The sequence below is a fragment of the Ictidomys tridecemlineatus genome, chromosome 4, assembly GCF_052094955.1.
Source record: "Ictidomys tridecemlineatus isolate mIctTri1 chromosome 4, mIctTri1.hap1, whole genome shotgun sequence".
NCBI lineage: Eukaryota > Metazoa > Chordata > Mammalia > Rodentia > Sciuridae > Ictidomys > Ictidomys tridecemlineatus.
In genome coordinates, this window is record NC_135480.1 from 81,262,415 (window position 1) to 81,406,593 (window position 144,179).

The 144,179-nt window shown below is 36.4% G+C and overlaps 1 protein-coding gene and 1 long non-coding RNA gene across 2 annotated transcripts; one reads left to right on the plus strand and one right to left on the minus strand.

The window, feature by feature from the left end:
* Positions 1–20,309: 20,309 nt before the first annotated feature.
* Sesn3 (sestrin 3) lies at positions 20,310–86,814 on the minus strand. Its single transcript, XM_005338028.5, has 10 exons — positions 86,457–86,814; positions 50,310–50,375; positions 47,390–47,587; positions 45,628–45,810; positions 41,687–41,923; positions 40,167–40,341; positions 33,992–34,110; positions 33,024–33,214; positions 30,084–30,228; positions 20,310–28,326 (listed from the first exon to the last, which is right to left on the minus strand). Exons 1-10 carry the CDS (start codon positions 86,532–86,534, stop codon positions 28,240–28,242), a joined length of 1,479 nt encoding a protein of 492 aa, XP_005338085.1. The 5' UTR covers positions 86,535–86,814; the 3' UTR covers positions 20,310–28,239.
* A 448-nt stretch (positions 86,815–87,262) lies between these two features.
* LOC120889679 (uncharacterized) lies at positions 87,263–103,990 on the plus strand. Its single transcript, XR_013437847.1, has 2 exons — positions 87,263–87,848; positions 103,749–103,990. It is a non-coding gene; the product is annotated as an uncharacterized LOC120889679 (long non-coding RNA).
* Positions 103,991–144,179: the final 40,189 nt, after the last annotated feature.

Below are 144,179 nucleotides of genomic sequence, written 5' to 3' on the forward strand. Positions count from 1 at the left end.
CCCTGGGTAGGTGGGGAGAAAGCAGCTCTTTTTCCTGGTCTGGATGGAGTCAGCCGCACCTGTGGTGTGGTTTGTTGTGTGGAATTGGGAGGACTTCAGGAAGGCTGCCAGGTGGCAGCACCGCCCATTCCTCTTTAACTACACCTCCGAGCCTCTCTTAATTTGCTTCCTCTGTGCCAAATGCAGATTCTGATACTTAGGATGCAGAGGTCAGAAATGAAAGGAGGATGAAAGAAATACCATAATAGACCTGGCACAGAGCAGGCCTGCCTCAAATGCAAGCTCTCCTCCTCGTTTCTCCCTGAATCCCACGCCCAGTAAGGGGAGTGAGTGGATGCTCAGTTCCAAAAGTTAAGCTAGCAATCCTGTCATTGCAACAGCGTAGGGTGGGGATGAATATATATCCTGTCCATCTACAAAGAAACCTGGTAACTCCTTTGACAAACTACTCTGGGGTTCCAGGATGGGGGCAGTGCAAGACAGATTCTCAGCTTGGATACTAGCGACTGCCTCTTGAGTCCTCAGCAGGTGCCTGGGCCTCTCTTTCCAGGGCTCAGGCCCCAGAGCTCAGGGAAGGGGATGTTGAAACCTGGTGAGAGAATCAAGGTTTTCCACTAGGTTTCCTGGGGGTCGGGGCCTGCCCCCCAGCAGCTGGCCCTGGGCTAACAAGGGCTGCTTATCAAACAGAAGTGGCCCTCACCTCTGTTCTGACACATACACCACCCCCACGTCCCCTGCATCTCTGGTGACTCTTGCTGCAGTGAAGACAGACTAAAAAGTAGACAGAGGCCCCTTCTGCTGGGTGGGTCTTTGTTCATCCTCCAGATGGGAGGCTTAGAGAATAGAGGGAAACCTTGAATCTGTCCAGAAAAAGAGATCTTTATCTACCTCGTCTCTCGCATGCATTATCCTATGGGGCTCTGGACCTGCTGAAGACGCTAGTGGGTCAGATCCTACCTGGAGGCCTCTGGGTTGGTTCACTCTCTCCTGTCCCTACTGGGGCAAGCGTTTGGGTAGGTCCAGGGAGAGCCAGGTAGCAGCCGATCTCAGAGGCCTCGCCCTGTGATTCCGCCTGCAGAATGGTCCCCTCTCTAGAGGCGGTGGGAGGTGAGGGGACCCAGAGCAGAAGAAGTTGCGGGAAGACAGCCCACTCAGAGTAGAGCTAGTCAGATGTAGAACTAGTCAGCTGAATTCAAGGTGCTCCAACAGCCTGTTGGTAACCAGCTCTGAGCTCCACAGGGCCCTCCTTGCCTAGAAGCATGCCCCCTTTTTTGACACATTATAATCAGTGTTATAAATTTATCTTTGATGACAAATCATCATCTGTTAATAAATGTAATCAGGTTACAGTTTAGGCGACTGTCTTGGCACACAGGTCTGTCTCTGCACTCTTCCTCTGGGAGCTCATTTCCTAGTTTCACCTGCAGAGGGCAACCTTATTCCAAGTTCTTGAGCATCTCTTCTCTCCCTACCTAACTGGTGCAGTGGCACTCAAGGATCTTCCAGATGTCAGGCATTTCCTTCTCAGGGTTTCTTAGGTCTTAGGCATTGGATATACTTTAGTAAACCTAGTAGGTTGGGCTTCTCCTACACCCACATGAAGGTTTAGGGGAGAAAGTACTGCACTTTCTGTCTCTGCAGAGCCAGTGTGAATGGAACTGGTTCTGTGGAGGTGATGTTCTTTCTTTTATCCCTCCTCCTGAAAACTGTTGTTTTAAGAAACTGAAGAGTATGCATCATAAAGAAGTGAGCCATGAGGGCTGGGATTGTGGCTCAGTGGCAGAGTGCTTGCCTCATACATGTGAGGCACTGGGTTTGATCCTCAGCACCACATAAAAATAAACAAAGATATTGTGTCCATGTATAACTAAAATAATACAATTTTAAAAAGAAGTGAGTTATGAAAAAACAGTGTGTGTGTGTGTGTGTGTGTGTGTGTTGTGTGTGCATATGGAGCACCTCTGAGCCTGGCACACTTTTGTAGTTTTCTTAATGGAACTCTGGGTTTGCAGCTGTAAGAACTAGTTGGAATTCTAGCTCTTCCATATGAATTTTCCCTTTAGTTTCCTCTTATAGTAGTACATCCTTTTCATAGCAATTGAATGCTTATATAATCATTTTATCATTTAATATATATTTATGGAGTACCTACTATGTGCCATTAAGTTAACCTTTAATTGTCTAAGCAGACACATGTCTGGAGAGGGCTGGGCAGGAAATAGAAAAGTGAGGTTGACAGGGTATAAACAGACTAAAAACCATGGGACTGGAGCAACTATTTAGAGAATGAGCAGAGACAGAGGAGTCTAAGCCTGGAGCCCTGGGACCTCTTCTGCTGGACCACAATTCACATGATCCTCTCTCATTCACAGCTACATCTCAGTACCTGCTCAGAGAACATTAAATGAACAAATCCAACTTCTCTAACTTGTACTTTTGTTACATGAAAAATGAATATCAACATGATCCCTTATAAGGTTGCTGTCAGGAGAAGTTAAATGAGGTAATGAAACTGAAAATGCCTTATAAATAGTAGGCACTTGGTATGTTTCTAAAATATTGATTGCATTATCTCATTCTCTGCTCCCTTTTTTATACCTCAAACTTATTTGAACTCTATGGTTTATGTTACTTGATTATATCTCCATGGTTTCTGATGTGTGCATGGAAAACACTGTTATTCTCATATTATAGGTGAAAAAAATAGGCTCAGTGAGGTAAAATAACTTCTTGAAGGTGCATATCTACTGGTATACAAGTGACTAGCCTACATGAGCATATCTGTCAGGCATCATGTTAACGATTTTGCTTGTGTTATCTTATGACAACACTCTTTGGTGGTGGGCATTATTATCAGCACTTGCAAATGAAGCAATAAAAGCTTAGGGAGGCTGGTTTACTCAGTCAAGGTTCTACAGTGGGGTGGGTGTCAGAGCCTGGCTCATGAAGCATACATAGCTCCTCATCCTGACCTCATAGCTTCTCTTCCTCATTCTCCTGCTGGACTCCTGCCAGGACTGGGCCTCATCATTTTTTTGTCTTGAAGCTGGCATTTTTTTTTCTCTCCTCACACTTCCTTTCTATTAAGCCTACTGCAGGGTCTAAAAATTCAATCACCTCTTGAGAACTTTCTGGAGCAAACTAGGTCAAAACATTTTGGATTGATGTTCCTTCCCTCTGGTATGCTCTTTCCTTTCTTCTCTGCTTGGCTAGCTCCTGTGTATTTTACTACATCCTGGTAAACTTCTATGTGTCTTTCCAAATCCAATTCATATGTCAATTCATATGTGAAGCCTCCCCTGACAGTTTAGTTCACATGACACTTTGTACCTCTACAACAAGAAAAAGACCATTTTCTATGGATTTGACAGATGCTCCTATACAACTGTGATATCTCCTGGGAAAGGTTTTTTTACTGTTTTCATGTCTTTGTATCCACTATGGTATTAAGTGACTTGCTCAAAGTCACTCAACTGATTAAATACTGAAGTCTGAGCTTCACAGAGGTAAGGAGATTGTATCTTATGAAATTTCCTGATAATTGGTGAAGCCCAGAGACTTCAAGCTCCAATTTCCTCCTTTTTCCTCTGCCAACCAGGGTCCTGGAACCCTCTCTAAAATGATCCAGCAGGTGGCAATAGAGGCCAAGGAAGATGAAGAATTCTGTGGGGACCTCCAGGATGGGGTATGAGAGGATGAGCTCCATAAGGGCAAGGGCAAGGTGACTTAAAAAATTCAGGAAAGAGTGGAGTATTTTATGCATCTATCATTTGTAGCTAGAAAGAAACTGTTTAGATGTTTTAGTGTGAGCACTGGTCTTTAAGTCAACATGAGAGAAAGAAAAGGCAGTCAACAGAAAAGGAGAGCAAGTAGCAAAATGCCTCATCTGTGGATAGAAAAGCTACTGAATGTCCCAAATCACTGACTTAGAAAGTAGTAGGAGTCTATCTTAGGGTCCAGTGTATCTCTTGTCTGCAGAGCACAGAGGAATCAAGGTTAAGATATTAGTGCATTAGGTTGGACCTGGTGGGGTTTATTCTTGGGCTGATGGCTGCTTGGAGGGTTAGAACTTCTAGCTTACTGTGGGGCTTTATCCCCAACTCTGTCCTAATAGATAGTTTTTTAGTGAAGCTCACTAAACAAAAAAAAAAAAACAAAAAAAAAGTGGAAAGGTCAGTACATCTGCCAAGGACAGGAAGCTCTGAGTACTTGCAGTTGCCCATGCAGAAGTACATGGAATTGTACAAGGTCAAGCCCTGTGAGCCTGTGGGGAAATGGAAAAAAGGTAGCATATGTTCAAAATAATTGGATAAGGCTAGCAAATAAGAGGCATGACTTAGGAGTGTGAGAAAAAGAATGGGGTTGGGCTTTTATTACAACCACTAACCTCTGTAAGGCATTTTTATCAACTCTTTATTCCTCACAACATACCAGTGGTGGTCATGGGGAAACCGTTCCCTAATTTGTGAATTGCACCTCTGTAATTCCGGAGTTACTTCTCTGTTTTTGCTAATAACTTGCATGTTCTGCATATTCTTTTCCTTCAGAACATCTCTCCCATACAAAAGCTATCCCTGCATTAGAGGAGTGCACCCCTCTTGTTCTGTAGCTACTGCACATTCTCTTAGTTTGATCTTACCCTAACTTTCCTCCCATTCAGTTATTTTATGTCACATGAATTGAGTTGCCAGATTTAGCAAAAAACAAAAACAGCATGCTCAGTTAAATTCAAATTTAGGAAAACAACAAGTTTTATAGTATGAGACATATTTATGTTGAAAATTATGTGTTGCTTTTACAAAATTTAAATTTTACTGGGTATCCTGTATTTTACATGGTAGCCCTGTATATCAGTAACTGTTCTGAGATATTTCCATCATGCTAAAAATATCCAGTAGTTTCTTGTCACTTATAGGGCTAGGGCCACATAATCAAATTCTTACAAGTAGGTAACATAAGTGTGTGGATTGGGTGATCGATAGGAAAAGTGGGCCAAAAGGTAAATTGGAAATTGAAGAGCAGATGTTTCCCCAGCCAGAAATCCAAATTTAGATTTCAAAAATAAATAATTAATGTAATGAAAGCAAACACACATTTGCGCTTGCACACATGCTGTGGCTTCTAGTCTGAAGCCTGGGCTAAGCCAAACAACATAGTCTGGAATAAGAGGCCCCAGGTTGGACTTTCTGCTCTTGACACTTGCTGTGTCCCAACATGTGCCCTGTCCTCCCCTGCTCTCATTCTTCCTCCACTGTCTAATCATGGCCCAGTTCACTATGGACTTCTTCCCACCAGGCCAATCTCACTGCTCCTCATATCCACAGTGGTATTTCTCTTCCTGTAGTCTATCTCTAGATGCCACATTATTTTTCTTTCCTATGGTCCTAAGAGAAGACAAGAAATGACATTGAGAGGCTCCTACCATGTGTTAAATGGGATTGTATGTGAGTTATACTATACTGCGCCAAGTCCTCTGTGCAGATCTTTGCTTATTTTTGTCCCTTCTCTTCTTAGTGATTTGGCGAATTACTCATATACCTTCAAATGCCATAGTGAGTGTTGCTAGAAAACACATGCTCAGTGCGTACTTAACCAGCAGGTCCAAGAACGTACAGATGCATGAACTCAATAACTGCAGACTGAAAGCAAATCACAGGCCCGTGCTTCCCCCACCCCCACACTTCCTCACCACACCTCTGTCACCTCCCAGATAGATCTTCCTTCCAAGCATTTTTCAAGGCTGAGACTTTAGCCCAAGTTCAAGCTTTGCCTTAAATAATCTATTTTTTACAGAAGTGAGTGGAACCTGAATTTGGAAGATGGTTCTTTTTTTGACCTGTCTTGCTGGGTAGATTTGCTTTATTAGAAAATTAGAAATAGCACCTACAAAGCCCTCCTCTGATGCATGTAGAACTAAGCTAGATGTTGAGCTTTAAAAAGAATGTCTTTTAATCTTGGCAAATCCCACCTTTTATTTCTAAGGAAGAAAATGCCCAAGGAACACAGATGACTTGGGGATCATTTGTACCTAGGCCTGATTCACTGTTGATGGGGAGTCAGAATCCTATAAATACAGAGATTACACACTAGCTGGGACGGAAGAAACAAGTACTGACCAGGAAACCTTCAGTTTTGATAACTCCAAAGATTTTTAAAATATCATACCCCTCTTCTGATTCCTTGACCTGCCCAGCTATACTCTGGCTGAGATGTGGTGGGTGGGGCTGGGATGCTGGCTCTGGGTCTGGTTTGTAGCCAGCTGTGCCTTCAAAGAATCCTTCTTCAAGACTCCAACTTCAGATTCTACAGCTGCTTCTATGAGCTATGAGTCCAGGGACAGACCTTCTAAAAGTCCTGTTGCTTTTGAACTCTGTTATTCATAAGGTCTCTTTCTTGGGAAAAGGTGTCTTAACAAATGCATGTCTCTATTTTACCATTGGGCTCCAAACTTATCCAAGGGAAAAATGTGTGTGTGTGTGTGTGTGTGTGTGTGTGTGTGTGTGTGGTTTAATTGAATAAACTAGAAGTTCTTTATTATTCCTTAACTTCAAAGATACTACACTAGGCTCCTTGGACAGGACTACAGAGCAGTATTTCCCAATCGGAAATTATGACCAGAAACATGCAGAGACCATTTGAGGGACTTTTACTGAATTAGTGATTTTCCTTAATTATCTAGTTAGTGTTTGGGAGGAGAGGAGGTTGAGTGTGCTTGTGTGCCAGGTGCTGGCAGTGCTGCAAGCTGGAGATGTAGAAATGGGTAAAATATAATCCCTGGCTCTCCCCACCTGGTGGGGGAGATAGAGTCAGCATCCTGTGGACAGGAGTAAACAGTTTGGTGCAGTGATTAGGAGCTCTTGTCTGGAGTCAGAGGGCGTGGTTTGTGCACTGGCTGTGCCACTTATGGGCTGTGTGGCATTGAATGGATTACTTAACTTCTCTTTGCCTTCTGTTTTGCATCCTAAAATGGTGTTAATTTTAAAACCCACGTTACAAGGTTCTTGTGATGCTTTAGTGAGTTAACGTATTAAGCACAGAATTTGGCACTTGCAAGTGTTTATCACTATCATTAAGGAGGTGTGGAGGAAGTGTGTGGGGGCACAGAGTAGGTGCAACTGGATGCTTGGATGAGGCAAAGGAGGCTTCAAAGAGGAAGTGACCTTTGATTTGTACTCTGAAAGATGAGTAGGAGTAGACATGGGTGATATGAGGGAATCCAGGCATTGGGTGTGCGTTCAAAGGCAGAGGGGAGGGATGGCTACCAGGAGTGACAGAGAGGCCCATATGGCTGTAGCCAGGGACATGGACTTGGCTGCAGAAGGGAAGTGAAAGCTTAAACTTGGAATCTGGCAGGATGATTTCAGGTAGATTGGGAATGACTGCAGAAGGGAAGTGAAAGCTTAAACTTGGAATCTGGCAGGGTGATTTCAGGTAGATTGGGAATGACTTTGTGCCTTCTCACAATATTTAAGGCTGCTGCCTTAAAACAGTGCTTCCCATTTGCTAAGTAAATAAGAATTATACTATACTGTTTACTCTTTAAGAAATAAAATAAAGGAACCTAATAAAGCAGCCTGACATGGACTACATACCACAGAATAAATACCAAACCTTAGGCTGGGGTATATTTCAGGAAATCTGGGTAGAAAACTCTCTGGCTGTATCCCCAAGGTTCAGGCCCCAGAAGTGAAGCCATCTGACAGGCTGGTACCCCAGCACAAAAAAAAAAAAAAAAAGAAAAAACCACCATGGCAACCCCAGCTAGTATTTCTTTGGAGTCTACTTGGCTATGTGAGTGTTACCCAACAGTTTCTAGGTCACTTTGCTTTAACAAAGGCATCATTCCCTTAGGGGCCAGTCACAGACCAGGTTGAGCAGCTCTTCAGGCCTCAGAGAAGTGTCCAAACACCTTCCAACTGGACCAGGGTCTGTGATACCTCCTCTCCAACCCCCTCATGGGCTGAGCTTTTTTTTTGCCTGAGTGGATTCTGCAGCAACTCTCCCCTTGCTTCAGGAGACATTCACTGGTCAAAGCATTTAGTCCACATATCTCCTGCACCTCCTGGAAGGTTTTGGGAAGGGAAGATCAAGGCCCCAGTAGGAAAGCAAACACAGGCGGTTCCTCCTGGAATTCCCCTTTCATAAATACTTCCCAGTTATTGTGTATTGGTGTCTTCAAGCCAGAGTTTGGGGCAGCTGTCCCTAATTAGCATCCCAGTGCAGATTGGCTGATCTGCAGAGAGCTCTTTCCTGACGCAAATCACAATATATTCTTATTCCTTGACTTTCCCTTTGCTCCAGTTTATAGTTATTATAATTTTGTGGTTTTCTTACTTACTGTCTACCAATTTCACACCTTTCCCTGACCGTAAGCTCTATGCAGGCAGGGGCCACATGTATTTTATTTCCTGCTGTAGACAGCTCTGAAGGCAGGCTGGCATGTGTCTTTTCTCTGCATCGTTTAGCAATTTTCATTTTAGTCTTTTCACTAGTTCAGGGCATCCTCCTCCTCCTGACCTTTAAGTAGAGTCCCTCAAGACTGGCTCTTAGGTTACTTTCATCTCTCACTCTTTAGCCATTTCACCCATGTATAGAGCTTTAATTAGTCTACTTGACAAATCTGTATTTCTTAAATGCATCTCAAATTCCCAGCTACTAAGGCAACACACATTATCTTCTCACTAGAACTTGGAGTCTTTCCAGTGGGTTCTCTGAGTAAACAGTTTCACCAGACAGCAAAATGGGCAAGCCAAAAACTTAGGAGTCATCCTGATACCTCTGCAGTGTTTATCCTCCCCCAAGTCAATTACTCAGACACAGATTTTTTTTTTTTTACCTCTTATACATCTCTCAAATCCAACTACTTCTCCCTATCTCTGTTCTAACCACCCCTTTACCTGATTGGCTTACAACATAACTTCTTGCTTTATTCTGGTCCCCCCACCCCATGTCAGAGTCAGAGTGCCCTTGAAATGCAAATCTGATCATGTCTCTATCATTACAGGGCATCACCTCACCCCACCCCTGGGTGCACTCATGATTTAAAAGTCTTCTACAGCTTCCATTGCTCTTATGATAAAATCCAACATCTTTTCATGGACATTAAAGCCCTGAATAGTCTAAACCATACTGAATTGGAAGACATATGCTTTGGTAAATCTCCTGTGATTCCCCCAGCCTTTGGCCTTTGTGTGCCTATATGTTGGGGGCCAGTGTCCCTTCAACATGGCTCCACCTGATTACCTTCCAGGCCAAGGGTAGCCTCTCTTGGCCAACAGAAGGTTCAAACATCCTTGCTATGCCAAATGTTGGAGGGACAGTGGTTCTTGCTGCAGTGCTATTTTGAACAGGACCTGCCACTATGGGCAGCTTGTGCCACAGTTTGGCCTGTGTGTTTTCTTTTAGATTGAAGTTTTCCCCAATCCCTTGACCTTGACCCACTCTTTTTGACCTCTTACCCTCTCATTCATACCCTGTACATATCGGGGACATTAGCTCAGCTTCAGTCTACAGAGATTTCTTCTGTAAGGGAAGACTCTGAAAGGCACCCCCAACCCTGGATGGAAGCAGGGGAGACCTCAGTGCTGCCACACTCTGGCCAGGTGGGGCAGCCATGTTTCTCAATCTCTTTGCTTCCATTAAGTAGTGAGAGTACTTACTTTCTTGCTCAGAAGCCCCTTGGCTGTCTTGGCCTTGCCCTTCACTAAGTCTTGGTTTAGCAGGAGAGTATTCCTGCCTCATCTCATCAAAGCCAGCAATGAATGAATTAATGAAGAAGATGCAGTTTATCACAGTGTTGTGACTTCAGAGGGGCAGCCTATGCACCTTGAAAGGGGTATAAATTGATACAGTCTTTCTGGAAAGTGATACAGAAGTATGTATCAAGAGCATTAAATGTGTTTTTGCCTTTTTGTTGAGAAATTCCATTTTAGGTATCTTCATTACAGAAGCAGTGTCTAGTAGAGTCTTGTAATGGAGTTTATTTTCACCATGGGGAATGCATCTTTGATGTTGCTTCTTTTGGTTTCTATTTGATTTGCTGTTTTAATGACATTTAAAACTTCTTCACTTTCACAGTTATATATGGAGCATAGAGGGGAGGTGCAGGCAGTCAAGGTGAATTTAAAGCCATGTAACTCTGGATAATCTCATCTGAGAGATGATTCCCAAAAGACATAGGGTTCCCAAAAGGTGACTAGCATGGTGCTCAGTGTGTAATACTTGTGGGGGAGCTAGTAGAAAGGAAACTGTGTGAGTCCTGCACCTCCCATTCTGATTCAGTGAGTCACAGTGGTTTTCAGGAATTTCTGCTTTTAACAAGCTTTCCTCATTTTGATTCTCAGATAGAAGGTCTGATAGTCGCTATATACCATAGTCCATTTAGGTTTTAAGGAATTCCCCTAGATCCTGCTTCATTGAATATTGTGTGTCACCTGGGATCTATGCATTCACAAACTGTCTGCAATATCAGAGAAGGATTCTAGCATTCTTACCACAAAGTTAAGGGAGAAGTGTAATTATAAATAACAACAACAACAACAAAAATAATATAACCCATATACCACACTCATCAGTGCACACAATGCATATAGATATAGAGAAATCTAGAACAACAGCAGTATGCACAAGTATTCTGCTCACTAGCAAGCAGGGACACTTGATTTTTTTCTTCTAAGGGTCCTAGGAAATGGGTTTATTTCTCTTTCACCTTCCCAGCATTCCTGAGACTTCACCATAAGGAAATGGATGGTCTTAGAAAGAGCTGAAAATATTTTTGTATCTGTCTAAATCTAACTGTCTGTTCTCCATTTTGCCTGCAGATTAGTTTGGTAAACTAGAGCTGCAAGTCTTTCTACTGTTAGGAATAATTTTATTTGATGGGATTAATAACATAATTTTTCCCAGTGGTTTTAAAAAAAATTTAAAAATGTGCTGTTCGTTAGAATCACCAGGAAAGCTTCTAAAAACCACATGTCCTAGATATACCTCAGAGGAAGTACATCAGAATCTCAAGGTGGGTGTAAGTTCTCAGTGTCAGTATTTTTAAAGTCCTCAGCTAGTTCTAGATGCAGCAAGTTTGGCAGCTATTAATTTGGCCTGAAGTCCATTTGAAGTAGCAATAAAAGTACAGCAGATCCTTTGTTGAAAAGTCAGGATAAAAAGATCTCTTTTCTTTGTGTCCTATACCCATTATGATTTCGTGATGACTTGGGTGTCTTGATGTGCCTGCTTGTCTTCTGTGCTTTTTTCTGGTTCACTTTTTTTCCTCTTCACACCCTTCCATTATCACTGTGCGTACCTGTATTGAAGTTTTATTATATTTAGGACTGGAAAACTCTCTCTATGATCTACCATTTTCCCTCAAAGCCTGATGTATCTCCCAGTTACCTAGGATGCTTTTTAAAAGCAGAGGATCCTATACTCACCAAATCAGAATTTCTGCAGGTACTTCTGTATATCTGGATTCTTTGATAAGTTCCTTAGTGTTCCAGTCAGTGTTGTTCAGAGAGGAAGAACTGATAGTGTGTGTAGAGAGATATTGCCGCAGTCTGGCTGGGCACAATTCAGGAGCCACTTGTCAAAAGAAACTAACTTTATTTTTAGAACTACAAACACCAAGCAAAACAGCTCCTCAGGAAAAAACCCTCAGAGCCCAACTGCCACCACCGGCTTCCACAAGCCTCTCACCCACACAAGCCTCTCCACCTCCCCCAATCCTCCTGCTCTTGAGGCCGATTGGCTGGGTTTCATGGGCGAAGCCAAAGAAGTCCCCCAATGAGCAGCTCCGTGGAGGAGCCAATCAGCTAGATGTTGCTGGGGCCGCTGTGAGCCAATCATCAGCTGGCAGTCTGAAGGGCAGGGAAACAGCCCAATGAACATCACCGCAGAGGAGCCAATCAGCTAGATGTTGCTGGGGCCGCTGTGAGCCAATCATCAGCTGGAAGTTTGCTGGGGCCCCTTTGGCTGTGGCTCTCAACAAGATATGAAGGATCTGTTAGAATAATTATCTCACTTGAATATAGAAGTGAATATATTCAAGTCTCACTTGAATCAGAAGCTCTATGATTGGCCATCTGTGGAGGGGTCTGCTGGTGGTATTCCCAGTGTCCAAGTCCAGAGAACTTGGAGTTGTGATGTTCCAGGATAGAAGAAAAAGGGTAGCCCATCTCCAGAAGATAGAGCAAGAATTCTTCCTTGTTTTACCTTTTTGTCTTATGAGGACTCTCAGCTGATTGGATGGTACCCACCGTAATGAAAGTGGATCTTCTTCATTTAAATGCTAATCAACTTAAATGCTAATCAATCTCAAGAAACACCCTCAGAGACACACATGGGGTAGCCCAATCATTCTAATCAAATAACAAACCACCTGGATTTACCTTTCAGCAGAAGAGACTAGGGCTTAGTGCCCACTGAAGCATTGTGAATAATTCATGCTTTACCAGCTATCTGGGCAACACTTAATCCTACCAAATTGACACCCCAAAGCACCATCATACTATTGATACTTACATTCTAATGTTTCAGTATTTATACTCTAAACTCAACAGTATGGAAACACTGTTATGTAGAGACAAAAACATTGAGGATGAAGATCTATGAAGAAGCTTAACAGAGCTGTGATATATTTTAACCCTGCAAAGATGGACATTCTGAGGACAAGGGAAAACAAGGGCCTGATAATTAGGTTACTAACTATATTGTCACTGATTTAAGACTATTCAAGGCTGCTCCTCTTGCTAGACTGTGATATAAGGAAGAAATTTCCCAATCTAGATTCTTTAGATGAAGTGTCGGCCACCTCCATCATTTACATTAAATCAGTTATCTATTGCTACAGCAATACAATATGGTCTACAACCAGAAACCCCCAGTAGAGCATGAGTTTTGCTAATGTAGTGAGTTTGTGGGTCGGCTGGGTGTTTTAGCTGATTAGCACAGGGCACCTTCATGAGTCTTGCAGTCAGTTGTATGTAGGCTGGTTTACTTTACTGGTCTTGGATGGGCTTTCTCATATGTCTGAGATCTTGGACAGAACATCTAGGATAACTCAGTTACTCAAGATGGCAAATTCTCTAGTGGATTTAATTAGATATGTCAGAGGTGTGTGTGTGTGTGTGTGTGTGTGTGTGTGTGTGTGTGATAAGAGAGAGAGAGAGAGAGAGAGAGAGAGAGAGAGAGAGAGAGAGAACATGCAAACAAGTTATTTTAGAACCTAGATCTGAAACTTGTGAAAGAGAATACCTCTTGGCAAGAGAAGGTGTAAAGTCATATTCCATGGGTGTGGATGCAGGAAGGACAATGATTGGAGCTGTTTATGCAAACAATCATTGGGGTTATTTATTAGAACCATCAACTGCATCTATTAAAATTTATCTATTTTCTGAAGGCTGCTATATTGATCCTGAGCGTCAAAAGAGTTTATATGCACATGCACGAGAAGGTAAAGTTGTATGTCAACTTAGAGTAAGAATCTTAAACTTTCCCAATAATAGGCTTGTGTATATCACCAAGGGGGATGTTAAAAAGTAATCCGGAAAATTTTCAAGATATTCAGGAAATTCCCCTGTGCCTAAAGAAGGAATTGTGGCTACCTTGCAGATCTTGTTTGATTGCTGTCCTGAAATTCTTATCAGATTCTAATTATCAAGGAAATGCTATTCTTTCAAATTGGGACATATAATTGTATGAAAGACTCATTTAAATGATTTTCATGAATCTGTCTCAATCTGGATTTTACCTCATTTTTAAAAAGGAATTAAAAAAGTTTAACCCATAATCTTTTAGACCCTACAATCTGTCCAAATCACACTTTCTAAATTTATCTTCTGATGTAAAATCCCACACATATGCTCTCAATATCAAACGGTGGGTTTCTGTTCCTTCTGCCCCTTCTACCTACAATGTAATAGTCCAGAGTCTCTTTACATCTAAATCTTAGTAACCCTGTAAGTACTTGTCTAAATATTACTTGTTTTGAAAGCCTTCACTAACAACAACAAAGATGCACCATTTTCCTCTTTATGTGGAATAAAGGAAAAAGTATAGCAATGAAAGTCAGACACACCTGAGAACAGTTCTGCCATTCACTTATTGCTTGACCTTAAACAAAGTGCTTAATTTTGCTAAGCTTATTTTTCTTAACTTTCCAAAGTGGGAATAATACTCACTTCCATAGTGATTATAATAAAATACTCTATTTAAGCTTTCTAACGTTTAGCAGGTTCTTGATAAGTGAGGGCTGTTTTTTTTTTTAATCCTGTGTACAAACCATTACCTTATTATTTTCTGTGGTGTATGATACTTATCTCTCCTACCTGTACTTCCTCATTCTTAAGGACGAGGGTTATGTATGTCCTCTTTCTTATTACTGTCCTCCACATTTTATAGATGAGGCAACTGAGGAGCCACAAGATTAAGTAACTTGTTCAAGGCCAGATAGTTAGCAAATGTAGACTTGAGATTTGAATTTATTCTAGGCTCTGTTTTTTAACCCCCTACCCTTTACTGCTTTGTGTTAGTCTGAGGTCCCTGGCAAATGAAACCCAAGATCCAGGTTTATTTGGAGCCAAAGGGACAAGAGTGGAGGACAAGGGAGTGAGACTGGAATATGAAAGGAATGAAAATCTTAAGAATTGGACTGCTTTTCCATCCCACCAGGCCCTCTGAGTTCAAACTGTGGTTTAGGGGATGAAAGAAAGTAATACTGTCATGGGATAATAAGTGTTAACTGCCTGTACTTTCAGTTGTGCATGCTTGGTGGAAAGACAGTACCCTCTGACATCCTACCACATGCAGGAAAGCCCAAGGCAGGAACCAGAAGTAAGCAATTCAGGGACATAAGAACTGTACCTGTGACAATATGACCTAAGCTGATGGGAGCTGGTTGCCACAGTACTAGTGCAGGAGGTAGAAATGGGCCATGGTGACTGGTAAGTGGCACACAGAAGGTATGTGCTACATGCATCTTAGCTAGTAAAGAAGAGAGTCAATGTGTGTAGAAAAGTACTGTAGCTACTTTTCTTGAATTTCAACATTGATGTGAAAGTGACAGAATTGTTTAATTTTATGTTAGGAGTAGTCTAGTGAAAGAGGGAGCATTAAGAATTCTTGCCTCAAAAATTCAGAGTTTCATGGAAAATTTGATATTGATCTATAGTTTTCATCATTTGTTGTGCTCTTTTCAGGTTTTGGTAACAGTAACTCTGGCTCCATGCAATGAGTTTCGAAGGGTTCCCTTCCTTCTGATTCTATGGAACAGTGTGAAAAGCATTGGTACTAATTCCTCTAAAGAAGTTTGGTAAAATTTAGCAGTGAAGCCATGTGACTCTGGGCTTTTTTTTTTTTTTGTAGGTAGATTTTTTATTGCTGATTCAATATCATTACTTGTTATTGATGTACTCAGGTTTTTTTGCATCGTCTTGGTGGTTCAGTTTTGGTAGATCAAATATGTTTAGAAATTTTTCCACTTTTTCTACATTTTCTAACTGGTTATCAAATAGTTTTCCAAGGTAATCCTTTGTGATCCTTTGAATTTCTTTGTTATCAGTGGTTATATCTCACTTCTCACCTGTAATTTTATTTTATTGTTTTGTTTTGTTTTTGGTTGATCTAGTTAAAGGTTTATCCATTTTTGACCTTTTCAAAGAAACAATTCTGTTTCATTGATCTGTTATATTATTTTTTAGACAATTTCATTTCTTTGTGCTTTCATCTTTATTATTTCTTTTCTTCTATTTTAAGGTATAGTTCTTTTCTAAGACTTTGATATGCATCATTACATTGTTTATTTGAGGTCTATTTTTTTATGTAGGCATTAGTTGCTATAAACTTCCCCTTTATTATTGCTTTTTCTGTATCCCAAGGGTTTGTTGTCTTTCCATTTCCTTTCGTTTTGAGGAATTTTTAAATTTCTCTCTTCCTTAATAACCTACTGTTCACTCAAAAGTGTGTTGTTTAGTATCCATCTGTTTATATAATTTCTAAAGTTGTTTTTGCTTTTGGTTTCTAGTTTCATTCTATTGTGCTCAGAAAGTATACAAGATATGATTTTATCTCTTTAAAAATTTCGTTGAGACATTTTGTGGCCTAATAAATGATCTATAATAGAGAAAGTTCCATACACTGATTTATGTGTATTCTGTAGTTGATGGGTGGAATGTTCTGTAAATGTTAAGTCCATTTGATCTATTGTGTAGTTTAACTGTGAGTTTCTTTGTTGATTTTTGTCTGGATGATCTACCCATTGGTGGGAGTGGAATACCAAAATCTCCCTCTATTATTGTGTTGAAACTTATCTTTCCTTTTAGGTCTAGGAGTGCTTGTTTTATAAAACTGGATACTCTGACATTAGGTAAATACAAATTTATAATTATTGGAGCTTCTTGACAGGTTGATCCCCTGATTATTATATAGTGAGCTTCTTTTCTGTTCTGTTTTTGTCTTAAAGTCTGTTTTGTCAGATATAACTATAGCCATATCTTCTTGTTTTCAGATTCCATTCTCTTGGAATATCATTTTCCATCCTTTCCCTGTCAGCCTATATATGTTCTTACTGATTATGTGAATTTCTTGTAGGCAGAATATTTTTTAATAAATCCATTCAGCTGGCTTATGTCTTTAAATTTTATCATTAATGAAAAGTATGAAAATGCCTATTATGCTGATTATCTTCCAGTTGTTTTGAATATTTTTTATTCCTCTTTTATTCATTTTTTGTGGTTTGATGATTTATGGCATTGATAATATTTATTTTCTATTTGTCATTTGTGTATCTATTCTTTTAGGGTGATATATACTTTTATATGCTAGCATGATGATAGCTATCTTTCCTCAAATTCTGGATGCATAACTCCCTTAAGTATCTTTTGTGACACTGGCCAGGTGATTATGAATACACGTAGTTTTTGCTTATCTTTGAAGGTGTTTATTTCTTCTTCAATTCTGAATAGCTTTGTTGGATATAATAATATGAATGTTGGTTGATAGTATTTTCTTTTAGGACTTGAACTACATCATTCCATGCCCTCACAGTATATAGGATTTCTTCTGAGAAATCTTCTATTAGTGCAATGGAATTGCCCTTAGTGAATAGGCAATTTTGCAGATTTTAAAATTCTTTGTCCTGTACTTTGGAAAATTTGACTATAATATATCATGAGGAGGATCTTTTCTGAACATGTCTATTTGGGGTTCTATAAGCCTTGTGTACTTGAATGTTCATGTCTTTCCCAAGATTAGAGAAGTTTTCTGTTATTTCATTGAATATATTTTCTATACCCTCAATCTTTATTTCCTCTCCTTCAGGTATGCCAATAATGCAGACATTTGATCTTTTAATGGTGTCCCAAAGAGCTTATATTTTCTCTATTTTTATATTCTATCTGAATGTGATATTTTGAAAGACCTTGAGTTCCATTCTTTCTTCTGTGTCATCTATTATGTTCTTGAGGCTTTTAATTGAATTTTTATCTGACTTAAGTTTTCTATTATTAAGATTTCTGAAAAAAATTTAATAACATCTCTATTCTCTTTGATGAATTTCTCATCTATGTGCTGCATTGTCTTCCTAATTTCATTTAAGTGATCTGTATTAACTTGGATGTCATTGAGCTTTTTAAAAATCATTCTTTTAAATTCATTTTTTATACATTTTGATATCTTTGGAATATGTTACTACAGAGTTATGATCTTTATTATATGTTATATTGTCATATTTCTGTGTTTCTATGTTGAGATTTGTGCATCTAATGGAATGAATGGTTCTATCACTTATGAAATATACTTCCTAATGACTTTCTCCTAAAGATGTGTCTTGGGTATCAGTTTGTTGTGTAATGTTGAGTTTATTTACAGCTGTATTCAGTAGTGTATTCTCCCAGTACCTTCTTTGGCTGTGATTAATGAGTTTGACACAGTGTACACCATATTGGAGTCAGAGAGAGCCACCATCTCTATGGGTCAGCCAGTTGTTTGGACACTGTAGCTGTGAAGGCAGAGAGGCTGTAGACAACAGTGTGTGGAATGCACAATGGGAGTTGTCAATAGACAATTGAGTGACGAGAGTTTCCTCAGGCACTGTTGATGTTGGCTCTATTGCTTGGGAAGGTCTCTGGTACTGGGTGAAGCACTTATCCTGATTTGACACTAGTGTAGATCCAGGTGTTTCCTGGGAAGAGGTGGCTGATGGTATCACAATGTTCCCTCTATGGCATTTACACTCATTCTTCTCTATAGTGCATGATCAGACAAGGGGTGAATGATGCAGGGGATCCATCATACAACAGCAAAGTTGTATTATTATTCTCTGTTGCTACTGTGAACTTGCTTCCCCAGGATCAGGACTTCAGGACTCCTCCTTCCATTATGTGCATACTTGGGGATGGGGCTTTTCTTTCCCATATTATCCAAACCATAGTGTCCACCAAGGATCAAGTAGTTCTATCACTTATGATAGTGTGGGTCAGGGAAAATAGAACCCAATGAAATTCCTCTCAGCCGAGGCACTTACAGGAGTGGACAGGAGCAGAACACAGCTGGTGCCCATCAAATTTTCTTTCTGGACCTTCTTAAGGCTGCATGCCAAGGTACAGATTGATGGCCTGTGGCTTTTCTCCCCATGATTTTTTTCAGTTGTAGTACTCATTAGGGTTGGTGCAAGAATGGATCACATCTAAAACTGAGCAAAATTCCCCTTGGCAGAGGTGCCAGGGGAGTGAGTGGGAAAAGAACATGGCCAGCACCAGGCAAATTATCTCTAGACACTCTTAGGCTTTGTGCCCTGGGGGTGGGGCAATGGTTGCCACCTGCCACCTCCCACCCCCCTTTGATTTTCTTAGTAGTAGTACCTGGCATGGATCAAGTGGGAGTGGGTCATGTCTGGAGCCAGGCAAAATTCCTCTCAGTTGAGTGAGAGTGGAATGTGGCCAAACAGGGCCAGGTATCTCTCCAGTCTTCCTAGACTGTTCCCTGGGGCAGGCTATAGCTGGAGCTGCAGTGGTGTTGCTCCATCACACCTCTCTGTATGGGCAGAACAAACAGTAGAACCTTAGTTCTTTCTCTGCCTTTTTAGTGACAGGCACCCATGCATAACTCTGGGAGAGAAGTGGCAGGAACCGTGGGGCAACTGCCACTGTCCTGGCACTGGATGAAACCACAGGCAACTGGTCATACCCCTGGTTTTAGAGGCAGGTTTCTGATCCCCCAGTTCTTGAGGGCAGCACCTACTACTCCCATGTGTCACACCTCCCGAGTAGCACTCCACTGAGCCAGCTATCAGTTGAGTCACTGCTGTAGAAGGTCTGAGGGATCCCAGAGGTGGGAATATGAAGTAGCTGATGCCTGGAGCAGTCCAAATTCAGACAATAGATTCTTTCTTAAGATGCCTCCTGGTTCCAGCCCTCTGGAAGTTCTATGGGAGTTGAAAGTGAATTCCTATTTTAGTCAGATGACTGTGAAGATTTCAGGCATTCTGTGTATTTAGGCTGTAAGTCTGTAAAGACCATGAAACTTCCTAATAGCTAAGATTGCCACTATCTCTGCTATTAGAGGTTGCTAGGACTCTTTTTATCTTTGCCCCTCCTGAGGGGAGACTTCCCTTCCCTTCTGCTGTAGAAATAGGTAGTAGGTGATGGAATATTTTGTTTTTCTAGGCTCCTGTCCAGGTTTCTGGATTTTACAAGATTTCCATTCTTCTACTGTTGAATTCCAGTGTTCTCTCAAGGTCATGGACCTCCCCAGCTCATCCACCTGTTTGGTTTTTCTTTGTTAAGAAGCAGGGGTGCTGGGTGCATCTATTCAAACCACCTTCTGACTCTACATAATTAATATATAAAGGAAACAATAATTAGTTTTTGAACTATAATAGTTCACTAATGCAATATCTAGTGATTTTTAAAAATGTCATAAGAAACCGGGCGTAGTGGTGCACACCTGTAATTCCAGCCACTGGGGAGGCTGAGACAGGAGAATATTGAGTTCAAAGCCAGACTCAGCAACTGCAAGGTGCTAAGCAACTCAGTGAGACTCTATCTCTGAGTAAAACACAAAATAGGGCTGAGATATAGCTCAGTGGTTGAGTGCCCCTGAATTCAATCCCTTGTACCAAAAAAAAAAAAAAAAAAGAAAGAAAAGAAAAGAAAAAGAAAGAAAAAAAGAAAGAAATGTCATAAGAAAAGTGTGGGTCAGGGAAAATAATGAGTCCTACAATTCTGATGTCTTTCAGAAGGCATGTTTCAATGATCAAGGAGAAACAAACCTAGGTGAAAATGCTACTTTAATAATATAAATAAAGAAAGAAAATAATTGGGTTCAGTTTTGCCAATTTTATTGAACCAATAAAATTCCTACTAATAACAATGAAATAAATTTCTGCAAGTATAAATGTGATACAGTTTAACAAAACCCATTGTTCTGTACCTATAAATAGATTTTCAAAATGTCATAAAAAGTGCAGTTATGAATTGTTAACATGTTAATACACAATTCCTTTATTTCAAATGTGTTTGTCTTGACTCACTAACAGTTCCTTCCACATCTGTTCAAATAATATTACCCATCCCTCCAAAAACACAAAATAAAAAAACAAAAAGAGGCATTAAAGCACTAGAATATTATAAACTGACCCATTCAGGTCAGCTTTAGTCAGAATTGTAAAATCAGCAACATAAAAAAAAATAAAACCTAGTTATACATACAAAAAGGTTTCATGGGTTCTAAAATCTCCTTAACTGCTGACTCATGTGGCATTTAAGAGTTGAAAAGGCTTATATGGTTAACTACCTTAGACTATATCTACAGCAGGGTCTGGTTTGCCAGAACAAGTTTAAAGTGGCTGTTTTATTAAATTTTCTATTTTCAGAATTGAAACTATAAATATAAGACTGCCATTTGACACTGAAACTTGCGTGAATCCTAAACTGCATCAATGATCTATTTGATAAAAGCTTATTCTAATTTAAATCCTTATAGAGTAAGAGACTGATATATATATGTGTGTATATATATATATTAGCAGTCTTAAAGATCATATCATCCGCCTTAACATTAGTCCAAAGTCACGTGCTTCGTAGAAAAAAAAATTACAGTAACAAAGCACAGGACTACAAAGGCAAAACATCACAGCTTTTGATTACACTGAATAAAAAGTACCAAGGAACGCAAAGGATAATTCTGTATTAATACTGATGAATTAAAGAACTATAATAGACGTTTCACAGCATGCTACATATATCGCTCACAACTTAAGGATAAAATGATGCCTATAATTGAAAAGTCAAGAAGTTGGCAATCTGATTTCATGTGCAATTCAGCTACAAAGTCTTAATATATACATTCATTATGTAGCTGCCTTGCAAAATCAGGATTAATAAAAAGAGTTTTCAAGTTCAAATTCTATTTCATAAGTTAAAGGATACATCCAGTTCTTCCATGACCAGGAAAGTTGTTTTCAGGTTTGAAGGAACTAATTCAAGTGGCAAGGCCACGTTCCAAGGTGACCTGACAGGGTTCTTGTTTACCTTGCTCAGACTGTGTGTGGATGTATATATTCTATAAGCACTGAGAAGATGCCAAACTGGCTTATGATTTGCTTTCACTGTCTATCTTATTTTGGGTTAAAAGAGTTAATGTGAAGAGAAAGAGAGAGGGAAAAATTGTACTTTCTCTCCAGAGAAGACATATGAATGCAAAGGAAATATTTGTACTAGAAATAGAGTTTGGATCACTTTCCTTGGCGAACAAGGGTACCGTTTAACTCAGTTTTTATTTTAGAGAACCAGTAAAATTCATAAAGGAGAAAATAGTTTCTCAACTTTACAAAGGAAAATCCTTGGTTACCTAACTGATATATTTCCTTTATCCTATCTTTTGATTCTTATCAGAGTTGGGAGATCCAGTTGAAAATGGTGAAGACTGATTAAGAAAGAAATGTGTAATTAGTTTTATTCTATATCATAATGTATACACTTAATGATTTGGGATCCATGAAGAATATTTGAACATTAAAGACTGGAGATCCTCTCTCCTTCTTTAATAGTCTTTCTGTAGAAATTATACATTCATTTTTTTAAAGAGGCTAACTTGAGGGGTGCAAGAAAATAGACTGTTTTTAGCAAAATTTTACATACCAAAATTATATTTTATCATATTTAAGACTTACTAATGCTTGATGATGTCCCATGACTATAACATGGAGTCTTTGTTCTAAAGGCTATTTTATGTTATGCACTGCATTATTTCAGAGTGTTCCACAAGCACTCAAAAAAACTAGGTACTCTACTTTTCCCCCCTATATATTTTTTTCTTTTTCAGTTCTGTACTTCATGGTGGTACAGTCATAGTTAGGTTAAAGCTAGAATGAACATTTTATGACACATGATTTAACAACTCTATCAGTCTCCGAGTTGTACTAGGTCACCAGTTCACTCCTGGGTCCTTAGGGCATTTATTGGACACTGCTTCCAGGTTGGGCTATTTATGATTGAGATGGAAAACATCAAATACCACAAGAGAACATAATAATCTACACTTTCAAATAGGATTCATCTTCAGATGAGATAAGCATCTGTAGATACACATTCCCCATGTTAGAAACTTGTTTCCTATATGTTAGAAACACATATTTTATAGTGTGAGCCATACTGAATGTACATCAACTAGAGGAGAATTTTCAGTTTCCTCCTCTCTGCATTTCCTCTTTTTTAAATTATATTATGAGAATTTGTATTTTCCCTCTCTCTGCATTTCCTCTTTTTTAAATGACAGGAATGGGGGATAGGATTAACATAACCCAGCAAGTCCTGGTCAAACCCTCATATGTCCAGTCTTGTGGGATTTTATCTACATTAAATCAAATGGTCTTCTGTGTTCCACTCAGACTGTATAAATACCTCTTTTCATATGTCCTTTTATGACAAATGTGTCAAGGCCCAAACACTACCAATAAAACAAATGTCTGAAAAACCACCCTATTTGTATGCCAGAAATTTCCTGTTCCACTAAAGGGTTACAGGTCAGTCTGGATTGCTAGATAATTTTAACTTTACATTCAAATAACTTGGTCTAACATCAGTATTCATTATCTAATATAGATCCAAGTTTAGGATGGCAATTCAATCACTTTAAAATCCTGCTAAATGCTAAATTCTGCATGGTAGAAATAGTTCAATTTCTGTATCATGTATAAATATAAAGATTCCTACTCTGATAGAAGGCAAAAGTCTTTTATGATTTATTTAAAATATGGAAGTAGTATTACTGAACAACAGAGAGTGAACCCATGAAAAGGTTGGATACTCTAAATTTATAGGCTCTTTGGGGATGAGGTAGAGGAGAGCAAGATATTTTGGCAGCTGGGAAAAGGGTAGAAACAGTACAGGGTGGACAAGATTACACTTGATGCTGCATAACATCTGGTAGGGCATCTAGGGCAAAAGTTGGCCCAAGTATATATAGATGGATGGATGAGGGATTTAGAGGGAACTGAGACACAGCCATTTTCTTAATGAATGAAGAAAAGTAACTCAGAAAAGTAAATGCTGGTGACTATCAGCAGGTGGCTGGTGATGTTTGGTTTGGATTGTGAAAGGCATTCAGACCAAGAAAGGCTGAGGAAAGGGGAGCAGAGTGCATGTACAGAGGTTGAGGCACTTGGAGGATGAGAAAGCAGGCAGGAAAGGGTGGGCTTAGCAGGTAGGAGCTCCATGTGGGAAATGTTTCCTTTGTATTAGGTACACAACACTGAGGACAGCCACAGTGTCAGCTTTATGTTCCATGTGATCTTTGAAAGCAATTCATTCCTCACAGGGTTCTGCCTCGACATATACCTCTACCTCATAATCTACTTTGCCCCGGCTATTTTTGTTCTAGGTATCACCTGAGCAGATACTGCTGACTATGCCAAATTAGCACTGAAGTAAGCTCCACATACAGTGGGCATTTAAATTCTGTTGACTGAGATAAATACATTCAGGTTACAGTACTGCTTTGAGGAAAGACTACTTAATTTGATTCTCAGTCTCCACACGGGTATATTAGGGAAACACAGTTTAGGATGATGGCCACCTAGAATGGGTTCTGATTATACAAATTACATAATTTCAAACTCAATCTGGGGTGTGTGGCTCAGCAACAGCGTGCTTGCCTAGCCATATATGAGGTGCTGGGTTCAATCCCCAGCATCACAAAAATAAAAAAAACAAAAATCCAAGATCAAAACCTTTAATCTAGGGCTAGGGATGTAGCTTCATGATAGGATACTTGTCTAGCATGTGCAAGTCAATGGTTCAATCCCCAGTAATAAAAAAATGTTTAAAAAAGCAAAAAACTTGATTTGAACAGAGAGCAGAGTAATCACATGTCTTTCAGTTTGGTGTTGAACTATGCTATTTGTACAGCATTACTATTGTGTGCTTTTTACTCCATGTAAGACCATTTCTTTGCATTTAAGATGAACAAGACCTATGAGATAAAAAGAATAATTTAAACTCTTGCTTTTTAGAAAAATTATATATAATTCTTTTTAAAGCAATATAACACAAAACAAAAAGCCTCATATGCACAGAAATTTGTGATTTTCCCTGATGAATTGTCTTTAGTGTTTAAAAAGAATCTCACCATATTTGCATGCACTCTCCACTAAAAATGGTGAACTATTTTAAGTTCAGATCTTTGTTTGCTGATAAATTTATTTTGCTGCAGCACAGAAATCTAAGTTTTTCATTAAAAAAACTTCATAATGTGGGAAAGGAAAAAGTTGCCATACTAATATTAATTAGATTTTAGATGTATTTAAAGTCTTTAGGAGACATTAAAGCACAAATAAAATAGGGGCTCTGGTTCAAATTTTATATGATATTTTAAATAAACTTTACATTTGAGTTTTCTGTTCTAAAAACAGCCCTGTGTTGCTCTGCCATTATTTGGGTTTAAAACCATAATTAAAAGCCAAGGAATTGTCCCAGATTCCATGTTTGTCAACTTTGATTTAAAGAGTAGCCCATGTGGGACAAATTCTTCCTGAAATTGAGACAATATACTTAGTTCATAAAGGTGAAGCAGTCCCATCTCTAAAACCCATTTCCCTTTTATTGTCACAAGCCCACCTGAGGAAACCTAACCTGAAGGTTCTGAGGCACATGCCTGGACCTTTCCATAGTCAAGGGGTTAAAGAACAGGTTTAATTTCACATGGGTGGAGGAGGGGGGCATTTTAATATTTCCTAAGGTGATCTGAAAAATTAAGAGTTACCATCAAAGCTGGAAAACTTGGAATTCCAAAGTAGATATTACTCAAGCACACATGAGTGGATTATTAGACTGATTTTAACATAATAAGCATGTAATTAAAGAATTCACATTCATATGTGCTTTTTTTCACATATATTTGCACATTTAAGTTTGGCACAATGTGAGCCCAAGATGTAGATTAGCATATCAGATAATCACTTCGTTATACCAATTGAACCAGATATCTCTTTTTAAAAATATCACATTTTTAATATAAAAACTACACTATAAATTACTACATAGTAAATTCAATACTTTGAAAAAATACCACCCTGCAAAACCGCATCAGAATTTCAAGTTTGCACTAGATAAAGAGAGTGGACAGCAAACTCCTGGTCAGATGGGAGCCAAGCCTGGAATGCTGTGCATGCTGCATCCTAACAGGTGTTTTGGCACCTTCACTAGTCAGTTCCTCTAGGCTGGTTCATTGAGGTTTATTAATATATTATCTTATTTCTGTTTATAGTTCCAAGTCAACTTATTTTCCTGATTATTAATAAGACAGATCAATTTTGAGCTAAAAAGAAACTTTGCTAGGAAAAAGATCTATTAAAGGCACTAATATTTCTATAACCCAACCTCTAACTACTTATATTTCTGGAGAAAAAGTAAAAAGGAAAAATTAAGTGGCCATTTTAGTTATTTAAACTTTGTTTCCCCTTTTGGTCTAAAGCTCATCTGGTGTCCTGTGAGAATTTCTCCTTCTATTCAATACACAAAAATCATTTTTCTTCCTGTAATACAATTCACCTGCACAAAAATATAGGGCTATTATTTGAAAAGATTCTAAAAAGAAAATAAACACAAGAATAAAAGATATCCTCAACTTTGAAAATCCTAAGGTAAGGGAAATCTAATGAACATTTATGCTGCCATCTGTGTTTTGCCATTCTCCTAAATACTTTCCTTGCAGCTAATATGTATCTATATAATTTGATATTGAAGAAAATCAACATATGGTATATGCAATAAACAAAACACAAGAGATCTGGTGTGAGTTCTTTGAATAGTCTCTTTAAATAAACCACCCTGTCTTCAAAAATATTAGTAACTTTTTTCCTCACATGGAAGATTTCAAATAAGATCCTGGAATCCAAAAATGCAAACTATCTTATATGTTAACAGGTGTATAGTCATCTTTGTTTTCTTATCTGGAACAAAAGCTAAAGCAAAGCAATTTAATGTACTGTACCAGAGAAGGATGGCAAATGGAATGGGAAAGTGATTTAACAAAACACTACCCCATGATCCTTTCGTGAGAGAAAAAAGTAGGTCCTATATAATAAGTAAGTATATATAAACTGAAATCTTTGTGGGAAATATAACGGAAAATTTTAGCTATATTATTTACTATTAAAAATGAATATGTTTTTTAAAAACTAATATGTATGTGTAAAATTCAAGTCACCCTTAATTAACCAAAAAGTGTTTAAGCAGTGCAGTTGTGTCCTACTGGATAGTTGTAAGCATCTCTTTAGGCACTTCACTGGTTCATTAACATAATACAAATTAAAGCTATAAACACATAATGTTGTGCTCTCTGAAGAAAGTCTAATAAGCAACATAAACCAATGCAAAAATGTGACTTTTTGGCTGCTTATTCCTCCCCTATGACTTGACATCTTTTTTTAACCAGTTGTCCAAAGAGATTTTTTCTGGGGAAGAGAAATGCTTTGGCATTATGAAAAGAACATTTTGAACCCCAGTAAGGTAAAATTGAAAAAAGCCTAGTTCAATAAAGAAATTTACACAAAATTTCTTTATGGCTCTGTTTAAAAGGACACTTCTGCAGTGACTTAATAGGGGGAAGTTGAGTATTTCTTAGAACATATTGCACTCATTTTTTGTTGTTGTTTAATCACATTAATGCATAGAAACATAATTTTTAACCTTTGAATAATATGTTTAATCTATTATAGGAAGAAAATCATGGAAACAATTTCTAAAAACCTAATTGGAAAAATATAGGCATGTAACCTTCTTTTGCTTACCATAATATAGAAAAAACTATAAGAAAGGAAAATGTGCAAAGAAAATTTTTGGTCAGTCTTGTGTGGGTACAGTTTTATATGTGCCAACTGAAAGAACTGTGAGCAGCACTGTGAGCACTGATTATTTAAGGTGACTGAGAAGTACTGTCAGTGATAGGAAGGATTGTGCATAATTCTGCTTTTCATATATACATCTGATATGGAAAACTGAAAATTCCGGTTTAGAAGAGAAAGAAAATTGCTAAATTTGGCATTTCAGTAGCATGCGATAGAATTCATCATGATTAACTTCACATTAAATTATGGACAATGGCTGTATCACATTTCACGTTATCGCCAATAGCAGGAAAAAAAAAAACCAAACCCCAAAACAAACAAACAAATAAACAAAAACACAGTGCCTGACAAATAATTTCCTGGGGACACAAATTTGTGTCCATTGAGCAGCTTGGTTCAACAGCGCATGCTTTTCCTCCACCAGACTTAGGACACAACATGAAAATTTTAGAATGGCCAGAGAAGGTCATTCTTTGCTGAATTCCAATATCTGAAAAAAATTAGCTTGACCAGATTGTAAGCGCTTTTCCTTATTTAAAAAAATGAGGGGCAAAGAAAAATGTATGCATACACACAAACCCCTAAGCATTGAAGTTAAGCATTAACAAACCAGGTTCATGATTTATGATCAGTATCCAAAAATCCAATTATAAACAATGCAAAGTAGTGCTCCTCAGTATTATTTTTGCAATTGTTAGTAATGTTAAGCATCAAGAAAAATAAAACACATCATTGCACATTACAGCCGGAAAAAGAAAAACAACAACAACAACAAAAAAAACCCAACGACTAATCTTTGACACTACAGAATTGGATAATTTTTGATGCTATATCACAAATAGTTTCTGATGTAAATCATATGTGAAAAGGTCTTTACACACATGCCATTCTCCCTGGTCAATGGTTCAGGTCAAATGCCGAGTTATAGCCCGAAGGGCATAAAGCAGTTCAGCTTGCATCCTCGCTTCCATTAAAAGTAGATTTACGTGAACCTAGAAAGGAAAATGTTATCAGGTTAGTGAACATAATACCCAAAGGGAAAATCTTTAAGGTTTTTCCCACATATCACATTTGCAAACATTCTTTATGTGTATAGAGATTATATACAAACATACATGCCTGGGTATATCTATGCATATACAAATGTAACATTCAAATGTGTATTTATAAAGATAGTTCTGCAAGTAGTAAAAACAACCCATAATGTCTATAAAATTCTATAATCTTGTTAAGACTATACATTATGTAAATCCAATTAACCTTTTCAATTACAAAACTAATTTTTATAAATTATAATTTTCCTACAAATTATACTTCTAAGTCATAAAATTTGACATGGCTAAAAATTAACCCTACATTTTTCACATCATATATCTATATATATATATATTATGTGTGTACATATTATATATGCATATATATATGTTTATACACACACACACATACACACACAAACACACACACACCATGAAAAGCTCTTTCAAAATTTTACTAGTATTTACTTTTAAAGTGAAACTCTGATGCTGGACACTTTTTCTATGTAGTGTCTGTTATTTATTAGCTATGCATAGTTTCCTTAGAGTCTTTCAGGTAAAATTGTGAAAAGCACTTCTTTTAGGAATACTTCTCAGCTGACAGTTAAAATGAATACATGCAAGTTTTCAAAATGTACTATAAGGAAATATAATGTTTTGATATCTTTCTACCAGTTGAATATATTGTTGGATATAGTTTCCCGATTAGTAAAGAAAATTTCTAGATAGAATCTAGAAAAGGAGAAAAAGCTATTGCAAACATATAAACAGGGCATAAAGATCCACCAAGAGATGCTGAAGATAAAATGGGCAATTACCTGAGCATGACTGGCTTTAAGACTTCAAAAAAATCTGTCAGATACTGAGGTCATAACATTTCTTTGCCAAGGTCATAAGAGCTAATTAGTGTCTGTTGGAACCCTAGAAATATTTCTTATTCTCAAGTGTAGATATAAATGAGACTCTTGGATTTAAGGATTAAAAGGCCTAATACTTAAAGCTAGCTTTTTATATTTTATGTTGGTTAAAAATCCTTAACATTTATTAGGTTTTAATTTAAATATGATTCCTATATATTTCCTGCAAAAAAATATTCTTATATAATAACATATTTGTCTAAAAGGTCCTATATTATATTATCAAAATACCGGATTATATGGGCTGGGATGTAGCTCAGTGGTAGAGTGCTTGCCTAGCATGTGTGAGGCACTGGGTTCGATTCTCAGCACTGCATATAAATAAATAAAAAATAAATAAGGGTCTACCTATAACTTAAATACCAGTTATTAAATTGAGATGATAAACTATTGTTTTAATAATTCTTATGGCTAGCTAAAGAATCTTTAAATGGATATGCTTCTGAGTCAAGATACAATTATACCACTAAAATTTATTAGTAGGTTTGGTTTTTATTGAAAGTTAGAATACTAGATAGTTTCTCATATTTTAAAGACATTAAAGACACTATTTGAAAGATACACTCTATCACAGACTGATGCTAAAATTTACTTTAGACACTATGATAGACAAAGCATACAACTAAAATTTAGTTAATAGTCAATAACTCTGAATTTAAAAACATAAAATGCTAGATAATTCCACTTCAATTTCAAAAGCACAAATTTATTAGTACAGCACTTGCGTCATTTTTCATAATCATTACTTATTATACTGAATATCTGTCTATGGTATAATGCTTTGTCATGAAACTTTACCTTTTCTGAGTGTTTGAACTGCCGCCAGTAACTATCATACATGCGCTTCGTAGTTCTCTCAGGATAGCAGGTTACTGTCTTAATGTAAACCTTCAGGCTTCGTTCAAGTAATTGGTTAACTTCCCCATAGTCATAATCATCATACCTATGAGCAACAGGACAACAGCTTTATTATGATACAATTAAAATTTTTAATTTCTAATGTTGTAGAAAGATTGTCTAATAACTATATACCACTAAGCTCATTAATTAATTAATTTAACAAATATTTGCCGAGTGACTTCTATATGCCCTGCACCTTTCTAGGTACTGGGGATTCGCTGATGAACATAGAAAAAAATCAATCCCTGATCTCATTGACTTTAAATTCTATATGGAGAAAAAAATTTAAAAGATAAAGCATGTAGTATACAGATGGTAATAACTGCTAGGCAGAGAAAATGAAATCTGTGGTCTAGGAGGAAAGAAGTTATGATTTTAAATAAGCTGGGCAGGATGGCTTCTCTGAGAGATTGACATTTGAACAAATACCATAAGGTGGAGAAGGAACAAGCATAAAGGCCCTAAGGCTGGAGTCAAGTGTTTCAAGGATGACAGAGTCATCATGTATCTAATATGCTGCTGAACAATCAGATAAATAATAATTGCAGACTGACCATGGGAAGTAGCTAGCAGAAGTTATTGGTAACCTCAATAAGCACAGTTTTGTAGGCATGGTAGGAGAAAAAGCCTAACTGTGTAAGTTCAAGAGAGAATGGGATATGAGAAAATGGTGACAGTAAATGCAATTTTTTTTCAAAGAAATCTGCTATGCATAGGAGTAGAAAAATGAGGTAGCAGCCAGAAGGAAAAGGAGGATGAAAGAATTTTCTTTAGTGATGGGAGAAATAATAGCATGTACCATACTGCTGGAAAAGATACAGGAAAGTAAAGCTGACTATGTGGGAGAGAGGAGGGAGAAGTGAGGACAGAGATCTTCAGAAGTGAGAGGATGTGGGAGTTTGCGTCTAAGTGCACAGCAGCATAGACAGGTCATCCACAGAAACAGAAGAGAGAGAGCAGAAAGAATAGGCACAGGCACAGATAGGAGGGGGTCTGTGGTCCTGGAAGCTTTTGCAATTTTTCTCCTATATTTTTAAATCCAAAGTATTGCTTTAAATAAATGATTCTTGATGATTTCATAAAAAGTTTATTCAGTAGCATCCAATGGATTAAATATGATTACAACATTTGTTACTTATTGCCTTGTATACTATCAATATTTATTGGACTTAAATTTTATTAGTGTTTATTTTTCTTAACTGTGTAACTATAATGTGTGTGTGTGTATGTATGTTTTTTTTTTTATATTTATTTTTTAGTTTTCGGCGGACACAACATCTTTGTTGGTATGTGGTGCTGAGGATCGAACCTGGGCCGCACGCATGCCAGGCGAGCGCGCTACCACTTGAGCCACATCCCCAGCCCCTTGTATGTATGTTTTATATAACATCAGTAATCACTGGAGATAGAATTAAGACTAAATTTGAGAATCCTTCCTGGAAAATGGATTAGTTAAAAAAAAGTATATTGTGCCCCTTTATATATTACATATGGTTTATATACACATATTATGTGTGTATATGTATACATTATATACACTATATGTGTGTATATATATATATATATATACACACACACACACTATACTCTTCCACATAATAGTGTACATTATATATACACTATAGTATATTTTTATATGTGTGTGTGTGTGTGTATATATATATATGATATATGTTTAAACATATGATAATTCTTTGATAATTTATTGTTCAGGATAGTCAATGGACAAATAGCATAATTATTATATACCATCATAATGCAGGATGAGAATCCCTGCTCCAAAATGACTGGGATCAGAAATGTTCCAGAGTTCTAAGTTTTTTAGATGTTGGTATACTTGCATAGACTTTATCAAACATTCCTAATCAGAAAATCTGAAATCTCAATTTCTCTAAAACCCCCCAAATTTTAATAAGATAAAAAGTTTAGGATTTTAAAGTATTTTGATGTCAAATTTTCAGATTTAGGATGCTCAACCTGTAGTGGTTTTCTTTTGTTTGTTTGTTTATTTGTTTGTTTACATAGAATGTTTCATTATTAGTTGATTAATAGGGAAATTTTGTGATCCTTTAGCTAAAATTACAGAAAATACTCTGCTTAACAAATTGAATTCTAATTTCATTCCATAAAGGCTTTCACATAATATATAAGAAAAGATACACTATACAGTCAAGTTAAATGTATTCATAACTGCAAATTTTTTTCTGCAAATCTATTCCATAAAAAGCCTTCCAAACTCAGCCCCAAAAAGCACTTCTCCAAAAAAGAGCTTTCTTGATTAGCCCATTCAATCTCCTTCCCTCATTTACTATCATCTCAATGCTAATTTCCTAAACTTAGAAGCCTTAATTTATATTGACTGATATGTTTCATTTCAGTATTCTTATGTAAGCTTACATAAGCTTTATGAGGACAAAATCTATTCTAGTTTTGCTTATGCCCCAATTACCATTCCTTCAAAAATAAATTTAAAAAAACAGAATTTATTACAGTGATCTAAAGAGACACAATACACATTTTTTAAAAAAACTAATCTATTTTCCAGGAAGGATTCTCAACTTTAGTCTGATTCTATCCTATCCCAGTGATTACTGATGCTGTTTCTCCTTTCCTCAGTAAATTCTTCCTGCTGCCCTTATATGTACATCATTGTTAAGATTTGCAACACTTAAATGAAGAAAAATGCTCTCTATAAAACAGAATTTTTTTTTAAAATCAGAAGTTCACATATATTATTCTCTCCCCAGAATCCTATAATTACAAAGTGGGATATAAATAAGATTCATGTCAGAATTTTCACTTAAAAATAGTATAAAACTGTATGCACATAGAACATACCTGATTCCAAACATACAGTGAACATAGTTAAATAAAGCTCTGCGCAGTGTGGTTGTGTCAACATCCTCATGGGTGGCCATAGTGTTATAGGTGAGATTGTAGACCATTCTAAACTTCTCATCAAGAAGATGTCCAATGTCTGAATAAAGTCTGTTCACCAGGGAGAACCCATGATTTTCCCAGGTGTAGTCCTAAGTGAACAAAATGTATCCAATATGTTTTAACTGAATTAAACTACTGAAGCTAGTAAGTGAGCATACTTCTAATTCAGTTCTAGGTTTGCAGCTTCACTATGGCTTTAACAAGAATCCTTCACAACGGTTTGCAGATTGGAGTGCCAGAATGTTTGCCCAGTGTTTGTCATGTTTAGTAATGAACTCTGGCCACCTCTGATGATCAGGTACCATGCACACTATACCTGAATCTGAAAGGAACCTCGAAGATCTTGGAATATCCCTGTCACCAAACTGTTACATGGACTGTTAGCATAGAAATCATCTAAAATAGGCATAGAAGAATCTGTGTAATTCAAACCTACACTCTCTTTAGGACTCACCTAACTATAGTTGGCTACATTTTCAGGAGTGGGAGGGTGCCCTTAAGCCCATGCCTGCTGGTATATGATCTTATTACAAAATACCTTTTTACATATAAACATGACCCTACCATTTGATTTCCTCCCTGCTTCCTTTAGAAAAACACATGAACAATGTACAACTACCATGTAATAATGAAAGTAACTAAATAAAGCAGATAGTTTCCTTTTGCCTTCTTAGGGGGAAATGCTAAAATAACTATTCACTTATTGGGACACCAAATTATATGAGACTGAAAAGGAGGATAAATGCCAAGATTTATAGATACTATCAAATGACCAATTTATTTTGAAGTCAATTTATTTATATTTCAACAGTTAATAGTTAAAATGGCAGTTAAAGTGGCTACTCTGAATTAAAGACATCTTATACCTGAGCTCGGAATGTTGGCAAATGTTCTTCTCCTCGTCTCGCAAAGTCTTCATACCCAAAACCAGGGTCTTCAATGTATCGCGAGACATCAGATGTTACAATCATGTCATCTTCAAAATCTAGAGAAAATAATGAACAATCCAGTTCATAAGGATATTGTACCTGGATAAGATAATAAAACTGAACCCCATTTTCCACTACTTTTTAGCTTTATCATTAATTTATTAACAATAATTAATTAACATTAATTAATGTTGATTCATTAATTAACATTAATTCATTAATTAACAATATTGACTATGTGGCTTAAATTAATATTCAAAACTTCAGCAGCAGATATTTTATATAATTTCATTTCTAAATTCTGGGAATTAAATTTAACTCTAGTTATCCAGGCAAAAAATTGACTAAATTTAAAAAGTCTAAACAATAGTAGCAAAAGACTAATACACTAATTTTACTAATTTAGAAATGGAAGATAGGATGGGCCTGTGAATATAAAGTTTAAACATCCTTTTGTTCTCTCCAGGTGATAAAGGGGATGTACCAAAGGAGAGGAGATGAAGGTACAAGACCATTTTAGATTTAAGATAAACTGTGCTTAAATTACATATTGTTTCATCTTGACCTATTCACAGTAAAAATCAGTTCAATAAAGTTTGTTTTTAGCTTACAATGTGGTATGTTATAAGGAAAAGGGTCAGGAAAGAAGCTCCAGGGAGGGGAGAGTGGACTTTTGAATGACACTATCATTCTTTTTATTCAACTGGGTGCTAAACAGGAGGGTTCCGTTTGTGAACATTCATTGAGCTTTAACATGCAATGTGTGTTCATTTTTCTGAGCACATGAAAATAAAAACATACATGTGAAGTAAACAACTTGCTAATAAGACTGTGAGTAGACTAGTACCAAACTGGCAGTCAGGAAGATAGAAAGACAATAACAACATTTTAAGACAGGTGACAACTACATAGTTGATGATATTAAAAATTTACCACTGGAAAAATTTAAATGTTCAATGCATATTAAATTAGCTTGAAGATAATCATCTTCTAATTCACTGTTTTTTAATATTTATTTTTCAGTTTTCGGTGGACACAACATCTTTATTTTATGTGGTCTGAGGATGGAACCCATTGCCCCACGCATGCCAGGCAAGCATGTTACCACTTGAGCCACATCCCCAGTTCCTAATTCACTGTTTTTTTTTTTTTTACTTTAGTCTGTATTTTTAATTACTTTTTCCTGATTTCAACCATTAAAATGGAATGCATGAGCTTCATTTTCTTCTTTTTGCTCTAGAAAATAAATATATATTTCTCAAAATTAAAGAAAAAAATTAGCTCCTATGTAAGCATATTTTAACTAGTATTTTAATTAATATTAAATATTTTTCATATTTAATAAGTAATAAATTTTAAATACAGTTAATAAAAAGTTTTGAAGCATAGTAAAAACTATAATTCTTATCTAGTCAAAATTTGGGGAAGTTTAAAAAATAAGTGCAATTATAGTAATTCTTCTGAAACATTGTTAGACTAATAAATTCCTATTATGTTTAATATTTGTATTTCACAACAATCCCAACAATAAGTATTCTTTCTTCCTAAGTTTTTACCTTTCTTTAGGTTGCTATCATAGAATTATTGGAGTTCTTTTTTTTTTTTTTTCCTCTAAGGAATGAACCCAGGAGCTCTTTACCCCTCTGGGCTACATCCCCAGTCCTTTTTACTCTTTATTTTGAGTTAAGGATTCACAAAGTTGCTGAGGCTTGGCCTTGACCTTGCAATTTTCCTGTCTCAGCCTCCCAAATTGCTGGGATTACAGGTGTGCACCACCACCATGCCCAGCCAGTGTGCTTCATAATAGTAGGAAAGGCTATTCAACTTAACAAGATATATCTTGTTAAAAAGGACTTATAATCAGCACACTATGGTGACATGACCCCATCCATGTTTATAGCTAAGCTATGAAACCAACTTAGGTGTCTGCATTTCAACAGATAAATGGATTAAAACTTTTTTTTTTGGCATATATACACAATGGAGTACTGCTCAGTCATAAAGAAGGAGGACATTATGGCATTTGCTGGTGAATGGATGGAACTGGAGACTATCATGCTAAGTTAAATAAGCCAATCCCAAAAAACCAAAGGCCGAATGTTTCTCTGACATGTGGATACTAACACATGGGGGGCAGGTGGGGAATAGAAGATTACTGGATTAAACAAAGGGGAATGAAGAAAGGGGAATGATGAAAGGGAGGGGCCTGCGAATAGAAAAGACAGTAGAATGACTTGGACATAACTTTCCTATGTTCACATATGAAAACACAACCAGTATCAAACTCCACAATCATGTACAACTACAAGAATGAGAAGTTACACTCCATGTATGTATAATATGTCAAAATACAGTCTATGTCTGTAAATCTCAAAAGGACAAATAAAAAAATTTAATCCCCAAAAATTCTCATTAAAATAAGAATTTTAAAACTTCTTTATTACACATAAAGAGAATAAACTTTGTTGAGTAATTACTAGAATGCCAGTTATTATGCTATACTCTTAATATCTATTTTTGCTTCATTAATACAAAAACAAATGTCAACTAAAGAAATGAATAAATTTATTCATAATAAACTTACTATAAGTTATTAATACTCCTGTCAATACTAAATGTCAGTGAGAAATTCAATGTGAATTAGTATATGATGATGTGGAAAAGTAGTTTAATGTCTAAACATTAAACTACTTAAATTGACCTGAAGTTTTTAAGTGGCTTTCAGTTCTCTAAAAAGAAATTTTAGGCTTATTCCTACCCCAAACCCATAACCACTTTGTATTCTCCTTGTGTTTCAGCACTCTATTAAATGAATAGAAACACTACCAATAGCATTTTCAATGCATTATCTCTTAATGTAAAAGTCTCTTATTTTTCCAAGTAAATTTCATAATTGCATTTTTTTATTTCTGTAAGGAATGACATTGGGATTTTAATTGGAATCACATTGAATCTGTATAGTGCTTTGGGTAGTATGGCCATTTTGACAGTATTAATTTTGGCTATCCAAAAGCATGGGAGATCTTTTCATCTTCTAAGGCCTTCTTCAATTTCTTTAGTGTTCTTTAGTGCTTTCATTGTAGAGATCTTTCACCTATTTTGTTGATTCCCAAGTATTTTTTAAGGCAATTTTAAAAGGGATTAGTTTTCCTAATTTCTCTTTAGCAGATTCATCACTGATGTATAGAAATGTATTTGATTTATGGGTACTGATTTTATATCCTGCTACTTTGCTGAATTAATTCTAGAAGTATTCTGATGGAGTTTTTTGGATCCTCTAAGTATAGAATCATGTCATTAGCAAATAATGATAGTTTCAGTTCTTTTTTTCCTATGTGTATCCCTTTAATTTTTTTCATCTAATTGCTCTGGCTAAAGTTTCAAGGACTATGTTGAATAGAAGTGGTGAAAGAGGGCATCCCTGTTTTGTTCCAGTTTATAGAGGGAATGCTTCCAATTTTTTGCCATTTAGAATGATGTTGGCCTTGGGTAAGCTCTAGTTATCTTAAAGAAGTTCTTAAAAACTAAGGTCTGAAAGCAAACAGATATTACTAATCTTAATAAGAATGTTTGCATTTTAAAATACTGGCTTATTAGAAGGTTCATCCCAACTTCATTATTTTCCTTTGTCTCTGCTTGTTCTTCCTGGATTTCTATAATCAACTTTGATTTTAGCCCTGAGTTACATGCTGATAATTTCCAAAAATTCTCATGAAGGTTGTAACCCTCTCCTCATCTCCTGTGCTATTTCAAGTGCAGTTTACAGACTGGTAGCACTGACATCACTCCCAGGCTTCATGGAAATGTGGTCTCTTGGGCCACCCAGACTGACTGAAAACATCTGCATCCCAAAGATACCCAGTGACTCTTGAGCACACTGCAGTTGAAGAAACACTGCTGGATGTCTCTAGAGTGGATGTTTTACAAACATGTCAGGTCAAAATGTCCAAACATGAAAGCTTACATGCTCAAGATTAGAAAGGTCATTATGATAAGGCTGATATCTACCTAACCAACTTCCTCTTCTTACTGCCTACCTCATGATTTATGTCCTAAAAATATAAAAGTACTGTTCCCATATGCTGCATCCTGTTTCCTTATCATCATGCCTTTCCTCAGGTCTGGATGTTATTGACCTCAGGAGTCCTCTTGTGCCCCTGCCACACTCAGCCACTGCTTGGCTTCCTCACACTCAACTCCCTAAGACAGCTAAGAGTCAAAAGAACTACTATTCTTTCTCCTCTAGCTTCCCATCAGTCCATGCCCTTTCCCTACCATGTTTGGGTTCATCACTCTCTTCTATGCCCAGATTTTTCACATTCTATTGTGTATTATAACTATTTTTCCTTTTCTCACTAGCATAAAAGTTCCCTGAGGCAGGAATCATGTCTTATTTAGTCTTAAAACCTTAGTTCCTACCATAGCACTGAGACTATGTTGGGTACTCAACAAATAAATATTAAACCAAAACAATAGGTTTCTTTTTTGGGGATTTCCTGTTGAGTAAATGTCTGATTTACAGTTATAGTAGCCTTCAATGGAGTAAATGAATTAAAATGGCTATCCAATAGGGTAGATAAAAATCTTTCATGAAAAAAGATCATTAGTGTTTTGGGTTTTTTTTCAACACTAGGGAACTAATCCAGGAATACTCCTGAACATTTTTTTTAGGGGTAATCATGAAAAGGGTTCTTGTTCTTTCTGTAAACTTTTCAAAGTTATAGATCAATGCTATTTTTGGCAGTAAAAAGTTAAAGCCAAAACAATTCTCCAAAATTAAGATTGACAAGTCTAGCCTTAACACAGTAATTTCTATTTTAAAAAGAAATGTTATGAAGAATGATGACTTCTAAGAGTTTCAGCTTTGGATAGTTTATGGTATTTTAATAAAATTTACTATGTGGTGTTCAATATCCTTTGGAGTTAAAATTGAAAAGTTTCCTTTCTATTTCAAAGTATCATAGAGTATTAGAAAAAGTGCATTTTTAAGACAGGAATTCTAGCTTTCAATACAAAATGAATATTTTTTCAATACAAAGTGCATTTTTAAGACAGGAATTCTAGCTTTCAAAACAAAATGAATATTTTTCAATACAAAGTGCATTTTTAAGACAGGAATTCTAGCTTTCAATACAAAATGAATTCATCCAAATTCAATATAAGACAATGACCTAAAAAATACATTTTAAAAAAAATTCCAAAGAATGCCAGTATAATGTAATTTTAGAACTAATCCGGAAAAGTAACTGAGAGAATGATCCTCCCCCACATATGCCACCCACAAAAATGGCAATGAATTTTTAAAACTTTACCTATTAAAACAGAATTTCACTTACTTTTTAAGTCACAAAAGTACAATGAATTAAATATTCCTATCTAACTTTATAAATGATTGGTTTGCTTTAAATAATATTTTATCCAAGATAGAATGCAGACAACAAGCCTAGAAGTTTGTCCCAACTGAATCTGAAATATAGTCCCAATACTTCATGGTAAGATTTTTGTTAAGGATGTATTTACAAAGGTGACACCATAAGATTATAATGGAGCTGATTGCCTTTTGATGTAGTTATGGCAATATTGGAGTGCACTTCTGATGTTTGTGGTGATGCTGATGTAAACAAATCCAGTGTACTACCAGTTATATAAAAGTACAGCAAATACACAATTATGTATGGGTTACATACTACACTGTGTTTTTTGTTACTTTTAAGTATACTCCTACTTGTAAAAAGAACTTACTACAAAACAGTATGCCATGTTATGCTGGTAGTAACCTCATACATCTCATGTTTACTGTTATGTCTTGTTTGCATTAAGAGGCCATCTCAAGGGACTGACCTACACCACCTAGGTTTACGTAGGTATACTCTACAATGTTCCCTCAATGCATTTATCAGAACATATTGTCATTCTAAAGTGATACATAACTATACATTCAAAGATGCACCACCTAAAAGGGCAAATAATAGGCAAAGTAGAAGAGCAAAACTAAATTAAAGGAAGATGGTAACAGTTATTTTTACACACTCATATGAAAAATACTAAAGATCATTCAGTAAGGTTCTACAAACAATTAAAAATAAAAGACAGTGGTGGTGGAGAGAAGCACCTGAGTGAGGAAATGAATGAAAAGTATCTCCAGAGACCACAAAAAGACTTTCTTTCTTCTCCTTCTCAAATCGCGTGGTCATTTCTTCCTGAGATGCCTCTTCATCTTCCCTTTCTTCTTGAAGCCTTTTCATCCTTTCCATTAAGGCTTCTAGCTCACTTAGAGAATCCACAATCTAGAACCACATAAGATAATGTCAGATGCTATTAATATGAAAAATTGTTCTGGTAAACATCTTCATCTTTCAGTCACTCTATTATGTGTAGTGGGTCAGGCACACTTATTAAGATTGTAGGAGAGATGTTTGTCAAATTATAAGTAATTACAATTAGATACATTTTTAAAAATGTGTCTAGAATTGGAAAATATGTAGTGACAGAATATAGATAAGTAGTTGCCAGGGGCTCAGAATTAGGGAAGGATGGGGCAGAGGAGAGAAATGGGATATGACTACTAATAATTATGGAATTGCTTTTTTGTTTTTTGTTTGTTCTAATTAGTTACACATGACAGCAGAATGCATTTTGATTTACTGTACATAAATGGAGCACAACTTTTAATTTCTCTGGCTGTACATGATGTAGAATCGCACTATATGAGTAGCTACACATTTTCCTAGGGTAATGATGTTCATCTCATTCTACCATCTCTCCTGCCCCCATGACCCCTCCCCTTCCTTCCCTCCCCTGGAATTTCTTTTTTATGTTATAGTAATATTCTGAAATTTATTATGGTGATGGATGTACAACTCTGATCACACTAAGCACTACTGGATTACTTTAAATAGGTGAAATGGATGATATATGAATTATTTTTTATTAAAATTATTTTTAAAAAGTCATAAGTGAGTTTTTCACTAACTACAAAGAGAATCACATGACGGATTCAGTTAAAAAGTTTACAAGTACATATATACATGTGCATATAGATATATATTTTTAAATGTAGAATTATAGCATTTGGTATATATGAAATTACATTATAATTTATTGAAAAATGAGGCATCCTTAAATTTTCTACTTTCTGCTCTCATATATTTTCTGTTAACTGTTCCAGCATCTTATAGAAACAGATACATTGTTTTGAAATTGGGCATGTAAAGGATCTAAATTAAAAGCCTATGATTAGGGGCTGAGGTTGTGGCTCAGTGGTGGAGTGCTTGCCTAACATGTGTGAGGCACTGGGTTCAATCCTCAGCACCATATACAAATAAATAAATACTTAAATAAAATAAAGGTGATGTGTCCATCTATAACTAAAGATATTTTTTTAAAAAGCCTATAATCTCTAAAATCCATCAGTGTTTAGTTTTTATGATTTTTAATCTTATCTATTTGCTTTAAAAAGGCCTCTTGAAGACAAATCAGAACTTTAGGTATTAAAGTTTTATAGTAATAAAAATTATGCAAAAATATTTCAAGTACATGATATCCTATTTAGTCAGAAAATATCTCTAGACATTTTTATCATTAAAAAATTTAAAGCAAAAATGGTAAAGAAACATAATTAAGAAAACTAACCCCAAAGTTGTTGCCTGTAAGGGATGCATTTTCTATGTTGTTGTCATTAGCAAGATCACAAACACAGAAATTGTTGACTGATATTAGCCTGAATCCATTGGAGATTTCTGGATCTCTTTCTGGATTGATGCCACTACCAAAAACAAAGCTTGCCAAAGCATGATAATGTGCCAATAGGACCACAGCATGTACCAGCTCAGGCAGAGACCAATTATTTTCTCCAGTTTTGACAAGTTTCTGAAATGAGAAAGCAAATCAGAGTAAATATGAAAATTATAGAATGCTACAAAGCAATTTTAAAAAGCACAGACAATCTAACAGGTTTCATATACCTATTTATAGTAATATATTTAAAACTCAATTTAAAATTTTTCACAGGCTCTAGATTCAGCTTTGGTCAAACAATGTTACATTAATAACTATCATACATAATAATATAATTATGTTGTAGCTTCTTCTAAATGCCTTATTACATGAAGCATCTACTGCTTCCAAAGCCTTTTATACCTTATGTTATTTTAATGAGATATTTCAGGGAATCAAAGAACATTACAGTTAGAAGAAACTTTAAAGATCTTATAGCAAAACCATTCACTTTTTGAGGTTTTGGAAACTATATTGCACAAAATCACCTGAAAAATCTAACTTAGCACTTCAGCTTTTAGATATTCTTTGGATACCCTCCAATAAAGATCCTATAGCCAATGATAGACTGTAGAATACTTCCTTACATTTGAATAAGAGCATATGCTTTTTTACTCAATGCTCCACCTGATTGATAAATTAAAGCCATTAAAAATAATAATTCCTTCCCCCTCCCTATTTTCTCTAGGAGTGAATTCCATCAGTAAATCCACCAGGGATTCTTTACCATCCATTCACACATTCACTCACATGTATGCCTCCTCCCACCCCGTGTGTGTGTTTGTGTGTGGGAGGTGTGTGGGTTTCCTTTTCCTTCCTTTCACTTTCATTTGGCTCATTTCACTGCTAAATCAGAAAAAAAAAAAACTGCTTTCTTTTGCTTTGCTCTCTATTGTTCAACAAAATACACACTTACACACACACACACACACACACGATTTAATATATTATTAAAAGCTCAGGAGAAAGAAATGGAAAAGATCAGTTAAATTCTTAAAATTCTACCACACTAATAGAACTTTTACTTTTTTTATAGTCATGATTACAAGTTAAAACTATAAACATCTATTTCTATGCTTTTCAAATCTGATATTTTGACATGTTGATTTTTCATGGAGCTACAATGTCATATGAGTTTTTAAGTCTATGCCTGCATGATACATGAAAACATATACATGACTATTTCTCCATTCCTGTACTATTAGTTAAATTGCTTCACTTTTTTGCTATAATAAATAGTTTCCTCATGCTACACTTTTGTTCATGTTTTGGAAACATTTCCTAATAGGATTTTTAGGATAAAGAGTATTAATATGTTTATGATATTTTTATAATACTGCCAAGAACTTTTGAAAATCACTGGTAGAATTTACAGTGCTTTGGCCAATCTTTGCAGGATTATCATTAAACCTGAAAATATAGCCAACATTCATCATCTGTAATTTCTCACTTCCTCACATTCATTTCTACTTTATAAATTCACTATAATCTGATTTTTTTCCAACGAACTTCTACAATTACATTTACTAAAGTCATACATGATGACCTTTCAAATGGCCCAATCTGACTATTTCATTTTAGTCTGTGTCCTGTTTGGTCTTTGCAGAGTTTACTTTGTTCACTTCCTCCCTTCCTGAAATTCATCTCTTGACTACAATAATTATACCTTTTCTACCCTGAGATGGATCTTTCTCTCACTCACAGCCAGCCCTCATTGTTATTACTTGCCTTCAAAATGTTGGCTTGCCCTGGTCCATCCACAATCTTCTTTCCTTGTACAGTATCTTAAGACCTGAATGGACAGTTCATAACTATTGGATTTTACTTCTAATCCACCCTTTTTTATCTTGAACTATAGACCTGTATTTCCTTTACTAACTGGACATAACCTTGTGGGTGTTAATAATCTCAGTCCTATAAATGCTCATTTCATGAACCTCAGAGTCATTTTCCTCCCCTACCCCCTTCCTCCATCTTCATATTCTGCCAGTTACCGGGTCTTGCTTATTTTCATGTAGAATAATTACTACAGTCTTGTTCCTTCTCTTTATCTTAACATGACTTTTTTTAAAAAAGTAAGCTCTTAAGTATAGTACTGAGTAGTCAGCTTCTAGTCTGTTACCACTTGTAATTTACCTTCTACATCACTAAATAAGTTTATATTATAACTTGGAACAAATACCTTTAATGATCTCAATTGTCTAATACAGTGATTTCTTTTGATCATATACATTTCTGACAGTGACAATTAAAGGGTCCAACCCCTAATTTTATAATAAATATATACTTATAAATTATATTTTATTTAGAACTGATACATATATACACTGTAATAATAGTACAAAATACACCGAGAAATCTTTTAAAGATAACAATATATGAACACACATATTTTCTAATATTTTGAAGGACTGTCTCCCTACCCCATGAGGTACTGTAACATAACTTTGAAGACCAAAACTTTCTGAGGATAAAAACATAAATTCTATAATAATATAGAATTTACTAGGTCATACGATATTATCCAAATTCTTCCCATTTCCCATCCCTTACCTTTCATATATATCCCTACACTTCAATAACCTGAATGTATTAGCTATTCTTCTCACAAATCATATATGCATACTCTACTTGAAAACCTCCACTTTTTTGAGACCTAGCTCAAATGTCACCTATTTTAAGAAACATTCTGATCCTATTCTCTTTATCCATATATTTGAACATGATTTTGGTAACATTATTGTCATTACCCTCTGACTCTTCTCCCCTGGACTCCAAAGCACATCCAGGGGCAAAGTCTTTATCTTCTTAGCCCTCCAAAGTATTTCACAAAGTAAGATATAACATAAGAACAATGCTTAATTAATTTCCTAACGTGCTATCAAATCAGAACATAAGTCTTAGGATAGCATTGTGTTCACAGATTCCCAGAAAGATCCTCAGATTGTAAGAGTATACAGATTGACATACGCTACATTTTGTTAAATAACTGGGCAAATAACCAATAAAAATATGGTTCAATAGGATAACAAAAAAAAAAGAACATTTTAATGCATTAGAAACAGGCATTTAAATAACTAATGCTTCTACTGATAATAATTTAAATGACAGCTCCTATTTATTGAATAATTACCATGTACCAAGCAAAGTGCTAAATATACTGTATAATGACCTCACCCTGTTGGCCTTTGATGGAAGCTCCTTTTGAAATTCAAGTGCTCTTATTCAATCACAACAACTCTATTTCTCATCTAGGCTCTAGTTTCTGTAAACTATTCACATACCAGCTGGCAAATCATTTTTTATTTGCAAAATTATTTTTTGTGAATCTTAAAATGATGAAATGTTACTACTATTAGAAAGAATTTAGAATTATTTGATCTAGACCCCTCACATTACCAAAGGGGAGAACTGAGGTCTATAGAAATTGCTAAAGGGTATAAACTTGTGAATAACAAAGACCCTAGAACCCAGGCATCCTGTCATGATTCTATAGTTTCTTTGTTCTATCTACTGCTTGAAAATACAGCCAACTTTTCTCCTACTGCTCACCAAAGTTCTAGTACAAGCTAATTAGTCACTACTTAAGGAGGATAAGTATTCATTTGTACTTAAAGTAAACCCACTGACTTCCTAAATTTACCACTGCTTCACAGATTAATTTATTGGGTTTTTTTTCTTTTCAAGTTCCTAATATGCAAGTGTTAAAATTATAAGTCTTAAGAAAAAACTCAACCAAAAAATTAACTCAGAATCATTAGTAAACTTCCTTTTTATTTCAAAGAAATGCTCAGTACCTGAATGTGCTCTTTTGTGATCAGCCAGGGTCGGTGTGCTAGCAGCTTATTTATCTCATTAAGATTTTTCAGTCTTTGTGGTACATATTCCAAACCATTCAACCATTCAGCAATACCTCCAGTCTTTAAAAATTCATCCACATGCATGTTTATTAAGTAAGAACACTGATGTCTAGCTGCAGCCTAAAGCACAAAGAAAAGAATTTGATGTTAAAAAAATCAAAATAGAGTCTCATTCAACTATTTATGAACAACTCAGATGGAGTTAATGGTTTTTATAGCTAACAACTCTTTTATTACAGAATCTTCTTTCAGAATGTTTATCATACTGCTGTAATAGATTCTTGAATCAATATATGATGCTGATATGTACTTGTAAAAGCAAATAATTATCACATGAAGCCAATTACTTCTTCATCCAGAAGTTTATATAGATTAACCCAGAGCCCACTTTCTAGCTATTTTAAGGAAATACATACCCATTTCAGTATAAACATATACTGTATTCTTATTTAAAACACCATAACATTTTATTAACTTATATTCTAACAATTCAGAATTCATAATAATTGAGTACTTCTCTTATTCACTTTATGATAACTGTGAGCTAAGCGCAGTGGTGCATGCTTAGAGTCCCAGCTATTTGGGAGTCTAAGGTAGGAGGACTGGTTGAACCAAGGAGTTTTGAAACTAGCCTAGATAAGACAGTGCTCAAGTCAAAACACACACACACACACACACACACACACACACAGCTATAATATCAGTCATATCTCTCTACACTATCCTACTCAGATGACACTGAACTTGCTGATTGTTTTCTTTCTATGTAGTCAAAATCAGTCTCAGTAGCCAACAACTTAGTATAATTCATGTAAATCAGACTTTTGACTTCTCTTTGCCTTAGGGCTACTTCTCAGTAAAATAGTATTTTTTTTTTTTAGTATTGTTTTTTTCTTTCCATTTTCTATGTCTGGGTTCTCTCTTAGTTTGTGACTATTCTAAGTCTGCTTTTTCAGCCTTAATGTCACCAAAGATGAAAAATTAAAATTATCATCTTAGTCAAGTTCATTATTCAATAAAACACAGAATGCTTTTTGTTATTGTTCAAAACTTCAGTGAGAATATAAAAAAAGATAATCAAATCAAACTTGGTAAACACTAATCTACTAAATCCTGGCTAACTCTGCTATTTCTGTCAGCCCAGCTGTTCTCCTAACCTCTCTAAACATACAAAACTTGCATCATGTTCTCCTTTTTCTCCATTATCAGTCCAACTATAGCATTATTCTTTCTACTTTTCTCATTCTTACTGCTTGTCATCCAAATTTATAATTCTCCTCCATGACACCCATCACCTGCCAATAACATTAGCTAGTTAACTAGTGTATAACAAGAATGACAGAAGTGTCATCATTCATTTAAAAACAAAACTTATGAGATATTATTTTAGACCCTAGGAACATCTTGAACAATAAGAGATTAAATATGTAAAATGATTTTACTGAAAATTAAATGAAAAACATTCAATATATTAAGTGGCTTAAAGTACCCCAAATGTATCCAAAGGACTTGGTGTTCAGAAAGCAATAGGCATCTTCAATTTTTATGTCCATAAAGTTATACTTAGTTTTCTGCATATATATGAAGTATGTGTACTCATGCACATGTACACACAAACACAGATATGCTTTTAGAAGGTAGGAAGAAAAGGGGAAGATGTCACATGAAAATAGGAAAAACTAGGAAAATGGGCACTTACCATTATGGCGATATAGTGCCTGTATGGTAGAGGAAGGGGACCATCCATGCGCAACATGTAAAACTGGCTCCGCAAGAAAGACTCCAGGTACTGAGTGTGTAAACTCATGACCTGAGTAATGTTGTCCAAACGACCAGATGTAGAATATTCTTCCACAAGAAAGTTTGTTCGTTCATCCACTGTGTTTGCTTGGACAACCTATAACAAAGAAAACCACAAAAGAGCTATTGTGATGTAAACACATCCTTGATTTACATAAATTTTGCTACTATTGAAGCAAATGAATATTCATTTACTATTTGCAGACAGAGAAATTATGCAGTTGCTCATCATAGCATTTTTCAAAAAGTTCCATTCATTTTTGGCTCTGGTGCCACAATTTATTAAACAACAAATGTTAAATCATCAAACATTAAATATACAGCTATAAAATTGAAGGAAAAAAGCTTCCATCTGCTTTGCTAGGCGTATATTAGGCAGATTTTCAGAGCCCACTTGCCTGGCCATTGTCACACCAATTTGTGGTGAGGCAAAGGGAGCAGCATTTGACTACATAAACTTATAATTTAATCTCATCAGCTTGTGAAGACAATCACATTATTATTTTGTGTGTGTGTGTTTGGGGGTGGGTAACCAGGGATTAAACTCAGAGTTACTCAACCACTGAGACACATCCCCAGCTCTATTTTGCATTTATTTAGAGATAGGGTCTCACTGAATTGTTTAGTGCCTTGCTGTTGCTCAGGCTGGCTTTGTACTAGCAATCCTCCTGTCTTCACCCTCCGAGCAGCTGGGACCCTGCTTACTTTTAAACAAATAATTTTAAATCATTCTTTGCTTGTTTTTGTTATTTAACATTTAAAAAGTTTTCTGAAGTCTTTTACAGGGCATAGAAACATATGATAGTTTCTAGGAAAGTGTTAATAAAAAGTTAGTAAGGTCATAAGAATTCTCTTGTTGGTAGTTTGAGCCTAAAATATTAATTACTAAAAACAAGTTAAGTTAGTAAAATGGACATGCTTTATCTTAATGAATCCAAAGAGCTTTCTGAAAAGTAGATTACTTATATAGTTTTAAATACAATAACAGTTTGGGCATTACACCAAGAACTGGCTCTGAAGGCATGAATAGCTTATTAATACCTTGTGGAAAGATGACTCATTCTCAGAACTGATGAACATATAATGCATAATTCTAGTATTGGTTCATTGTTTATATGTATTTATAATTACAGTTCTAGACTTTTTCTAGACTTAAGATGAATATGTTTCTTATTTTAAAGATAAGGAAACAGAGTCTAGATGAAATTCAAGTTCATGCACCTAGTTAATAGCAAAATCTGGTTTGGAATCTAGATCTCCTAGAGATCAAAGTAATAGTCTTTTCAAAGATTCACACTGTTATCAAGAAACTCTGCTTACTCTTCAGTGCTAGCTTCACATAATTTTTTCTGAAAAATAAGAACAAATTATACAGAGGTACTAATGACTGAGGGAAATTAAAAATCAAAGGACTATGTTTGAAAAGTACTAATTTACTATGTTAAAAAGAAAGGCAGTTTCACTGAAGCTCAGTTAACTTTCAACTGCCCACTTTCTCCTACTTTGTCAACTATAGGAATCAAGATGATAGTTAAAAACATAAAAATATCTAGATGAACCATACATGGTTAGGGATAGAATATTTGTTGTTTTTTAATTTACTTTCTCCAGCAGTTAAGTCTAACTGGATGCCTAAGATACATTAATAAATTGATGTGATGCAATAGATCCTGAAAAACCAGAATAGCTTCAAATATATACTGTGGAAATGTGCTTTGGAAGCATTTTATATGTATTAAGCATGAGGAAAACAGGAATACACACGGCAGCCTGGCCAATCTAGGTGGTAGCCAACCTATAGACAAGGCTGGCCACCACCTAGATTGGCTATTGTCACCAAGCTCTGGAAAGTTTACTGTTACTTTAAATTTTCATTCAATGAGAAGGTCACTAAAAAAGTGAGATGAAGATAAAGAACTGCTGACTCTGGCAATGATCTGGTTTTATTTTAATTCTATTAGTCTCTTTAAAACAATGTCTGGCATATAATAGGTACTCGTTATTTGTTGACTAATTTCAGAACAATAAAGGAATAATCCTACTGCTTTAAGATAAAATATGTCTATGCAAATAGTAAACAGTGAACCTGAATATATGATAATTATATTTGGTATGCATGAATTACTCCTTAAAGCAGAGAAAAACTCCTTTATCAATGATTTTAAACTGTTCTTAGCCTAAGTATATCTAAGAGTGATCTAGGAATCTAGAGAGTCCTGCAGATGGTTGTTATTTTTAAGAGATCAATACCAACAAAATAGGCACCGACTTTGTATTGATTGTAATCTCCTTTATATCATTTTAACCCTCTTCCTTGCATTTACCATCTTGATGCCCCACCCTCACTAAAGGTACACAATTGTTTGGAGATCCTGTGACATGTTGTCCAATCAAAGAACAAAATGTATCTTATTTTAGACTTTTAGTTAGGAAACTCATTTTTTCATTTCAAAATATCTTTTCTAAACATTGTTTCACAGTGAGTATAGTTTACATCAAACAAACTTTTTAAAACCAAAAACCTTCAATTTAGTATTAAATTTTATTATTCTTAGCTACTTTTCTCAGAAAACCTATATATCAAATAAAATATTGTTAATTTTTTTTGTCTTTTTAACTTTTCAGTATTCCCTAACTTTAATAAGTCACACTTAGATTTCTAAGTGAAGTTGAAAAGAACATCACTGTGGTTTTCTGACATAGGAATAAAAAGCTCAAGAGTGAAACACATTTTTATCTCCATATTGAGAAGAGATATTCTTTGATAAAATGAAGTTATTTTAAATGACATTTCATGAATTTTAAACAGATAAACTTACTTCTTTCTCTGGAATAAAGGCACTTGGTCCTCTTGACAAGGGTTGAGATACTCTTATTCTTTTATCCTATAAGAAAAGTTTAATGTATTAATATTGACTTTTTCTAAGAAATGTTAAGTTGATACATATTTATTCTTAAGGTATTAAAAAATAAATAAACAATAGAATAATGTGGAATCAGAATAAGTTTTTGGTCCCGATTAAGAAAATCCAGAGAGACATTATGTGGATAAGGTAATAGGACCACAGTGCTGGGTGCATGGTAAGGCTCAGCAAAATATCATTTACCCCAGTCATATTCTACATCCATATATTTTAGCCCATATTTTACATCACTGAAAATTCATTAACCTCCATAATAAAATCGTATCTGATAGTATCCCAGTACAAGAGTATTCTGTTAGATGTTAATCTGAAAGCTGAAGAACATGTTTAAACTCAGAGGATTGCTAGCAAATTGCCAAAGCAATCACCTGACTTATGGGGTTTTTTTCTGAATAAGGTATCAAGGAACATATCAATAAAAATTTATTGAACTTTAAGAAAAAATGTAAAACTTGGGTGAAGCAGAGATTAACTGGATTTAAGAAATGAAGAATACTATAATTCTTACTGTTCTACTTGCTTATCAATTGTCAAATGTCTAGGTGGTAGATTTTTTTTTAAGTTTTAAATTTTTTTCTAAAGTTTAAATTTGAAAATGTTTTGGTGTTCTCATTTAAATTATATACAAAATATGTAATTATATACAAGCCATGAAAATTCCAATCAAAGAACTGCTTCCTTTTCCACAGGCATGTTTTAAAAAAGGGATAGTCTGAGGAAGCCTATGATATTTTTAATTCCTTCTTAGCCAGGTGAAGAAAGAGGGGTAAATGACTACTTAATTATTTTAAAAAAACCTCATCAAATTGTATATTTATTTTTATGTGGTGCTGAAAATGAAACCCAGTGCCTCACACATGCCAGGCAAGCGCTCTATCACTGAGCCACAACCCCCAACCCAACCACTTAATTTTTTTTTTTTAGTTGTGGATGGACATGTTACCTTTATTTTATTTATTTTTATGTGGTGCTGAGGATCAAACCCAGTGCCTTATACGTGCTGGGCAAGCACTCTATCACTGAGCCACAGCCACAGCCCCCTAACCACTTAATTTTTTAACAATAAAATATCCTAAGGTTTTGACAAAGAAGTCCTACAAAGCTAAGAACTATGCCATGGTTTATAAAGATAATAAAGACTGAGTGGGTTTGTATTTGGGGTAAAAATGGGAGTTCATAACCCACATGAATCAAATGTATGAAAGATGATATGTCATGAGCTTTGTAATGTTTTGAACAACCAATTAAAAAAAAAAGACTGAGTGGGAAAAACTGAGGAATAACGGAGCACATATGTATTAGAAAGTAGTGTATAAAGCTTCAGATATCACCAAATCCTCCCAAGGAAACTTCTAAGCTGAAAATAACTCAGATATTTCCTTATCTGAAAATGCAATATCTCTTTCACTTGAACTGGTCTCCCAGCCACATCTGACCAGAGCAAAATCCCTACCAGTCAAAATAGAAGCTGATCTGCAGCCCATGGAACCTTGATGTAAAAGTTCTGCCTAGAGTTGACAGTACTTAGCAGAATAATTCTCCTCTTAGGACTATGTACTAGAGTTATGTGAAAGCAATGTCATCTTACAGAAGAGAAACAAAATAGTACTCAGAATCAGAGGCAGAGAGGAATAAATGAAAAACACCAGGCAGATATCAAGAGATACCTGCTTCTAAGGAGGGAAAAGCACCAGTTTCTACGGGTTCCTAGAAAAAGTAAAACTTAGTCATGTTCATTTACATTCATGCTTCCTTTTCTACTGGTAGGTAACTTAAGTCTTTTTTGTTCCTTACAAATCAAAGAGACCACCAAAGACAGAGTAGTTATTTAAACACTGAAAATCCCTTACAGCAGTTACAAAACAAACTAACAAAGTAAGACATTCAATAATTTTTTTGAGAGTGACAGACTTTGAGGATATTTGGTAAGGAGGAAATATATGGTCCCATTCCTCATGAGTTTAGCACATACTCTTCATATATTTTCAGGGTTTAACTGAAATAAATAAATAGATTACATAATGACAACCTTAAATGGCTTATGTTTTAGAAAAAATATGGCATCTAGATTATAAAGTGATGATAATAAGTCTCAATTTACTGGTCAAGCATGCTAGAGGTCTATATGTAAAATGGATTCAGAATTTCCAGTATTGGCACTTCTTGTCTAAGTAACCATAATATAGATTGATTGAGAAAAAGAACTTATAAGAGGATAATAGATTTCTTTTCTTTGCTTTCCTATAGAAAATAAAATTTCAGACATTCTCTACTACTATGTGAAAAGCAATTTCCTGGGCATATTTTATACTGTTTAAAATTGTTTCTTTAGAAAGATTCCCAGAAGCAGATTTAACTAGGATTTAAGTTGTAATTATCTTTAACCTTCTTGTTGTTTATTGCCAATGTACTAACAAAAATGTTTTAACAATTTTGTTTTCATCAGTTCTCTTCACCTACTAATTTCAAAAGTGTGATTGAGAACTTTTATTACATGTTGATTTGTAGTAAAAAAATTCTTAAGCAGAGATGTGATTTAGATTTGTGTTTTTAGTAATACAATTCTAGGGGTGAGGTAGTACATGGGCCACAGACCAAAAAACCAGCTGGGAAGCTATGGTAACAGTCCAGGAGGAAAACCATGCAGACTGACCTAAGAGAACTGTTTACTCATTGACTAGAAAATTAATTTTAAAATTTTTCATCATGTATGGTTCCTTAATTGTATTTTTCAATGGCATCAATTTTTAAATAATCAGCCTGTTTTTTTTTTTTTTTTTTTTACTGTAGAGGTCTTTCACCTCTTTTGTTAGATTGATTCCCAAGGGTTTTTTTAATTTTTTATTTCTTTTAATTAATCATGCATGACAGTATAATCCATTTATGAAGTTTGGTATAGATAGATGGGATACAATTTCTCATTTTTCTGAGTATATATGTTGTAGGATCATATTGGTCATACAGTCACATAAATACATACAGTAATAATGTCTGTTTTGTTCTATGATCTTTCCTATCCCCACATCCCTTCCTCTCCCCTCCTTTCACTTCCCTCTACCTAATCTAAGGTAATGGTATTCTTCTCTAGAGCCCCCAACCAATTATTGTGAATTAGCATCTGCATATTAGAGAAAACATTTGGCTACCTCTCCCATTCAGGACCCCAGTCTGCCACTCTTACTCAGGACCCCTGGTAGCCACTCCCATGTGGACCCCCATCTACCAGCTTAGGGCTCCCACAGTAGTCTCCATCTTAGGATACTCCAACCACTGCTATAGTTCCCTGCACTTGGGGACACTGGACAGGGTCTGGAGATAGCTTCCAGCCACAACACTGCACACCCAGAGCTGCATCTTCAAACATGCCACTCAATGCCACCTCTCAGGCCAACCTGACACCTCATCTCTGAAACCAGCCACCTCCATCTTGGGACACCTTGGTCACCATCTTTAATTGGGGCAACACTCAGCTTGGGACACTGGCAGAGGCTTAGAAGCAATATCAAGTTAACTACAGGGCTGGGATTGTGGCTCAGTGGTAGAGCGCTCACCTAACCCAGGCGGGACTCAGGTTCGATCCCTAGCAACACATAAAAATAAAGGCATTGTGTTGTGTCCATCTACACCTAAAATATAATTTTTTTTATTGTTGGTCGTTCAAAACATTACACAGTTCTTAATACATCATATTTCACAGTTTGATTCAAGCGGGTTATGAACTCCCAACTTTACCCCGTATACAGATTGCTGTATCACATCAGTTACCCTTCCATTGATTGACATATTGCCTTTCTAGAGTCTGATGTATTCTGCTGTCAGTCCTATTCTCTACTATCCCCCCTCCCCTCCCCTCCCCTCCCCTTTTCTCTCTCTACCCCTCCTACTGTAAATCATTTCTTCCATTTGCATTATCTTGTCTTACCCCTCCTTTCCTCTTATATATCATTTTGTATAACCCTGAGGATCGCCTTCCATTTCCATGCGATTTCCCTTCTCACTCCCTTTCCCTCCCACCTCTCATCCCTGTTTAATGTAAATCTTCTTCTCAAGCTCTTCGTCCCTACCCTGTCCTTGTTTACTCCCCTTATATCAAAGGGGTCATTTGGTATTTGTTTTTTAACGATTGACTAGCTTCACTTAGCATAATCTGCTCTAATGCCATCCATTTCCCTCCAAATTCTATGATTTTGTCATTTTTTAATGCAGAGTAATACTCCATTGTGTATAAATGCCACATTTTTTTATCCATTCATCTATTGAAGGGCATCTAGGCTGATTCCACCATCTTGCTATCGTGAATTGTGCTGCTATGAACATCGATGTAGCAGTGTTCCTGTAGCATGCTCTTATTAGGTCTTTAGGGAATAGACCGAGAAGGGGAATAGCTGGGTCAAATGGTGGTTCCATTCCCAATCAGCCTGGTTTTTACATCTGTACATGATGGATGACTATTTTGTATATTCATAATGATGAAAAACATTTTTTAAATATGATCAAAGCAATTCATAAATTCTACTCTCAACTCATTGTACTTTGAAAAGAAATTTTGCCAACCTCTATTTGTGTATGTTTTTAACATTCATTAGGTTCAAACACAAAAGAAATATAACATCACAATATCCCAAAGATTCATTTTAAACCATAAACTGGAGATCCAGTCATACCCTTTCCTTAACTTTTAATTCAAATCCCATGCCAAGGACTGCATTCCTACTTCATTCACACTCTGATGAACTTTCTTGAAGTCTCTAGACCCGTGTTGCTCAGTATGAGAGCCATGAGCCACATATGATAAAATTTAAATTAAAATTAAATAAAGTTTCTCAGTTTCATTAGTCATACTTCAGGTTTTCAACAACCACCTGTGGTGACAGCTCCCACAGGATGGTGCTGACATCTCTATCTGCCTCTGCAAAGTGCTCTCTACTGGACAGTGCTGCTCCAGAATCTTCCTTTGGTTTTTCTTTTTTCTTAAATCACATCTTCAGGCATGTTTATGCCTTTTGAAATGATAAACTATAGCTCCACAGAGTTATGGTCATTCCTATTCAATCCCAGGATCAAGAACTTTAGCATAATTGTAGAAAAGTTCTGGACCAAATCAAGAGTAAACCAGATAGTGCCAAATTGGGAAAAGAAAAGGAAAAAAAATCCACCAGTTCCCAGGATCTTTGTTTCAATTCCTGTTCATACTACAGTCTCCAGGAAAGTATCAAGGACTCTTTCTTTCTATAAAAAAAAAAACACATGAGATCTACCCTTTAACAAGTGAACATACAATACAGTGATGTTAACTGTAAGTACTTTATTGTATAGTAGATCTCTAGGGCTTTTTCATCCTACATAACTGAAACTTTACACTATTTAACAGCAACTCCCTATCTCCCCTCACCTCCACCTATGGGTACCACCATTCTATTTCTGCTTTTTATGTAAGCACATTCTTCAGATTATAGCTGAGTTTCTCACAGGCTTCTATTCTTGAACAATTCAGATCACCACCTTCTGTGCAATGCTCCCTGTGTTCAGCTTCCACATGAACCATCCAACCAACTAACCTGTTTGAGAGCTTACCATTATAATTTTTCTTTGTCACATTTCTTCCCCCTATGTTCACTCTTTCAAGTGAGCTTCTCTTTCATGGCTTGCATCATTATACAAACAAAATTCTACTGAAATTTGTTACAATTATAGTACTGGGAAGATGGTGGAGCAGATGAGGGGAAAATAAGGGCTTGAAATATGAAAATGAACATGCCATGTGACTTCTGAAATTTCCTATATTTGCCCAACAAGCTAGCCTTTTTCTGCCTATAAGTCTTGTCTTTGGGGCATTTTGTGACATCATCTGGATGAAACATTAGCAACTTAAAATCAGGCTTAAACCAATCTTTTCCCTTAAACTAGTTGTTGTTCTTCACTTTCCTTTACAGGTTATAAAGTCACCATATTCAGCAGTAACCCTGGCTCAGACTCATAGGATTATCTTTGGATCTTTATCTAAGAAACTTGATATAGCAGACAAACCTTGTAATCACCTTTTTCCAACTGAATTTCCCCTGCTCTCCATGCCCCAGTACAGGAGATTGAACCTGGGGGGTGCTTTACCATTGAGCTGCATCTTCAGCCCTTTTTTAAAAAATTTTGAAACAGGGTCTTGCTAAATTTCCTAGGCTGACTTCAGACTTCTGACCCTCCCAATTCAATGTCCCAAGTTGCTGGGATTACAGGCGTGCACCACTGCACCCGGCTCCCAACTAAATCTTTTAAGTCATCCTTTTATAGCCCCTTCTCAATGTAAGAATTTCTCTCATGCTGAGAAATATTTTCTCCTCACAATGTCAATTCTGGGCCTCAGCTTTCCCCATTTAGAAGATTTGAGAAAACCTAAAAAATGTAAAAACTGCAAAGCACAATACAAAATAAAGTATGTTTTATTTTTCCTTCTGCCCATTTCCCCCAATGTCAAACACGCACACACACAAACACACACACACAAAAAATCCCACCATTTCAATCAAGATACACTAGTTATAAAATACTTTCTGTGTGTTATTTCTATGTTCTAAAAGTTTATTTTCCCAGACTTGTGATCTTAATAATGCTAACAAAGAAGTTTTTTTTTCAGATACAGCTGAAATAATCAGTTGAGAATGTGTATTCAGTAATTATCTGCTGGGGAAACAAAAACACTGAAAGGGATAGAGTTGAATTATATTTAGAAAATTACTTATTTTGACAATAGCTGAATAGTTTACTAGATCACTTTATATAAATTAACCCCAATAGAAATGACGATACTTAGAAGTTAGGAACTCTTAAAATTATGAGTCTTTAGGAATAATCAGCAAATTACTTGCCCCTAAAGGGTGACTGCCGATTAGAATTAGTTGCTGCATTTTTAAAATACATAATGCTTTAAAATAAATTATTAAATGTAATGTTTACTTTACTTTTCTTCAGTTTATTCCACTAGGAACTGGAAAAGCAAAAAGTGTACATTTGTATACATTAAAATGTAAAAGCTGCTTATCTATTTATCTCCATAGGAGAAAAGAATACTAATAGTAAAATGTGTAATTAATTTTCCATAGAGACATTTAAAGAAGAGACTTAAAAAAATTCTGGCAAAGTGTAATCTGACTAGTCTGAACATATTAACCTCACAATTTTTAAAGACATCCTTAAGAGACAGTTTAATAACCTCAACATTTGAATATATCATAATGACAAAATATCTTAAACATGAAACATATGAACCAAACAAAAATTTTGATTGTAAATGTAAAGAAAGCCAGTTGTAATTGTAAATACAAATAGTATATTTTAGTTGTTGACTCTACTTTGTTGTTTGTAGATGTTCCATTTTGTCAGAAATATTGAAAAAGGAACAGAGATGTTGGCTCAATGCTATGAAATAATGCAGGTGCCATGTATTTATTCCTTGGCAAATAATTTCAAGTAATAGAACTTTTTGTAGAAATTAATGATATTGCATATTTCAAGGGAAAGAGCAAATGGAAAAGAACACAAAAAATTGCTTTAAAAACTCTCTAACCCTAATGGAGAAAAGAACAGTTTTTAAATTAGATTAATTGTAATGGAGTGTAATTTTATAAGTAATTCAACTTTAAATGTCAGTCATGATCTGGAACATACAACTGTTACTCCCATCCCTAAAGGATTATTTTTAAAAATTGTGACATCCCATGCTGGATTAAAACATGTATTGTAATTTGCAGTATTATTAAAAACTAAGATCCAAGGTCATTTGGCAAGAAAAGATCTCGAAACATAAAATGGCAATGGCACTGAGGCTGAGTATCTTCCAAATCACACCAATATCTTTCTTCTTATTTGGAGATAGAGTGGTTCAAGGAACCACTGAGTATCAGGAGCTAAGAGTTAGTGAACTTCCACTCTTACCTCAAAGAGCACTCAAAATTTCCCTTCATACTGGGAATCCCATCTCATTCTTAGAGCTTGAGACTCAGGAATAGACTGCTTTTAATTGAGTTATTAAAACCAAGACTATCAAGTCCTTCCTTCTGGGTAGAGTAACTTGAGTATCACAAAAATTCTATTAACTTACATTGTAAAATTTAGTCTTCTTCAACAATACATATGGACTGTCAAAAATCTCAAACATTTCCACTCAAAAACATTTTCTTTATTAGAACTGTAGCCAGCAATTTCTTTATCTTCTCTCTCCCCTATTAAGCCAATTCCTAACAGACTGGAATAGTCAACTTTGTTCATCTTTGTGTGCTTCAACTTTAGTACGGCAGATAGTGGAAATTAGCAGTGTTTCTTGTAGAAGCAGTAAAATATTCAAAGGTGAATGGGACTCATCTCAGAACTAAAAGGATTAAATTGTACGAAGAATTAAAAATGTATATCCATATAGCAAAAGGTAGCTAATGAATTAAGTATGCACCACAGTATAGCTAAGTTTCTAAACAAGCTTTCCCTTGGCTAGTAACAAAATCCCTTAAATATTACTCAGTAGAAAACTGAACCTGTTCAAAGTGCAGTCAAGTTTTCATATTTAGTGGATGCTCCACATTTTACAATGGTTCAACTTATAATTTCTTTTTTAATTTATGTTGGTACAAAAAGCAATAAGCATTCAGTATAAATCATACTTTAATGTTAACCATACATTAATAGTGAATATCTATACAACTATTCTAATTTTTGCTTCATTATAGTACTCAATAAATCATGAGATATTCAACATTTGACCTTAATATATCAATTTCTAACACAGTATCTGTAGCGTCATAGCATAGCACAACAAAGTAAAAATAATAGAATCTCAAATATTTATTGAATTGGATTAAAAAGTCTGGCTATAGCCCCTTGCATCCCTTTTTCTCTTCTTTAAACAGAATAAGAGCATTTTTTGAAATTAAGGAAGCTCTCTTATTATTAGAAACATGAATAAATTAAACTAATAACTTAAACAGAACTGGACATCAATCTACTTTTCATGGGTTCTTTCTTTAGTTTCTTACATTGTTAAAACAAATAGTACCTGAAGTTTCCCATATTTGTACAATTTTCTTAGGAATCAGTAATAAAATTGCAACCTGTAACACTAATCTTGTGCAACAAAGGCTCCTACACAAGCTTTTAAATATTTGGCACTTTGGAGATGTAGAGCTACAAAACATAATTGTTGAATATGCTATTAAAATTTTGAACTAAATCCCCCCAAAATGAGAAGAGAACTACAAGTCTTACACCTGAGATAATGTAAGCTCATAATAACCACCTACCTCAATGCTTCCCTATTAACACATAAACAATATACTTTAATACTACTAATTATAAGATCAAATCCCATAGAAATATTAAAAAGAGTTTGCTTTTACACAGTTTCTTAAAGTTTCTGTATCGTGTAATAAAACTTCACCCTGAGTTTTAGAAAGCATTACCTACTAAAATTGTATCCAAATTAGATTAAGAATTAAATTAAAATTGAGAGTTTTCGAAAGTAAAATTCTTATTAGAGGCAATTTCAGTTACATAACATTCTAATATTGCTCCATAGATGCCTGATAGCTACTAGTCTTTTTTGAGAAACAAACAAACAAAAATATGCTGTGAATGTAGTTATCTTGGTATGAGGGAAAAGCAGAGTTTTAAATTAAGCCTTCGTATACAGTATCTACTAGCTTGACTATAAAAACAATTAAAGGGCTTAGATTATTCCAATGGAAAACAGAATGACAGAATAGTTTTAAGGTCTTTTTAAACACAATGATGACAAAATACAAGTCATAAAGGAGAAAAGCAAGTACTGTAATTCATACATCAGGTTGGTTTGAATCCAAGTTAGGCAGTGTACTTATTCAGAGTTTAAGGGAACGTGGAGTTTCAAAATGGTTATAAATGGTTATAAGAATGCAAAACTAAACACCCCTATGGATAGAAATTTGAAAGTTTAGTAAAATCACATATGCATTTTTCCTTTGTAATCCCACGTAACAGGAATCCATTCCATCAATTTAAAATACCATAAAAAAGATGAGGAAAATATCTATATTCCAAAAAACAAACAAACAAAAAACCTTGAACATGAATCTAATCAGACCTTTAATATTAACTTTGAACGAAAAGGAAATACTGGGTTTAGAAGAGTAAATTGAATGTCAACACAAAGCAGAATTTAAAAAGTATGAAATTTAATACTATGACTCTTATAAGAAGAACTATTGATTCACTCAACAGATTTTTTTAAGGCTATTATGGACAAAATATTTGTTTGCGCCCCCTCCCCCAATTTATAAATTAAAACTCTAACTCCCAGCATGATGATATTAGGAGTGGAGCCTTTGGGAGATGATTAGGTCATAAAGCTGGAGCCCTAGGAATGGGAATAGTGCCCTTACAAAAGAGAACACAGGGATCTCCAGACACAATAAGACAGTTCTTCACAATGAACCAAAAAGTGGGCCCTCATCAGACACCAAACCTGTTGGCACCAGGACTTCTTAGCCACCAGAACTGTAGAAATAAAAATGTTGTTTCACTCACCCAATCTTTGATTTTTGTCATAGCATCCTTAATGGAATAGGCTTATTACCTGTAAGATCTTAGCTAAGTACTAGAAGTTCAAAGATAAATAAAGCATATGTGCTAACCTCAAGGAAACATTAAGTAAAATTCCTTGACACTAATCTTGGGCAACAAAGGCTCCTACACAAGCTTTTAAATATTTGGCACTTTCTTTGGAGATGTAGAGCTACGAAACATAATTGTTGAATATGCTATTAAATTTTTGAACTAAAGCCCAAGAAAATGAGAAGAGAATAAATATGAATGCACAATTATAATACATATTAGGAACTTTAACAGCTGTGGCCAAAATAGGAATGCCTAACTTCGCCTGAAGGACTTCAGATCAAAAAAACCTTCCAGATAAGATAGAATTTTAAGAAGGAAAGTGTCAGGCTACTAGAAAAGAATAGATAGGTCTAAGTATGCACAACATGTCAGGCAAAAGGAAAAGCAAATACAAAGGTATGACACACTTTGGGAACTATATGTTATATATGACCCCTGAAAATTTGTCACAGAATAAGACTAGAGACATAGGCAAGAGTTATATAATAAATGCCATACTAAAGAGGTTTCAGGTCTTACATAAACAATGGGTAATACTAAAATGACTGTCTTTTAGGAAAATATTTCTGACATCTGTTAAAAAATGAACTGGATTGTGGTACTCAGAAGGAAACAGATCTATTAGGTAGACTACTATAGTTCTCTAGGAAAGAGAAGATTTGGGTTACCTAGGCAGTATAGATTTAGGAAAGAAACTGTTGAAAACTACTTGGGAAACAAAAAACACAATTGAGTGACTGACTGGATGTGAAGGTACTAAAGCAATGAGAGAAGTTTAGAGTGCTTTACAGAATCCTGCATTGGATGACTGTGTGGGTGAATAATGGAGTCACCCACATAAAATAAGTTATCACAATGAGGTAGTATTGAAGTTGATTCTAATAATCCTGTGATATATGTTTGTAAAGCAGGAATATAGGTAGATATGAGTTTCAAGGAGATGGAAGTGCTGGCAAGGGTCAAATATTTAATTAATTTGTATTTAAAGACCTAAACATTGAACACTCTATACTGACAACTTCACATTTAGGTTATCTTGCCACTTGCTCACATTTTTTTTTCAATGACTCAGTATGCTTTCTAATCACCACTACTCCCCATTATTCTATCATTTTATCCTCAGAAATGGGGGTTAGAGTTGGATAGGACAGGGGTTATAAAAAAGGTAAGATTTCAACATTTTGTCACCTAACCTAGCTTTCCAACTTTTGTTTCTCAAGTGTTCCTCATATAAGCACTTCACTTCAGCTACTGAGATCTGTTGACTCCCTAACATTCCTTTACATTCCTGTGTCTTAGTTCCTTTTTTCTTGAATTCTTCTGTGGAATGGCAAATCTCTTCATATTTATTGCAATATTACCAACTTATCAACATGAGGCTCAACTCAGTTCTTGCATGCTCTCTAATGAGTCGTGCAAACCAATAGTGAGTTTTCCCCTCTTGTAGTTTCTCATTTATATGAAACCTAGTATTGTTTTATAATCAAATTAGTGTTCTAAATGAATATTATCAGGCCAGTTGCTCAATAAATGTTGACTGATAGCATGCTATTTCTATATATTACTGAGACTATTATACATTTAATGACATGAAAAACTATTTTTGGACAAAAACCACCTTAAAATTATTTTGGCACACAGGACTCTTGCCATTCCTAAAATACACACACACACACACACACACACACACACACACACACACACACACATTAAATAACATTATTTTATAACATCTGAAGATATTGATTCATGTTTTGACAACAAAATTCTCAGAATATAGTTTTTGATTGCGTGAGCTATTATGCTGCAATTAAGATCTGTGAAAGTAATTATCTTCTAATAATCTAATAATTATAAGGACTTTCTTTAATTTGTCATTTTCCTTACATCTTCTCCCATTTTCCAGACTGGGTTGCGCACAGGTGTGATTTAGGTACTTCATTCTATTTTAACCAACTTATTTTAATTAAGGATAACAGGCTTTGCTCTATTTAGCCTATACTTAAGCCTTGAATGTTAGCATACTAAATCCTTAGTTTTTTAGTTAACGTACAACAAATAAGATCATTGATATGATCTAAGCATTACTAAGATTTAAGCAATAAAAGGACATCTAATGGGGACCAGAGCCTTGCACTAGGCATTCTAATTTAAAAACATACTTTCATATCAACGAAAGCAACTAACCAGTATATACAAACTGAATTTTTCATTGTTAAGCAGTTTATATAGAGACTGGTATTAAGAAAGACCATGCAAAGTATAAAGGGACATACAAACTAGTTGGTATAGATACCCAAACAATAATAGTCAGAATATCATATGACTCAATGATAAGTGACATAATGAAAGGAGTACTAATAATCAGAGTTCTTTTCCCTTATTGAACATTGAAAGACCTTGATTAGTTTCCAGGGCATCAATTTTTCTCATCTGAAAAGTGAAAAAGACAATCCCTGAGAGTCTTTTTGCATTAACATTGTATGGTTATAGAGAATGCTATGAGAAATTCTAAATGCTACAGAAAGTTTTCAGAAACAAAATACATAATATTTTAAAAATTACTTCCCCACTATTTTTACTAGTTTAAATTAAATATTATATTATTTTCAAAAAAACATTTTATTTAATCTACTAATAAACTTATAAGCCTTAAAGTTCTGGAATTTGATAAAATGAAGATTAAGAAAAAAACCTTATATTACAGATACAAAGATTATATTACAGATACAAAGCAATTTTGAAAATTATATATTTACTTATTTTAATAAAAGAATCACTTTAATTTTAAATACATCTAAGATTCTTTTCAATGTTCTATACTCTGTCCTCTATAAATGATCCAATCAATCAAAAATGATCCAATCAAGAAAATAAACCACTCTAAAAAAATTAAAAATAAAAATATATTGTCAGGATTTATGATGCTTAGTGATTTTCTTCTTTCTTTAGTTTTTTTCCCAAATAAATCCAATGATTACAATAAGAAATCTTATATGTGATGAAGGTTGTTTTTAAAATAATCTTTATAAGATGAATAATCTTTGTTACTTTACAGTCTTCATAATATACAACATATTACAAATAATTTTTGAAAGTCTTTTACAAAATAATGAATGGATTTGTCATTCTCAGATATTTCCATTAAAAAATTATGGAATTTTAACTTTAGCATTCAAGATTAAGATGGCCTGATATATCAAGTTTTAACTTTTCAAGCTTTTGTTAGGGAGTTCATATAATGCTACCAGGCCTTTAAATACAGCTGCTCTTTCCCTAGAATAAAATTTCCAAAAATACATTTTTCTCTTCTAAAAGAGGAACTAGATGATCATCAGTGTGCCAAGCATGTTCACAGCTATTGAGGCATATGGGTTGGCCGGTAGGTTGAAATGCTTCGTTCCAATGGCTGGCAGCTGGTACTGGCTGCTGGTGGGAGTGCCTTGCTTCTCCTTCACAAGGACTGCTATTGCTTTTTCAGAACTTGGGAGTGTGGGTCCAAACAGAAGCACCCAAAAGGGCAAAGGCTGAAGCTGCAAATGTTCCTTCTGAGTTTTTACCATTAGCCCTTCAAAAGCTAATTTTATTTTGTAATGCAAAGAATGTTAGTTTCCCTGGTTGTACCCCAAATTATCAATTCCTCTAAGATGAGTGTATCGCACTGGGAACAACTATGACATTTTTTAGCACAGTTACATGAGTGGTAACAAATCCTAAAAATTAAGTTTCATTGACAAAGTTCATTTCCAAGCCAATAAAACTAGTCAAATGACAGTTTTTAGAAGCCTCAGACTAATCATTTGATGACTTGACTTTATAATCAATAGCAGTGAATTTGCCAAAGTCACTCTTACCTTTAATATGAATAAAACTATTTTAAAAATGGTTTGCATAGGCATACACGACGATTTAATCTTCTAAATTTATAGGCATATGTTTTAAATACACACCAAGATGTCTGTATTTCATATAGCACATATAAATACAAAATACTTTTGTATTTTGTTAATGTTAATTGATTTCTTAGAGAAATGTATGAAAATATATAACAGGCTGATTTCATTAATAAATAAAATTTACTTCTGTATTGGCAAAACATGAAATATAGATACATAAGTCTTGAGTGGCAATATTCCATTAAGTTAAAAAGCAATCCTTTGCCACAAAAGGTAACAACCTTTTTTCCCTAGAAAATATGTGCTTCTTCTAACTTAAGAGAATAAGATGGCTGTTTTCTCCTTATTACAAATAAAAAATAAGTGAAATGCTCCCCAAATACACATTTACCCAGAGAAAAAGAAAAGTATTATGGTATGATTATATTAGTGCAACATCCAACCTGTAGGTAAATATTTAATCTCTTTAAATGTTAATGTATTCTTTCATGCAGTAGGGATGATATCTCAACTTCACAAGATTGTTATGTGAATTAAATAAAACAAGATATAAAGAAAAGAATCTAGTGCTCTGTCAAGAATTTAGTAACCACAAAATGAAATATAGCTGTATGTTCAAATTTTAGATAGAATTATACCTGGCAAGATTTATTAATTTCCCCTCAATACAGATTGTATTTTTCCAAGAGCTTCATTAAGAAATAAATTAAAATATTGTATCGCCCCAACATCTATTTGTGTACACTATCTCTCTCTGTAGTTTTTCTTTTTCTTTTTTTCTTGACTATAAAACTTTGTCCAGGTGGTATAAATAAACAAATAAAAATCCTTTATAATATCAACATACAAAAATAACCACTGTTGGGCTGGGGATAATAGCTCAGTTTGTAGAGTGTTTGCCTTACTTGCACAAGGTCCTGTTCAATACCCAGCACCACAAAACAACAACAACAACTGTTAACATGGTTTATTTTATCTTTCCAAGGTGTGTAGGTACACACACACACACACACACACACACACACACATATTTAATAAAAAATGCTAGAGATCATAATGTGAAATTTTTATGCTTTTTCTCCATAATATCCCCCTGAAGCAAAATTTTAATAATTTCACAATAATCAACAGTGCTTTTATTATACATTGGTGAAGTTCCATATTGTGCCCTCACAGGTGTTAAAGGTTGAAGACATCTATGTTCTAAAGTGATTCAATTAAAAGAAAAAAAGAAACCACTGAATTCCTATATGTAATTTTTACATTTATAATTAGTACAGATTATCCTGAATTAATCATATTATTATAATAAAATTAACTAAAATCCAAAGATAAATTTTAAAATGAAGATAACATTTTTAATTATAATCATTCTGCTGTAACACAACATGTTGGGCCTAAAAACAAACAAACAAAAATCCCTGCAAAAAATAATGCAATAAAAAACACAGTACTACAGGGAAAATGAAGTTGAGGGTGTGATACACGCGCACGTGCACACACACACACACACACACACAAAATATCATTTATAGATTTTTTTAAAGGAATGTACTAAAAATGGCACCAGGGTTTTATGTAGGTTAAGTGGTTTAAAAAACCTGACAGAAATATATGTCACTTTATATTGAAAAAGGCCTGAGGTTACTTAAAAAAGTGTGTGTTGGAAGGGCTACAGCTTGTAAGTTATTCAGCTGAGAAGGGAGGATATCTGAAATTGAATGGACTGTTATGGTAGCAGATGTAGATGGACAGAGCTAATAATAGACTTGCAGAATAATATAAAAATTCACTGTTTTGCTAAAACTATTCCTAATCTATATAATGAAACAAACTGCATAAATGTTAAAGCAGAACTGACATGATGCTTTCTACCACTACATCACCTAAGCATATTCTTACTAAAACAAAAAGGAGGCAAAAGAAACTTATTATCCCAATATACTAGATTCATGAATCTTTACTAAATAAAGGTCTAAATTGTTCTTATTTTCAAAAATTTAATTTGACAAAGTTCACAGGCAAGGTGAAAGAAATGAGAAAACTCAAATGTACAAAATGTGCTTTATGACATACAGTTAATTATAAATAATATTTTATAAATAAATACTTGCCTTCCTTGTATCAAGGCTTTGGCCATGCTTTAAAAAAAATTAAAATCAAAAGCAGAATTAGTTGAAGCATCTTATTATTACATTTTCATTATTTGAAAACCAAATTCACACACACAAAATATCCAATTTTATCAAGAGAAGGATGAGCTGCTCTGACATAATTAGAGTGAAAGGAAGTCCATCCCAGATAATCATCAACTACTTCCTGGCGTATAGAAAAGTATATTTTTAAAACAATAATGACAAATCAACTCAGATGGACATTCTCAATATCTAAAAAGGAAAGCATATGAAAATTCAAAGTTTTACCTCCATTTCTATCTTATTAATAGAAGTTAATTATCTTACTATTTATTATTAATTGCCAAGGCGTTTTCACCCAAGAGCCTGATGATTCTATCTCCTTTCCATTCATAATTCTGTATATCTGATATCCTCATCTATAAAATGGAGGACAATAATAATACATACCTTATAGGGTAGTGTGGTATAAAGCCTAAAATTAGAGCTTAATATTATGTGCTGCCTTGACATCTGGTAATATCATAAGGACCTGAAACACCTAACTGCAAGATCTCTTCCCCACTCTACTCATGTAGTTAAGGTCCCCTGGTCAAACATCCTCCTAATCAAGTGAACTAGGTATAATTCCTACTTATTCCTCAGTAACAGGCTTCAGTTCACTGCCAGCCCATGGAATTATTCAAACAAGCCAATCACAGCTTCCTACAGAAACCAGGGAGCTCTTCATCCTTTTGATTCTACAAAGCTTGCTTCCCACTGCTCCTGGCCGCTCACTCTGTATCCAAGTGCACTTTCCATGTGGCCTTGCATGGATGAAATGTCCTCTTCCCCTGGGCTGTGAGTATATATGACTAATAAATTGCTGTTGATCTCATCTGTCCAGTGATGGGTGTTGCATGGTCAGAAACCCTCATGATTCAAGGTTGGGAATCCTTCCCTCACCAGTGGAATGAATAGGAAGGCTAACAAAACTGACAGTGGAAATAGTATGTGAATAAATACCTGTAAAGCTCTTAAAATAGTGTGATTTTATCTACTGCATAAACATTTGCTAACAGAAATATGCCATATTGAGTGCATAAAGTACAATATAACTAAATTGAAATGTTTGAAGATCATCTAACAAATGATTTATAAAATGGACTTGGTTTAGAAAAATTATTTGGCTCACAGGAATCTCTTGATTCACTATCTCGCTCAACAAATGATTCAAAGTGTTAAAAATGGAAAAGAAAGACACTTAAGAAACACTCATTTATAAAATAACAGATTAAAGCAAATCTATAATATTACCTATAACATTAATTTTTCCATTTTCAAGAATTAAAATTTAGATTTTAAAAAGTTATTAATAAAGAATGTCATCAAAAGCACATCTTTCTCCCTTGAAAACTAGAACAAGTATTTAACTACCCTTCTTTACCACATTGTAACATCCTTGGATGATTGAATTTTTCCCATGCCTTCACAATTGTTGATGATAAATAATAATCTATGAATATCTATAAAAAGTCAAAAGGGGGTTGCTGGAGTTGTGGCTCAGTGGTGGAGCACTTGCCTAGTATATGTGAGGCATTGTATTTGATTCTTAGCATCACATAAAAATAAATATAAATAAAGGTTCATCCACAACTAAATATATGTCAAAAGAGTATATTTTTTCCATTTTTACCTCTCTTTATAGTTATTTATAGAAACATCTTTCTCTCCAACCATACAATAAGCTCTCTAAAATCCAAGGTCAGATTCTGGATACATTTTATTCTTTTAAAAAACCTTAGAACATACATAACATTGAACAACTCTCTAAATTTTTATAAAATAACTATATTTTTCTATCTTCAGGTCTAGATATATATCTCTACATCCAATTACATAATTGATGTTTCTAAAATTTGTGCTTAAAAGAGAATAAAATTATGGAATTTGCAGGTAAATGGATGGAGTTAGAGAATATCATGCTAAGCTAAGTAAGCCAATGCCAAAACACCAAAGGCCTAATGTTCTCACTGATAAGTGGATGCTGATCCGTAATGGGGCGGGGGGGGGGGTCGAGGAAGCTGAGGAAAATGGAGGAAGTTTGATGGGGCAAAGGGGAGGGAGGTGGGAGTGGGTATTGGGGCAGGAAAGATGGTAGATGAGATGAACATTATTACCCTATGTATATGTATGACTACACATATGGTGCCATGTTACATCGTGTACAATCAGAGAAATAAAAAGTTGGGCTGAAATTGTATACAATGAATCAAAATGCATTTTGCTGTCATGTACACCTAATTAAAATAAATTAATTTTAAAAAATAAAATTTATGCAATGTCTTGTTAACTACCACATGCTATAAAAATAGAACAATATGACTTCAGCTATCTTTTAAATTGGAAATTAAGGAGAAATACTGATTTTCTGATGAAATATTAGTAAATATTTCAGGTTCCTGAAGAAAAATACTAGCACAAATGATATGACAGCATAAAGGAATATGCTATATAGACAGCCACAATAACTTCATTCAGTTCATTATATATATCAAAGTTTACATATGAGTTCATATTAGTCACATATACATATACTATTATTCCCTTGGTGATTTACTCAAAGCTTCTATGAACTTTTGTTTTCAACCAAATATAAATGCATCTTAAATTTAAATTTATCATCTCATTTGAATTTCCTCTCTTCACTATCCTTCACTTACGTTATTTGTTCTTCTCTATTATTTAAAAACAGTAATAGCCTTTAAATTTTTTTAAAAAATACATATTTAACGTTAAAAATAAAACAAAAAGATAATGAAGAGAAGTAGATGGTAAAAATAATCTCCTACAATCCTTTTCACTAGAAATCAATACTGTTAATTTTTGACTTCATCTTTCTGTACTCTTTTTTAAAAAATGAAAATAAAAAACTTCATATACTTTCAAAACGAGCCTTTTCCACTCAATAACCTACTAGACATTTGTCTACTTCTACACATAGATCTACATCCTGAAAGTTGCCCAGTATTGCACTGTATTTATGACACGTAATTTGCTCAACCAATTCCCTCCTTAAGAGCAACCTTAGAGGGTTGGGTTTATGGCTCAGTGGTAGAGTGCTCCTAGCATGCATGAAGCACTGGGTTTGATCCTCAGCACCACATAAATATAAAATAAAGATATTGTGTCTATCTAAAACTAAAAAATAAATTTTAAAAAGAGTAACCTCAGAGTGTTCAGTATTTATAAGTGATCCTTTAAAGATGAAAACTGATTCAACTAAAAACATTATAATTCTATACTGAGATAAGGCTTAGTCAAAGAGGAATCAACTATAAAAATGGAAAAAACAAAGATTATAAATGATAATATGGTCCTACTTTCTAGCCTCTAGTCTAGAGGACCCTCACCGATCTTTACTGGAGGGAAGATGACCCAACTACTAGAATCAAAGAGCTCTGCTTCTTCAGTGGGTGTGGATACAAAAAGAAAACAAGGGAGGCAGATTGCCAGTGGAACAGGATAAGTGATCTGTATACCCCAAACTGTAGGAACTGTTTAAATACAATATATATAATTCTGTTTAAATATAATCTAGAATGACCATAATTTACTCAGTATTTACTCTTTAGAAAAATAAAATTCTTTAGAAGGATAAAATTACAACCGGTGCAAAGCAACCTTTCTTTCTCAGGCATGGGCCCCAATCCTAAGCTTATTTCTGAGCTTCTTTAGTTTCTTATCAGTCTCAAGACAACGTTTATCATTCATTAATTAAGAGAAGGAATGGTACAGCATTTCAAAATGCTCAGATGCAATGCTATGTTAAAAAAGAAAAGAGATGTTCTGCTAGCTTAATCAGTCATGCAATAACTGACAGGAAATATTCTCATACCTTACTTTTTGCCATACTGCTATTTTAGACCATGAAAATGCTTTTATAAATTTCCTTTTTTATGAGACTCAAAGTCAAAAGCTGACTGCCCATTGCCATGGAAACAGTTCTATTTAAGGTACTATATTAGTCCTTTCCTCACAGAAGATAGAAAAATGGTCAATAGAAAAGCATCACTCTTCACAGTTTAGAATTAAGTAACTGCATACACTTCTGATGCAGCTACTACACAAGAGAACTTGGAAGTATGGTGGGGGCAATTTAATAGAACCCATTATTTTTCCTAAATAAGATCAATACAGGCTAAATTTTAGTACTAAATTAGAGACAATATGAGGAAAACAGCCATTACCTCAAAATTAGATACAAGCAAACAATAAAATATAATTATAGTCACTGTTCTAGACAGAACTGAAAATAAGTGAGACAATTTTTTCCTTTTCAAAGAACAACCTTCTATTTGTCTAGGGTCCATGTATAATATATATGTATCCTAGATATGTTGTCTTTTAATTTGTAGACTTCCTGATGTGACTTTCTGATATACCATTTGTAATTAAAAAGCAAACTACTGTAATTGAAAAAGAATAACCATAATATATAAAGAATAACCATAATATTCATATGTAGATACATGTGTATGTATACATATACACACACACACATATGTGTGTGTGTGTGTGTGTACCTGTGCTCTTGTCTAAAGATTCAAAAGAATTTTAAAAAATGAATAAATCCTAAATATGTCTTTAGGACAAATGTTATAATTTCTTCCTTGATTTAAGAAAAAAAGTCCTTTTCTTCATAAAAGCTTAGATTGATAAGTCTCCTTTGAAATAAAAATAATCAAAGATAGAAAGACCCACCAGAGTCTACCAATGTTAGTATTGAAGCACTAATTTTTATGTAAGCAAGAAATGTCAAGAGATATTTTCACTTGATTTTATTCATAAATAAGTTTTAAAACCCAATTCTTTTTCTTCTTAAGCCAAAGTTCAGAATCTAGTAACAATAGGGTATTTTTCATAAGATAAAAGCAGATTATACCTGAAAGTTTTAAATTGGTGACCTTTTTTTAAAATAAGCAAAACAACTGTTAATCTGCGTTAAAGATGAAATGAATGTAAATAATTTCCATTTGTAGAAGCATTTGATTTAGTAATCCTAGATGAGTGGTTCTCAGTTCTCAGAGTGCATCAGAATCACATGATAGAATTATTAAATACAGATAGTTGGTTCTCACCCCCAAAATTTCTGATAGAGCAGATTCAGGGGTGGTGTCCTAGGAACCTAACAAATTCCCAAGTGATGCTCATGTTGCTGGTTCCAGAAACACACTTCAGAACCTTGTCCTAGACAAGCTTATTAGCCAATGCAATTGTTAATCTCTGTTAAAAAATAGTTTAATCACCCCAATCACCCACCCAATGGAAGTTTTAGTTGGAGTGGGAAAGCATAATGACAGTCATAGGAACTTAGAAAGGATATCTAATTCAGTCAAGAAGCTGAGACTGTAGCTCAGTGAGGAGTATATGCTTAGCATACATGAGGCCCAGAGCTCAACCACCGGCACCAAAAAAAGGAAAAAGGTAAAAAACACCTTAACTTAATCAAGACCTACTTAATTCCTACAAATTGCTGTCCAATGTTTTGCAAACTGCTGTGAGTTATGACATTAAGAATAAAACCCTGCTGAGTAGTAAATATCTCTGTCACCTATGAGTTCAATTGACCTTGAAAAACAAACATCTACTATAAAATGGTGAAGAGGAACTTAGTATTTGTATGTAAATTTTTCTTAGATATAATTGTAAACCAGCTATGTTTTACATATGTTCCAGAAAAGATATGTATCAGGTTTCTATGAGTCCAATCTAGCTTTTCCACTTACATCTTCATTTTAAAAATCCTTTATCTTGGATTATCTATAATAAACAGCACCTTACATTTTAGTTTTCAAGTGCCCCATAGTTTCTGCCAAACAGTTCATCGTTTGTGAAGATTAAAATGACGAAGATATAGGTATAATAAAAGGGAATGAGCTTTATGTAAAAATGTAGCCCTCTCCTCTTTTTAAAAAATGTTTTTATTAGTGCACTATAGTTACATGTAATAGTGAGGTTCATTTTGACATATGAATACAGGCACGGAATATAATTTGCTCCTTTGCAACACCTAGTACTTCTATTTTACCTCCCCTCTTCCCTCCCCCTGCTCTCCTTCCTCTTTTCTACTGGTCTTCCTTCTATTCAGTTGTTTTTTTTAAAATTGGTGCTTTATAAAGTTGGAATTCACTGTGACGTATTTATGTATTTTTGTAGCAGAATTTGGTCAATTTCATTCCACAGTTCTTTCCTTTCCCCATCCCTCCTCCTTCCCTCTCAATCCCATTCTTCTACTCAACTGATCTTTTATTTTCTTGGGATCCCCCATTTTTTATGTTTTCTTATTTCTCTCTAGCTTCTGCATGAGACTTTTGACCTTCTGAGTCTGGCTTATTTCACTTAGCATGGTATTCTTCAGCTCCAGCCATTTACAAGCAAATACCATAACTTCAATCTTCTCTATGACTGGTAAAACTTCATTGCATATATATATACCACTTTCTTCATCCATTCTTCTGTTGGTTGGTACCAGAGTTGTTCCATAACTTGGTTGTTGTGAATTGTGCTATCAACATTGATATGCCTGTGTCACTGGGGCATGCTGATTTTAATTTTTTTGGATAAATACTAAGGAGTAGGATAACAGGATCCTATGGTGGTTATATTTCTAGTTCTTTGTTTTTTATGTTTTTTAAACCAGGGATGAAACTGAGGGGCACTTAACCACTGACCCACATCCCCAGCGCATTTTATTTTTGAGATAGGGTCTCACTATGTTGCTCAGAGCTTCTCTTGAGTTTCTGAGGCTGATTTTGAACTTCTAATCCTCTTGCGTCAGCCTTCCAAGCCCATTCCTAGTCTTCTGAGGAATCTATGTTTTAATCCGTTTTGTTGTTGTTGTTGTTGCTATGACCAAAAGAACAGTGTAGAGGAGGAAAAGTTAATTTTGCCTCATGGTTTCAGAGGTCTCAGTCCATAGATAACTGACTCCATAGGTCTGGGCCCAAGGTAAAGCAGAACATCATGGAAGAAGTACATGGTGGAGCAGCTCAGGACATGTCAACAAGTAAGTATAGTTCCATTCACCAAAGATAAAATATAAACTTCAGTCATGACCCCAGTGACCTATTTTCTCTAGTCACCTTACTTGCCTAGAGTTACCACCCAATTAATCCATCAGTGGCTTAATCCACTGATCAGGTCACACAGCTCATAAACATTTCATCTCTGAACCTTCTTCTTTGTTTCACACATGAGCTTTGGGGGAGAACCTCATATCTAAACCATAATACTCCATACTGCTTTCCAAGGTGGTTGTACTCGTTTGGATTTCCAACATTATATGAGTGTAACTTTTCCCTCACTTCCTCACCATTCCTGATGTTTGCCATTTCAACTGGGGTGTGATGAAATGTCAAGGTAGTTTTGATTTACATTTCCCTTATTGCTAAGGATGTTGAATATTTTTCCATATATTTTTTGGCCATTTTTGAGAAATGTCCATTTAGTTTTTTGCCCATTTATTATTCAAGGTTTCTTTTTTTTGTAGTGTTTTTATTCTTTATACATTCTGGATATTAATCCCCTGTTGGAAGAGTAGCTGACAAAGATTCCCTCTCATTCTGTAGGTTCTCTATTCATTTTTTGTTTGTTTGTTTCCTTTGCTGTGCAGAAAAGCTTTTTAATTTGAAACCATCTACTTATTGATTCTTGTTTTCATTTCTTGAGCTTTCGGGGTCTTGTTAAGGAATTTGGTGTCTGTGTAAGTACATTGAAGAATCAATTTTCTATGAGCCAAATCTAGCTTTTCCACTGACTTACATCTTCATTTTAGAAATTCTTTTATCTTGAATTGATTGACCTACAATAAACAGTGCCTTACATTTTAGTTTTCTAGTGGTGTACAGCTTCTGCCAAACAGTTAATGAACTGTTAATGAAGCAGGAATATTAAAATGATGTTGAAGATAAAGGTAGAATAAAAGGAAATGGGCTTTATATAACAATACATTCCTCTATTTTTTTTTTCCTAGTATGGGGATTGAACCAGGAGCTCACATATCCTAGGTAAGTGCTCCACCCCTGAGCAACACACCCAATTCTTTTTTATTTAGAGACATGATCTTGCTAAGGTATCCATCCATGCTGGCCTCAACTTTCAATCCTCCTGCCTCAGCCTCCCAAGTAGCTGGGATTACAGGTGTGTGCTTCCATGCCTGGCTTCTCTCCCTCTTTTCTCATTATGTAATGAATACCTGCCACTGAAAAAAAGGTTGGACAAGTTAGGAGTTAGAATACAGATCACATTTCATTTTTATGACATCAGAGTATTTTTTATGAACAGAAGAGTGGTTTTTTAAAGGCATGCTGCTACAGTTCATTTGAATTTTAGTAGCAATCTAAAATGGAAGTGGGAATACCCTGTAGCACATTCATAGCAATGTGCAAGTTAGTTACTTGATATTTTAAAAATCTAGTTGTTGGATTTGTACCCCACCAAAAAAACTGAATTGTTTCTATAAGAATCTGAAGTTAAATAAGTTATCAAGGTAAATATTAATTATAAATGTCTTCCATTTTCCACTGTGATAAATATGTTCGCTGTAATACCTCTAATAAAGATTTAGTCATCAGTATACATCAGTATAATTTTTTTCATGCTCATATATAATGGGATTTTTTTTAAACCAGAAGCATCAGATTAGTGATTACTTCTTAAGATAAAAGAGAACAGAAAGATAACCACATGAGCATATGGTCTCCCATAGATAATCATAACAAGAACTAGTCAAAGAACTTCCCACTAGATTTAACTGGAGATCAGACTCAGAATGCTTCACAGGAGCTATATCCCCCATCCTTTGAGTTGCCCAGGCTGTTCTAAAACTTGCAATGCTCCTGCCTTAGCCTCCCAAGTAGCTGGAATTATTGGCGTTTGCCACTGTGCCTAGCTATTTTCCATCATTTTTAAGAGCACCAAATATTAAGTAGCCTCCTATAAAATAAAAAGAATATCCACTATTTCATGCTATTTCTAGGTGTTCAACAATACACTTTGCCTAAGGAATGTGTGAATCTACAACTTATATTTAACAGCTACACATGTATTTCATGAGATTATTAATGGTGTATTTCAAAATCTACTAAAACAATAAAACTATAATGCAAATAGATATTCCAAACCCCGAGAATTTAATCTTAAGATTCAAAAATTTATGGTAAGAGAATTGAAATTTTTATACCCAAATTATTACCCTATTAATGTGGAATGAACAAGTTAGAAAAGACAGCTTCAAGTGAAGCAGTTATTTAGATTTTGGGATGTATTTTCCTTTGAAAACAATGTTACAGCAGCTAGGTTTCCAGGCTAATCAGTAAATGTTAGATATGTTAAATTTATTATAATCAGTAAATGCTGGATATATCTCCAATATTACTCTGGAACTTAACTACATATCTTACTGTGCTTCTATGGAAAACTCAAGAGTTGTAACCCATAAATAACAGCCCTACATCTGCCATAATTTCCTCTCTCCAAAACAAATCTTTCGTAAGACTGGAAACTCTTCTGCAGAGGTAGTATTTTTTTTGTAAGGAATGTGAATAGGAAAAAAAAAAGGAGGGAAAGGATGCCCATTGTAGGGTTTTTGCTTTGTTTTGCTCCCATAACTAACATTTTTGCCTTATACAGAAAGCCAAAGTGAATGGTGGAAATGAGCACTAATGTTATTTTTTATTTTCATAAATAACCATGAAAAATTTACCACAAAAAAATGTAACAAAAAGAAAATATTTCTTAGAAGTCCTATTCAAGAAACACAATACTCAAATTCAAAATGTTTAAAGGGGATAGGGTTGTAGATCAGTGGTAGAGCACTTGCCTAGCACATGTGGGGCACAGGGTTGGATCCTCAGCACCACGTAAAAAATAAATAAAATAAAGGTATTGTGTCCATCTACATCTAAAAATATTTTTTAAAAAATGTTTCTAGACACTGTTGTCAAAAGTACTACAGCAGTACTGAATGATTCAGTGCCACTGAAATGATGAATGACTAGTTGGTAGGAAGTGATGTGCAATTCCTATGCTAGGAAGTTAGGGGAAAAAATTATGAAAGAATGCTCACATAATAGTGGATTTATGGAGATAAAAGAGAAAAGTCCAAGAGATTAAAACTCTTCAATAAGATTGTTTCATTTTTAATGAGAAAATAATAGAATACATCTCAATGAGGAACTTTAGTCCTTTTACACAATTTTATACTTGATAAATCATCTGCATAAAGAAAAACATAAGACAACACAGTGCTTATATCTGAATAATATGTTAATCTTCAGAGTTCAAACTGGTTTCAATCCTGAGTCTATCATTTATTGATACTCTAACCTTTAGTAAGTTACTAAAGCCCTCTGAGCCAGGTTCTTCATCCATAAAGTGTGAGTAATAGTTCCTCATCATTTATTATGATACTTAAATATGGTAGAATATGTAGAACTTAAAAATAGCACAGACCAAGGGCTGTGTGTGGTGGTGCACATGGGTAATCCCAGCAGCTTGGGAAGTGTTAAACAATTCAGTAAGACCCTGTCTCTAAATAAAATACAAAATAAGGTTGGGTATGTGGTTCAGTGATTGAGTGACCAAATTCAATCCCCAGTACCACCACTGCAAAAAAATAGTACAGACTATGGTGTACAGGCAGTATTCAATAGAAGCTACTGTTATTGATGTTACAAAATATATCCTGAAACTAAGAGTCAGTCTCAGATAATTATAATGATCTCCCACAAAATCCACCTTTAGTTACTCATGAGGTATATTTAATCTTTCTAAATATTCAATATGTATCTATAATTGGAAAGATAAATTTCTTCAACTGACCATCTTTACGGTACAGTAAGATGTGAAAATAAAATAGACATCTAGAAATAAGATGGTATTCTTCATTATAAGTAGTATTAATTAGCAGAGAAAAAAGTGAAAGTATGTCTTACTAGCCATATTTTATATCTGCTCATTCTTCTTTATGACATTTTCAATATTGTCTTTAAGACACATAATGTAAAAACGCCAGTCATACCTTATCATAAGTTTTGAGCAGGAAAATGAAAGGTTTTTCTGCCCAACATAAGGGTAAAATATGTCATAATATTTATATCCATAATATTCATAATATCCCCTCAGGGGCAGCCAATATCCTGGCCCACAGACCAATGAATGACTCACTTCTGGGTGGATCTAAAAAATAAAGGCTAGTTATAGGGTAGTCCAAGCCTAAGAACAATTCTGTTTCATAGTTACCAAAGGAGTGCCTGCTGGCCAAGGGGATTGCAGCTGGCTTGGGAGATTTCCAAGGTAGAGGGCTGGGGGTATGTGGGGTAGGAAAAAGTTTAATCAGAATTCTATAGTCAACCTGGAACTTTAGGAGGTAGTTTACAGAGAATCTTGGAAGTTTGAAGATATGCCCTTAAACACTCTAAACTAGCCAATTCCCAACAGAACTCAAGCAGATTCCAAGAGGTAGAACATGTGTCCACATGAAAACAATGGCCCCTTTACATTTCTGAGAAAGACCAGCAGTTATGGCTAGTGTCCTGATGCCTCTCTTGGTGGGCAAATATTCTTACACCCTGTCAAAACTCCCTTCAAAAAGTAGTATGATAGTTAACTGAAACATTCTTACAATCACAAAGACAATGAAACAAAAACAAAAAACCCAGGCACCAGTGCACTTTTTTTTTCTCAAATAATCCTTACTATTGCACTTCTGAAAGTGTTCCTTAAAATGACAACAAAATAGGACTGTAAAGAGCAAACACTTTCGGGCTGGAGTTGTAGCTCAGCGATAAAGTCCTAGCCTAGCATGTGTGATGCACTGGGTTCGATCCTCAGCACCATATAAAAAAAGTAAACAGACAAAATAAAGGTGTCCTGTCCATTTATACTAAAAAATTTAGGGATTTCATATCCTAAAAAAAAAATATCTAACTTATTGTAGAAAATGAGAAATTTTCATTGTACTAACTCACCTATATTGTACCCAATACAAAAATTCCACCAGTATTTGTCTTTAAATCAAAGTCCCACTTTGCTAAAAAATATTCTCCATTAACCAAATCTCAAATAAGACAATTTATGTTACGGAAAAAAAAGTGTTAACTTGTTAGTTATAATTCAATATGACAATTCATCATTAATGCTAATTACAACTAAATTATTATTGTTATTATATACCAATAAATACAGTATAATTGGATGGCATTGCAATCTAGAGGATAAGCAGAAGGGGGAAGAAAGTTGGAAGATTAGGAAAGGCTTTGGGGAGATGTCACAAGTGTTCTAAAAAAATAACTGAAGAACAAATAAAAATTCCATACATGAACTGTGGATATATTTTTTAAAATAGTTTATAGCCAACCTACTGATGGGTTTAAGGAAACTGTCATGGGAAACATAACTAAATATCTGATAACATATTTTAGTGTATATAGCAAATTTCACTTCCTTCCCCATCCTCATTTCCATTGCAGTGATGTCTAAGGGACAGGTTAGATATTGGTAGTCATAAGGTCTCACCAAATCTAAACAGATAGAATAAATGAACCTTTATCCTCATCTTCAAGACCACACTGCAGGCAGTTGTAGGCTGCCATAGCTTTTGTGTAGAGTGTACAAACAATGACACACACACTTCACACTGGAAAGTTCCCGTTAGGTTTGAGAAAGATGATTAGGGACTATCATATTCAGAGCTATCCTATCTTTTGTTTTTGTAATAACAATGCTTGTTATCAGTAGCATATATTGACACTTTTGTCTGATTGTATTTTGTCCCTTCCACTGCTGTTTCTCCCACATTTCTCAGCTTTTAGCTGTACTACTCAGGGTCTTTCTCTCCTTTGCAGCCAAGCATCAATCATTGGAGCATAATGTTTAAATCTGATATTTCTTCAGTTATTGCACAGTACTAGGGAGAACAGTCCTACTGTCAGTAAACTCTGGCTTAGCCATTCTCAAAGGTTTTGGTCTCAGATTCCTTTGTATACTCAAAAAATTGAGGACACCAAAGAAGTTTTACTTATGTGTGGGTTATTAATAGAAATTAAAGTTGAGAAAAGTTTAAATGTTAAATTCACTGAAAATAATAACATCCATTACATGCTAACACAAGTCACATATTTTTTATGGAAATAACTTTATTTCCCAAAACAAAATAGTCAGATTGACATTTACATTTTTTACAAATCTCTTTAATGTGTGTTTATTACAAGACAACTGGATTTTCTCCATTCATCTATTGTGATATGTTTTAATTGAAGTATGTGAGGGAAATCTAGCCTGACACAGACATGTAGTTGAAAAAAGTAGATAATGATGATTACTCTTTGATACAACAGAACTTGATAACTATACCTTCTGCAAGGCTAATTGCAATATGGAATGTGAAACCACATCTGTGAACTTAACATTCTATATTACATTAATATCATTTAGTTCATCTTGCATTTTGAATGGCTCTTTTACTCATGTATGATTTTGGTAAACATCTAAAAAATGAGTAACGTGATCCTGAAAATTCAAGGACAACAAATGACAATATGCACTGCCAGGGATAAAAAGAATGGCTAGATTTAAGATTTTGTGTCCATTATGCTTTAACTGGTTGTTTCCTGGTGAAAAAAAATGAAAGGCCCTGAGTATCAATGACTTTATACAGGGGTCATTTAGAAAATACTGATTCAATGAGTTGTACAGATCTTCCAAATGTTGACACATTTTATTACACAATATCAAAAAATCACATTTATTAATAACATCCTTGATCTCAAGGGGAGCACCTTTAAGAACGGGGAAGGTTTCTAGCTTAATGAAGGCAGATATATGTTCTCCAAACTTAGTTTTTCCTTGCATGCTGAGCTTTATCACTAGCAACAAATATTGTCAATTATTTTCCTTGAACTTTAAATTACTCATCTTTAAGATAAAAAGTTTATTAAATACCCAAGTCTGAGTAACCAGTTTGTCTGTAAAAATGGGGTTCCATGAAAAAGTGGCTAGTTCAGCTTGTAACTAAAATAACTGCCCAAGTTTGCCCAGGAGACAACCAGTTTGATATGCAATAGAAGCACTTTATGAACTTCCCATTTCATCAACAGGTAAAAAGATGTGAGTACTCAATCGTCAGGATTTAAACAAAATTTAAGTTTTCACTGTCCTCCAAGGACATTCTTCAGAGAAAGTGACAATTTTTTCCCCCAGTGTTGTGTGGTGAAGGAAACAGTGATCACTATTTTGGGCCATTATCTTGATTTACATTAAGGGGCCAGCATAAGTTATACCCCCATTGCTTTGTACACAGAAAAATGACAAAAAAAATTATGAACATAAGTTTGATCTCCTAGGATCACTGAAAGAGTCTTGGATACCCACAGGGGTCTAAGGACCATATTTTGAGAACTATTACACTGTCTTATTTAAAAAAAACTAACCAAACAACTGCTAGACATATAATAAAAGTAGCCAGCTTACTCCACTCTCCTTCTCCTCCAATTGATCTGCAATAGTATGTTAAAAAGTGGCTAATTTTCAATTCCCAATCATTATTATCTGGAGAATTTTAGGTACCTACGGGTACTCCACAGATGCTACGATATTCCACGGAAACCTTAATACTGCAGGAGACAATTTGAATAGTTTTTTACAGAGACAGCATTAGATTTAAGTGGACTTCCTGGTTGTATGTCAGAGATAATGTAAAAGTACTCTTAAAGTTGTGAAGATCATTACAAACCTAAATTGTTAGAATCCAATCTTTCCAAGGGAGAAAATGAAAAGAACAGAGATGAGAAGAAAAGATTAAGACTTTTAGTTTTATAACTCTTCTCCTGAACTAATTAAAAAATCTGTATTTTATGCTAAGTTTACCCCCATCCTTTATTAAGCACCAACATCTTTAACTCTTAATCTTTTTGCACTAAAAAGCAATTTCCATTAACTGCTGAAGTATCAGAGGTAATTTAATTATTTGAAAATCCAAAAACAATGTACTGCATTACCATTTAACTAAGGGGTATGTGGAGTGAGAGAATTGAAATATGGAAATAAAATATGCAAAATGATCATTTAAACTAAAAGCATAATCTTTAACTCTCATGCAGGCAACAAATTGAAGAGAAAAGTGAACATTAACCAAATTACTCAGCATGTACTGAACAACACAAAAAGAACTTAGATGTTCTGGAAAAGGTATAAATATATAGTCTTTTTCTTTCCTTTTTGTGTTTATAGTTGTACTTCGTGATTTACAAAGTACTTAAGACACATTATCTTCCTTGAGCTATGAAGCAACCTGTGGAGCAGGTAGACATTATCCACATTTTCCAAAGAAAACTAGGTTTTAAGGACATTGGCTATTTTGCTCAAAATTAAAAGACCTGTTATAAGATTCAATTGTAAACACATCTTTATGGCTTCCAGTATCACCACATTAGCAGGTAGGCCTTTTTTAATTTTGGTGGTAGGGAGCTGGGGGAAGTAGCAGAATTGCTTTTATAAATTAAATCTCATATTGAACTTAAATTATGAAGCATATAAATATACAAAAAATTGATACATATTTTAGTTATAAAGTAACAATTACTGATAACAGTACTTGTGTTCTCACAGAAATTTAACATGAGCAGATATGTACAGGATTTTTTTTTTTAAGGCCAATGCCTTCATAATTAATGAGAATCTTTCCTGTAGATAACAGCAACAAAAAAGTTTAAATATATGTACAAAGATAACAGAACAAGTTTAATTTAAAGGCCTGCATAAGAATAATCTTGTAACAAAAGATAACTGTGGTATGCTCCAATGTGGTGGATTATGTATACATGTTATAAGCAGCTATATTCTTAAATTTTTTAAATAATTTAAAAGATACTTAAAATTTCAATCCAATTTAAGTATTTTAAAACCCTGAAGCATCTTATAAAGTAGTTTGAAAACCACTGCATACAACTTTGCTGTCATAAATTCATTGTTTGATTTCCTGTTAGGTTATTTAAGATAAAAATCAAGTAAAAAACTGCTTTTGACAATCAAAACTGTATAACACAAGAAACCTGATTAACAAAAGCAGAATAAATTACTAGTCCATAGTATAAGTAAACCCATTCTATTGGCTGAAATACATAAAAGTATTAATATTTAATAAGCTTCCTAATCTAAAATTTTCAAATTTGACAGTATCTATGCTTACAAAACATTAAAGTGTTGTCAAAATTTGTGATTTTATAAAGAAAATTAAAAAGCATAATAATCACACAAAGATATATCACTAGAACTCTTACACATACCAACAAATTTTAAATGTTAGAATAATAATAAGAGTTCAATACTCAAAATACATTGTAATATACCAACTTTTCTTTACTGGAAGATGACTGGACTGACAATTACCTACCTTCCTTAGTTTCACATTCCACTTTTCAAATTAAAGGATCAGATTCATCTCAGTGTCACTGGAATTTCCTCAAGTAAAATATGTCACATTTCAAAACTTGTTAACCTTACAAAGTAAATAGAATTTCCTGTTTCATTAAAAACTTTATTAAACTATGTGACAATGGAGTAAGTTAGACTTAATAGGAGTTTTGAATATGATGATAGTTTGTTCATTTGTTCCTAGAGATAAGTTAGTACCTAAGTTATAAATTTGGTACATTTAATATTTAAGAAGATACTGAATCAAATTTGTAAGGACACTTCTATGAATAAATATGATTCTCACCCAATATAAAATTGAATATTCAGGTACTGGATTAAAACAAATAGGTTTACTTGACTGTGAATTCAGTTCTTTTTAAAGTTTCTCCCAAATTAAGCATATTGCCACAAATTTTTGTCATATAAAAAGGTGACCTTTCCCTCATCATTAATGAGGGTTTATAACAGCAAAGTATAATTTACACTAGATACACATGATTTTCATTCTTCCATTGTAAGCTACACTGAACTAAAATTCAAAGTGCTATGATCCATTTGTTTATTAGTGTACACTACATTAGTGGAAAACACAAGATAAACTCACAGAATCACATTTTTTTGAAAGTGATAGATGAATTTTACTTACATTCTATCAAAAAGAAAAATATGTCCTTATTAGAAATAAACCCTTACATGCTATTCTTAGAATGATGAAAAATTTAAATTGCTAGACACTGATTTAAGAGCACTTAAGAAAGGCAATCTTAAAAAGCTACAAATGTTGCCAAGTCATGTCATAACTGGCACAAACAATTCTATTTCCATCTAAATTCATTTCATGCTACTACATGAATCAACATTAAATACCTTGTAGTTACTAAAAACTGGAGTACTGGCAGAGATGTGCATAGCAATTATAAAATATAAAAATGTTCACATCCATTTTCCATATTTTCTCAATAATGTCTAAAAATGAAGATGTTCTTTCTAGGTAAACAAATACTAGTTTTTAACAAACTAAGAGAAATAAATAAAGATGTTTTAACTAGTAAAATGTCATGGATCCATAGCCACAGTTTTCTCAAAAGAAAAATAAAATAGTTTGAAGCCCTATATCACCTTCAAAGCTTTTGTTAACTTAACAAATTGCCATAGGCATTAAAAAATCTTTTTTCAGTAAATAACAGCACATCTTTTTCTTATTTGATTAAAAAAAACTTGCTGTCATTTTAACTAAGCTTAAGTTTAATCAAAATATGTCTTAAAGACATACTTTTTATGTCAAAGACAACCTTTCACTTTTAAAGTATGGGAATAATATTTTTTAAGAACTAAATTCAGATGACAACTGGCCCTGCAGTGAAAGAGTTAACATTCAACTAACCTGATCTGCACTTCTGATCCATTACATTTCTCACAAGCTGCCCTACAATGAGCTGAGCAAGTATCAACTGTAATTTGATCCCGAAGTTTATGGAAAAAAATAACTGCACATACTCAACATGCACATTTAATAAAAATCTGTTTCAAGAGAAACATATCCAATAAACACAATTTAAGGCATACTTAATTCTTTGATTAACTTCAATCTGCAATCTCTTTGCTTTCCTCAAGCTCTCAAATAAAATAGGAGGAAAAAAAAAAAGCAGCAGCCCTACTGCAGGGAAAAGAGGCTTGAAAAACAACTTTGATTGGCACTTGGCCTGACCCACAGAGGAAGAAAAACAGTTTTTGGACAAAGAGCGCAAATATTTGAGCTTGCTTACTTATGTGCTTTCTTTCTTTCATATATAAAGAACAATCCCAAAGTGACTGTATATAGAGAAATATTCTCTCTCTCTCTCTCTCTCTCTCTCTCTCTCTCTCTCTCTGGGGGGGGGGAGGGTACCATATTCATTTTAGCTCGCAGACCCGGTGCATTTGCACAGCTCAGCAATTTTAATTCATTTGTACTGGACAAACAGAAACACCTCATCTAAGATTTCCACTTAATGCAATGCAAAAAATAAGAGTTTGGAGAAGAATAAACTGATTATAATATTACTCGTGGAGGCAGTTAAAATCTAATTTTAAAACTCTTCTCAGTCTAAAGAGACAGTTTTTCATCTCCTTCTTCCATCCTATTCTCCCCATCCCCCACGGAGTGATTAAGCCAAGTAATCTAAACAATACTGGAGTAAACTTTCTATCAGTCCCTATGGGAAGCATTAAGCTGATGGTGCATCTGATTTTTCTGGATCAACACGGGGTGGGGGTGCTAAGGAGGGAGACAACCCATGTCCATCTCAGTCTTCTCCTGTAACCCCACCAGAGTAACTGTAAGATCGAACAGCATTTCCCATGGGCATAAAGTTCAAGACGCCTTAATAGTTCCTTCGTGACTGAACTATAGACCCAGGACTACCATCAAAAGAATGTGAAAAGGGGGAGTCCGGCACGGCGCGCAAAGCAAAGGCAACAGAATAAACAAAAACAGCACCCATCAGAGTTAGCCACAGCAGAGAGGGAGCCAGGGTTCCTCAAGACCAGACCAGGCTGCTCTGATTTCATCCCAACCTCCATCTACGGCTAAACTGCACAGGGAGGAGGCTCCAACCAGTCCCTCCCTCAGTCTGACCGAGGAGCAGACCGGGGATAGCCAGGTACAGAGGCGAGCTGAAAACAGACCACAGGCATTCCCCCACCCCCAAATCCCAACCCCTCGGGACTAGCCTCTGTCCTGGCGGAGATAAAAAGCAGCAAACGCCCGAACCCTCCACCCTCAACTCACACCCCCTGTTTCTGTTTCCGTGCATGAACCAAGCCAGGGATCTTTTTGAGCCTCGCAGGGACGATGCCAGGGATCCCTTCGAGCCTCGCCCCGAGCAGCCCGACCCCAGCCGGCAGGCGCCCATCTCCGGCCGGACCTCAGGCTAAGCCCGTACCTTCCGCAGCACTTTCCGGCAGTTGGTACAGAGCAGGTAGTTGGCGGCGGCCGACGGACTGCTGCCGCCTCGGTTCATGGTGGCTGCGGGCGCCGAGGGTGAAGGCTAGGGCGGGCGGCGGGTCGGGCAGGGCTGTCACTGCCGCCAGTCGCGCAGATGCAGGGCCGGACCGTCCCCCGGTCGAGCTTCAGCCTCAGCTTCCTCCGGGCGGGATGTGGAGATGGAAGGCAGCGGCCCGAAAGCAAGCCGGGGTGCGCGAGGCGACCACCGGCGACGGCTGTCGGAGCGACGGCGGAGACGGCGGCGGCTGCTCCTCACCGGCCCGTTGTTCCTCCCGCCCCCATCCTCAGACCCCCGCCCCCGCCAGCCTAGGACGAGCAGCCGCCACCACAGCCGCCGCCGCCGCCGCCGCAGCGCCTCAGTGCGGGCCCCGCCCCCGCCGTCCCACCACCTTCACCACCTCCACACTCCGGTACCGCCCCCTCCCGCTAATCGGACAGCTCTAGCCACGCCCCCGGAGCGCTTGGCCGCAGCCAATGAGCTTCTAGGGCTCGGCTGAGAGCCTCACCGGCCAATCGCAGAGGCCGAAAATGCCTTGAATCTCCGGGCAAGTTAAGTTTATCTCCGAGGCTCAGAACTGAAGGGAGATGGCGGGTTAGGTAGTGATGTGGGAGGGAATACAATGTGCACGGCTCCTCCAATAAGAAAAAGAGGGTGTGTTATATGCAAATAACACTGGCAGATCAGCTCCACCCCCAAGTCAAGCCACGCCCCTCTCCAAGGTCTCTACAGAAATGGTGAGGAAAGTGAGATAAATAGCTGGAAGCTAGAGCTCGCTAGAGGGTCTACGATTGAGCTAAACATTTTCTGATTTCTGGAGAAAGGGGTGGTGTGGGGGTGAGAGAAGGGTAGAGATTAAGACGTTCCTTCCTTCGGGGCAGTGGTGGGCTTTCCCTCAGCCAAAAATCTAAGCTTAGCTCTAAAGGAGGCTGCAGTCTTGATGCACTTTGCATCCAGAGATCTCAAAGAACTTTATGCGTCATTTATTGTGAGACTTGTGTAAAAGACTAGTTCGTTACCTGAGGCTTGAGAATGGGATGGGGGTAGATGTCTGAGGCATATTTATACAATAATCCAGTTGGTGGGGGAGGGGGGGGACATATCGGGTTTAGCAGTTTCCGCTTCTTCTCTGAAGCACCTTCTCACAGTACTCTTAGCAGTGAAAACACGAAATGACCAAAGAGAGGTTTTTCTTCTTACTCCAAAATCCATTCTTAAGCAGCCGGTCAGATACATGCAGAGGACAGAGCCCTGCCTGGGAAGGTAGCTTCGGAAAACAAATTGCCACCTAAAACGATTGGGCAGGACCAGCTTCTCCCAAAGCTAAAAATGGTGAGTCAGGGGTTTTACGTCCACTCTGAGGCAAGAAGGCAGATGTAACAGCTGAAAGCTCTGGCTGACAAGGTGCGGACGGACAAACAAATGCGGGTGCCAGGTATACCGAGGGGGCCAGCAACGCGCGTGCGGGCAGAATGCGTATTGCGGATGATACACGCCCGAAACCTGCTCCCCAGTGAGAACAAAGGCAGGAGCTGAGCAAGAACCTGATTGGTGCCGGGTGCTCATCGGTGACCGCCGGGCCCCGGAGATAACTCGGACTGCCGGCTGGCGCAGAGCTCGGTGCTCTTTGGAGCCGCAGCTCCCCACGCGGCCTTGGCGGTGATCACACAGGAGTGTGCGTTATGACATCACCTGTTTTCGCTTTTTAGAACCTGATCAGTATTCTTGGCTTCTCCTCTTTTAAAGGTCTCTAGTGTACCAGGATTTGTGCTGGCCTGCAGTTCGTAGAATGAATCTGTTGGAGATGATTTAAAAGAACCGTTCCACTGGTTTGCATTTCTTTTTATTTTTAATTTTAAAAATCTATCGTGGCTTCCTTTGGGATTCGGTGTGTTGTGATGCAAAATCAGGAAGGTACACTTGGAGGAGCTAGCAAGTTTAGCATATCAAAGCTATTAGACCAAATTGCGTGTTTATAACTGCCAATCTCCTCATTTCTCAACAGCTGTCTCCACTCTCCCTTTTAGAGACTAACACGTTAAACCAAGTCTACACAAGGAACAAAGGAAATGAAAATCTGCTGGTGTCAGGTTTATATAGATTAAATTAGACTGGAAAATCCCCAAACGGTCTAAGTTTTGTGGTTGGGTAAATGTCTCGATCCATTTAGTTAGTGATTGCTGAAGGTTGCTTGATGATTGTGTAGACCTACATAACCTAGAATAGCAATGGTGTGGGAAAGGTGCTTAACATTCAGTTAGAAGAAGAAACTGTAAAAGCAAGAAAATTTATCGGAGGGAGAAATTACCACATGCCCTTCAGTGCAGAAAAACAAGAAATCCAGGCAAAAAGTCAGCAAGGCACAGTTTTTCCAAGAACTAAAACACATATGTGTCCTCATTTAGTGGTAAATTTCTTGGGCTATATTCCTGGCTTGTTCTGTCTTTTAAAGCATATTTTATATGAGTACATTTTAGAAGGAAGGAGAGTTGATGGATGAAGTGAATTTTTGTACACAGTTTGAATTTTCTCAAATAGTGTTTTAACTTCAAATTATTTTCTAATATGTTCTTTTTATAAGTTTTTTTTTCGCCTAACAGCTCAAACCCTTTTGCAAAGAGGTCTTTTAAGTTCTACAATAACTAAATTCCCAATAAATGATAGGCAAGAGGGCGAGTCCTGCACAATTATGCCCTCTAACAAAGATGACCAAAAGGGAAGTTTTAGGGCCTGAATATCTTCAGTGATACCTAGTCAGATACCTGAGGGGCTCTGTCCACTACAACGCTCCTCCAAACTTTAATAACATCTTTTTAGTGCTCTTCATTTGGCTATTAATCAGGTAATGCATCAGGACAGTTCTTAATTTCCATCCTTTCAATTCTCAATGCAGGTAACTCATTTTCGGTACACAGCAGCTGCCCTTTCTGGTCTTCACACCCTCAATTCTCACTCCCATCATATTTGTTCCCTCTCCTGGAAGAATCCAGCATCTGGACACTTCCTCACCTGGTCTTCTTTTAGGTCCTGGCCAACATGGATACAATCATGAGAATGTGACTTACTTAGTAAATGATTTGCCCCAAGTCAGGATCACTGATAAGAGGAAAAGAATTGAAAGTAAATTCCTTTGATTTCACACAAAACAAACAGAAACTCCTCCCATTTAATTTTCTGGTATGTCTAAAATAAGGAAGAACTTTAGAAAAATAGGATACGGGTGAAAATCATAAACAAGGTTGAGAGTTTTTTGTTTTTATTACAATTAGGATGATACTTCATGAAACATTTTACATCATTTTGAAATGTATTTCATATTCATTTTTGCTTGTTTTGAAATATTATTTCAAACTGTGATTTTTTTTTTTTTAATGAGGAATACATAAAATCACTTGATGATTGTGTAGACCTATGGCTTGGACGTACTGTAAGTTTGTTTAACCGTTACTCATTTTTTTTTATTTTTTATTTTTTTAAAGAGAGAGAGGGAGGGAGAGAGAGAATTTTTTTAATATTTATTTTTTAGTTATTGGCGAACACAACATCTTTGTTTGTATGTGGTGCTGAGGATCGAACCCGGGCCGCACGCATGCCAGGCGAGCGCACTACCGCTTGAGCCACATCCCCAGCCCTAACCATTACTCATTGATGAACATGGGGATTGTTTCTGACTATAATAATGCTGTGATACACTTCCTCATATATAAATTTCTGGCAGCATCTCTGATTCCTAGACTTGCAATTTCTGAGTAAAAAGGTATGAATATATTTTAAGGCTCTTGAGTGACTTGCTAAAAATATTTTGTGAAATGGTTTGAAAAAGAACATAGGAAAAAGCAATCATTTGAAAGCACAAATTTTATCTGTCATTCTCCTGCATAAGGTCATTAATATTCCACCTACCTCTGCCTCTAATGCCTTTCCCCTCCTTCTGCTTGGTAATTGATTTTCTTTTGCTGTTCAATGATTTCCTGATAGAGTCAAGCATCAGTCCAAGTATCCATGGAGAGCCAAGCTTCTTCTTTACCAACAAACTCACTACCGAAATGATTGGTGTAAACTGTTTTCTATTTAGGCTTTGAACCCCTGGAGGACAGGGAAGGAGTTACATTTAGTTTGTATGCTTGGCTTCTAGCTCAGCCTGCAGCTAAGTCCTTAAAAATGGATAAAATCTTGAATTAGCGCTCTTACTTTTCTAAATAAACCATACATTCTTTCAGGGTCTCTCTAATAACAGATATTGGATCTTATTAAATGATTCTGATAAACATTTATGAATAGAATTGTTTATAAAAACTACTTCTGTGGAGCAGAAAGATTGAGTTAATGTCTTTATCACTGATGCTCTCTTTGTTACATTAAACATTGGTAATTATGGCTTGCGGCTTACTATCTCTTTTTTTAGAATGAAGTTCTTGGCACAAATTAGGGATATAGGGAAGACTGAGGGAAAATTTTTATGTTCAGCTCTTTTGAAAGAAGATACCCAGTCAATCATATACTGTGACTAAGGATTTGAATTGTTTGTTTACTTTCTAGACACTCTCATTCTATTGACCTAAAAACTGGGACCCCCTATATTTCCTAAGAATTTAATGGAGAAATCAATTACTAAAGATACTTTTAAAATTTCATTTCTTGGGACAATAGGTTATTTTCCTAGCATTTTGCTTTTTCAAATTTGTTTTTATTTTTCTGGAGAAACCCAATACATTCAGGAAAAAGTGCTATATTGTTTACAAATTTGCAAATACTGTAATTTATTTCTTGCCCAAAGAAATTTGCACTTCACACAATTGTAAATTGATTGCTACCTTAGAGCTGTTAATTAGGTTCTTGCTATTTTTCCTTATGGTCCAAGACCAATACTACTCCAAAGGGGGAAAGAAGAGGATCAGCTCCAAAAAGGCCACTGGTTTATTTAGTTCCCATTCCCATTCCATCCCTCAATCATCTACCTCCACCACATAAATTATTCTAACCAAAGTACATTTTTCAAAAACCAAATATTCCACTAATTCTTTTCAGCCTTTTTAACCTGCCATCTCAGATTTTTCTGACTTCACCCATTATAAGACAGGCTACAAATAAAAGTCCTACAGATGTGAAGTTTGTTTGTTTGTTTGTTTGGCCTGCAGTGTCAGCTGGTTTAGTGCTTTTTAAAAATGAACTGCTTTAATATGGAGATTCCTTGGAAATCTGGGAATGGAATCACCATTTGACCTGAGCTATCCCTCTCTTCAGTCTATACCCAAAGGACTTAAAAACAGCATACTACAGGTACACAGCCACATCAATGTTTATAGCAGCACAATTCACAATAGCTAAATTGTGGAGCCAACCTAGATGCCCTTCAGTGGATGAATGAATAAAAAAATATGTGGCATATATACACAATGGAATTTTACTCAGCAATAAAAGAGAATAAAATTATGGCATTTGCAGGTAAATGGATGGCATTGGAGAAGATAGTGCTAAGTGAAGTCAGCCAATTCCAAAAAAACAAATGCTGAATGTTTCCTCTGATATAAGGAGGCTGACTCATAGTAGGGTAGGGAGGGGGAGTATGGGAGGAATAGATGAATTCTAGGTAGGGCAGAGGGGTGGGAGGGAAAGGGAGGGGGCAGGAGGTTAACAAGGATGGTGGAATGTGATGAACATCATTATTCAAAGTACATGTATGAAGATACGAATTGGTGTCAACATACTTTAAATACAACCAGAGATATGAAAAATTGTGCTGTATATGTGTAATAAGAATTGTAATGCATTCTGCTGTCATTTATTTTTTTAAAAAATCAATTTAAAAAGCAAAAAAAAATAAAGTAAAAATGAACTGCTTTAAAATATTTACAATTTAGGAGATATGCTTATACCAAAAATCTAGATTTTTTTTTTTAATTGTCAGATCTAGTCACCCTGGGTTCATATTCCCACCTGGCAACCCTTTGTTGCTCTCAGTATCTGCTATTCGGTTTGGATGTGCACTTTCTACGATACTATTATCCCTGACACACCCTGGCATTACATTCTTGCTATTTTATTTGTATTATTTTCCCTAACCCTATTATGGATTTGAGTTTGCTTCTTCTATAAACTTTCCCCAATATCTAAATTACATATCTGTTCATAGTTATTCATAATTTTATCATAGAACATAAATTAAAAATGAATTTATCATCTCTTGACCATTGCAAAAGTTGAAGAAAGGGGTCAAGTGAAAGGAACATCATGGTGTATGATGATGGCAGGTGCCCTGATTTTAGGTATACACAGTATGAATATCAGAATTGCCAGGACAGGGCCTACTATTCTTTATGCTGCTATCCCCATTCCTAATCCTAATCCTGTCCACATGCCCATTCCAATTGTTGCTTTAAAAGAAAGAAACCATAGGGAATGGATGTGGCAATAGTGGAAGGTCAAGGAAACCATGGCAGGTGCATTGAGGATATTTTTTTTTTTTTTTGATGGGCAGTATCACATAGAAGCTAAGAGCCCAGACTTTGGAGTCAGAGATGAATCAAGTACTTACTTTGCCCCTTACTTACTTAAAATGACTAAATATCTCTATACTTAAATTTCTTCAACTGCAAGATAAGAGTCATGCTACATATCTCAAAGGGTAATTGTAAAGATAGAATACTATAATGAGTTGTAATGCTTGGCAAAGTGACTGTAACACTGTAGGCACTCAATAAATGTTTGCTGCAAGCTGCCACAAAACAAAGAATGTCATGCTTTCCCCATACTGTGTGAACTCGGTCTGTATGCTTCACCATTTTAAAAAAAATATTTTTTAGTTGGAGGTGGACACAATACCTTTATTTATTTTTAAGTGGTTCTGAGGATCAAAGGACTCAGTGCCTCACATGTACTAGACAAGCACTCTATCACTAAGCCACAACTCTAGCCTTGCTTCACCTTTTTGTTTCAACTTTCATTATCTAAAAAATGAGGATAATATGATTAGCTTAGTCATGAAATTGTTTTGAAGATTGAGTTCTATGTAAGCACTTTAAAACAACCACTAGCATATAAGAAATGCTATATATAAGTCCTATTATTATAAACTGTCATCAGGAGATTTCTTTACTTGCCTTTTTTTTTCAATTGAAGGTCTTTGACTTTCATGATACTTATTCTCAAAAGTAAAACAATATAGGGTAATAATAGCAATGGAGAGGAAGTCAGAAGTTCTGGAGTTTGTACAGTGCTGCTATAAACTATATGATATTGGCCTTCAGTTTTCTTGAAATGTGAAGAGAAATTTTCTAAAGATGAAGGGATAATTAAGTTGGATCACGGACAAATCCAGGTTCTGTGGGGACTTGAAACTTACATACTATGGGATCATCTTTGAGAAAAGAATTTAATATTGTAGATGCAAAATTAGTTATGAAAGTAAATATTTATTTTAAATCAGTAACAAAATCATAGTTAAAAAGCTGAAAATACCAAACAAATCACAAAATTGGATTAATAAGAAAATGTTATTAACTGCCTGGCACAACCCTAAATTAATTACTTTACTACATCTTTGGAGCTGAATAGTCTGATTTCCTTTTCATATGATAATAATTTTTTGCAATATCATCTTTTTTAGAGAGAATGGAAAGATATCCAGTCTTTCCACTAGCAAATACTCTCAGTGCTGTGTGTTCTGGGACACATGTTTATCACGAAATGTGAATTACCCTGCACTTGTGACATGATGCTTGACCTAGTGCATAGTGGAAATATTACTTGAACCCATTCTTCCATAGGGACTAACTAGAAATGACTTATCATACTCTGAAATGACTGCGATCCACATAAATATGGATCACTCTAACAAGATAAACTTATGCCCATCTCAACCTCCCCTTCACCAGATCAACAAATATAACCACAGCTTCTCCAGTGCCTCCAGCATGAGGAAAAAGATGAAAATCAGAATACAAAGAAGCTGTGGTCTTTGCCAACAATGGTAAAAGAGTTTACTTTTTAAAATTTGACCTTGTGAATCCATTGCTTGGACCTCTCCCAGGGCCATGAGAGGAGTCGATGGTAGTGATGAACCCTAACGTTGAAACTTCACTGAATTCATGATTAAACCAGATCTGAGTTAAGATTTTTAAAGAGCTCCTTGGACTTTTCAAAAATATAATTTTGAACTATAATTCTGTGAATTCTTTTTTGTCTTAGTATTTCTATGAGAAGCTAGTGTAAACAGAAGAAATGGGAGAATTTCTTCAAGTAGGCAGAGAGAAAGGAAAAAGGAGTCTATTCTCCAGACTCTCTACAAGTGTGTTGGTTTTCCTTTGTTTGCTGAGGGATTTTCCCTCTTTACCTCCTTGATGTTCTACATTTACTGTCCCAAGTTTTCAATGTCTTTTTGAGACAGAAATATTTTGTATGTCTCACAGAAAGATAACCATGAAATACACAGTCTAGGTTTTAGAAAAGGAGAACTATAGAATAAAATAGAAAAATCCACATGAGAATAAGGTAGCTTGGAGTAAAGACTAGTTAATGGGACTATGGAGGGGTTATAATTTGTTGAATTAGAAGTCTTATTCTGTTGTAAGATATTTGCAGGGAACCAACACATAGGATTGAAGAGGGATTGGAGGGAACCCCTAGAAGGGAATATTCTGAATGTCACCTTTCAGATCCTACAAATGTGGCTATGGCACATCCAGACTTTGAGTATCTTCAGCAGTGAGTCTTATTCATCTGAGTTTTTCCACTACTTGGAATCTGAGAGGTGTTCAAAAGGCTCATTGGATGAAATGATTGAATGTACCAGAGTTTGTTAACTAGAAATCAATTGAACACATCATTTTTACCTACAAAAAGTTCTCAGATTATCTTTAAATTATAAACATACTTTCATGCAAAGGTAAAACTGAACTTGTTAGCAAGAAGAAAATCTCTGTAACACCAAATGATAACAACAAAGATAGCACTTCAAAGATAAAAATTTGGCTTCAGTTGATGCATTCCTGTATCACCTGAAAGCTTGGAATCAACAGCAATGTGAGATTCTAGAAGGCTGCCAGGTTGGAAGAGTATACCTTGAGATATATGCTGTCAAGATACTCCTTAATTCACTCATTATAAGACAAGCTTCTAATCTCATAGTGAGTCTTTGCATTGGTATAAAGGATAAATAGAATATGGAGAATAGAGGAAAAAAAAGAGATTATTAGCAAAGAACTCAGAAGGATCTTTTGAACATGTTTGTCTGTAACTGGATGCCTTCCAGTGGTAGTGTTGGCGATATGGGGCTGAATTCTTGCTGTGTTTCAGTACAGTTTACAGTGTCAACAGGAAGATAGGATTAGCCCCTATAAACACTAGAGAACAATACAGAACAGCATATGATGCAATCACCTCTTAATTCCATGTTAATTACTCAACTCATTCTTGCATTAATGCATTTGTTCATTCAGCATATGTTTATGTAGTGCTTACCATGTGCCAGACACTTGGCTAATCAGAGTGGTAAGCATGAGAGTCAGAATCTAAAACTGCCAAAAAAATGGGCTCTAAACAAGTAATGCCCCTATGTAATGATTGTTAGAGTAGAGAAAACACAGGCAGGCAATACCCAGCAAGGAACTCTAACCAGGTCTAGGCTTCCCAGACAAAGTGAAATGTATATCCAACTAGTGTGCATACCCTCCCTAGTTTTCAACAGTAACTCTCAGGTATTGCATCTAAGAGGACTCCTCTCCTCTTGCAACTCTCACCTTAATACTTCAATTTCCCCCTTTTATTATAGTTCATGCTCCATTTACAAAACTCCTATAAATCCTGGCTATAGTATGAGATCCCTCATTGTTTTTCCTAAGAGCACTACCCCTATTAAAACTTCACTAGAATTTTAACTTCCTTTTCCTGATTAAAGAATATTAGTTAGCTTTATTGTCTCACATTTAGTATTTTCACTTAACCTATCACTCTTCTGAGTTCCTTTTGTGTGTTGCAAGTTATATGAATGCACTCAAAACTGTAAAGTTCTTGAAAATAGAACCCTTATATCTCTAATTTGTGTTTTCTAATCCCTGTAATACCCATGGTGTTGATAATCATCATATATAGAGTAATAGAAGCAGCCACTTCCATTTACTAAGTATTTACTACATGTCGATCATGTAGTAGCCTACATACATTATCTTGCCTACTATTTATAAAACCTTTATCAAGTGGTTATATAATCTGCATTTTTCATGATTCAAAGGGATGAAAGTTTGATCAAAGTCACACAGTTTTTCAAAGTAGAGCTGTGATTTGAACCCAGATTTTCTTCATATAACCTGCATTTACAGTGTTATATGATTCCACCTTGGCATTATTCAGTCATTATTATAATATTCTTTGAATAAATTATCTGTGTTAGGTTGCTGAACTGTCAGGTTAATTGACTTAGAGCTCCCATATATTCACCCAATATAGTTTGGTCACCTCCGTGAATTAGATTTCTATTGAAATGAATTCTATGGGATCAAGCAAAGAAGTATTCATTATCCCTATTTTAATATGTTATTTCCCACTAGAATGTTACTCTAACATAAAGCAAATAGGTGATCTTTACATAAGGAAAAGTATGTTCATTGGCACTCTAAGTTAAAATTCCAAATGTTTGAGATAAAAGTCTGAAGACTTTTAGGTACTTGACTACTCATGGAGATAAAGTTGATAAAGTTGTAGGAAAGGTGCTTTTGTTATTTTCACATGCTATATCAAGGCAAATCCAGGTCTATTGCAACTAACTCAATTTTGCTAAACTTGTTCCCACATAATCTGCCAACACATTTGAAATGTTTATGTCAACTTCACACCAATTCTATCCTTCTCTAAGGAAGTCTTTGAGCTGGTGGCCTCATTCTGCACAATCATACTCAATATCATCTTCTATTAAATGTGGTTGTACCTTGTCTAAGATGAGCAAACCAAGGGGTAGATATTTGACCTGCAGAACCATTCTTTGGCCTGGCCATTCTTTGTATGGAATAGTTTAAAATGATAGTCTGAACCAATCAGATCCCTTTCTTGGAAAATCAACACTGATAAACTAAATACTAAGCCAGTTGACAGCAAAGTCAGATTGTCAGAGAATGTTATAACCATACGTGAACTAAAACTATGCAGAAACAGATCAGAGAGTAAAGAGCTGGCAGGGGAAGAAGGGTGAGGCAAGGCATAGAAAGATGGCAAAGACATGAAGACTCCAGTACTTAGAATTGCCTTACATTTTGGTGTGTTCCACTTCTAGTCCCTGTGTATCCTTGTAATAATTCCCTTCAGACAACCTAATCTCCTCCCACTGCTAATTCCTGAAGTAACTAAATGTACCTGGGATCCTTTCAACCAAAAGAAACTGACCAAGACAGTCTTCTTTCTTTTTCATTATTAGGCACTTATAAATATGAAATATTACTCTTAGTTCTCATTAGTAAATGGATGTGAAAGTAAGACCTTCTGAAAGAAAGAACTAGAACTCAGTGGGCCAGAAAGCCCCATGTAAGTTTTTGCACATAAAATATTCTTACAGCCTATGTTTCATGAAGAAAATCTGCTCTGCTGAAACCTCAAATTATAGAACCTCCTTTTGTTATTCATTAGAGAAGAGTGATCTGTAATCTTTTACTTAAATTGCTTCTCCTCTTCAGAGTTAATACGAAAGTAATTCTAATATGTGTATGCTATCAATTGCCTCAAAAGAAAACTTGGAAAGGTAAAAGTGTTCTCCCTTTCCACTCATTATCCTTCATTCAGACTTAATACCTGCAGGCCCAGTTTAATAATTTTCTAGAGTTTATGAACCAAAAAGATTTTTTAAAATGTAAAAGCAAAATTTTCCAAGAATTAAGTAGTCAAGAAAAAAGATAAAGTGAATGAGGACAGTTTTCTGTCAGGAGATAGGTTAAAGATCACTGTGATGTCTCTGTGGGGTACAAAGGGGATCTATCAGGTATATACTAGGAAGTCATTTTGTTTTGGAAATACAAACATGTATAAACATTTTCCTTTGACCCAATTTTCCAGATGAGGAATGTGCCTTAATAGCTAACTGATATGTTTCTATAGAACTAATCACTAGCTTTAGAGGAGCAAGTCTTAGCCAATCTTAATAGATCTGGAATTTTCTTGGTTTCCATTCCTGTATACCATATTCCTGGTCTCTGCTGGAGCCACACTCTTAATCACTCTGTCTCTCTCTTGTTTATACTAGGCTCACTTTCATAGTTAACTCTTGCAACCCTTGAACCCATTTGCTATCTCCTAGGTGAAATTGTTCTTACGATTTGCTAAGCCCGTGGAAGATAAAGGAGGTACTTGTCTTGCCCCATGAGCTCATCTTTGCAGGAAGGGTGAAGAAAAGCAAAAGGCCTCCCTGGGCAATCCTAGAAGGGCTGTGATTGTGCAGGCCTTGATGCTGAGAAAATGGGCTGCTCTTTCTGTATATACAAGACTTGTCACTTTGTACTTTGTTTCTTTGTGAAGACATGAACATCTAGAGATTAAGGTCTATGGGGAACTAGAATGTCTAGGAATGGAAGCAGATGGAAACAGTTTCATATTATACACATAAATTTAACTGTGACCTGAGATGGATTGTCCAGTACTTCTATAAAGGCAAAACTGAATTTTTTGTGGCTGTTTTCTGCCGTCATGTTGTATAATCTAGTCACTATTCAAAAACTCTTCAAACTTCAGTTTTTAGTACTTATTTCATAGAATTTTGTGAGGATTAAATGCAAAGAACAGGTAAAGGGCTTAGAACAGTGTCTCTCCTATTATGAGTGTTAGCTACATTTATTATTTTAAAAATTCATATAACAATAATGTATCTTCTTCAGTAGTGATTGAAACTTCCTTAAATTTTAATGTCCCTGATTTTAGGTTCCCTGATACTTTTACCAAGGTAGGTTGTTTTGATTTAAAAGTCCTCAAGTGCTTGATAACATGCAGGGTTTATCATTAAACATTTTTATTGCATGTGTATTTGCAAAGTACATTTTGGTCTTCTATGAGTCTACCCAATCACCTTCTAAGAGAAAACTTAGTGTCAGAATACTGTTGAATAATGATGAGGCTAAGGACGTGGAAAATTAAATGACAAGAATCATCTTTCATTCAAACCTCTCAAGGAAGATGTCTAGAGTTTGGGTTTGCATGTGTCTACAGATAAGTGTATGTGGGCATCCATACACTTATATAACATTTATGAGTGAGTGTATAACATTTATGAGTCCTGTTAAAAACATTTTTTTTTCCTAAGTTAAAATAGGAATCATTCTTTAAGCTTTTGGATAAAGAATTTCAGTTTACCAGGTAATGGAAAGGAAATGTTATTACTACTTAAGGGCTGGAACTCTGAGGTAGAGTGCTTTGGAATAATTCAAGATTGCTTACTAGTCACAGCTAATGATTCCAGTTTTACTCTGCAGGAGGCAACTACCATTTGCAATGTGAACAACATCAAAAGGGTAGTATGGGGGCTGGGGCTGGGGCTTAGTGAGGCACTGAGGCACGTGTAAGACAGTGCACTGGGTTCAATCCTCAGCACCACATAAAAATAAAATAAAGGTATTGTGTCCACCTACAACTAAAATACCTCTTATTACTCTGGAAAGAGCCTAACCATATTATAAATAGGCCTGGATTTTTTAAAGATAGGGCTGGACTGAGAGGGTTCTCTGGTTGGTATAAGCAGTAGGTATGGAAAGCCTACACCATCTGCCATGGGTTCTGCCTTCTTCTGTTTATAGAAGTTTATTTGTAAGTCTGTATTGGTCATCAGGCAAATGCCTTATTTGTCTCCTGATTGTTTATAAAACCAAGAAGCCAGGCGACAGGATATTTATACTGTTGTTTATCAAAGCATTCACTGTGAGAAGAGACAAGCAATTCATCTGCCAAAAATATTGTGGTCTTTGAATTATGAGGGCACATGTGTAGGGTCACTGCATTACTAGGTCGTAAGTAAATGATTTTGCTCTCTTAAGCTAATGATGCACCTCATTTAGGTTGACTTCTCTGTCCTCAGACTTATAAGCAAAATTTCTGCCTTTCACTTACAGCTTTTTAGCCCATCAAGCAGTTGCTTCTCCACATCCTTATTCAGAACTTCAACATCATTTGCCCCCCTTCTAGAGTGAGATCAGGTGAATTCCAGAGCTAATCAGACTGTGTCATCCCTGCTTCTGAGTTTCCATGAGCAGTTTCAACAATGTTTCCTGATTACAAGATCTTTTAATGTCTCCTCCCTTTCACCCTATCACTTATCTGATTTACTTCTAATTTTTCATATTCCAGGCTTATATTCGTTTTATTAATCTGCTTCTTTCTTCATCATCTGCCCTACCTCTGCCACTTTGTAACTATAGCAAACTACTAAACTCCAGAACTTGGGCTCTGTTGTTCAAATTCTCAAAAGTCATCCAAATTATTCTGGTAGCAAAGTAGAAGAGCTTAAAAATATTTTTAAGCTTAGAAAGACTCACCTAAACATGGCCACACTCCTGTCTTGGGGGAAGTTGTGGGTGGGATTTTACCTGAACATTCTTTGGACATTCTGTGTTTGGTACTGCCCACATTGAATCAGCTATTTTTAAAACAAGTGTCCTTGAGGGGTAGTAATGGAAATACTTGGAGTTTACCTCTGGCTTTGTCCAGGAACAAAATCTCAACCCCAGCCATATTCTTTAGAAAGAAAAGACCATTTTCACTGTTAGACTGTAAGCTCCCTGGGGGGACATATCTCTAGGATCTGTTCATTCTTGTATACCAAATGCCATGGAATGGAGCCTTTTCCATTGTATGTATTCAGTACCTCTTTGTTCATTTGAATTTCTATAATTTCTATCTGATGAAGATATTAGTCTAGTATTGCATTGCAATAAGGCTCTTTTCCATTAAATTGAGGACTATATTCTCTCTTTTTCCCAGTGTCAAATAGGTATGACTGAGTAAACTTTAATATAGCAATTAAAATACACAGGAGAAAAAGATCATTTTATCCATCAAATTGCTTTGCATGTACATAGATTTCTGAGGATTATAAACATATCTCAGAGACCAGGATTAGTGGCAATGTAGAAATATGCTAAAATTTAAGAGATATCTCAAACATGAAGGATAGTGAATAAAGAGAAAATTTATGTTTTAAAAAATTTATAGAAATACAAAATTGATGAGTTCCCTGTATATCTGCACATCAAGTATTTTCCAAGGATCTTATTACGTTACTCCTAAACAATTTTTTTTAAATGAAATAAAGGATTTAGTTTGGTATCTTACTAGATCCTTCACAAATTTAAAAATTATGGTATTATGATTATAGATGATTGAAAATTATAGAACATAAAACTGAAGACTTCATTCTCTTTTTGGAATGGGATTACTGTGGAACAGAGTCTTGACCTAAAGTTGATGGTTGTACTACCTTGTATATTTGAGTTTCCTAAATCTGTATATAAACATTTTGTATATGTGCATTTTTTTTCCATGAGGAACAAGGATCCATAGTTTTAATCAAATTCCCAAGGTAGTTAGAGACCCCAAAACTTTATAAAACTATGGAGTTATAGTATTTTGTCTTTCTACAAGATGTAGCAGAACTCTTGTGTGTCAGTTTTATGCTAAACATTTATATGCATTAACTATTTCACCCTAACTTCATAATATCATAAGTAAGGAAGATTTCCAAAGTTGTACAGTTGATAAGAGGTAGAGCTGGAATACCAGCCCAGGCAAAACCAAAGGGCCCTGCTTTTATTCATTACATAGGACTACCTTTTGGGTAGAGAGAGCATATGTCAAAAACCAGAGCCTTCTCAGTCTAAGCCATCATTTCCCCTTAAATCATCCTTTATATAGAAACTGCTTCCTAAGCTTCCTAAAGCTTTAGCACACTCAAGCAGCCCTCCTCAAAGTAACTAGCCTTCTAAGGCACAGAAGCCACTCTCTCCAGACTGCTCACCTCAGTTTTTTTCCATTGTACAGCTAGGCTGCAGTAAGCAACATTTTATCTTAACTGTCTATTGGAGACAAGTCTGCCCACATGGCACAAATGAACAACCCATACATTTGGAGAGTCTCCAAAAAATCCATCCCAAGCACTGAATGATCCTGGCTCAGTTCCAAAATTTTACTAACCTTCCACAAATTGTGATTCCAGACACGTTTATACCTTGGCCCCCAGGATAATGGAAGCCACAAAAGAGGCAGAAATTAAAATGTCCATCCAGCTGGGCCCACAATGTGGGCCAGCAATTACAATGGAACCCATTGCCTCTTAGGTCACCTGAGGGTAGCACATCTGTGCTTTCTGCAAAAGGAGTAACAAAGTTATCCACAGCAATTTTCTAGATTTAAAAAAAAAAAGAAAAAAAAAAAAAAACCTCTGTAAATACAGTGCACTACTTATCAACAACAACCAAGACTTTAAAAAGCAATAAGAACACATTTAAAAAAAAAATCAGGTGAAAAGCAGAAATCAGAATTGTGGTAAGCCAGGTTTCCACCATTATTTAGGAGCAAAATAAACTGAATATATGGCCAAGTCTGGAAAGGGAAGTAAGAGAAAGCATTTATGTTCTAAGAAAAGAATGATAATCACCTTCTCATTTAGCTCAGATTCTGGGAGAAGGAGTAGCATGTCCTGTCACTACAGACAAAAAAAAAAAAAAAAAAGAAAAGAAAAGAAAATGAAAAACATATGCATATATATCTGCAGCAAAGATAATTCCTGAGAGATCATAACTTTGTGGGAATGTGGGAAAAAAATTGAAGCAGCAACCCAAGAAAAATAAGTGAATACAGAAGACCCAAGTCAGAACCATGAGTAACAGGAAGAATGGAATAGCATGGGAATCATGACACTGCTAATCTCCTCACTTTCTCCCCTTTTTTGGCAGGGGATACTGGGGATTAAATTCAGGGGCACTCAACCACTGAGCCACATTCTCAGCCCTATTTTGTATTTTATTTAGAGACAGGGACTCATTGAGTTGCTGTTGCTGAGGCTGGCTTTGAACTAACAAACCTCCCATGCCAATGGGATTACAGGCCTGCATCACTACACCCTGCTCCCTCTCTCCTATTTTATTCTTTATAGCTCCAGCCATTGATGAGTATCACTCATTTGACCTGAAGTCATTGGTTGTGTTTTCTGTGCCTCTAGAAGGTGCTGATTTCAGTGTGAGTGTTGTAATGTCATATTTATCTCTTTGTTAGGTTTGAAATTGAGACTCCAAGCAAGCAGATTCTTTTCTTCTGGTATGTAAGCCAGTGGGGGAAATGGATGGTACTCCAGCAAAAATAACCTTCTTCCCAATCTGCTTTATAACTCGAAGAGACACCTAGTCAAGTAAATGAAGAAAACTGATGTTTAATCATAAAGGAGCTTAATTAAACTGTTTCACTTTATCCTTTTTATATCTCTATACAATAAAATGCATATGGTTTTCTTCATTATAGTATTTGTCACCTGCTTTGTGATTGTTTTTTTTACTTGGCTTCCTTCTGCATAAGATTACGGGCTTTGTAAGGAGAGTTTTCTTCATCATTCTATCCTTAGTTGAATATTTTTTAAGAATAAATTAATAAATAAAGTCAGCATCAAAAAGTCTTCTAGTCTGATAGGAATAGTGAATTATTATCAGGTTAGTAAAATGTAGGTTGTGTTTCTTGGGAGTATATAATAAACAGTAGTTGTAAGCTGAATTTACATTATATGTAAATACAATGTTGAATCTTAGTTGTAAGTTTTGGAATAAGAACAATTGTTTAGGTCTGTGGTGAATAACTATTATTTTTGTCATCCAGCTATCATTTTTCATTTGGGTAACTCTTGGCAGTTGGGGTCTGGGAAACTGCTCTCTCTCAACCAGGCCCTTATCTTCTTGCAGTAGGAGCCTCCTTCCCAGGTATGGTGGGTCCAACGTTGGTATGTGATACTCTGTGAGATCCCTCCATGGGCAGCCACACAGATGGGAACTGGGGATAGAAAGGGAAAGGGGAGGGTTCTTTTGATACCTTTAGGAGCCAATAAGTCACCAACATCTTAGTTTTTTCTCTCATTTGCCACAAAATTTTTACTAACTAGTTCCGAGATGGCATGGTTAGTTTTTATATTCTTAAAAGAAAAGGATCATTTTAGAAGGCTCTAAGAGAAAGTAAAATTTGGTAAGTTCTTGGTCTTGTTAGGAAATTCGTCATTTTATTGGACTGAAATCTTCTACCTTAGATATAATATTCTAGTTTCTGGAACTACAGATAATTCACACGCATGTAATCTCTCTTCAACCTGACAGCTCCATATAGAGAGAGCAATTATGACTCATTTGTTCATTCTTTCATTCAATAAATATTTATTGAGTACTTACTATGTGCATGCACATCTTTCATTCAGGTTATATATTCAGACTGTCTTTGAACTGTTTCTCATATCACAGGGATTCTAGGCCAGTATTGCTGTTTGTTCTTTAGAACTTCCCTGTGTCAAGTCATCTAATATTGCTATTCCTTCTTTAGATTCCACTGTGTCAAATCATCCCCTTGAAAATATGGTATCTGGAGCAGAATATGATGGCCTTGTCTCATTTATGTTGCATATATTTTAAGTGCCAACCAAGTGCTAGGCCCAAAGGAAACAACAATGAACTAGACACAGCGTTGTGCTCAGAGGACTCCCTGACCAGAGGGAAGCTGCTGTGTGAATAAACTAGGACAGCACAGGGGGCTATAGCATAATGCAGAGGAGGGAACTGACAGTTCTGTCTATAGAGGGGAATCCCTAAAGTCCTTTTGATGCTGAGAAGGTGAGCTAGGAGAGGAGGGTGGACCTTTGACAGGTGGCTGGGGTTGGGAGAGGTTATTCTAGGGAGAGTTGGAGGCCCGAGCAAAGCAAAATGGAATAAAGACGGAATAGAACAGCTTAGTGAGTGCAAGGTCCTACAAACGCTTTGACAGGAGAGGGGGATGTGGGAGGGAGATATAAAAGAGGTGAGACTAGAAAAGTCATCAGGGATATAAGCTCATGATTGAGCCTTGAATGCCTCACTAAGGAGATGTTTTTTGTTTTTTTTTTTTCCATGAAGTGACATGGAGTCTCTGAAGGTTTTGAAGAAAGGAGATGACATGATTACATTTCCATTTTAGAAAGACATTTTGAAGATGTATGATCTAGGGGATGGACCTCTAGAAAACCAAGTCAGGAAAACAAGCTGGGGGACTAGATTGGGTGGGAGGTGAGGAAGAAGATGGGTTAAAGCCAGTGAGGATATGCAGGCAGGCTGTGCTGCAGACCTTTGCTGCTCAAAGTGGGTGAGAGGACAGGGGGCATCAGCAGTCCCTGTAAGCTTGTAAAAAAAAAAAATGCAGGATTTAAGGCCTCATACTAGGCCTGCTCAATCAGAATATGCAGGTTAACAAGATCCCTAGGTCTTTCACAAGCACATTAAAGTTGGAGGGACACTGACATAGCTCCTCAGCATACAGTGATGAAGACAGCTTAGGTCCCTGCCCTTGTGGGGTCACACCCCAGCAGGGAGGTAGATTTAAAACAATAATTCCACAGCTGACATTGAATGATGGCTGTGATTAGTGCCAGAAAGGTGAAACATAGGGAACTGGGCAAGCATCCAATTGAGGGACCCACCCTGGGTCTGTGGGTTCAGGGAAGGTTTCCCTGAGGTAAGTTTAAACTGACAAGCAGCAGTGAACCAGATAAAGCAAGTATTGAGTGTGGGATGTGGGGTGTGTGTGTGTGTGTGTGTGTGTGTGTGTGTGTGTGTGTAAGTAAGTGTAAGAATCTTCCATGCAAATACCAGTGTCTTAGAGTTAACAGAAAGAGCCAGAAGAAGCAGTATGTGAGCCTGAGGTCAGGCAGGGGATCAGGTCCAGCCTTTCTATCATGCAAAAGAGATTTGATTTTATCTTCAGAAGGAAATGGGAGGAGAAAGCCCAGAGCAGTATCGGGAAGCCCACACAGAAGAGAACTGACATAGCCTTCTCTGAGGGTTCTGAGCACAGCCCCTTCATTATGGAGACTATTGCTTTAGGTGTTTTAGTTTTGACTTTTAGTTTTCACACAGTTCAAGAATGACTTTTTGAACCTGGTCTCTGTACTAGGCCTTCTGTGATCAAGGGGGAGATATTAAAATATGTGAGATGCAATCCCCACCTTTAAAGATATTCCAGTTTAGTAAAGACATTCTGCTCCATTAAAGAAACTCATACATAATAAAACCAGGAAGAACTTCCAACTAGTTAATCATCGACTATGTCTACTCACCCAGACTGCTTCAGAGACAGTTTTCCCACCTCCTGTTCTGATATACAGTGTGTGATTTTTTAAAATTTTTTTAAAGTTGTCAATGGACCTTTATTTTATTTATTGATACATGGTGCTGAGAATCAAACCCAGTGCCTCACACATGCTAGGCAAGCACTCTACCACTGAGCCACAGACCCAGCCCTGGATTTTTTTTAGTACAAAATTTTACATTTTTCTTGGTTTCAGCTATCCTCCCAAACTGCCCTATCTTTTTAAATCTTGCTTCAATCATCAATTTATTAGCTCTCTCTTTCAACTCTCACCTATATGTAGATCTGATGAACATGTCTTCTTTTTGTTAGTTTAAGGCCCTACTTAAAAAAAAAATTGTTGACAGATCTCAGAGGCCCCTTAATCCCCTTAGCTTGGCAGTTGTAGAAATTCCCTTCCAGGGAATGATTAGTCAATATTGGTTAGTGCCATATGGCATTTTTTTTCCCTGAAACATGGTTCCCTATCTTGTTGATAGAGATAAATGCTCTATTTATGGGTACCCACAACACCTGTGAATACCTACTTTACAGTACTTGTGACATTACATTTTAATTTTGCTATATTGCTATTGGTAAGGGAGTACTCTTTTACTTATTCGTGTATTGTCAATACTGAGCACAGTACATTTCATATGATGGGCATTCAATAAGTATTTGTTCAGTAACTTAACCTGCATAACTTTTATAGACATGAAGAAATTGTGTAAGACAGACAGACAATTAGATATATTTTGAGGACTGAAATATAAAATTTATCCCTGCACATGGTTCCCAGGTCTGTGGACAGTTCAGGTCTATGTAAGTGAGTAACTGGGGCTCAAGTTGATTTCTCAGATTGGCTTCACAGTATTATATACTTTGCTTTCTGGAGTATTTCCTGACATTCTGTAGAAATTTTAGCCTCTTTGGTTTATCCTAGAGGTTCTACAAGTAATGCAGTGAAATCAAGAGTAAAGAGATGTGTAACTGCTCATATACATGACTGATCCCCAATTTCATGGACAGTAAGTGTCAAAGAGCCTGGATTTTGCTAGTAGAACTCTGGTTAACAGGTATACAGAACATAATAATATGGGAAAACTGTCAAAATAATAAATATCCTCCTTTATATGTTAATCATCTTAAGGTGTTTGTAGATTTTCATTTTGTCCTGGCAAGTCTCACTGTTCTCTTGATTAATTAAATTATAGATATCACAGACACTTATTTTTAAAATTTACTTTTATTAATTCCTCACTGCCTTGATTCTATTTTATCCTCTTACTATATCTGGTTTGGAAAAAAAATACTTGATAATATCAGTTGGGACTTTTCTGCATTCTACATTCCATTGCTGTATTATGGATTTCATAGGCATGGGCCAATTCAATCCTCATCAATGAGAGACAGGAATGCTATTCTTCTTAGTTTATGAAAAATGAAATGGACAGGGGGGGGTGGTTAAATCAGTCATATAATTGTTTCCATCCCTCTTGCCAGTATGGTGGCATGTTGCAGAGCTGAGGTGTGAATGATACCTGATTCTAGAGCCTGAACTCAGCATACACAAGTCTGCAGAGGGCCAAAGACATAGGATGCCACCTTGAAAGTACCTTTAGAGATTATCTAGCTCAGAACATGATGCATGCTTGTGGATTTGATTGGCTCTGTCACTTTCTGGGCAAAATGAAACCCCCATTGGAGACCAAAAGGCATGTAGAAGAGAGGGTTAGAAGAAGGCTGTGGGTAGTGTAGGTTAAATCTAATCCCAGACTCCCAGGAAAGGATTTGCAATTTCTGGAGCTTTGGAATTGTATGGATATTCTGCAAAATTTCTTTCTTTTCTTTTTTTTTTCTTTTTCACCTTTTAAAAATAAACTTTTATTCTACAAATTTTTAAACCTACATTGATTGATATGTTTTCTCATCAATAAAATACTGAATAAGTAAGATTGCCATCTCATTTTAGCTTTAACTGCCACCAGTTAGCTATGTGACCATAAGGTTTTTTGTTTTGTTTAACATTTACTGAGTGCTTCTGTGCCTTTTTTAGAGAAATACATTTCAGGCAAGAAAGGCAACAAGAGCACACATGTGCTGTTCCACTGAGCAGAGGGGACAGTGGGACATGGGGACTGCCCAGGTTCACTCTGGAGAGTCAATGAGACAAAGATTCTGTGTTTTGATATGGAAAAACTGCTTGTTACTTTAACACAGAAAGAAAAACAAAAAGCTGTAAATTTCTATTTTCATAGGCAGTGAAAATGTGAAGATCTGAGCCATATGAAATGAAGCCAGTTTTCAGTGAGTGCATTTTGCTGAAACTAAGAGTGACCTGTGTGTGTCCATGACTTCTAGAAGTTGATAACTGAGTAGTCCTTTGTCACACAAAGGAAGCCAAAGACCTGAGGATCAGGGGGGACACATGACTCACAACACCCTCCAAGGCAAAAAGGACAAGTATTAGGAAGGTGAGAGAAGCATGCAAGGTGTATGCATCAGCTATGCCCATGGTGAAGCTCAAGCCAGAGTGCTATGAATTGAGGCCACTAGCACAAAGGTCAAGGTAGAAAATAAAAACCTCCACCTCCATTTCTAAGCGCTCTCATTCCTTTCCTCCAACATTTTAGCTTCATAAACCTTTGTTGAAGGATTTTCTGTCTCATTTAAAAATAAAGGTGGGTGAGAGAGTGTTGTTTTCAGATGAGCAGGCCAGATGCGACAGCCTCCGTGGAGTAAATACATATTCTCATTTTTTTTTTGTTTGTTTGTTCTGCTTATATAAAAATAACTAATGGAAGCTGAAATATTGCAAGTGTATTAAAAGCTGAAGAGACAAGGGTTTGGAGCAATGAATGAGATGAAAGAGAAAGCTGCTTCAGGCAAGATGAAAGCCAAGCAAAGGGCGGTTAATCATCCCAGCTGGAGATAAACAAGAGAAAAACAGTGTCTCCTCAGAGGCGAGGAGGAGCTCCACTATCCACCGTGGAAATGTCTCTGACATGGAAGTTACTGAGCTGGTTACTAAGCTTCCTATTTCTGCTCTGTCAAAGTCATCCCATTAAAACTTAAAATAAGCCTGCAACTGGATAATCTTACCCTTATAGAAGCCTTATGTAATATATGCAAATGTGCATTTGAATTATTAGGCTTTTATTTTTTTTTCCTCAAAAAAAGGAAAAAATTATTAGGCTTTTATTTTTTTTCCTGCACTTAAGTAAAAGTGTGTTAAAGCCTAGAGATTTCTAAAATAAATGTGTATTTAGATGCATCTCTAAAGAAAACCTGAAGAACAAGGTTATCTTGAGAAAAACTAAGAGGTTTAGAAGAAAAGGCCCTGTATGGAGGACTAGAATTGCTGGGTCCTGGTGCTGGTTTTTCTGCTTTAGATTGGCTCTTGTAAATCATTTACCTCCCAGGACTGAAAGATGCTTTTCAAGTAGAAAGAGTTCAGAAACTAGGGACAAGAAGCCTGAGTTTGAGTCCCATGTATGACCTAGGTAGCTAGCAAAGAATTTAATATTTGGGGTCTTGTGTGTGTGTGTGTGTGGTGCTGGGGATTGAACTCATGGCCTTGTACATTTGAGGCAAGCACTCTGAGCTAAATCCAACTGAGCTAAATTCCCAAACCTGGAGTCTTGTTTTCTTATCTATAAAATGGGAGAGGTAATAGTACCTAATAATACCTAATTGTTAGGACTGTTCTAACATATGAGAGTACATATGAGAATATATATATATATATATATATGGAGTGCTTTGCAAACTGTAAATAGGCAACTTGACAAAATAGATTAGTTGGCCTTTGCCATCATTTTCCTAGTTGATCTATGCCTCACAGAATGGTGGGAGAATAAATGAGAGCTAAAATGCCATTTATTACAGAAAAGTCATAAATACTACTCCACAATTAATTTTAGCAAGTGAGGACATACTTTAATTCGATTGGTAAAGGCAGACATAAACCAATCAGAAAGCCAGCCCCATCCGGGTGATGTGTAAAACACCTTCCATCTACAGTAAAAGAAATACATTAAGGTTCTTTCCTTAGTGTCTTGAATTCTAGAGGGCATTGGGGGTTGGGTGGCTTAGAGAAGACAGTGCAACACAAAAGCATTTGCTAGGTTATGGGGAGGGGTGTGGGGGGACGCTATGCTTTAAGAGCCATAAGATGACTGGAGGGATCACACAAAAAGGAGATTTTCTAATTCCATTCGAGCTATAATCTGATTTCGCTGTTGAGTACAATGTCCCTTTCACAAGAATCTGAAGTCAGTATCAAGGGCTGCGCTGCAGAAGTTTTCCACCCAGCAACAGGATGATGTCAGCGGCCAGGAAGAACAACCAATCAGCAAGCAGAATGAATCAGAGTGTACTGGGATTTTGCTCAACTGTCTCCTAGCAAAGCTAGCTCAGCTCTAAAGTGCAGGGGCTATTTGCACTTCCTCTGCACTGAAGCTGAGACTGAATGGCTTCTTAGCTGAAAGGGTACCTATGGGTGTGCAAGCAGTTATGATTATTTTTGTTGAAATAGTCCTATGGGTAATAAGAGTCATAACGTTGCTTTTCTGCAAGTGTTTTTTTTTTTGGGGGGGGAGGGCAATGAAAAAGTCAACATTAATAAATATTTTTAAGGTTCGATTTATAGATTGTGCATTATAATTGTTTGGAACTTGTTTCATGCATTAAGTGCTGCTGAGCTGCTAATGAGCTAATCACACATGAGCCGAATGTAAAGTTCAGTATATACTCCATAAACCTTATAGTGTTTGAATTTGCCTGTGATGTTTCAAGTCCTCCCTTTAATGACAAGCACTCTGGAAATCAACAGCTGTTTCATATCTGGGTCAAAACCTCTACTTCTTTGATTCCAGTAAAATGTATTTGTGTATGCCTTAAAGATAAGTCTAAATGAAAAGGTTACAATGTGGCTTGTAGGCATTGCCTCATAGGTAAGGGGAGACTTTGTAGTGTTTCTGAAAACATGAAGTTATCTCAAATATTTTGTCAGTTCTCTTTGATACACAGTGATCCCAGTATTAGAAGAGGGAACAATTGAAGGGTTAAACTTACCCAACCAGCATCACAGTATATCACACCTTCCAGATATTCACCTCTTCTGAGCTAGCTAAGGTTGGAAGGCAATCTCTTCCTTAAGTGGTGAAAATACATCTTTCAAAAAAAAAAAAAGGCTATATAACAGAGAGGGAGTGATTTTTCCATCTTGTCTTCTTTCAGAGTCTTTGTAGGACTCAGGAAACATCAGACTAGGATTTATTAGCCCAGACCTGCTCCAATCCCTTTCTCTTTATATAGTTTGCTTCTTGGCTGAATACCTCCTTTCCTTCATTACTGAAATGAAAACAGGATTTATAAAAATGAGCTAATTTGGGACACATCACAACCTGGAATATGAAGACGGGATTCGAAGATATTCTTTGGAGAGAAGCAGACTTAATAAGGTCAGAGGTCCAAACCAGGCAGGAGGGGAGCACACAGGTTGGTTTTCCTGGATTTGCATCTCAGCTCATCACTTACCAGCTCTGTAACTCAGGCCAAATCCCCATTCCACAAGAGCAAACTAGGGCAGTGGAATGGGGATTGCAAGGATGGTTGTGAAGATAAATAATCTTTCACTGAGCAGGGGCAGAACACATAGTAGCTACTCAATAATTCATAGACCCTCCACCTCCTTTAAACTGGAAATAAACAACTTGTTGGCAAATAGAAATCCCAGAGAGACCCACTTTCACAAATACTTCGGGACTTATAATTAGCATGTAAAAGGATTGCTTCCAAGCCCTGAAAGCATGCTGTCCTTTAAAGGCTCTTAGGCAAGCTCCGGAAGCCTTGTTTACATTTTGGCATTAATTTGCTTAGCAAATCCACACTGGTAGAGCAAAATTAAATTTCAGTTTAGACTCTGTTTGATTGACCCCAAACTCCGAATAATGGTGGCCTTACTGTGATCTCAGTTTCACTTTTCTGAGAGCCATCAGATTAATTGCAACTGGCCTTCTAATATTCTATAACATCAGTGGTCTTTACTAGAAAGATACAAAACATGAAATATCTGAACCAATGTTGTCATGACCATTTCCCCTTCTCCATCTGAATCCCTCAAAGGGACATACTTCCAATGCTAAGGAAATTTAGAAAAGCTGTCTGCAGAACAGGTTAGACCAGAAGCTTGTGCTAGGCAAAAGCCCCAGGGCAGGTTAGAGGTCACAGCAGCTGTGGTGCCCAGAGAAGAAGGCAGAAGGAAGTCGGGTGGGGGATGCACTTCCTGGGTGAGGCCGAATCAGCTATTTTGGACTCTGGTTCCTCATTAGTCAATAACCAAGAAGACTACAGAAATGGTCCGCTGGGCCCTTCTGAACAATGCATTTGCTGACTAAGATGAAATGTTGTATTTGTTGTTCATTCAAGGCGCTGGTCTCTGTACCATGGAGAAGCCCCATTTTTTCCCACTGTACAGAACCATAAACGAGACTGATAGATCACTTGGGGGTTTCTGAAGGTTCATATTAGGACAGCAGGTGCAGAAGCTGAATGGGAAAACCATCAAACAGGAAGTCGGGATCTCCTGGCAGCACCTCACTGTTCCAATCACTTTGAGTCCAAATGGAGGAGTTAGAAAAGGGTATAAACTGCCACTGCAGCTGTAACCAAGAGTCAAGACCTGCCTATTTTTTAAATGAATGAGTCACTGTATACAGTGCCACATCTTTACCTGTACTTAGGCAAGGGGAAGCCAATTTATTCCAATAGTGTCTACTTACAGATCTGTATCTACAAAGATTCCCCACCACTTTACAGGTTGGAGTATAGAGCAGTTTTGCCGTTCTCCAGGCAAGAAGTAACTGCTCTACACTCCAACCTGTAAAGTGTGTGGGGAATCTTTGTAGATACAGATCTGTAAGTAGGATTCCCTTACACATACCTCTATAGCCTGGTTTTGCCTAGAGAATATGTCAGAAATCTAGTTTGGCATCAGCCTCTTCACATATGGACCAAATATCCCCCTTCAGGCTTGTTTCCTACCAACCCTCTCTCCAAGTTCAAGTTCCTTCCCCTTATCCCCACATTTCATGTATCTTAACCACACTAAAATAGAATTTCCCAAACAAGCCATGATGGTCCCTTTTCTAAAAACCTGTACCTACCTCCTCCCTGGAGGCTTCCCACCTCCCTTTTCCCACAAAACAATAAGCAGTTTGAGGACAGGACCTCTCTCATTCACTGTTTCTTCTCTATCACTCAGTACTTTCCTTAGCTTATAGGAGAAGCTTGACAACTATGAATTAAATTGAAGAAGGGAGCCTGCAAGACCCATTCCAAAGGTTTTACCCCCATTTGAATACCTGAATTAGGAGTTCCTTCCCAGATGTCATTGCCTTCTTTCACGACTTTCTTATATCAATTCTATCCCCTCCATGAATCTCACCAGATCCATGCATGGTGCTTTGCAAATAAGTATAGGCAGTCCCTGACTCATCATGGTTCAACTTAAGGTCTTTTTGCCTTTGTGATGGTACAAAAGCATTTAGAAGAAAACAAACTTGGAATTTTTTTTTGAGAATTTTTTAATATTTATTTTTTAGTTTTCGGCGGACACAACATCTTTGTTTGTATGTGGTGCTGAGGATCAAACCCGGGCCGCACGCATGCCAGGCGAGCGCGCTACCACTTGAGCCACATCCCCAGCCCCAAACTTGGAATTTTGAATTTTGATCTTTTCCTGGTGGTATGACACTCTTTTGTAATGGGCCATGAGAGAAAACCACAGCTCCCAGCCAGCAGCACTATCAGATGATCATCACATATAAAATAGACTTTGTGTTAGATGATTTTATCCAACTATACAGTCATGTCAGTGTTCTTAGCGTGTTTAAGATAAAGTAGGCTAAGCTATGACGTTTCATATTCAATGTATTTTCAACTTAGGATGTGTTCAATTTATGATGGGCATGCTTGGATGTAACTCCATCAGAAATGGAGTTTATATTTATACTAAATAAATGTCCATTTATTTAGTATATATTTATGCTAAATAAATGCTTAAATAATAAATCTTGACTATTGTGTTTATGTGTGGTGTTTGTTTAGTGTGAAAATCTTTAACTCATCTGAAGTTAGTGGAAAAATTTAACCTTGACTCCATCAACTTGCTTAATCAGACTGTGGCAGTAGTTGTTTAGTTCAGAGAACTGGTTTCCTGTAGAGACCTGCCCTTCTTTGGAGTCAGTTGCAGTTAGCTCCCTAAACCCAAGTGATACTGGGAAACTGTAGGGCAGGGCCTCTTCCTCCATTTCAAGGGCAGAGTGAAAATGTACAGAGGGGTCAGCACTCACCACGATGGTCAGCAGCTCAGCCTAAGGACAGTGGCTGGATAGTTACTAAAAATGAGCTCTACTCAATGTGGGTATCTTCTCTGTTGTGCCCTCATTTTCTCCTTCTGCATGGCTCAGTTTGTCCAAACAAGGTGGGAGAAAGTGAAGTGTCCTGGAAAGTGATAGTCTTCTTAGTAAAGTGATAGTCTTCTTAGTAAATGGTCCCAGTGGTGGGCATCAGCTGCTGGGTCTGATCTTACACATAGGCAGTCAGGAGAATCATTTACTGAATTATAATTATAATTATAATTATTTCCAATATGTGTATTGGAAACTTACTACGTGCCAAGTTTTTCTCTCTCACTTTCTCTGATTTCAGTAAATTCAACTTAAGTCTTCATTATGAGAATTGAGGCTGAAAATTGTCAATTGATGTGTCCAAGGTCATGCAGCTAGCAAGGTGCAAACCCAGGAACTGAAATCTGTTTTATTCAACCAAACTTGTTCTTTACCACTGAACATCTGCTTTCCAGGCCATTGCATTGAGCCCAATTAATTAATTAATTAATTACACATTATTTATTTAATACCTACTATCCAGTTGTAGTTGAGGTTCTAGAGTTAATGTGGTAAACATTACTGATAAAGTCCCTGCTCTCACAGAGCTTATGTTCTGGAGAAGGGAGATAGACAATAAAAATAAAAGCAAGTAATTTTAGGTACTCATAAAATCAAAGAAAATAAAATATGTCAGAAAGTCTGATTGGAGCCTCTGCAATGGTCACAAATAATCTCTGCCTGTAGTGTTGATGCCCTTTTATAATTACTTGAACATCAACTGAATTGTGATTTACCTCTGATGAACAGAACAAGGAAAAGATGCAGAGATGGTATTTCTAAAAATCCGGTTCCAAAGAGAACTTTGTATTTTTGAAATACTTTAGGCATGTAGGATTAAGTAAGATGCACATAGTACAATAAGTAGCATTGCTATTAATTTACATTTGTTATATTAAATAAATATTTGCTTTTGAGACAAACCTAGAACTTTCAACTATTCTGTAGAAGGAACTCCTCCAACTGATGATACCATGTGTTTCACTTTCTTGAACCAGAAGACCAACAGATTTTGATACCCTCTGCTCAACTCTCTTTCATGTCTCTTGCCAGGTCATTCCAGCTCTCAAGGCAGACAGGGAGCCCATTATGATTTTCTACAATTACCCAGGTTTCTGAGAGCTGGAAATATTAAAGTCTGACCTTGACTTTATGGGTACTGAAAGGCAACATTAAGGGTTTCAGGGAATATTTTTGATATTCATTTTCTCAAGCTATGAAGAAATATGAAATGAGAATTTTTTTTCAATTAGACAAGGTCTCGAACAAGAGTTTAAAAATTAAACATTTATGAATAATAAATATATGAAAAGGTATAACCTCACCAGAAATCAAAGAAATATAAAGGCAATGATGAGATGTGATTTTTCACCTTTCAAATCAGGAACTATAATTCTTCATGCACATAGAGATTCAGTGAGATGCAAAGTCTTAGACAGCTCCTGAGGAAGAATTACGGGGCAAGCCTTTCAAGTGCAGCAGATGGTCATATGTCGAGATCCTTAACCCTATTTATCTCTTTTGACCCAGTGACACCAATGGTATCCTGAACCCCTCAACTGCAGCTGGCACCTAGTAGATTTTTAGTATTTAAGGAATTAACTAGTTAATTAAATCTGATGTCAACCTAACAAAGCTTAAAAAATATATCAGTTATAAAAATGTACAAAGATGTTAATTGAAGCATTTATTTTAATAAGGGAAGTGAAAATGATATGAATACTTAAAGTAGAGGCTTGTTTAAATAAATTATAGAATGTCCATTTGGTGGAACATTTTTCTGCTCTTAAAATGAGGTTTTAGAAAGATTTTTAATAAAAAAGATATGGGCAAATGCCAAGATATTAACTGGATATCATGATCTCCAAAATGCATATTGAAGAGGAAAATAGTAATTTATACAGAGAAAAAAGTAATTTATAAGGAAATACTCTAAAATAATGATTATCTCATAAATGATTTTTCCTGTGGGTTTTTTTTTTTTTTTTTTTTTTTTTTAGTACTGGAGATTAAACTCAGGGACTCTTATATGTTAGGCAAGTGCTCCAACACTGAACTATTTCCCCAGCCTTTTTCCAATTTTATTTTGAGAAACTGTCTTGCTAAGTTGCCCAGACTGGCCTTGAATTTGTAATCTTCTTGCCTCAGCTTCCCAAGTAGCTGGGTTTATAGATGTGTACCACTTACCCAGCTCCTGTCTTCTTTATACTATATGTTTTCTACAATGATATTGATTTAGATTTATGGTTAGGAAAATAGCAGAGCATGTACTTTCACAATAATTTTTCAAAGCTAATCCTACAGAATTGAAGCCACTAAACCTATGCATATATATTGAACCAAAAATTTACAGTTAAAAGAAAAAAAGCTTATTGGTTTTTCCTAATTATTGGAGTCATGCTAGTTGTTTTTCTTTTATTGCTTTTAAATCAACCAAATCAATTTGGGTAAACACAGAAGAAGGCCATATGGAAAAGTGGTTAAGAGCCTATTCTCTGGATCCATGCTTTCTTCATTTAACCTGGGCTCTGATACTTAGCAGCTGAGTGACCTTTGGCAAATTATTTAGCCTCAGCTTCTCTGTAAACTGGCAATATTAATTGTATCTATCCCATAGGATGATTGCATATATTACATGAGAATGATGTATGTGAAGCATTTAGAAGCACCCCTGGCACCTGGTGAATGTTACTTGTGTTTGCTTTTGCCACAGTGATGATTTCTAACCAAGTATAGCTCTGTTTAGTGTTAACGTTTGAAACCCAAATCTTCTACCTGCTCTCTTTTAACCAAGAGAATCTACATGAGCCTTTGAAATTATTTTGATATTCATATGTGCCTGATTTATAGAAGAAATGACAAAATGATAAATTGAAAGGATGTAGATGAAGTGAACCTTAAATGTCATAGCTTTTTAAAGCAAGCACTTTGGAATGTACTTTTATGGGCACTTGGAGTTCTCTTGCCATTAAAATGTCCAAAATAATACCAAGCTCTAAATCCACAGAGGGTTCTCTCAAACTAAATAGACAAACAGAAAAAGCACAGGCATTTTGTTGCCTGTGAAATTAAAGTGTCTTTGAACCCTGAATGAACATCTGAGGTCTATCACATTCTTCCTTCTCCAGAAAGTCTGCTCAACCTGCTCAGCAAGACCAAATTCCTCTCTCTTCTGAAGTCCCTGAACCCCTTTTCTAGAGCTCTTTGATGACTGTTCCTATTCCTATCTCATTTTATTTTTTAATGTGTCAATGTAGACCTTAAGTTTCACAGTTTATTCTTGCTGATAATGCCCAACTGTACCTAGCATAATTGAACCTGAATAATTCAATTAAAAGAATTAATTATTAGGACTAATTATAGAACTCCAAATTTTTAATGAACTAAATAAATAACGTAGACATTTAGAGCTGGGAGAGGATCTTAAAGATGGCATTTTAGAGCTGAAGGTCTGGAGGCGTGGTAAAAACTAATTTGCAAGGAGATCCAGGGGCTTAATCACACATAGGCTGTGTGATTTTGGAAAACTTCCTAACCCTTCTGATAATCACCGACCTTATCTGTAACAGCAGAGAACAGCAATACCTATCTCACACATAAGACGATGGAAAGATAATTAACACACAAGTTGTCATCCCTCAGTGACACAAGTGAAAAATTTTGCTCATGGCCACATAGCTTGGTCGCTACTTAAGCTGCTGTCACTCTTTCTTCTTTCTCTTTCTTTGATCAACGTTGAAGTTCTGCTTAAATTCTGTTAACTGTTGTGAGAATCTAAGAGGAGAGGAAGTAACCTTTATTGATATTCTGCTATGTATTGGACAACTGTGCAGGAGATTTGCCTATAACTTCTGAAGTTGCCTTTGGGGGCAAAGTCTATGGGTGAAAAATCCAATGAGCAGCCCTGATCATCTCACTTCAAGTATTCTTCCTTATCTTCTTGGGACCTTGCTCACTTGATTCCCTTCCGGTTGATTCTCATCCGGTTGTGGTTGGATGAGAGGTGTACCCAAAAGTTCATGTGTGAGACAATACAAAAAACGTGCAGAGAATAAATGATTGGGTTACAAGAGCCTTAACCCAATCTGTGAATTAATTCCCTTGATGGGATTACTTGAGTGGTAACTGAAGGCAGGTAGGGTGTAGCTGGAGGAGATGGGCATTGGGGGCATGGCTTTGGGGTACATATTTTATATCTGGTTAGTAAAGTCTCTCTGCCTGCTTCCTGAGCATCATGTGATTTTGGAAAACTGCTTCTCTTTGCCATCTCTTTCACAATGATGAAGCTGCTGGATATGGACTGAACCCTCTGAAACTGTGAGCCCTTAAATAAACTTTTCTCCCCTACAGTTGTTCAGCTTGGGTCTTGAAGTCACAGGAGTGGATAAACTGACTAAAATACTTCCTTCAGAACTCAACAAAAAAGGTTCCTAGAGATAGCAGATTGGATCATGGGACTGAAAACTGAGAAATAGAGCCACATTTACCTATTTGGGATAACTGGAATTTCTGGTTCTTGAAACTCCCTCCATTATAAATGTCTCAGAGCTAAGGGGGCTAAATGGATTTACAAGCTTTCCCTGAGTCCTGCAGGGAATATTTCAAGCAGTGAATAACCTGGCCAGTGTCGTAGAGAGTACCATAGCCAATGTTCTGCATTGATTGTTCTCAGTTATTTTTTTAAAAATAATGTATTTGTCTATTCATTTTACTTAACAAACATTGAATGAGTATGTTTCAGACATAAAATAGGGAAAATATAGAGTTCAAAGGTAGTTTTCCCCCCAGGAAGCTCCCTCTGCAGTACCCTTATTTTAAGGCCTTTGGGACTCTGCCACTAAGGTCAGCTGATTGTGTTTGTATCTAGTTGCCCAAAGAATGATTTTGAATAAAATCACATCAAATCCTAGGAGAGCCATCTTTGCTGAAATTGCGAGTTTTTAGAAGGTAATTTACAAGCTAATCATTGACTCAGTGTGGGGAATATGGGAACATTGTGAGCAGCTGGTCCTATTAGGTGTGTGGGGCATGGCCATCCTGCCAAGAGTTTAGGCTGTGACTGCATGTAACACAGTTGACTCCAAATTAACGATGACTGTACTCCTGACAGGTACTCTGAATAAGGGAACTGTTGGTAACACATTTTTCTGAATGTAGTAATTGAAATTGTTGAAGTTTATGGAGCAAATGTTTTCAGTTGACAATGTATGTCAAAAGGAGTGTTGAAATGAAGGCTGGTTTCAGGGAACCTGTTCAATGAAAAAAAAAAAAAAACAAAAACAACAACCATACTGTGGGTCACGTGGCTTTCTCTGTTGACATCAGAATCTTGTCCCAAAGCTTATGGTGGTATAATACAGTGGTTGATAGATGTCTTTGAAGTTAAGAAGAACTGGGTTCAAATCTCAGCTTTCTGTTTCACTTACCCTCTAGTACTTGGATACACTAAATCCTCTTATAGTTAGCTTTCATGAGGCATCATCCTCAAATGTAATACACTTTCCTACTTCTTAGCATTGTAGTGCAGATCAAATGAAATTATTTCTGTTATGATACATCCATAACACAGTTCCCAATAAATAGTAACACTATTAGGAGCTCACAAAGTATGAGCTCCTCAGTGGTGCACTGTGATGGACATTTATAATCCTGGTAACTGGGGAGGCTGAGACAACTTGAAGATTGCAAGTTCCAGCCTCAGCAATTTAGCCTCTGTCTCAAAATAAAGGGACTGAGGACGTAGCTCAGTAGTAAAACACTCCTTGGTTCAATCCCCAGCACCACAAAACAAACAAACAAACAAACAAACAAAAACAACAACAAAACGAGCGTCTCCACAACAAGGATTTTGTCTATTTAATCACCTGTGTATCCCTCACATCTGGAACAGTGCCTGGCCCAAACTGGGAAGTTAGTAAATATTTGTTGAATAAATGAATTCTCTAGATCAGTCATTCAACCTTTAGTATCTATTGTGAAGTTCTGTCAATGTTATGGAAAGCACAGAAATAAATAACATGGGTTTCTTTTCCTAGAATTAGAAGAGTGAAATATGTAAAAGGAAAATGACAATCCAAAGTGATACTTTGAATAAGTTAAGAACTTCAAGCTGGGACTTAGAGAAGAAGGAAGAGGGATATGAGAAAGCAAGCAAAAACTGCAAGTTGAAATGGGAAACTTAAATAGATAATAGAATATTGACAAATATAAATAATAGAGGAAGGTTGTGGGAGGGCAGGCAGGGAATGGAGATGGCATTCCTGGAAACAAGCATCATGAGCAAAGGTCTAAAAGCTGGAAAGAACCAGGTATGTTTGGAAATAAGGAGAAAGCCAATTTCACTAACAAATAGAAGACCTGGAGAGAACTTAAGGACAGGGACTGTGTTTCTGGAACACTTTGTACAGAGCTCAGAATCCCATCTAAGGTTCAGTGAATGAGCTATGAGTCATTGCAATGGAGGGCTGTTGAAATGAACATCCGGAAGGCCGCGAGAAGATTGCTTAGCCACAAGAAAGGAGAGGACTTGGGCGCAGGGATGGCTATAGACCAGTGATGAAGCATGGGATTGATTATTGTGTTGTTTCCAAACCCACCCAACTGTAGTGTCTGGGAGGATTTCACCAAATTCTAGGAAATTAGAACTTTGAAAACCTGGGTTGATTGGCTTGGGAAGAGCCTGTCTTTTCATTTTTCACTCTAAATGAAAAATATTGGTATTTTAATCACATGCATTCATTCATTTGGAAGAGGACACAGTTCTGAAGACCAACTGTGTAACACAGCTGTATCTACCAAGTGGCATGGAGCCCCATCCATACTACTTCATCTTGGTGGTTAGAGCCAATGGGAAAAAAATACTATCAAAATTCTGCACCACCAAAGAGTATACAGAACTGAGTGCAGTGGATAAACTCTCATCTTCTTCAAGGGTCTACAATTGTTATGTAGTAAGATCAAGCACCCTCACCTGCCTGCAACTTTTCCTCCTGACTGGATTAGTAGAGGACAGTAACAGCTAAACTTTTCTAAGTGTAGTTCTATGTGCCAGACACTGTGCACTATCCCATTTCATTTAACTTCAACCCAATGAAGTGGCTTCTACTAATCTCACTATTATATAGTTGAAAAAATAAAGTTTTGTGAGGTTAAATTGCTTAAGCAATAAAACACAAAGCTTAGACTCATAGCCAGGTTTACTTGATGAGTTAATTGCATTTCATTGCAATCATAGAAAAAACATTTCAAAAAGTTGAAGAAGATTTTATCTTATAAAGAACTACAAAACTTCCAGGAATCAGGGCTGAACTAAATGAGGAGGAAATGGGAGTCTCAGAATGCACAAGAGGCAGAAGTCAAAGGTCAGCAAATGGAGAGGAGATAATTACAAATCTAACAACCCCTGCTTTTTCTCCTAAGGTGTCAATAGCTCCCCTCCCTAATAGTGAGGTGGAGGTGGCTGCTCCAAACTGGATTCATGGTTTCCCTGGCAAGTGCCAGATATTTTTAATAAAGCCACATTGTGCATCAGGTCTATGTTCAGGGCCACAAGGGTAAGGCTGCCAGGCCTCCCTGAGACACGGCCATTCTGAGTCCTGGGTACCCACCCCACAGAGCCCTCTGGGGTCATTCTAATTAATTATTAAGCCTGCAGATTTGTACTTAGGAGACACAAGCCAAGTTCCAGACCCATGACATAGGAGCTTACATTTCTCACGCCTCACCCAGCCTGGTGTACTTCCTGGAGTGAGCTCCACCTACCATCCCAGATCAGCAGCCACCTCTGGAGCCCAGGGAAGAGGAAGGAGCTGGTCATGTGGGTTTGGAGGCTTGTAAGTGACCGGAAATGGAGTAGGAAACTGAAAAGGCAAGCTGCAGTTGGTTGGTTGGCTGTGCCAAGATTTCCAGTTTGGAATTAAGTCAGCAGAGTGGAGTGGAGGCAAAACCCACCACTTTTAACAAAGGGAAATGTCTCCAAACTGTTTTTACGTTTTGAATTGAAATTTAAGGTCCTATTTAAAACTGAGTGCTCAGTCACATGTACTCTGTAAACCCCAGGCTCTTAGTGTAAGTTTTTCCCAAAGATTCCTGTTACCATTCAGCCTAAAGTTTGAGTGAATAAAAGCACAAAAGGTCCCAGATAATTAAACTGAATTGTGAGGGTGGAAGGGAAGAGGCTCAAGGTGCAGACCCTGCTTAGAGTATTTGCATTTGGGGCAAGAGAAAACAAAGCAAAATGGAAACCAGATCTTTGACTAATCTGTCAGCCTGGAGATGCCTCTGCAGGATGAACAATTGGCTAAGTATTCAGACTCTGGGTATATCCAGGAATGGCAATCAGTTTATCATTCCCCTGTCTAAAATGGCTTTCCTTTCCTCTTAGGAGAGGGATGAATATCTTTAATGCATTTATGAGGTCCTGCATAATCTGGGCTCTGTCCTTTCTGTTACAGGGCTGTAGTCATATTGACCTCCTCTCTGTTACTGAACATCCCAGCACCATGTTCCAGTCATACCCAGCCTTAAGCTTGCAAATGCTTTACTTCCAGTGTGTTTCTTTCCTCCCTCTCTCCTCACCACACCAAACCAAACCAAACAAAACAAAATCATCTCTTTTCCTCCCTGAAAGAGAGGATTAACAACTTGGGTGCAAGGACCATGTTGTTCTTGTTCCCATTCTAATCCTACACCTAGAATAATACCTGGCTTGTAATCAGTGCTCAATAAATATCTATTAAATGAATGAATGCAACCAGGTTGTTTCCAACAGTCATAGTTTCGTGGCATAGTATTGATCTGTTAGACAAACATTATGAACATAAAGGCTGGTTACATTTCATTCTTCTGCAGTATGCCAAAAACTAGATGTCGATCAATGAGCAACTCGAACCTATAGGGCACCAAATTCTATGCTTAGAGCTATCAACCTTACAATTGAACAATATGATGGGCTCCAAGGCTCCAGAGGAAAACCGTAAGGAGGTGGTGGTGGAGAGGAGAATCCAGGGAGAATGCTTGTATCTTTCCTGCCCCAAATAGAGAGAAATATAAATGAGCAGTGTGACATTTTTAGTATAGACAGGGAACTGGATTTGTTATATCAAGATTCGTGCTAGGGTGAGGCCCAGTGTCAAAGGCCTGTAATCTCAGAGGTTTGGGAGGTTGATACAGGAGGATCTCGAAGTTCAAAGCCAGCCTCAGCAAAAGCGAGATGCTAAGCAACTCAGTGAGACCCTGTCTCTAAATAAAATACAAAATAGGCTGGGGATATGGCTCAATGGTTGAGTGCCCCTAAGTTCAATCCCTGAAATTGAAACAGGGTATCACTGAATAGTGGAGCACCTCCCAAAAAGATTCCTTCTAGGTTTCTTTCTTTCTCTCACAACAGGTTCCAAGCTGGGATCATCATTGCCCCTGAATCTGCAGCCCCTCTATTTCTGTGATCAGGCTGGTCCTTGTGTCTGCAATACCCTTGCCTGCCTTGATTCACATGGCTGACTCTTATGTCTTTAAAACTCAGTGTAAGTTTCATCTCTTCAAAGAAGCCAAGGTGTGCCAGAAGTTCCACATCACCTACCAAATTGCATCAGCGTGGGTTGTGTGCCTGTCTTTCTCACTAGACTCTAAGCACCTTAAGGGCAGAGGATTTTGAGTAATTTTTGTGCTCCTAATGCATAACATAAGTGCTTGGCATGTTGTAAGTGTTAATAAATAAATATTTCTGGGAGCTGTTGTCCTAGTAAACAAAAAGAAACTCATATGAATTCATAATCCACAAATACACCCTCAGATCATTTTAAATTAAGTGGTCTGCCCCAGGCAGATAGAGAGGCTGATGTGACCTATTGGTTAGCTTTCCCAGATTTACTGTTTAATTGTCCTGCTTTTTAATTGCTTTGTGTTGTGTAGACCTGGATAAAAATGCAAAGAGGAAATTTGATATAAAAAAAATAAGACTCAATTAGCTGTTAACTAAAACTAATGACTTGGAGAATAGACATTACACATCTTATCTAAGTTATTGAATATCCCAAAGGAAAAGAATCAAGATATGGTTGAATTTGTTCAGAGCCTAATTAGAGAAACTCTTTAAAATTGCATCACATCCATTAGGGATTTAATCATGCTCCCCAATTGTTGCCAAGACAAGTTTATTCTATTTTTCATGGCAGGCCTGTGATAGAGTTACAGCATGTCTGTCTAGGCTTATGACTGAAATGCTATTGTGTGCTTTCTGTGCCATGCAACTGAAAGGTCACTCCAAGACTTTGGTGGTCTCTCCCACTTCCTTCAGTACTTTGTATATTTGGTGCTCAGCTATAATGTTAAAATCTAGGAAATTGTTAAAATCTAGGGAATTGAGAAATTGGTGTTGGGTGAATTTGGAATGAGCTTCAGATGCATTTTTTAAAAATCAGCTTCTTAGAGGTAGGATTTGTTCAGGGTGGGGACAATGGCACTACACTTAGTCTACGTAATTATTACCATAAACTACTTAACAAACACTTGAATTAATAAGAGCATGCTCTGCTGATTTCATTAGTTCTAATGATGCTTGCAGTGAATAGTGATTTAATTTTCTCCCACATGAGTTGATTTGTAGGATCAGAGAGCCAGTGATATATTGGAAATGCCATTATGTCATGATTTAAATTTATACTGATTTAGATTTCTCATATTTCTTCCATTGCCTCATCAGATTATAAAATGTGGTCTCAAAAATAAATGAGGAGCCCCCTGTAGTTCAATAGAAAACATTAATAACTCTGCATATTAGACTAGCCCTGTGTGGATTGTCCAGAATTTTATACATATTACTTCACTAAATTCTCAAAGCAACTCTCATAAATATTTCTGATTTAAAATAACTTAGTTACAATTCAGAGAGGTTAGAGTGACTTGTCCAAAGTCATCATTAGTGCCAGAGCCCCAATATTATTTGAAAGTAAGAATTTTAAATTTTTATTTATATTTTTGGTGCTGAGAATTGAACCCAGGGGTGCATTACCATTGAGTTACATCCTAGCACCCCGGCTTTAGAAGGAGGCAGGGTCTTGTGTAGTTGCTGAGAGTCTCACTAAGTTGTTGAGGCTGACATTGAACTTTCCATCCTTCTGCCTCAGCCCCCAAATTACTGGGCTTACAGGGATGCACCAGTGCATCTGGCTCTGAAAGCAAGAATTTTTCAATAAAAAGCTTTTGAAATCTAGTTTAATTCAGTACTAGATTTAGGGTAAAATATTTTAAAAACCCGAATTGACCAATAGCTCTTACTCAAGAATTATATATTCTTTCTGATTTCTGGTTATCATAAAATATTTGTTGAGGTACATTTCTTATGCTGCTTCTCATATTTCCTGACTTTTTCTGTAGTTAGTATTGGCATAGAAATGTCCTCAGTTTTACCTTCTGCGGGGGTTAAAATGAGTGGGATTTATGTTCACCTCATCCCATCCACTAGTTCAATGATAAAATAAAACCCCTAATCATTTGTTGTCTCTGATCCCCTCACAAACTGTCAAAAGACCATTAGAGCTAGAAGATTCAAGAGACCACATTGTTCCACCTCTGGCACATCATTTCATTCATTTTTCTTTCTCATTCCTTTGCATTTTTTACATCATATGTTAAAATAAGATCATGAGACAGTTGAGCTTGGTGGGAGAAAAAGCCATAATGGATCAGCAATGCCAGCCACTTCTAAACTTTGGGCTCATTTTTATTCTTCTTTCTTTTGCTATTTAACTTCAGCCTGTCAGGAAGTACTATCAGTTAAACTTCTAAACTATATCCCTGATTACTTTTCAACATTTCTGTAATTAGTACCTACATCTGTTAGGATATGCTAGATTATTCTGTGGCTTCATGACCACGGGGTATCAGTGAGGAGATCTGCTCCACTTCTTCCTCACTTGGGGCCCTTGAGTGAAAAGGGTCCTGATTTGGAATATCAGCAGTCGCAACGTATGTGGTAAGGGAACGTGGTCTCGCCCAGCGTCAATGCTCCAGTCTGCGGTAATGCACATCATCTCTTCTCCAGTGTGCTGGCCAGAACTACTCATGTGGCACCACCCAACTGCAAAGGAAACAAAGAAATAAAATTCTTTGTGCCTGAAAGGAGAGTAAAATAGACATTGGGCTACACACCACCCAACTGCAAAGGAAACAAAGAAATAAAATTCTTTGTGCCTGAAAGGAGAGTAAAATAGACATTGGGCTACAGTTCTAAGCAACTAGCATTTCTCACATGGATCCTAACTAGTCTCTTTGCTTTTGTTCTTGCCCCACTGAAGTACATTCTTCCTAGTGCAAAAAGAAAATTTATTGAATATATAAATTATAATATCTACCTCCAGAGAGCCAGCCAACTGACACATGGGAAGAACTTTTCTTTGGGAAAGGAACTTCTATTGTGTCCATAGTACCTTCTGTGTTGCCATATGTTTCTATAAACCTGTTGGTCTCTTAAATCCTCTCTTTTGAACAGGAATGAGTCAGCATATCTTCTCACCAAAACACAAGGAGGTGGGTAAACGGGAGTCCTTATACAGAGCGGCCTTTTATGTTGTTTTCTTGTGGAAATCCAAGAGGAGTTGCTGTAGGGAGGTGAGGGCTGTGTCTACTGTTATGTGGGGTGCTCTAAGGTGAGGCTAGTGGCCCTAACTTCATCACCCATATCCTGCTCCCTGGTGCCAGCTATCCTGGTTTAACTTGGTGTGAGAGTTTGAAGGAAGTAGGCAGTGACTTGTTTTCCCTCTAAACACAAGCAGGACAAAATGGTGTCCAAAAGACAAAGACCTAGTCCTTTCTCTTGTCATAGTTTGTTTCCTGCTTTCAATATCCCTAGATCATCTGAATCTTCCAAAGCTCTTCGATAGAAAGCAATCCTCCAAAATTTTTGCCAGTGTCTTCCTTGAGGAAGTATCTGATTTCACCAGTATTACTTTTCTCATTATTTTGACAATAATGAGCACCTATAGGCCTAGATACCCATATTAAGAGGGAAGTAAATGCATAGAAAATAAAGAAGCTGTGTCATAAAGTATGATCTCTCCTTGATGTTTTCTGTTTTTCAGAGCTACTATTATCCATTCTCTGACCTCAGACACTGGACTTTGTCTCCACTACCTTACTGCTCTGGATGATTTGCTTGGGCCTGACTTCTGACCTATGGAGATTTATGTGGTATGGCAAACCTTTTTAGTCTTGAGTACTTCTCCAGAGTCACTCCCCAGATGTTTTCTCTTGTATAATTTCATTTTACAATGTCAATCATGTATCTGGCCTCAATATCCAATAACTATACCAACGTATTTTGTTTGAGTAGGTCTCAACATGACGTATATCTTGGGGGAGAAACTTACGTCTCATCATATCACCATATCCTAGACAGAAATGCTCTGAGAAATATAATTCATGTAATTTGGAAAAATTGTGGAATTTCTGAAATATTTCTCCAAAGTATTTAAAGTAATTTCATAAATGTGAATTCACATAAAAATATAGAGCTGGAAAAAACATAGAAATATAGAGATTGCCTAGTTCTATTCTAATTTATAATTTTGAGGAAATGAAGCCAAGAAAGAACAAATAAATGTCCAATATCACAGAGTTACCTCGTGTTATGCTGCAATCCAGATTCCTGGATCCGGGGCACTTGGCCTCTCCTCTCTATCATGCTATCTTTGAGTTTTACATTAAAATCTTTAAAATGTTGATGTCCAAGTGTTCATTAGCAAACTGAATATATCTTAGGGGGAAGATTCATCTTTACAGCATAGAATTGTATAAATAAGGAAAAAGATATACCCACTAGTAGGATGTAGTCATAAAATTTTTAAACAATATATTTTTGGTATGATATTGTCCAAATCATATTGTTATATTGTATGCATATAAATCTATAACAAATTCCATCAATATGTACAACTATTATTTACCAATAAAAAATGTGGAAAAATACAATTTTCATTAAAGTAATGTAAAATAAAGGCAACAGAATAAGAAATTAAAAAAATGAAAGATACATATTGGGTTTCCACATTACAATTCTCCTTTTTTATATTAGAAAACTCTGGAATTTCTATCATCACCAAGTACAAATCAAATCTAGATAGGGCAAGAATTCAAATTATTATTTGGTAGAACCAAAAAAAATCAGTGATAGAAAAAATATGGCAATTTGTTGTCTAACATATTTTCCTTCCTATTTTTTCTAATTGAAAAAAAAATAGTTGGTCCTATGAGCCACAAATGTCAATTCAATTTTCCCATTCTCTAAGAATTGTCGTGGTGTGACATCATTCTTGTCCACATTTGGCTTGTAATACATCTACCCACTATTATACCCTGCTTACTCAGAAAAATTTCAAAGTGTTTAGAAGCTCAAAATCTCCTTTATGAAAATAAAACACATCTCCAAAAGGGCATGAAGCATGGAAGCTAAGTAGTTCAAGCCTCCCAAATAGAAAACAGATGACCAAACTGTCAATTTCTCTGAATTTTAAATACTTTATAGGTTTCAATTCTACATACTAATTACCTCAAATTCCATTTTAGTGTGATTGAGGTGGCTGCAAGTGCTTCCCTGGAAAGATGATCACTCTTTACCTACACATGTTTTCTCCCTATTCTTGACCAGTAGAATCAGATACAGCTAGTGAGAGACCAGAGTCAAAACAGGTTTCTATCAGTGACTCTCTCTCTCAGTCATGGTGAAAGCTGTGGCTTTGTACAAGATAACAATTCAAAACTCTGAAGCACAGGTAAGGAATTTGAAAGGCTTGGGTCTAATGAAGCCGTGTTATGTGGCTTTGGGGAATGTCACTCAATGTCTAGATGTTTTCATCAATCAACAGAGTAGGTCAACAGGTATCTGTTTCCCCAGAGTGCTAAGAATTTGCTTTCAGTCCTGATGGCAGTGAAACATATAGAAAGACTCTTCAGTATGTGAACTTCTAAGTCAGACTCTGGTTAGAATGTGAAGAGACAGCCAATTTGAGAAAGGAGAGACTGTTTATCTCATATAAATTTGAGGGATTATATACTTGAGATTAGTTGCATATTCTGAATAAATGAGCACAAGCCACTAAATCTCTTTTGTTTTATTTTTGTCATTAAAACTGTTTCCGAATAACTGAATGAACTCCTGCATGAATGTAGAATTCTGGAGTTAGAACTGTATTCAGATAATGTGGAATGTATTAAATATATAAGCATTCACCTATATCAACTTGAGTAAAACAGAGCTGATAACTACCTTGCAAATTGGTTGTGAATATAAGATTAAGTCAAATGGATATAAGATCTCAAAAACAAAGCATGGGTCAATAACCCCAAATATCTTAAGTTGAGTTACTGAGCGGCCAAGACAGGGATTTTTATGCTAGAGATTTTTTTAGAAAGTGTTCTTGCTCTCAGGTAGAATTTGTCAGGGAATGAGTGAGAGAAGCAGGAAGAGGAAGAACCAGATGAAAGTGGGCAATCAATCACCTTGATCCCCTGGGGAGATGGTGAATTATAGCACAAAGGGGGTGGGCTATGTTGGGACGATTTTATAATCATCAGCTACTTGCCTCCTCTAGAGATATTGTGCAACCTCCCTGGCTTTTTTGGGAGAGATGTTCCATCCACTGAAGGCAATTCTCAGGAGAAGGGGCTACACTGAGCTGTGAGCAGTCAACACCTCAAGCAATTTTGGGATGAAGGCAGGAGTCTGGTCGAGGAGATGGGCAGGACACAAAAAGCATCTTCTATAATAAAAATAAATAGATCCTTATTGAGAGCAGAGACTATAGCTGATGTGTTTTTACATTTCCTTATTCACTTATCAATCAATCATTCCTTCAGCAATTGTCGATCATGTGCCACCTCTATGCTGAACACTCCCTGGATGCATGGGATACATCAGTGAATGAATGAAAGACATTTTCTTACATTACAGTGGGAGAGAGATAATAAAGTAAATAATTACATACCATGTTATATGGTAATAAGTACTATGGTAAATGGATAACAGCATTTTTTTCCCATCACTAAAAATGTACACCTTTTTTGACTTGATGTGTAAACTACAATCTCTTTGTAGAGTAGTATAGACATACATTATATAGAACCATATTGGTATTTTTTATAGTGGAACATCATGGTTTGTATATGAAGTGTTCTCAAAAGCTCCTATGTCAATGCAGGTATGTCTGAAAGTAAAATGATCAGATTATGAGAGCCATAACTGAATCAGTCCATCTAAATTTGAATGGACTAACTGGGTGGTAACTGAAGGCAGGTGGGGCCTGGTTAGAGGAGATGGGTGACTTGGAGTGTACCCTGGGAACATTTGTCTCTCCTGCAGTTCCTTCCTCTTTCTCTCTACCTCTTGGCTATAAAGCCCTAAGCAGTGTTCTTCCATATGCTCCACCACCACAATGCTGCGTCACCTTGAGCCCAAAGCAATGGATCATGATGATTGTGGACTGAAACCTTTGAAATTATCAGCCAACATAAACTGATAATTTCCTCTTTAAGTTGTTCTTGGTCAGATATTTTGGTCACAGTGATGAAAAACCAACTACCACATGGAAAAAACCATGGAGATTAAATTTAAGATTTGATTAAATTTGCACTGATCTCTGGCCATATCTTAATTTGTATTTTGAGCATATGTTTGATATTATTTATTTTGTCTTTTTTTTTCTTCCAAAGTTGGAGTGTTGTTACTTTTCAGTTAATTACATGCTTTCTGATAATTTGAATTTATTTATTCACAAATTCTATAAACAGCATTTTAAATGTCTACCATGTACCAAACACTGATGAAATTTGGGAAGGATAAGACAAAAGTCTCTGACCCAGGAGCATGATATAGTATGAAAGAGAAGCTGAGTATATTAATTTCTTGACCACAAGGAAGAAAGCACCAGAGTCAAGACACCTACACCCAAAGCCTGTGGAAGAGTCAGAGATTACTCGTAGCCATGAGGGTTCAAAGAATCCATCTGGAGAAAGGTCCCCTTGGGGCTCAGAGAGGCTGGCTGGCATGTAGACATGCAGACATGTAGGTGATGGGTCTTTGGAGCAAAGAGAATCTATAACCAAGAAGTAGAGGCAGCAACAGGCTGAATGTATTTGCAGAACTTTGGTTTGGTCTGTTTTTTGAGGTTAAATAGCAGATTGAAAAGATAAATTATGACTCGATTGAGAAGGACTTGATGGTATTCTAACCAAGGATATTTTGATAGGAAAAAACAGAAACACATAATACATATTAAGAATTTGGTAAAATAAAATAGGGAAATTCAAGAAAGAAAGTACAATTAGGCCTCATCAAAACTTGTTGTAGGAAATTTCAAGGGATCTCACCATTTCCCAGGAACTGAATACTTCTTATTTGTCTACTTTACCTTTCTCTTTCCTTTATGGGTTTCCAGTATTTATTTATTTAATTTTTCTCATAACCCAGACCAGGATAGCCACTTAATCTCTCAAGTCTCATGACTCAAAGTTTTGCAAGACAGTCTCTTGCTGGCTGCCTTTGGACAGTATGCCCACCCTTGTCAAGCCACCTTATGCTGGAAGAGTCTTTATGAACCTGCTGCTGTCTACTGAACCACCTCTGGGTTCAGTGTCCTTGAAAGGGAATCCTGGCAGGGCAGGCAGGTCTGAGCATTTGCAATGCAGTTGGCTGAGTAGATCCCTTCTGTAGGAAGAGTTGGGAGCCTGGGAAACTTTCCGAATAGGAGGCTCCAGTTTATTTATTTATTTATTACAGTTGCTTTGTTTCTCAGTTTCATGAACTGCTAGTAACATTGTTATCCTTCAAAACTATGTCAACCTTGCATATAGGTACATTTGAAAACAAAAAGTAGATGGCCTTAGGGTTTGTCAAGGGTTCAACTGCATTAGGGGCTTCTCTGGGAGTGATACCACAACCTCTCAGTAGACTCACTACATTCAATTGAAAATTATGTCTCTGAGTCTCTCTCCCTGTTAGGCTGTGGGTTCCTTAAAAAGGCAAAGAGAGAACCCTAGCACTGTTACTAAATAACAAAAACAAAATAGCACAAACCAGGATTTAGGAAGTTTTTGGACTTTGAAATAAGCAGTTTGGGGTTTGAATTCCAATTTGCCATTTCCTGATTGTTATGACCTAGGGCAAGTTACTTACTTGGTAAGTTTTACTTTCCATGTTTTCATCTATAAAATGGGAATACAGGTTAAGTATCTCTTACCTGAAATGCCTGGGTGCAGAAGTAATTGCAGATTTTTTCAAATTTTGAAATATTTGCATATACAAAATGAGGTATCTGAGGAATGAGACCAAAGTATAAACATGAAATTCATTTGTTTTTATACCTTACATGTAGCCTGAAGGTAAATTTAGAGCATACTTAAGTGTGTCTTAGTTTGAATTCACCTGTCACGTGAGCTCAGGTGTGGAATTTTCCACTTGTGGCATGATTTCAGAGCTTGAAAAGTTGCAGATTTTGGAACAACTTGAGTTTGGAATTTTTGGATTATGGATGTTAAATTGGTAATATATATTATTTATATATGGGCAAGTTTGTGTGAGATAATAAATGTGAAACTCCAAGTACAGTGTCTGATACATAAAAATTCCAACAATTATAGCTACTATTAATATCAGTTCCTGGACTTTTTACCATGAAAAAAACTATGATAAATCGTCTTCCTATAAAGCAGAATTCTGAAAAAAAAAAAAAAGAGGAGGGAGTGGTTTCCCAATAGGCTTATAACACAATGATTAAGCACAAGTTTTGTGTCCAATCATATCCTGAGCAAATTAGGCCTCAATTTTCTCCTCTGTAAAATGGGGATAGTAATAAACTCTGCCTCTGTAAGGTTTGGAGGGAACTCGAAAATTAAATACAAGAATGCATGAACAGGGCTGGGGATGTGGCTCAAGCGGTAGCGTGCTCGCTCGCCTTGCATGTGTGCGGCCTGGGTTCGATCCTCAGCACCACATACCAACAAAGATGTTGTGTCTGCCGAGAACTAAAAAAATAAATATTAAAAAAAATTCTCTCTCTCTCTCTCTCTAAAAAAAAAAAAAAAAAAAAAAAAAAAGAATGCATGAACAGTACTTAGCAGTGGGCCTGGTGCATAGAAAGTTCTCAATGAATATTGATTCAAAGCAGCAGCTCTTTCTCTCTTGATCTCTCCCTCTCACACTTACTACCACCACCACCAAGCTGATCAAATATCTTGTCTTTGCTTCATTTGGTTCTTATTCCATATGGACCAATATGGTTCCATGATCATTAGTAAACATTACACAGAAGGGCTGAGGGAAAAATAAAAAGAAGTGTTTGTACTTTATGCATGTAAGAAGAAACATTTAAGGCTATCACAAGATTCAGAATAATTCTTTCAGAGACCCTGGGCAAAGGCAGTGAAAAATCAAAGCAGCTAAATCCCCCTCAATCCCAAACCAAGTGTTTACCTCCCTAGCAAAACAAAGCTACTGAAAAGGAATCAGCAGAACAAAGGCAGAGACTTGGAAAGCAACTTTGAGAGATATTGGAGGGAATTGCAAAGAACCTGTCCTTTCTAATCCCAGACTTGCTGAAACTACAGAAAAGCCAGTGGAAATTAACTGTTTGTGTTGCAGGCAGAACACCATATGCTGCTTGCCTTCCCTGGAGAAAGAGCAGTAAGCAATTGCTTCCCACTCCCCAGCGGGGCTGCTGAGCTCAGCCTGCGCTCCCTTGGACGCTCTAATGAAATGCAATTCAACAAGCCAGGCCCCAGCATGCTTAACCTTTGGACCACAGATGCCAATGTTTCTCTGGAGAAAGAGCCAGTTGTGCTTGTCTTGGTGACTGTGATGCAACCACTGAAGGGAAAAAAAGGCTTATACCCACTATGATTTTGCAATGCCTCCAACAAAGGGCTTAAAGGATTTCAGATGCATTTGGAAATTAAACTCTGCTGGCCCTCCTGAGCCAGCATCTCTTCTGAATACCAGAGGGACTGACAATGACAAAATCCAGACCCAACTGCTGATGCAAGCTTGGTGGTATTTGGATTGTCTAGTCATGACAAGGCATAAACAAATCTCTTTGCCACTGTTTGCCCGTGAAAAAAATGGCACCTCATCCAGCTGCTTTCTACCCAGCTCCATTGGCAGGTTGCCCCAATACTCTCACTCCGCACTCCCCAAAGAATCTTTGGGAAATTGACCTTGAACACAAAACATGAAAGTTTTAAAGGGGATCTATGCTCTCATTCCCTCTATAGTTATAGAGATATTTCTGGTCAAAGGCAGATGACAGTAAGAGATTCAGGATGGCGGGACAAGAGGTCAGCTCCTGCTGGCATCAGTGAAAAGGATGGTGTCTGAGTCAGAAGGAAATGAAAACTTAGAGCTTGCTACAAGCTTTTTTTTTTTTAAAGTACATTTTTTAACATAGCAATTTCTTCTGATATGTACTCTATACATCTAAGACAGGGACCAGATTTCTTTAACCTGGACAAGAGAAAGAAAGGAGGTGAATGTGTGGCAGGGGTCAGAGATGGAGCGGTGGTGGAATTTTATTGCCATTTGTGAGGGCATGGAGAGTCACACATGGAGAACACTGGGCTCTAATTTCATTTGTTCTACTCCAAATTCTGGGATGTGAGTTAAAAGACAGATTTTTTGCGTAATGAAAGATGGCTTGGATCCTACACCAAAGAGTCTAATTAGGCTGAGTCAGGAGGTATGAATGGTCTGGGACTTATGATAGTGCAGCTTACAATTTTTTCAGCTTTCTAACGCAGTTAGTAGAAACCGAATTTTGAATTTTGATATTTTTTGGTGTGTGACTCTCTTGTGATGCCAAGAGTGGCCGTGAACTACAGCTACCAGTCAGCTATCAAACCACGAGGGAAAACATCTAATATTCTATAGCGGACTGCCTTGCTAAACTATGGTATCAGTGGATTGAATATATTAGATGCATTTTCAGCTTATAATATTTCAACTTACCATAGTTTATTGGACTGTCACCTTATACATCAAGGAACGTGAGTGTTGCTCAATAAATATTTGTTGAATTGAATTGTCATATTTCCAGATTCACATTTTTTGACACCGTGACTTTCTAAAGTGAAATAGAGTCTCATCGTAACATGACTCACTGACATACAAAATCACACTCTGCTTACCACCCACGACTTCAATATAACACTGCACAAGTACAAAGCAGCGGGTGAAGGAGGTTCAGGCTCTTCCAACTCCACCTGTGCAGGGACTTCCTCCACATCTAGTGGGTGGGGAGGCAAACTGAGTCATGGCTGCTGTACACAGGAGCCTGGGGAGTCAGTCTCTGCCAGACCCCAAATAACTAAAGGGATGTATTGCCTTTACTCTTGTCTTCCTGCCTTTACTAATAGTAATAATAATAATAATAATAATAATAATAATAATAATAATAAATTTTACTTATTTCCCTCTATGTAAATTTGGCTTGTTAGACTTTCACATCAGAACATGAAAATAGAATGTGTGGTATGAGTGAAAAAGAAAGACATGAGGGGAGAGAAAGGACTACGAGGAGGAGGAGGAGGAGGAGGAGGAGGAGGAGGAGGAGGGGGAGGAGGAGGGGGAGGGAGGAAGGGAGATAAAAACAATATATACATGATAGAAGAAAGCAAACAGTTTTAAGAAGTCAGATCTACAGTGAAGTTGGCTACTCAAGAACCAGAAGTTATATTTGAGCTAGACATAAAAATCAAAAAAGAATTGCATGTGCATGCTTTGTGCATGTGTCAAGGTAGATACAGTCACACCAGGTCACCCCAGCTCCAGCACCCACAGTGGAAACTCTAGCCATCTTACAAGTAGAAACTTGTAAGGAGAACCTTTTCTTGACCCCAACACCCAACATCAAGGGAATTATTGGGTTCTCTGATTACCTGCGTTAGTCTGGTTTCCAGCAAAACAAAGCCAGAGACAAGTCCTATGGACAGTGGTTTATTTGACAGTGGACCCAGGGAACAGTGAGAGGGAAGGAGAATGAACAGAGAAGGAGAATGAGCTGAAACAAGGTTATGTTACTGACTTGGCCAATGCTGCAAATTCTTGTTCTTGAAGGATCTTTTGTGTGTGTGTGTGTGGGGGGGTGTACCAGGAATTGAACCCAGGGGTACTTAGCCACTAAGCCACATTCATAGCCCTATTATGTATTTTATTTACAGACAGGGTCTTACCGAATTGCTTAGCACTTTGCTTTTTTGCTGAGGCTGGCTTTGAACTTGAGATCCTCTGCCTCAGCCTCCCAAGCCACTGGGAAGCAAGCGCCACTGTGCCTGGCTTGCAGGATCTTTTGAGGAGCATTGTGAAATGTATCAGAAGGGTCCATGCAGGGGACTCCTGTCTACCATCACTCAAGTCTTGCCCCGTGAGCATTTGTATCTTCGTAAAGCTGCAGTGTGTATGGGATTTTGCAGAGTGGATTTTTGGAATGCTCCATGCAGCAACATCGGAGAAATTTGGTCAAGGACTGTGGAGTACATGGCCTGCAACTGGTTTGCACCAGGAGCTAGTTAAAGTTTGCACAGAAAAGACAACTGCAGCAGTGGTGAGGGTATAGAATGGGCTAGGGAGGATCTGAAGTAGTGCATAAGAAGTAACTTTTTCCTACTGTCACTGCTTTAGGGCATCACTTGCCTGAGTAATTACAGTAGCCTCCTAATTGATTTCTCTTGTCTGTAATTCTCTTTCCCTTCAAATTCACTATTCAATACTGCCAGAATCATCTTTCTAAAACCCAGATCTTATTATATCACCCCTTCCTTTAAAATCTTCTTCTCCCTCACTCATTTCTTTTTTATTCATTTCAGTCCATTGTACATTTCTTGACTTTCCTCTGAAGTTTTGGTATGGCACAGAGGTAGTTTTCAAAATTTTGCCCCAATACCTCCCTGATCTCATTTCTCACACTAGTACTGATGCTTCCAACCTGTGTACTCCAGAGTCCTATGGGATTATTTAAAAAATAAGTATATCAAGATTTTTTTTGACCTGAATAAGTAATGTGACCTAAATATCAGTTGTACGTTTACAAAACTTAACACACTTCTCGGATATGTAGAGAAAATGGTATTTTGTAATTTGGTTTAAATCTAATCCAGTTTCTTTCATGACATTTTATTATCCCATGTTTTGCTAGTAGTGGTCAAAAATATTAGCCCATTTAAGAGAAAGTGATATTTCTTTCTTTGGTCATATTTGCCTGGGGTCAGATGGTGGTCCTGAGTGATGTGCTAAGGGTAAGATCAGGAACTGGCCTGCCACTGATTGGCTCTCAGCCTTGGGGAAATGTCCTTTCTTTCTATGAACCTACAAGGTGTCCTCATTTTAAGGTAAATAAGTTCTCGAGGACCCCATGCAAATCCCTGCCAAGACCAAATCTCAGCAAAAGTTAGATCTCAGTTAAGCAAACCACATAGCACAGAGCCTGATGGTTGTTTTTCTTTCTGCTACCTTGTTCTCATGCATGACACAATGGTGTTTCTCTTTCTAGTCTCTCATGACAGCTCCCTTATCTTGTCCTTTCCCTGAAGCTCTCTAAATCTTGCCCATCTGGTCACCTTCCCCACCCTTCCTTGGGAAGATTTCTTCTTGGGTGGAGTGGGGTGGGGAATATTGAGTTCCACCTGAATTTACCTAACAACAAAAACACTTCATCATTATGAAATTTCAAGTTTTTTTCTTCTGAAGATAATCTGGCCCATTCCCACCTGAGAAATACAGCCCTCGGTTTAAACAGCAGTGATTCTATTAACTGCAAAATAAAAATGCTGGAATTATTATATTAAGAGAATAGCACAGGCTGCATGAATGCAGGAACATTTGTTGTTTATAAGTGATATCTAAGCACCTGGATATATTTCTCCTAATATTTAAAATGAAACTATCCTTAAAATATGTGTTACTGCCCATAACACATAATCAGATAAACTCTTCTTCCCTCCCTTACTCCCTTCCTTCCTTTTTTCTTACTTTTCCCTTTTATTTTAGTTTTTTTCCCCATTGTGCCCAAAAGACCTGACAAGAGCAATTAGAGAAATAAATGTTTATTTGAGTGCTCACAGTTTCAGAGATCTGAGTCCACAGATGGTAGACTCCATTCCTCCTGGCCCAATATGAGGCAGAACATCATAGTAAAAGGGTGTGGCAGACAAAAGTAGCTCAGGACATGGCTCCTGGAAGCAGAGAGAGATTCTGCTCACAGAGACCAAATATATACCTCAAAGGCACACCACCAATAACCTGCCTCCTCCAACCACAAACTATCTGCCTATAGTTACCACCTAGTTAATCCCTATCAGTGGAGTAATTCAGTGATTAGGTTAAGACTCTCACAACCAAATTATTTCACCTCTAAACTTTCTTGCATGATCTCTCTTTTGGGGGACACCTCAAGTTTGAACATAACACTCTTTCTTTTCTCTGTACTTCCCTCCCTCCCTCCCTCCCTCCCTTCCCTTTCTTTCTTTCTTCAATGCCTCTCCACCTAGAGCTCCATCTACCCCTTCCTTAAATAATTCTAGTGGGTAGTGAGGACTTGATGAGAATGGTGTCTCAATTCTGTCAATATGTTACAATATTTTAAGGATAGTTTCATTGAAAATATTAGGAGAAATATATCTGTATTTTGTGCGCTCTCTCTCTCTCTCTCTCTCTCTCTCTCTCTCTCTCTCTCTGTCTTTAAAGAACAAGAGACGAGAGAAGAAACTCTTTCATCTTAGAGGTGGTTGCCTGGTTTCATGTCATAGAGTCAGTCACTGCTTTCAAGCTGTTTTAATTTTACTGTAACTACATACCTTTATTTGCACCTCTATTTCTTGTTATCACACTATGGAGAGAATTATTGACTCTTTGTTATGAAAGACCACGAACTCACCACCCCTTTTGCTTCCTTTCTTCTTGTTTCCTCTTCTTTCTCACATATTTTTTATTTTTTCCCTTTTTAGATCTGAATTTTAGGAACTCTCCTTGACTTTATCTGATTTAATCATCTGTTATATTCATTGTTTTATTTGACCCACTTATTGAATGTCTTTTCTTGGAAATTTTAATATCTAAGAACTATTTCCTGTTTTAGATGATTTTCCTTTTTAAATATGGCATCCTGTTTTTATTTAATGGATGCAACATCTTGAATCTCTGAGGATTCTAATTTAAAAAAAAATTAAGCTTATTTAGTGTTTCCTGGATTATATTTCCTCTGTGATCATTTGCTTAGTATTTGGGTTCTTTTCTTTGCAATTGGTTTAAGAACATCTGTTGATAATTCCCAGGTTATATTTGTAAGAGTTAGGCCATTGTCACCGGATTGGACAGAGGGGACTGGGGGAAGGAAAGGGGGATGGGGATGGGAAAAACAGTAGAATGAATCAGATATAACTTTTCTATGTTTACATATGAATACATTACCAGTGTAATTCCATCATGTACAATCACAAAAATGGGAAGTTATTTTCCATGTATGTATGATATGTCAAAATATATTCTACTGTCATGTATAACAAATAAAAAAAGATTTAAAAAAAAAAAGAGTTAGTCTATTGGATATATATTCTCTGCATCTGTATAGATCCTTGAGCTTATAAAGGCTGCTTATGGGACTTTTCCTAAATAGGTAGGTTTTCCTCCAGAAGGCATTTAGGAACCTCTATTGCAAAAATGCTTTGCTTTGGTGCCAGAGAACTTTGGTACGTTGCCTTTCACTCATGCATAGAGTTGCTTTTCTTTGTGGCTTCTCAACTGATCACTCTTCCCCTATCCCTGACACATGACTGATTTTCTACCGCAGTCAGGCTGCAGCAAAATAACGGCGGAGGTGGCGGGGGGACAGGGTGACGAGCAACTTGTGTAGATGGATACAGCAGGAGTGGGAGCCGTTTATTGTAGGACAGGAGGGGTATATATACATTCCACACAGCTTATCTTAGTTAACATAAACTAGATGCAGCAGTCAACCAATAAGGAATCTCTACACTTAATGGCTCGCTGGCGTTACTTCACAAACCACTCCCTCTGCAAAATGCCAGGCGCCATCTTGGCTTGTTTACAGACTCTAACAATTATCTGTATGGGTTAAATAACTGCCTGCTCCCTAAAATCTTAGTAGTCTCCAATACCCTTACCAGGAGGATTTTCTAGTAAGATACATATTTTTCTTAGCCAAGTCTCCTCCATTTTAATTTTAATGGAACACTTAGGGAAAGCCAAGGCAAATTAATCTGATATCATCTATTATTATATTTGGACTGTACATTAATGTTGTGATTAATAAAACACATATTAGTTTAATAATTTTAATAAATATGTGGTATATTTTGTTGTGATATTCAATCGGGATGCTAAAGCTGCAACTATTTTCATATAAGGGTGAATAAGACTGATAATAACATTGTTGGGTATATTTTTATTTTGCATTTCTCCTTTTTATTATTTTTCATTGGAGCACAACACGATTATTCTATAGAATAGTGTGTTTCATTATGACACATTCATACATACACATAGCATACTTTGATTAATATCAATCCTCAGTACCTCCCCTTGACCTCTCCTTCTCCCTCCTCTTGACTTCCCTCCTTTTCTTTATTGGTCTCCCTTCTATTTTCAAGAGATCACTTTCTGTCTTTTTTTCTCTCTAGCTTCCATATACTCCATATACGAGAGAAAACATACAACCTTTGACTTTCTGAGTCTGGCTCTTTTCAGGACTATCTATCTTAACCACTTGGTGTTGATCATCCGGGAAGTGATGTGTACTTGATAACTTCATGCTGTTGTCTCACTTGGAATACACATATAGCCTCTTCCAATTGCAAAACCCTACCATCTTGAAGGGCTAGCTCAAGGACCAATTTCCTTGTGAAGTTTTCCTCCATGCTCTGAGACAGAATTAATTGCTCCATCTTCATTATTCCCCGAACACTCTGTCCATCCCCCAGCATAGCAATTACCATGGAGTATGGCAGTTGTTTACATTCTCTCTCACTACACTCCAGTCTTATTAATCTTTTAATTTTTTAATCTCCAGTACTGAATACAGAATGAATATGTGTTGACTTACATTGAAATACAGATTTTGATCTTATGATGTCTAGTGATTCCAACTGATTATTTATGAACTAAAGAAGGCCATAAAAGAGGGTTGTTTTTAACCTCAACCCTGTGAAGATTTCCAGGGATAGACCAGTTATCTGAATCATCATTCCTAGTATTTTTTAAAGCTGTGTAAAGAAAAAGTTCCTGCTTACATGTGTCTGCTTAGATTATTCTTATTCCTTACAAAGGCTACATAAGAGTAAAACTCTTCTTAAATATCTTAAAAAGAAATGAGAAAGAGAATTAAATAATATTCATTGAAGGCAAGAGTAGAGGAAATGAGAAGAGAATGTGTCTCTTTCCATTGTCCAAAAGTTCCCTTAGAATAGGACTTGTGTTCATTATTGCCTTTGTTTCTTTCATTCATTCTTCTGTATACTTGATCAAACTTTGTTGAGTGCCTGTGGAAGGCCAGGCACTGTGTCTGGCCTTAGGAAAATGCTGAACATGGTAGACCAGGTCCCTGTTCTTATGCAGCTTACAATCTCCTGGACATTTCACAGTGTTGTAGAATGACTCCTGGGGAAGTTACCCCTAGGGCATGTAAATAGGCAATTAGCCAATGGTACTTGTTGTGTATTTCTTATGGATTCATCCAGTGCTAGGCTTTGTAAGTAGTTTAGAAGTATAATAAATCTTATATGTAAGAAATTTAAAATCAGTAGAGACCTGTGCAAAATGGCATAAATAATCAATAAATTAAATGGTTTATAAAAGAAGTAAATTAGCAGTCTGCAGAGTCCCAGAGATGAATTTCTTTGGAAGTGCTATAGATGGAGATGTGGGAAGTCTTTTGATGATCCCCTTAGGCCCCTTTCCTCCTCTCCCTTAACACACAGACTTGCCTGAAGAAAGAGTCAAAAGTGTTTGCATAGTTGAAAACCTGTGTAATTGTGGATCCAGATGCACAGCCAAGTTTCACAGGAAGTGACAAGGAGCTTGAGACCTGAAGGGTAAGGAATAAAAGGCTTGTGATGGGGCAGAAGATTTCAGGTAGAGTGAAAACATGTGCGAAGCCCTGCAAAGAACATAGTTTTCAAGGACTCAATTCTGCCAGTATGGTAGGAGTGTAGAAAAGGCAGTGGAGGTGTGGCATGAGATCAGCCTGGAAAGAGAGTTAGGAGCTAAATCATGGAGAATTTTGTCATCTGATAGTGTTATCCAATATAGAAGCTAGCCAACAGTCCTCTGCCTGCCTAATGCCCATTATGACATGATATACTATAAACTAGTTTCTGACTTTAGGTTTGGCAAACCTACACATTTATACATACACCCCCAAACTCCACACACACACACACACACACACACACACACACACACACACAGTTATATGAACAAGCACTTAATAATTGAAGTCCTTCAGTGACAAAAAAAAAATTGAGGTGGGTGGTTACTTTTGTTTTAGCTTTGCAATGTTGACAAAAGGATAAAGCAAGCAAGTCTCAAGACAAAATGAGTCTATTGAACAGGGCAGATGGTTAAGTATGAAGACAAAGCACAGGACGATTGTTATGGAAAAAGGAAAAAAACAATAGTACCCAGTATAAGAAATACCCTTTGTGTGCAACTCAACTCCAGATTATAGTGAGTTCTATTCTTGTATCTGTCACAGGAGGAATCTGGAAAGGACCTCATCTTCCTCCTCTTCTAGGTTTGCTGAAGGGAGAAAAGCTAGCCTATTTTTTTTTTTTTTCTTACAAAACAACAGAACTTGCTCTGGAGAGTGTATTAGCCAATTACAGCTGCATACTTAGAAATGCAGACAGCTTTCAATTA

Bases quoted from the DNA above. Each gene is read 5' to 3' on its own strand.
- Sesn3 (XM_005338028.5), bottom strand. From the start codon at position 86,534: ATGAACCGAGGCGGCAGCAGTCCGTCGGCCGCCGCCAACTACCTGCTC. The intron at 45,811-47,389 runs GTAAGTGCCCAT...TTTGTGCTTTAG, and splicing joins GGCACTATATCGCCATAATG to GCTGCAGCTAGACATCAGTG. The intron at 41,924-45,627 runs GTACTGAGCATT...TTCTCATTTCAG, and splicing joins TCACAAAAGAGCACATTCAG to AAACTTGTCAAAACTGGAGA.